This window comes from Lytechinus variegatus, chromosome 2 (genome assembly GCF_018143015.1).
Source record: "Lytechinus variegatus isolate NC3 chromosome 2, Lvar_3.0, whole genome shotgun sequence".
In the NCBI taxonomy this organism is placed as follows: domain Eukaryota; kingdom Metazoa; phylum Echinodermata; class Echinoidea; order Temnopleuroida; family Toxopneustidae; genus Lytechinus; species Lytechinus variegatus.
In genome coordinates, this window is record NC_054741.1 from 4070818 (window position 1) to 4214996 (window position 144179).

General features: G+C 35.9%; 6 protein-coding genes and 1 long non-coding RNA gene across 8 annotated transcripts; 2 read left to right on the plus strand and 5 right to left on the minus strand.

The window, feature by feature from the left end:
* Positions 1-8592: 8592 nt before the first annotated feature.
* LOC121407101 (cystine/glutamate transporter-like) lies at positions 8593-26699 on the minus strand. Of its 2 annotated transcripts, none has more exons than XM_041598032.1 (11): positions 26603-26699; positions 24193-24337; positions 21547-21907; positions 19929-20054; positions 19643-19742; positions 16657-16701; positions 16280-16403; positions 13111-13214; positions 11923-12166; positions 10425-10602; positions 8593-8946 (listed from the first exon to the last, which is right to left on the minus strand). In XM_041598032.1, the coding sequence occupies exons 1-11, from the start codon at positions 26641-26643 to the stop codon at positions 8882-8884; spliced, it is 1533 nt and encodes a 510-aa protein (XP_041453966.1). In that variant the 5' UTR covers positions 26644-26699; the 3' UTR covers positions 8593-8881. The 2 variants fall into 2 exon arrangements, with proteins under 2 accessions (XP_041453966.1, XP_041453965.1); XM_041598031.1 differs by having other exon boundaries at positions 24193-24355.
* A 19293-nt stretch (positions 26700-45992) lies between these two features.
* LOC121407104 (oxidative stress-induced growth inhibitor 1-like) lies at positions 45993-76800 on the plus strand. The gene is made up of 6 exons (XM_041598034.1): positions 45993-46100; positions 62732-63560; positions 67996-68129; positions 69078-69269; positions 72626-72714; positions 74354-76800. Exons 2-6 carry the CDS (start codon positions 63428-63430, stop codon positions 75360-75362), a joined length of 1557 nt encoding a protein of 518 aa, XP_041453968.1. The 5' UTR covers positions 45993-46100; positions 62732-63427; the 3' UTR covers positions 75363-76800.
* Positions 46362-49390, plus strand: LOC121407105. The gene is made up of 2 exons (XM_041598035.1): positions 46362-46823; positions 47109-49390. Exons 1-2 carry the CDS (start codon positions 46619-46621, stop codon positions 48446-48448), a joined length of 1545 nt encoding a protein of 514 aa, XP_041453969.1. The 5' UTR covers positions 46362-46618; the 3' UTR covers positions 48449-49390.
* On the minus strand, positions 49825-54031 carry LOC121407103. The gene is made up of 2 exons (XM_041598033.1): positions 53685-54031; positions 49825-51578 (listed from the first exon to the last, which is right to left on the minus strand). Exons 1-2 carry the CDS (start codon positions 53866-53868, stop codon positions 50008-50010), a joined length of 1755 nt encoding a protein of 584 aa, XP_041453967.1. The 5' UTR covers positions 53869-54031; the 3' UTR covers positions 49825-50007.
* LOC121407106 lies at positions 75725-81835 on the minus strand. The gene is made up of 2 exons (XR_005968869.1): positions 78038-81835; positions 75725-77270 (listed from the first exon to the last, which is right to left on the minus strand). It is a non-coding gene; the product is annotated as an uncharacterized LOC121407106 (long non-coding RNA).
* Positions 81836-87910: 6075 nt separating this feature from the next.
* On the minus strand, positions 87911-114257 carry LOC121407107 (nibrin-like). The gene is made up of 17 exons (XM_041598037.1): positions 114139-114257; positions 110847-110897; positions 109963-110045; positions 108999-109150; positions 108102-108261; positions 106400-106503; positions 105026-105143; positions 102951-103150; positions 101849-101940; positions 100971-101142; positions 100306-100439; positions 97622-98391; positions 96793-96906; positions 95948-96124; positions 94289-94402; positions 93657-93750; positions 87911-89013 (listed from the first exon to the last, which is right to left on the minus strand). The coding sequence occupies exons 1-16, from the start codon at positions 114164-114166 to the stop codon at positions 93658-93660; spliced, it is 2562 nt and encodes an 853-aa protein (XP_041453971.1). The 5' UTR covers positions 114167-114257; the 3' UTR covers positions 87911-89013; position 93657.
* Positions 114258-126694: 12437 nt separating this feature from the next.
* On the minus strand, positions 126695-141843 carry LOC121407108 (aqualysin-1-like). The gene is made up of 8 exons (XM_041598038.1): positions 141538-141843; positions 135899-136039; positions 135245-135374; positions 133205-133320; positions 131885-132026; positions 131337-131521; positions 129365-129536; positions 126695-128154 (listed from the first exon to the last, which is right to left on the minus strand). Exons 1-8 carry the CDS (start codon positions 141649-141651, stop codon positions 128015-128017), a joined length of 1140 nt encoding a protein of 379 aa, XP_041453972.1. The 5' UTR covers positions 141652-141843; the 3' UTR covers positions 126695-128014.
* Between the last annotated feature and the right edge of the window lie 2336 nt (positions 141844-144179).

The window sequence follows — 144179 nt, forward strand, 5'->3', positions numbered from 1 at the left end:
AAGCCCACCCCAGCAAAAAGTTGATTTGAATAATAAGAGAAAAATCCAACAAGCAAAACACCGAAAATTTCATCAAATCGGATGTAAAATAAGATAGTTATGACATTTTTAACTTTCGCTTAATTTCACAAAACAGTACTGTTATATGCACATCCTGGTCGGTATGCAAATGAGGTGACTGATGACATCACTCACTATTTCTTTTGTATTTTATTATATGAAATATGAATTATTCTCATTTTCTCCTCATAGTCCTGTGACAAAAAAAAAAATTAATTCCTCCGTGAACATGTGGAATTACCATTATTCTAACATCTTATGATTCAGTTAAGTTGGTCCTCCTTGTCAAATTTGTAAATAAGTGGTAACGTCTCTGGCAGTCTCGCCTGCATTACGCAATTCGATATAGCAGCAGTGCTGCGATTGAAAACAGGTGAAGAATAATTATTCACAGAAGAAAACACTAATATGATAATAAAGTATTATGTCCATTGACCTAAAATGACATTTGACCATGATCATGTGACCTAAGACACGTGAAAAACAATCATTTATACTTGATGACTCCTATGCCGATGTTTCATGAGCTAGATCAATAAACTTTTTAAGTTATGAGAATTCAACACATACTCCCAACACGGCCAGAGTTCATTGACCTTTAAATGATCTTTGATCTTGGCCATGTTCCTGAAATGCGCAGTTTATTCGGGGATACATTAAAGTTTTGATGACAATTCCACAAATATCCCCAACATTACCAAAGTTTGCTGACCCTAAATGACCTTTGACCTTGATCATGTGACCTGAAACCCGCACAGGATGTTCAAGGATACTTGATTGCTCTTATGTCCAAGTTTCATGAATTAGATCCATAATATGTAACAGTTATGACAATTCCTCAAATACCCCCAACATGGCCAAAGTTCGTTGACCCTAAGTGACATTTGACCTTAGTCATGTGACCTGACACTCAGGAAGGATCTTCAGTGATACACTATTACCCTGATGTCTAAGTTTTATGAACTAGGTCCATATACTTTCGAAGTTATGTCAGCATTTCAAAAAACTTAACCTTGGTTAAGATTTTAATGTTGACGACGCCGCCATCACCGCCGCCTTCGGATTAGCGGCGCCTATAGCCTCGCTCTGCTATGCAGGCGAGACAAAATGAAGTATTGTATGTCAATACATAGTGAAAGAGGGACATCATCGACTCTCTCATTTGCTTATCACTGAGTTGTGCATATAACTATTTTGTGAAAAATAAGCGAAACTTTAAAATGGTATAACTTTCTTATTTTACATCCGATTTTGATAAAAAATTTCAGCGTTAAGCTTGTTTGATTTTTCTTTATTTATCATAATCAATATTTCTCTGGGGTGGACTTGACCTTTAAAAACAAACAAACAAAAATAGGTTAATAGATACCTTGAAACAAGGCCAGCAGGAAGGTAACATGCATTATCACTCTCTAAACAGTTTTATTGAGTTTTACAAAGATTTATTACCTTTAAAACATCTGCAAGAGACAAGAACTACACAAAGTTGTTAAGATTTTGAATGAATGATTTAATTTCTATCAAATTGACAAATATGATAAATGTAGAATTACATTATTTCAGAATGGTTTAGTCTTTAGATATTCAATGTTTAAGGTTTAGCTATAGATGAGGACATAATAACGATATATCCACTTGAATTTTTGCACAGTGGCTATGAAGAGACCGCACATCATACAGTTGCCATGCTACCAACATTATGTCCTAAAATAATGCAAAAATGGTAGGTATATAGATCATACTATTGTTGTAAAGAGGCTGAATTAAATTCACGCATTTTCCTTGACCAAGGCTATAAATAAGCCCAATGAAACCTAAACAAACTGTAAGGGAGCATTTCTCCTAAACCTTGTATCGATAAAAATTGCACATTATTTTCATAATGGTATTCGAAGATGACTGGTCAAAAAAAAAAAATTAAGGTAACATTTGAATCCTAATAAGACACACTTTAAGAAGATTTTTATGTCACTGCTTTTATACATTTTTTCTCAGAAAAATACCTCTAAGTTGAGTTTCCTTTTTATCAAACACCCAGTATGGGAGATGAATGTAAGGCTTTGATAGAGCACCTTGGCAAAATATGACCTCAGCATATATTGACAATCAATTTCACGCATTTACTCAATTCACCTGGTGGGAGTTTCATAAAGCTGTTGGTAAGTTAAGAGCTACTTTAACCCTAAAAAGACTGGGGGGCTGATTCAGCCCCCCCCCCTCGACATTTTTTGGAAGAAGTCCGCCGCGCGAAATTTTTTGACCGCGTCGCTCGCTGACTTTTTACTTTCAAGTCTCGCGCAACTTTTGAGACCAAAATTGTGACCCCGGGTATGCGGTTCCGAAATTACGCAACATTTTGTAAGTGCATGCAGACCCAAAATTACTCCAAAACGTGAATTTGTGTACAAATCCAATGCAAACAGTGTTTTTAGCCAAAATTCATAAATGTATCATTATTTTTCCTTTTACTGCTTAAAATCAATTAATTTTATCTTTTTTATGGTCAAAATAAAGTCCCCAACAATTTCCATTGAAAAAACAATAAAAAAACAAAAAGTCAAAAAACAGAGAAATACATAAGAAATTTAGAAAACAATAGAATACATAAGAAAATAAATGTGATGTTGAATTTTTTGTTAATGAATTCGATCAGATGCCTATCTAGAGAATGTGAAACAAAAATTAGCATTTCAGTGGCATTATTTTATAAATTAGAGCAAACTATGATTTTACGCATAAATTAGCATAATTAATGAGACATGAGATTTTTTGCAGAATTTGATGTTACAGTATTGTAGATAATGCCATGGGTAACGCGTGTGCCAATTTTCGTTGCGATCACGCCATCGATGGCCGAGATCAGAAGGGGGGGGCTGAATCAGCCCCCCCGTCTTCTTAGGCATTGAAATAGCCCAGTCTATTTAGGGTTAAGAACGACTGGTGATCCTTTCTTGTGATAAGTGGTATGCACCAAAATGTTCATTGGCGATGGCCAGTCGTTCTTTAAGTCGCTTCTTACTAACAAAACATTATGAAACGGCCCCCTGGAATGAAAATAAAAATGCTGCTTTAATTCCGACCTGAAAGTTGTTAGAAAAAGGATATGTTCACATTTGCTGCTGCTCCTGAGATTATTGAATGGGAATAAAGCCATGTATGAATACAAAATTCGATGTGCTGTCCATGATGTGCATATATTCATATTACTATTACCTTAAAAATGGAATGCTTCATAAAAGCACAAATACATTCACAAATGGTTCATTACCACTTAATAACTTAATTAATAATTATAACTGTTTATAATAAAGCACTTCTTAAAGCCTCTGTATAGCTTTGGTAAAGGGTCAATGTGATTGATAATCGAATATCATCTAATATGACAGTCTTACTGAAGCGTAGAGACCGTTAGATATTTTTCCAACTGCACTTCTCTGAGAAAATTTCAAATATTCAAATCTTGGATATATAGCGCCCTCTCTCGGCGATGCTTGTTTTAAATTAAAAAAATTGGCATTCAAGCACTTATCTTATAAATTTAGTGATTAGATATCCAAAAGTTACAGACTAAGAACATATCTTGAAAGTTTCAGCCCATTCCATGATTTGGAATAGGATTTTATTGAAAGACAAAAACACACCGATATATTAATTTGATCGGGTGACCCGATCAAGTTAAATTTCCATGTAAAATCGCAAAATTTATCCTGTAAAACACATTTTCATTTCATATCCTCCACATCATAACTGTTATAGGGCATATCCATTCATATCAGCTAGCAATGAATTGGAATAGTGATAGGTGCATTTTGGTGGATTTACCAAAACTATACACAAGCTTTAACACTTAATTAAGTCTCTAGGCACTTTAGAGTATTACAGCATAGTCACCCTGACTTCATCAGGGCAGTTGTTATATGCACGCTGCATTTCAATGAATAAATTCTACCAGGTACCCATTCACCTCACCTGGGTTGAGTGCAGCACAATGTGGGTGAATTTCTTGCTAAAGGAAAACACACCATGTGTTAGTATTGAACCCATGCCCCTCACATTGAAAGACGAGAGTCATAATCACTAGACAACGCCCCACACAATGAATAATAAAATCCATAAGTCACAAATGTGTGTAACTATTTCAAAAATGATGATTTGTTTTTAAACTCTTTTTTTAATCAATATATAAGTCTAATATGACCTATTCACAATTTGGCATTCACCAAAATGATATTATTATCGCCTAAGAGTGACACACAAAATACACAATTTGACTGTCAAAATATTAAAAGAACATAATTTTGATAGTAGAAAAATAAACAATGCCAACATTTACAAAGCTATATTAATGATTATTATTTGGACTCTCTCATCCAGCCAGTCTTCAATATATATAATATTGCACAAAGAAATACACAAAGCAATCATTACATATAAATTCATAACTTTCACCTGAATAGATATTTCCAAATCTTTACTATTGAGGACTATAACAATTTTAAGTGAGTAGAAGTTTACCATCTCTAATAAGAATACAATCTATGGGGAATTTTTTTTAATGGGGGTAGAGTAAAATATACAATAATATTTTCTAATCTTTAATAAATGATACCACAGTACATAATTTATAATTACAAATTACATGCAAACATAATGAACAAACATATTGTAGCTGGACTCTTGAAACCTTGTAACTCAAATAACTCATAATCATGACAATGGTTGTGACCCTGTATTGTCTGAATGAAAGCAGATACTAATTTCATTAGAGAAATATTATAAGTTTAAGGGAGGTTGGCCTTCATGTTATAACTCTAAAATATAGCTTTATCTGAGCTCTCGTAAAAACAATTGTGATACAATATTTTAAGATTTTAACAAGCATCAGTGATATGATGAATTATAAGATTTACCTACAAGAATAGGATAACATACTTGACATTCATGACTTTGTTAGATTCTTACTTTGGGTGTAATATAAATAGTGTAGAGTGATGTGAAACATATATTATAATTCAATAAAACATAAATTTAAATAACCTAGTACATGTACTACACAAAATATCATAGAATAGATTACTTTGAAAGCATGTTACAAGAAGTGATTATATATAAAACATCACAATTGGCGGTGGTATCAGATCAAAGTTTTAATAGAACAAGGTAAAATCTTAACCCACACTAAAGCAAGACTTCACATGTAACTTATTCAGTAATCAGTATTCATAATATAAAGTACTCAAGAATTCATCCAAACTTTGCATCGTAAAACTAAAATCATCTGCAGTTTGTGTGCATCGTGCTGGAAAAGGGCATGCAATGTTATTGTAGCTCTTTTAATCCTTGGTTTAACCATGAAGGTCCAGGGATTTATTATTATTATTATTTGTTTGGCGTCACCTGTGCCTGGGAGGCGAAAAGCGAACTGAATCACTGTGACCCGCAGGTCTCTCCTCCCGATATAACTGATTGGGGGGAATGCAGGTGGACCACTACACCGGGGTTTCCCCCTACTCTTATACGAATAGTGCAATGGGTTCTTAACGTGCAAAGGTGGTGACTCTCCTCTACACGGGGCCTCCATTTTACGTCCTATCCGAGGGACGGAGTGTTTTCCATTGTAACATAGCCTGCATCTATGAAACATGGGAGAGACGTTTACACACAACGCACTGGCTTCAGTCATCCGCCTGGGGTGGACTCGAACCCACGATCTTTGGTTCGACGGGCAGACACGTTACCGACAGAGTCAACACAGCTCTCACTTAAGTGTCAGGATTGAGTTCGACTTTGTATCAATCGTTTCCTTTGGCTTGGATGAAGTGAAGCCAAGGCAACAGTGATGCCTTATTTTTTTTGTTGCTTCAATCGCAATTCGCGCAATGGCTGTGTGGCCGGAGAAGCATCACATAGGCAATAAAAGTAAAGCATTTAGTGGTAATCTAAGCACTTCAGTACTGAAATTTTCGATAGCTACCGTGCTTTCAATGCTAAAATGGTGTAAATCAATGAGATCACGCTACTTTCAATATATAAGTACTAGGATACAGAGGGAATAATATAAGTAAATTTCACAATGTCTCCTTTTAGACAAAGCGATTAAAGCACATGGGTCTCTGCCCTCTATATACAACAACAAGTTACTTTTGAAAGTCTTGTTAAACTTCAAATTTGACCTTATTCATATCCAATCAAAAGGTAGAAGTTTTCTTCTATTCAATAATAATACACTGAATTAAAACAAGATTACTTCATGAGGCCAATATTTAACGGGCCCAGAAAACAACTCAGAATACTAAATTTTGATAGTAGTTTTATAATATATTCCTATTAGATTTACAGTTTTCCATCACTCTTTAAAACACATGCAAGCTTATCAAAAAACATGTGACAATCAACCCGTATAGTTTAAGCAGAAATTATCTCACACTTTGTTCATTATAGCTCTCTTAATATCACTCATAATTGTTTGGATTTTCAAAAGTATGGCAAATAAAAAATATCTTCATATTGTGCAATTGACTGAAATAAGCAGCTTCAATTGATCAAAACAATGAAAAAATGAGTTTTTTGTCTATCAGTGTTTCAATGATCAAGCTACTAAATTCATAGGAAATGTAGCAAAATGAAGTGTTAAGATATGAGTGTAAGTAGTTAAGAAAGATGGGGAAGATCCCAATGAATACAACAATCATACTCATTTACATCACTGAATGTAGTTATAAATGTAGCAAATTGATATGTAAGATACCTTATGTCAAGTTGAAGGAAAAAAATGCAAATTTAAATTGAATTTCAATATGACACATGTCATAATGAATACTGTATGCAGACATCTCATATAGTGTTATAAAGCTAAGTCTTCTTTGATAGTGTTCGCACATATTGAGATAAACAGCATCACATATGCTTCTAAACACTTATATACAGATATACAGTTGTATTGATAATTCATGACATAATCGTTTCATAGTCATGTCATAACCATTTCATTATGACATAATGGCTCACATCGAATGCTATCATGAGTTTATCTATGCAACTCTAGGGCAAGTTTGTTGGCACTGAAATTTTGAAAGAAAGATGTTTTGGCAGAAAATTAATAATTTGGTCCGCTGTTTAATGGAGAGCTGCTGAGTCTCTTGGATTTAGCAGGAAACTCACAATAAATTCTTCTTTCTCCTGAGCTCCCTTCCCATAAAATCTCCCAGATCAACCACTTTAGATATTGAAGCATGGTTCATTGGCTGTCAACAACAAAGAAAATTGATCACAAGAGAACTCGGTGCCAAGAGGAAATACTATGTTTTGCCTGAAAAGGACGTGGGCATATCAGCAAATAGTGTTCTCAACTGTCTACCTCGAGCGTTGTCGCAGTCTGCAATCTCTGGCTCGACCTCACGTCCTCCTACTTAGTCAATACCCCTCCCTGATTCAAATAGAGGCATCATGGACTCGCAAAACATATCCCACTCTCGTCAACACTTGTAGCAGTACAGGACCAGGTGGGTGTTTCATAAAGCTGTTTGCAAGTTACGAGCAAATTTAAGAACGACTAGTGATCCTTTCTTGTAGTAAATGGTAAACGCCAAAATGTTCATGAGCGATGGTTTAGCGCGTGAGGATCACCAGTCATTCTTAAAGTCACTCTTAACTTACGAACAGCTTTATGAAACGGCACCCAGCACACAACAATGAAGACCGGAAATACATGATGAGTGCAGGGGTCGCCATGACTGAGGCAGATAACAGAACCAGTCACCATGTAGGGAGGCCTCAGCTTGTACAATGTCTTGTACAATACCTCGAAAGTTAGCGAAAATATGAACAATAATCAATCTTTTTCCTCTGTTCATCTAAGAAAATAAAGAGAATTTTTAGATCGAAAAGCAAAATCCCTCAAATGCGCATCTGCTCTGCAGCAACAATGCGCATATTGCCAGTAAGCCCTACGTGTATTGCAACTGCATTTACTAAGTACAATGCCCTCAGTCATGATTTTGACGTCATTTACCAAGTACACGAGCACATTTAATCTCAGAATTGATTTTAGACAGTGAATCTGTATAGCTCCTATGAACAATTGACTGCATTTACAAGTGCAGGGTTTATCACTTCATCTCTCACTCCCACTTCTTATAAAATCAAAATCAAACTTGGAATGTTATGTTCTTATTCAATCTTCTTCATATGACTATAAATTGAAATTTTCACGATCAGTCATCATGAGCTCTACCCAATGTGACTCATGATGCATAAATTAATATTCTCAGAGTTAATGCAACATCAATTCAAGGCACAATTACACAACCATGTGTCCATATCATTTTTCTACAATCGTCAATACTGGGCTGTACTGGAATGACCCCTATTCAAGTTTTTCCAGCTTTTTTTTTACCATATTTCTCTTATTAACTCAATTTCACATTCATCATAATACTCGTGTGTTCAGGCATTAGTTCAATTTGTCATTTTAATATATGAAAGTATCTATTTTGTGTTTTCATCAAGAGAACAAAATGATTGATCAATCAATCAATCAATGATTTGAATTGAAATGACATGAATAATGACAGATAAATTGAATAAATAAGTGGAAAAATATCAAATGTAATTTTGTACAGAAATATAGCTATACATATATTACAAAAAGAGAAAATTTAAATCCAATTCAATATTTGTGATAAATCTTATATGAAAATCTATAGTCAAACAGGTAGAAAATATTTCAGTGAAGAATTCAAACCTTTGAATATCAGATTGATGAAACTTTATTTTGGTCACGATATTGATGATTACTTAGAGCCGTTGCGAACCCATTGTCTTAGAATGTCTCCTTTTCTTGTCGAACACAAAAGAATACTCTTTGAAGGAACCTTGTGATCTTTCCTGCATTAAACGAGATAAAATAAAATGCAGAGCAAAATCACTCTGGAGTCATTCAGATTTCTACATACATATAATTATCACAATGCAAAGCAAAACACTGATATAAATCATTCATATTTTAACACTTATATATCATGTAGAGCTAAACACTCATAGGTCATTCAGATCGCTACAAATATATATCACAACATACATGTAGAGAAAAACACTTGTAAGTCATTCAGATTTCTAAACACATGTTTCAGAATACAGAGCAAAACACCTGTAAGTCATTCAGATTTCTAAACACATGTTTCAGAATACAGCGCAAAACACTCATAAGTCATTCAGATTCCTAAACATATATATATCACAATGAAGAGCAAAGCACTCTAAGTCATTCAGATTACTATACATTTATATTTTACATCTTCTTTCAATTAATTTACAGTGGATGATCTGGGCCTTTGGTGTAGTGTAGCTCCGTTTCTAAATCATTTCATTTCTTGCATCACATAATTTCTCAAAAGGTTTACAGTTAGTATTTTTGTCTTTGATTAAAACACAAAAAAAACTAGGCAGGGGTATTTTTGTGAGATCACATGGCCGGAGGAGGGGGAGGGGTTAAGAGATGCACTTTACCTCTCATTCCATCATACTCTCTTTGTTCTATATCTGCTCATCCTATGTCGTTCCAAAGTCCAGAAAACACATCGTCTTCAATTACTCTTTTTCAATTTAAAAAAAAAAATAGGCAGGGGTATTTTTGTGAGATCATTTGACCGGAGGGGGGTTAAGAGATGCCCTATACCTGTCATTCCATCATACGTACTGTCGTATTTTGATTGCAAAAGCGTACTGGTTGGCAGCTCTGCACAACATCTTCAATTACTTTTTTCTCAATAAAAAAAGAAAAGAAACTAGGCAGGGGTATTTTCTTGAGATCATGTGACCAGGGGGGGGGGGGGGGGGGGTTAAGAGATGCACTATACCTCTCATTCCATCGTACTCTCTTTGTTCTATATCTGCTCATCCCATGTCATTCCAAAGTCCAGAAAACACATCGTCTTCAATTACCCTTTTTTCAATCGCCTGGCCCAACGTCTTTGGAACAAGCTACAACTTTATGGAATATTAGCTCACTCGACCTTTTCAAAAACATCTGCAAACCCACCAGTACACATGGTATAATAAATCTCAACTTTATTCCTTCAACAATGATTTGCCATCATTATACTCATTATCAACATCATCATCACAATCATCACCACCACCACCACCATCATCACCATCATCATCATCATAATCATCACCACCACCACCTCCATCATCATCATCATCATCATCATAATCATCATCATATAATCAACATCATCATCATAATCATCATCATAATCAACATCATCATCATAATTATCATCATCATCATCATCATCATCATCATCATAATCATCATAATCATCATCAACATAATCATCATCATCATCATTATGGCTTACCTGATATTGCAGCAGTGCATTTTAGCTTGTACTTTGGATGAAGGAAAGCAAAGTATACCGGTAGACCTGTGAGTGCAAACCCTAAACCAATCAACTTCCCAACTGGATCAGAGTATAATGCAATTCCCAAGAGAAATAACACAGAGCTGATATAGATACCAACAACAAAGAGAGGGATCTACAAAGAAAATTTCAGAAAGAAAAGAAAATGTATACAAAAATGTTATTAATTCCATTTCTTGATATTAACCATTTAATTTATTCAATTTTCTGACCGGGACAGCATAACAACTATTTGTCATGCTTGTATTATAAGTATATTGGAGTATTGTTAATGTGAATTTCTACGGATTACCAGATTCTTAACACTAAATAGACTGGGCTATTTCGATGCCTAAGAAGACTGGGGGGGGGGCTGATTCAACCCCCCCTTATGATCTCGGCCGTCGATCGCGCGATCGCGACGAAAATTGGCACACGCGTTACCCATGGCATTATCTACAAAACTAAAACATCAAATTCTGCAAAAAATCTCATGTCTCATTAATTATGCCAATTTATGTGTAAAATCATAAGTTTGCTCTAATTAATAAAATAATGCCCCTGAAATGCTAATTTTTGTTTCACATACTCTAGATAGGCACCTGATCAAATTGATTTTTTAAAAATTTCAAAATCACATTTATTTTCTAATGTATTCTATTGTTTTCTAAATTTCTCATGTATAAAGATGTGCAAACTTTCCCCAGTCACCCAATTATTGAGAGAATTCAACTGGTTACTTGTTCGGAAAATGGAATCAGATTTAAGATCGTAAAGATTGCCTTTAAGCATCTTCATAACGGTCAGGTCTCAATTGATATCTCGCAACTCTTGAAATTAAAATCCCAATCTCATGATCTTCACATTTGTACCACACAAGACACATTCACACTGCAAGTACCCCCATAAAGAAGTAAGCAACACAAAGAGGTAATTCCTTAAAAACAGACCCAAAACTATGGAATGGAAAGGTTAACTCAATAACCATAGCCTGCAGGTCTTCCTCCCAAAGCCTCCAGGGCTCCGTAACACAAAGATTAGCAATCAATTGCTAAATGATCTGACCAATCAACATCAATGGTTGACGGACATTTGGTTTAAAATACTGACCAGGAACCAATCAGTGCGGTTCTTTCATATTTGCAATCCATCGCAAACCTTTGAGCCCAGGTCAGAATAAGAAAATTAAACTGAAGATATTAGAGTAAAAGTAATATTACAAAGCGATATAACAAAGGTCAAACATGTGAGGTCATTTCAATTAAACCCCACACTTCCTCTTCCAAAAATATATTCAAGTATCTACAAGCGACAAAATAAAAAATATTAAACAATCATAAACATTACAAACTACATACACTTATATATCATCTTTAATTGGATCAATCAAATAATACTGGCTGCAACCACATTTCATAAATCAACAGGACAAACCAAAGCATCTGATCTTCTTTACCTTGAATGGTCTATGGATGTCTGGGTACTTCCAGCGATAGTATGGCAAGATACAGCATGTAAGCAAGATGAACAGAAGATCAACAAACATTGTGTACTCGATGAGGACAATGACGTCGTCTTCGACTACGTACATCAGGGCGATGAGTAGGATGACGATGCTGGGTAGAGGGGTGCTGTGTTTCAAGCTTATCATGGACAGGATCTCAGGAAAGAGGCCCTCTCGTGCAGCTACAAATACAGTCCTAAAAGGATCAATACATGAAAGTAGCATTATTTCACTGAATAAATTCATTGTTGAATTCATACAGTTGGCATGGGCGTAAATCACAGGGGGGACGTGTCCCCCCTACCCAAAATAGTAGGGGGACATAATATCAAATGTTACCCCTATTTTGGTCTTTTACGACGGAAAAGAATAAATCATTCAAAATCAAACTAAAGCATGTATTTTGGACGAGATGACCTTACTTTTGGGTAATAACCCTTTTTTTGTTTTGTTTTTTGCTTGTCAAATTTCTTTTGGTCGAAATGACCCTACATTTGGGGCGATAACCTTTTTTTTTCTGTAAAATTTTCCAGCCCCTGGTCCCCCTTCCTTTGGGGAGAGATTTCCGCCCTTGACAGTAGGAAAGGGATAACTGAATTTCTTAAAAGTTAAAGCTTTAGAAAATCCATCATGGATCCAGTTGAAACAGAACCAATCATTTTCCTGCAGCGAAATCAAACATTTTTACTACCATATGATTGGTTTAATTTAATCGACATAGCAGCATTGATGTTCGAACTGTAAAAAAAAAAATCCTCAACTGCGAAACTATATATGAACACCTCTCATTAGTCAACAAAGATTGATAATTACACTGGCAAAATATGAATAACATGAGAGTCCCAACACACAAAGGTTTGTAATTCATTTCAAACTTGAAAGAATAATTCTGATCTTCACTGGCCAGAGCCATTTTAACTGTAGACTGTTGTTTTCATTGTAAAAATTGTGTTCTGGGGGCCTGAAGCAATTTTTTTTTTCATTGGTGGGGGCTGGTAAAGGGCTGAAAAATGAGAAAAATGATTTCCCTTAATGCTTTCTGCAGTGGGTTCTATATGAGCCATCATTTTCTTCTCAAATTCAATTCAGCAGGTAAACAGTAAAATATTAAAGGAAAACAGAATAAAAAAGACATCTTACCTTGATCTTGCAATGACACTTGCATTTGCACTACCAAGAGCAGACATTGCTACAAAGATCCAAATAAGCCAAGACCAGTTCCCCAAAGCTAGCACACTGTAGTCCTGTAAAGTCAAAAGCAAATTCTGCTTTATTCAGCCAACAATGAAAGGTAACTCGGTGGAGCTGGAGCATTCCAACGAGACAAAGGTCTGGAGAGTCGAACTATTGTTCATACATGTACACAATCAAGTTGTAAGAACTACATGTACTGTGTATCATTGGAACAGTTCTAACATGCCCAATACATAGCTGAGGATAATAGGACTGTTTCAATGGTTGCAAGTTTGGGTAAATTGTTCTAATTGTCAAGAAAAATGAATATATAGATAATTATTACATCCTTTTTATTTGATAAACCATTTTCATCCCAACACCAAGGCTGATTAATAGCACTAGTCATTAGTACCCGCCTTACAGTTCATATATTTAGAAACACAGTATTAAAGGTCAAGTTCACTTCAGAAAGATGTTGATTTAAAACAATAGAGAAAAATCAGACAAGCATAATGCTGAAAATTTCATCAAAATCAGATGTAAAATAAGAAAGTTATGACATTTCAAAGCTGTGCTTATTTTTCAAAAAATAGTATTTAGTCACATGCAAATCAGAGAATCGATGATGTCCTTCACTCACTATTTCTTTTGTTATTTATTGTTTGAAATATACAATATTCAATTTTTACAGATTTGACAATAAGGACCAATTTGACTGAACCATATAGTATTAAACAATGGTAAATTTGCACAATCAGGGCAAAATAAATCTTTGTTTTACAGAACAACGAGGAGAAAATTAGAATATTTCATATAATAAAATACAAAAGAAATAGTCAGTGAGTGATTTCATCAGTTCCCTCATTTGCATACTGACCAGGATGTGCATATAACTATTTTGTGAAATTAAGCAAAACTTTAAAATGTCATAACTTTCTTATTTTACATCCAATTTTGATGAAATTTTTCAGTGTTGTTCTTCTTGTACTTTTCTCTTCTTATTCAAATCATCTTTTTGTTGTGCTGGACTTGTCCAGTTTAATTATTATTTTTTTTTTCACAGGTTGTCCCTGCCATCTCATGCATCTGGTTGCAGGCAAAGCTGCGAAACTGCCAATTCAAGTGGATAATCTCCTCGTAGATAAAGTTCACTACCTGGAGAAAAGCAGTAAATAGAAACAGGAGTTGAAATCATTTCAGAGGAAGGCAGAAGTTCCTGAGCATAAGATGGTGAAACATGTTGCCATCCATTGGCTGTCCCTGAGCAATTGCATTGACAGACTGTTAGAACAAAGGGATGCACTGCTGGCATTCTTTGAGGAAGAAAACAAAAAGAACATGCCTTCATCTAGCCTGAAAAGAAGCAGATCAGACTGCATTGTCAATGCTCCTAGCAAGATACAGAATACAGAAGACAGCAGCTAAAGTTGCATCTTCACAGAGTGGTGGTCGACCAAGTTCTTTGCAAACTGTTCTACAGACAGCAGCTAAAGTTGCATCTTCACAGAGTGGTAGCATCCAAGAGCTACGAAGTCTGCTGTGCAGGTTACAGCTAAACAACCCTCCTCTTTACAGACTGGTGGCATTTCAAAGTCTACAAAATCTCTTGTGCCAGGCACTTTCAAACGACCGTCATCCTTAAAGCCTGCAACCCAGCAAAGTACTTCAAAGAATGTTCTACCAAAAAAAACAAAGTAGCACCATCAAAGATTGGTAGTCTACCTAGTTCTTCAGACTGTTCTACAGACAACAGAAAAAGGAGCATCTTCAACAACTGGTGGCTTTTCAAAGTCTACAAAGACTGTTGTGGCAGGCAAAACAGCTAAGAAATCATTGTCAGGGAAAGCTCAAGATGATGCAGTGAAATCAGGTAGTGCCAATCTTCCTAAGAGGACATCAGCTGGAAAGTTGCAACCATCAAATTATACATCTACAAAATCTCACAAAATCTACACCATGATGAAAGACCAAAATTACAAGCTGTACTGTCTATTTATTAAACATAACATTCTGTAAAATTCTAATCCTAGTGCAATGGCACAGCCATGTTGTTTCATTTTTAATAACTCTCAGATATTCCACCGCAGAATTGCTGTGGAGTAACAAAAAGTTGCAAACAGAACAAAATGGCTGCACCAACACACCAGCATTATATCGTTGAGAAGTCCTGCTCTGTACTATCATTTCCATAGCTCTGCTTGGTTGATGAAAGGTTTGAAATGTTGCTTCATGTGAAATTTTTAAATCTAGATAAGGAAATATGATCTAGGTCTTTAAAGGTTGATATTCTGGTAGTCTTTGGTGACACTGAATATCACATCTATTTCTTTATTTCAATGGAAAACCAGTCTGGAACAAATTGCACCTTTGACCAGCAGAATCGGTTGGTAAGTGGTGGACCGCTCACTTCCACTCGGGCCTATTGTAAATTATGAAGAAAGAGTAATGGGAGCACTTCTCTGTGTGTCTTCATGGGCATATTACACATTGTCTAATGGGGCTTTGTGAGAAACTTGCAATTGATTGCAAGTCAATTTCAGGCCAAAAAATCAAAATTCAAAAAAAAAAAAAAATAAAAAATTGAAAGGCATTAATTTCATTGCAAATTTGCAATTGATTGATGGTCTACTTCTTGCATCAACAAGTATGAATTGATTTACATTAGTTAAAAATTGATCTATCACTTGAAACACCCCCAAAATTGCTGATCCAACCCCAGTCTGATTAATTGCAGATTGACACATACATATAACTTCTGAAGGTTTCCATGGCGAAGAAGAATAGTGTAGTAGGTTTCACAGTACACCATGTATCTTTCTTGGGCAAATGTTGGTCCTGAAAAGGACCACCCAATCCCAATATATGACACATATATCATGTTCAAAGAGAAAAAAAATGTGATATTCAAAGGCAGTATGTATCAACAGAAAACTAGATCAAAATATGGATTCGAAGTGCAGCCCAACTACAAGGGAGGTGGTACCACTGGATTAAAATTAGTAGGCCTATAATGTGTATATTGGTATATAAGCATGACTTTTATTCAGACTTAGCCATTTGTGAAACATCCCCTTCCCCTTGGTTGCTGGATGGTAAAACCAGCATGTACAGGTAAATAATTAAATCAACTTACTGCCGCAACAGCCCCAGAGGCAAGCATCTGGGAAGGAGAGAGAAGAGTAAAGTATGCCACGTTGGCCATGAGGTAGACAGCAGTGATGGTTGCCATGGAGATGAATAGACTCAGAGGAATGTTTCTGGAGTAGTGAGGAAAAATGAGAAAATATTGCTTTATATTGCATCTAATGAGGACATACGATTCAAGTGCATGCTTATGAGTGTGAAAATTCAATACAAACTTTTTATATGTTTCTGTCATAAGAAAGAGGGACAATCAATAAATTATGTATATTAGACATCTACATTGAGCATTTATAAATAAGTTTTAAAATTGAATAGATATATCAAAGAAAAAGCAAAGATATGATGAAAATATAAGAAAGATCTTACCTCACTGGACGGTCAATTTCTTCAGTAATAGTTGTAATAATTTCCCTGCAAAAAAAAAAAAATTGTAAGAGAAAAACCAATAGCACAAATTTGATTAGATGACGTAATCAAAAACGTCATGCAACACAAGTCAGTGTGTGATTTATATAACCTATTCATATATAGGCTATAGAGCAATCTTCCTTTTGATTAAATCGTTCCTTTAATATTAATTTTTAACTTACATGTAAATGAACAACGACCTATTATAAAAAGGAGCATTAATAAAACAATGAGGGTATTTGCTAAGGCTTTGGACATTAAAGTCAGAGCTGATATATACACAACAAAAAAAGGAAGTCCCCCCTAAATCAAACTGCTTTAACTTTTGAACAGAATTATTTTGAGATATGATATTTCGCAGGTAGTTTTTTACACTCATTAAACAACTCCTGGAGAAAAATGAGATTACGTCATGCATGAATAATTAAAGATTGAATAAAAATGACAATTTTTGAAAGTCACAAGAGTCGTTTTTCAGATTGTGCAAATACAAAGTTGGGCATAAGATGTTTTTAGGTGAATTTTATGGTGTTAATGCTGTTTTACTATCCATCATTTAGCCACTCCACACACAATTTTGATATTGTATGTTCATGGTTGAGTGAGCACAATATTGCAGGGGCCGCAGAAGCGGTGTGGGGGTCGGGGGGGGGAGGGCTGGGGGCCCCCAGTTTTTTCCAAAAGCATGTACAAAAATATAAAATTGACCATACGATTGTGATTTTTTGCATGGTCAGCCCCAAACTTTTGACTCAGCCCCTCCCCCATACTTTGAAAACCGTTCCGCGGCCCCTGTATTGTGACATATCATCATAGGGGTTTTGGTAGTATCCTCTACAACTTGTTAGGTCTTATTAAAATTTGAAAATGTTGGTGTCTACCCCGATTATAGGCCCCTCCCCCATTTTTAAATTCTGGATCCACCCCTGATTTGTCCATAAATTAAACTGATCATGAGAAATTGTTAGGAAAATAATACATTTATGCAGTATAAAGAGTATTCATTCCTAAGTTTTCGAATGTGCTCGCTCAACCATGAAGATGTTAAAAGTTCGGAAAGTTGGGGTGATAGAAATGATGGATGATAAAAACAACAGCAATTAAAGTCACATTTGAAACCGAATTTGCCCCCAATATTCAACTTATTTCCCTTTAGAATGAGTCTGTGACATTTTCCCATTTCGATGCGTGCTCACTCATCCATGTATAAACAAATCGATTTCATTTTTGCACAGAATTCTGCCCATGGATTGATAAACATTACTGCCAAATGACATTGCTAAAGACAGCCTTGAGAAAAAGTTCCACCATATTTGATAAGGGGTAACTTATTCTTAAAAATATACACCCATAATGTACACAAGTCTATGAGAGAGGAAGTAAAAAATTTAACAAATATGAAATGAAGGGTTTGTTTCATGGACGGTTTTTGTTACTTCTGCCAACAGTTATTTCATGAAACTTCGCACATGGCTTCAGAGTAACACTATCCAAAAGGCGCGCACACCAAAATAACAATTCGATACGGCACACAGTGGGGCCAAGGCCTTGAACTTTCTTCCCATTTGCATAATTTTCTAATATTGTGTGCTCACTGATGCATTTAACATCGGGATTTTCATAAAAATCAAATCAAATGAACCATGCAAGGAGGTTTGTGACAGATATCCATAGTTACAAATTGCATGTTTTCCAATAACGTAAAAAAGAGCTAATCACATTTCACATGTTCATTCAAGCGTGAATGTTTAATTAAACGCCTTTGAATCCTTGAAGCATGTTAATTGCTCATGAACATAACGAAAAAATGATAAAAGATCAGTTTCAATTACCAAAATGACACAATACTTGCCTATGATATTTGAAAATCATATTTTTTGTTTTAAATAAATGTTCATCGAACCGTGAAACGATGAATATAGTTGTAGATACTCTTCCCAAAAACAATCGTCATCATGTTCGATCATTTTTATTGATAAAAATGTGGAAAAAATCCAATTATAGCAAATTTGGACTTGTGTTTATTCAACAGTGAAATTTAGCCAAAAAGTTGTATAGTCTTTTAGAAAGTACCTTTTACAAGCCTTCTGACTATTTTTCATGATGAAAATGAGGAATTTGTTCCTATGAAATGGAATCAAAGTCATGATATTTGGCTTGTGACTTTTGAAAAGTGACATTTTTGCCTTCCGATGGCGCTCACTGAAGCATGACATAAAATACGTCCATAACATTTACTCAGAGGGTAGCTTATAAAATTACCTACATGTAAAAATATATCAAAAACTCGCATTGGTTCGGAAATTATTGATGTTTGTTCAAGGGGGGACTTACTTTTTTTGTTGTGTATAGTTGACAGGTATAAATAATTAATCCAAGAGATAAAAAACGGTATCTACCTGTATATTAATAACTAAACAACATTTGTAATCTTTTTTTTTCATAATAAGAGTTTCAAAAGTGAGAGGTTACTCTTAAATGTTTTTTATTGTAATTCCTGTATTTGAATGGTACAAATCATAGGCATTGCAAATATTAAAGATCTTTATTGAACAATTAATGCTACAAAATACTTTGCCATAGCAGATAATTTGACTTTTAAGATTGACTTTCATCCGCAGAATTAACTCATTCCATTCTCAAAGGTCATTTCTGAGAATAACCATACCATTGTGCCACACCATAGAATGAAGTACTGAGACAAGCAATGAACCAAAAAAAGTGATCAATTGTCTGAAGAGTGTCCAACATAATATTCTGATAGTGTATAGAATCCCTACAAGAAAAAACAGGAAGGAATGAAATGAGATATAGTGTATTGTTGTCAAAGGAAAAGCCCTATCATGCTAATAATGTATTGAGTCCAGGGGAGAAATGCACACAAAGGAGTTAGAAATATACCAAACATGAAAATATCCTATTGTCTAAGGAGTGCCCTACATACCATCCTGATAGTGCATACAGTCCTGAGAAGAAACCCACAGGCAGGAGAGAAACATCAAGATGTCCAGAAGAGAAGGCACTTTCAAGATACTTTGTATGACCTAATAAACAATCGGAGAAAACATCTATTAAATCTACTGTATACGTACATGTAGTTCAGGATCGTCTTAAGTGTTGGTATGTGGCAAATGATTTTGAATCATGCATCATAAACATTCTCTTAATTCAAAATGCGATAATGATTCCCTGAGGGCGTTCTTATACCGACAAAACTAATTCAAACTTACCTTGTTGTAAGTTGTATATGCCAGACACGAATATTGCGATGAGACCAAACATCTTTGTAAAAGTGAGAAAACCAGTGAGTCGTGCAGAGAACTTGATGCTGACGCAGTTGACATAAACTATGAAAACTACATGGTGATAAAAACAATGGTAAAACAAAAACAGTTCGATAATGCTTAATTTTACGAAAATTGAGAGGATAAACTATTACTTCTGAGATGATCTGGATTATTTTTTTGTTGAAGAAAAAAATAACTGCAGCGATAGACGAAAAGAAGAGGAAGAAGCAGTAAAAAGTAGAGAAATGGGGTGAGCAGAGAGGGAGAGAGGGAATAGGAGGAAGAGTAAGAGAGATAATGGGGTTATCAGAAGGTAGAAAGAGAAGAACAAGTGGAATGCCTCTGGTGGTCTCACCTACATCACATGATTCAATATAGCAGCAGTGATGACTCTGATAACTACTATAAAATAATTATTCACAAAAAAACACCATTCACACAATGATACAATACTACGTTCATTGATATTTGACCTTGATCATATGACCTAAAACTTGTCAGTGACACTTGATTACCCCTATATCCACATACATTATACCTATAGACTGAAAATTATGACAGCAATCTAATAATTACATGTACCTCTAAAATGGCCAAAGTTCAATGACCTTAAATGACCTTTGACTTTCGTCATGTGACCTGAAACTCGCTTGAGATGTTCAGTCATACTTGATGACTACTATGTCCAAGATTTTTGAACTAGACCAATATACTTATAGAGTTATGATGGTAATTCAACAAATACCCTAACATGGCCAGTCCATTGACCTTTGACCTTTAATCATGTGACCTGAAACTTGCACAGGATATTCAGTGATACTTAATTACTCTTATGTCCAAGTTTCATGAATCAGATCCATAAACTTTTGAAGTTATGAATGATGGTAATTCAACAGATACCGACAATTTGGCCAAAGTTCATTGACCCTAAATGACCTTTGTCCTTGGTCATGTGACGTGAAACTCAAGCAGGATGTTCAGTAATTACTTGATTAACCTTATGTCCAAGTTTCATGAACTAGGTCCATATATTTTCTAAGTTATGACATTTCAAAAACTTAACCATAGGTTAAGATTTTGATGTTGATTCCCCCAACATGGTCTAAGTTCATTGACCCTAAATGACCTTTGACCTTGGTCATGTGACCTGAAACTAAGGCAGGATATTAAGAAATACTTGATTAACCTTATGGCCAAGTTTCATGAACTAGGTCCATATACTTTCTAAGTTATGCTGTCAGTTCAAAATGGTGTTGACGCCGCCGCCGTCGGAAAAGCGGCGCCTATAGTCTCACTCTGCTTCCCAGGTGAGACAAAAATGAAGTTAAAAAGAAAAAAAAAAAGGAAAATGAAAAAGAAAGCATAAAAAAGAAGAGAAAACAAAAGGAAGAAATAGATGGGAATCAAATGCTTTCATCAGCATTATGACAGGGTCTATCTTCTTGCATTTCATAAAACAAACAATACTTGCAGATCCCCTCCATATCTGTCACCACTCTCAATAACCAAAATCCCTTTACACAAATAGCAAACAGTAATCTTTCAGGGACTGACTACTTACGGATGCAGCAGATACTGATGAATCGAACGGCAAGAAGTGGCTCCTCCATACACTGGAAGAACGGCGTGAGAAGGTACTTTGCAATGACAAGTGCCTGGATTGCGATGGAGCAGGGATTGACAAGTGTGGTCACCCAGAGCCTGGAGAAGCTCACCATGGGTCCCCAAGCCTGCAGCAAGAAGGTGAAGTCCCCACCAGACTTGCGCATGATGAGGGACAGCTCTGCGTACACAAGAGCTCCACAAAACTGGATGATGGCACACAAGATCCATAGCAAGAGCGCCCATCCCACGGATCCACCAGTGCCTCGGAGAACACCAGATGGAGAGATGAAGATTCCAGTTCCTATGACTTGACCAATCTGAAGGAATACAGAAAAAATTGACATGCTGCCATTAAATGTACATGAAACATGCTCGATCGGTCGGTCTATTGGTTGATTGATTGATTGAGTTAGCATAAGAACTATGTAGAAACTAAAATCCTTCACAACTTGGAAACGGGTCAGAATGTTGCGAAGAAGATTTCAGATAAAATCATTTGGTCCCCAAAATCACATACAGGAAGCTCAAGTGTACAGATTCTACATGGACATCTAGACATTGACTGAAGGTTCATCATGGATCTCACTTGGGCATTCACACATGATGGGGCCACCATGTGAAAAGCAGAAATGGGAAAGTGTTATTGGCACGTCTTTTTACTCACTAAACTTTCCATCGGACCCTGTAGAAGTATATTGGGAAGGGGGGGTGGTTAAAGCCTGGGTTTTGCAGCATTTCAATCAGATATCTTAAAAACTCACTGATTTTCTTACAATACTGTGAAAGGTTAATCTGCTACCATCTGACAATAGGTAGGAAAATGGGTGATTTCAAGTTCCAATTTTTACGACGCCACATCTCTGAACATGAAATAAAGTCAGATATGGTGTTAAAGCTAAAGAAGACAACTTGAATTGTAATTCAAACCTCAACATCGGCACTAACACTTAACCTAATTCTCCCGGGGGGGGGGGGGCCATAATGGCCCCCCCTCAACAATTTTCGCGATATATCTGCTGCGCGAAATTTTTTCACCTCGCAGCTCACTGACTTTTTACATTCAAGTCTCGCGCAAATTTTGAGACCAAATTTGTGACGCCCGGGTACGCGGTTACGACATTACGCAACATTATGCAAGTGCATGTCAGACCCAAAATTGCTCATAAACGTGATTTCATGTACAAATCCAATGCAAATTGCGTATTTAGCGAAAATTCATAAATGTATCATGATTTCTACTTTTACTGATTAAACTTAATTAATTTTGCCTTGTTTATGATCAGAATTATGTCTGGAACAATTTCAATTGAAAAAACAATAAAAAACAAAAAGTAAAAAAACAAAGAAATACATAAGAAATTCATAAAACAATAAAATACATAAGAAATTTATTTCCAAACCAAAGTTTTTTTTGAATTATGATTGTTAAGAATGCTACAAAGAAAATTTTTACCAAAAATTAGCATTCTAGGAGCTTTATTTAGTGAATTAGAGCAAAAAGTATGATTTATGCATAAATTAGCATAATTAATTCATATAAAATAAAATCTCTTAATTTTGGAAAATTTTACCATACAGCCTTGTAGATTACATCGCACACTACCAGCGTGCAAATTTTTGCGTCGCTCGCGCGATCGGCGGCCGAGATCTTAAGGGGGGGGCCATAATGCCCCCCCCCCCGGGAATGACAAGAATCAAAATACCCCGGGCGATTTAGGGTTAACTCAGATGGTATTAGAGCTTACCTAGGGAAGAAAATCTGAATTGTGGTTTAAACATCAACACCAGCAATAACACCCAACTCAGGTATGGCGTTGGAGCTAGAGTGGACAATCTGAATTGTGATTCAAACATCAACACCAGCACTAACACCAAACTCAGATTTGGTGTTGGAGCTATAGTGGACAATCTGAATTGTGATTCAAACATCAACACCAGCACTAACACCAAACTCAGATTTGGTGTTGGAGCTATAGTGGACAATCTGAATTGTGATTCAAACATCCACACCAGCACTAACACCAAACTCAGATTTGGTGTTGGAGCTATAGTGGACAACCTGAATTGTGATTCAAACATCCACACCAGCACTAACACCAAACTCAGATTTGGTGTTGGAGCTATAGTGGACAATCTGAATTGTGATTCAAACATCCACACCAGCACTAACACCAAACTCAGATTTGGTGTTGGAGCTATAGTGGACAATCTGAATTGTGATTCAAACATCCACACCAGCACTAACACCAAACTCAGATTTGGTGTTGGAGCTATAGTGGACAATCTGAATTGTGATTCAAACATCCACACCAGCACTAACACCAAACTCAGATTTGGTGTTGGAGCTATAGTGGACAATCTGAATTGTGATTCAAACATCAACACTAGCACTAACACCAAATTCATATATGGTGTTGGAGCTATAGAAGAAAAATCTGAATTGTGATTCAAACAACATCAGCATTAACACCAAACACAGATATGGTGTTGGAGCTCAAAGAGATAATCTGAATCGGGTTTTCACACACCACCACCAAACTGACAAACACCAATTTTAGAGATAGGAAATAAAGTTGCTTTTAATATATACATGTATACTTACAATATACCAGATGCATCCTGCTAATCCCAAGTGTCTAGGAATTGCTACCTTTTCTCCTTTTTCATCATCTGATAATTCCTTGTATTGTGTCGTAGAATCTTTCACTTTTCTTATTGGTCGCTTGTATAATAGCATTTCATCACTACTACACACAGAAGAATCACTATAAGGTTATAATACAATACAAATAAGACTTTGAAATGATAAAAAAATATAGATTTGATGAAATTTTTTAACATCAAAGGTAATTCTTAATTCATATAAATGGTGGGGCCCATTGTGATTAGAACTCAGGTGGTGAGAAATTTACGGGTTAGTTTATATCACAAATTATATCTAAGGTAAAAATATTAATTAAATATCTGTGGCTGAGAAAAGTTCCATATATGCACCCCCACCCAAAATAACAAGATTGTTGAGACTTCCAATCCGTTAACTTCTGATTTCTCTTCCCGCTTCAACTGGTCTAGTGTGCATAATTAGCATCAAGGTGAGATTCATGATATTTATTGGCCGATGCAAGCATTTTTTTATCTAGCACTGCTCATGATGTTGTCGCCCTCTATATGCATCTTGTAGCAAGGCTAAAATAACAAAGACGGCAAGATGGAAAGAATAACTATGAGTGAACGCTCCTCTACTCTTAATAATTTCATTCATTCTATGTTTAATATTATTTTAAAATATGACTATTTTTGGCCAAAAGGGTTCAAATGATATTTGTAGCCCATTTACATAAGTTTGGGCTCAAAAACCTCAAGAAAATGTGTGATTTTTAGCAACTTTATTGGTGGCAAAAACGCAAAATACTCGGTACTTGTAGTGCAATGGCATCCCGCCCCTAGCTCTGGGGAGATGTTATCATTATAAAGCTCGTCAGTGGTATGATTTTAATCTCCAGGAGCCTCCTGGCTACAACCGAAAGTCTGAGACCAAGTGAATGCAACTGTTGATTCAAAACTTATTGTCTTACACCAATTTCAATAACTCCTTAATAACATTAATCTGCAAGTAGTACAATTACAATCATAGTACAATCTGTAATTGGCCAGGTACTATACTACAGTGCATATCAAAAAAGTTTACACTTTAAAAAAATCCTGTAATATACATTTGTAATATCCTGAAAATGTTTTCACATTTTAACATTGGTACTGATCCATTTAAGCAAATGACAATGTAACTGTCGAAAAATATTTCCGCTTGAGTGAGCACCACTTACTTTTAAAGTTAGTGAAAAATGATTTGTGCAGAACTTTGAAATAGTTATGCGAATAAAAGCAGACCTAAATCATGAACACATGGCTCTATTGAAATTGATTTCAAGATATCTTTTATACCTTTTTAACTTGTTTCCTTGCCCAAAACACTTTGAAGGGTGCATTGCGCCCAAACCCCACTCCCCACACACCGAGGCCATCGTGACGATATTGCTTTACACTGAGCTGTGATTTACATGAAATGGCTTAGGCTTGATTTTTCATTTTGCTAATCATTGTCAAGCTTGGGAAAAGTGTGGAGAAATAAGTATTAAATGAAAAATGACATGTAAACCCACTTTAAATGATAAAAACTTAGTGAAATAAGGCGGAAATGTCTGATATAAGCTTTTGTTCAGATTCAGTTATGTCCTCAGAATCAGATCCAGTTGGCACAAAAGGGGTAAAGGTTGTGCTTACTAAGTCTAAGTGTTGAAATTTCAATTTGGGTGGCAAAATTGTTACAAAATGCTTGAATGTATCCATTTTATTTCAAATGACCAAAAGTCCGAGGGAAATTTAGGAGGAATGTTTCGCAGGGTTTGATTTCACCGTTCGCCTTGTCCTTGACACAGTGTGAAAACGAGCATTTCGGCACGAACAGATTTCTTTATATTTCTTCATTATTTTCTTAATTAAAAATAGAGATCAAAAAATGAAAATTTTCTTGCCATATTATTTCCACCAATAGAGGGCGTACCCAAAAATATGCCCAAAATTCAAGTTTTTGAGCGCTCTGGTGAATACAAAAATTATTCCCAAGTTACTATTGAAAAATAGATTGCAACTGTACGGAAATTAGTAATTTTGGTCACAAAAGTGATATTTTAATGACTTTTTAAAGTGTGTGCTCTGGACAACATTGGCATACCATATGTCCATAGTCCTACCTGTAGATTCCCCAAAGGCAGGGTGGTAGCAGTGAACAAGTGGTGCACTGAGTGCTTGGGCCTGGGGCCCACCATCAAACGCTTTAGTAATACATTGTAGTAACACCAAAATGTACACATCGGGCTAATATTAGACTTAAAAAAGTTAAGGGACGGAAACCGGTACGACATTTTGTAAACAAGAGAAACAATAATTTCTTATTCATGAAAAATACATGTTTGAATGTATTAGGTGCTGCGAGCTGTCGCTGATATACTTACTCCTGGAGCAGAGGATAACTATCCATTTCGATTAAATCCATCCCTTTCGTTTTCTCAATTTATTCAGGATTCGAACGGTACGAGGCCATCGCTGCACTGGCGCCACGTATCTCGACGTTATTTGCAACTCGATACGGCTAGGCTATGCGCCAGGCCTTGCTGCTCATATCATCAGTGGCGCACGGCTGCCACCTGCGCATCAAGGGGGGAGGGGGGGGGGGGCCGGGTCAAGCTTCCCCTCTCCCGGCGGATTTCACCTACCGGGATGATTAAAAAACTGGAAAAGAAGGAACGAAAGTTGGAAGGAAGGAAGGAAGGAAGAAAGAAAGAAAGGAAGGAAGGAAGGAAGGAAGAAAGAAAGAAAGAAAGAAAGAAAGAAAGAAAGAAAGAAAGGAAAAAAAGAAAGAAAGAAAACTAGGAAAAAAAATTAAGAAGGGAAAACGGAAAGAAAACGGGAAAAGATCGAGAAGAACATGTTAGAATTCACCTCGATATGTATAGCATGATTATTAAAAAAGGGAAGAAATTTCAGATGGAAAACATAAGCGGGAAATGCGGGTAGAATGGAATAAGGCGCAAAAAGCTAGATTGGAAAATGGAGAAAAGGGACAAGATATAACACGACCGGGCTGCCGAGGATCGAAAATAATACACGTAAGAGAACGGAGAGAAAGACGGATGCCCGGGATGCATGGTATATAGCAAAATGTACACTGCAAAAACTCCAGTGTTTATTTAAAGTAGAAATATATTGAAATACACTGGCGTAAATCCCGGGGGGATGGGGGGATATATCCCCCCAGTTTTCGAGGAGGGGGGATGGCCTGTACAAACATCCCCCCCCCCACTTACGAAAGAAATGAAAAAAAAATCACAAGATAATTGTTTTATTGATGAAAATTCTTCCTAAAATCCCGCTTAACAAATAAAACAATATTATTGAATCATAAAATGCAAATAGAGAGCCAGTTCACCATTTCCAAACGAAATACTTATGTCCTTATTATAACATTGAAGAGAAACCCCCGTTTCTTCCAATTCATCAATGTTGGGGTCTTTGGGAAGGGATTAAGATGGAAGGTGAAACAATTTTTAATGTAATCTCTAATAAAACCATTTAACCATCATGGGGTAAAAAAGGTAATATATTGGAGGGGTATTTGCCATATGGACATACAGTGGGGTAACTACGGGGGGGCATGGGGGCACATGCCCCCCCCCCCCGAAACAAAAAACGGGTGAAAGGGGAAAAGGAGAAAAGAGTGAGAAAGGAAGAGAAACGTAGTGGGAAATAAGAAAATATTATTCATTATAATGTTATATTATATTTTTATTATGTTATGTTACATTACATAAGAAACATTTTTATCATAACTTTGCCCAGGGCCTACGTCTTCATTGTTCTGGTGCTCGCATTTTCTGTTTAAAGAGATATATAAACCTGTTGTACTAAAACATCCCGTTTTCAAGTCAATAGAAACCAAAAAAAATATTTCCTAGCACTTGAATTATCATTGTTTTATGTAGTGGCATATGCTTCTTTTACATGAATCAAAAAGTGATTACCCCATGTTAAGGTCTTCGTATGTATGAAACATTTCCTGTCCGTGATTACATTCGCATTAGTGGATTGGTGAGATATGTCTGCTCTTCATGAATTCCTAAAATCAGTCCTTATAATGTCCCTTCTGATCTGAATATAAAAAATTTTCAGCTCGCGCTTCGCGCTCGCATCATTTGGTTAATGAAATACGTATGGTCCCAGTTAATTCTTACCAAGAAACCTTTAATAGAATGCCCCACTTCAGGTCTGAATTATCTAAATTTTCAGCTCGCGGTTCGCGCTCGCAATATTTGATTAGTGAGATGCGTATGATAATCATGATTGCAATGACTACAAAAATGTTTCATGTGTTCAGATGTAATTCTAATAAAATCAGCAAGCGCTTGGAACTCGCATTAGATGCTTATGGTAAGAAATGCATACTCTTATGGATTCCTAAAATATATTCCTTAAAATCTCGCTGTTTGGGGTCAAAATATACAAAAATTTCAGCTCGCACTTCGCGCTCGCATTGTTTAGCGAGACAGGTACCCATCATGATTACACAAATTTGATTATAATGTCCCTTTTTAGTTGTGAATATAAAAAGATTTCAGCTCGCGCTTTGCGCTCGCATTATTTGATCAGTGAGATACATATCCGTTTAATGACATTGTCCTTAAAATGTCTCCATTAGGTCAGTATAACTGGCAACTGAGCGCGCGAACAGTGATTTAAAAAATTTTGCTGGTGCCCCCAATATGCCGTGATCGACCCACGGTCACGCCACTGTGGACATATCAATGACAATTCCTTGCATAACATGATTGCAAAAAAGCCAAAATATTTCAGTCACCCCCCCCCATCCATCAACACGGATTTGCGCCAGTGATTAATAAAAATGTCGAAATTTTTTTGCTCGCTCGCAACTTGTTATTAATTTTTACGCGATACGCCGTATTGAGCCCCCTCAAAATGTTTGGCTCATTACGCCACTGGGACAACACCCGTTCAAAGAAACAAACAAATCAACTTTGAGTGCCCGATCAGGAAAATATGGGTGAAAAAGTTCCCCCCCCCCAATTTGCGGGAGCTGGATCCGCCCCTTGGTATATGTTTAGGGGTTCATTTCAGGGAATATTTGCCAATTAAGAGTATATCGTTTTGTTTCCAATACTTGTTAAGGGTAGAGTTTTACACGCCAATACTTGTTAAAGGGTGCATTTTCAGTATATGGAAAATACGTGTTTAGGGTGCTTTTCGAGACCCCATGGTCGCGCAAGAATGGAAGTGCCCCCCCCCCCCGGGATTTATTGTCTGAACCGGGTCTGAACTAATTTTTCGGGAAAATAATCAGAGCCCACGAATCGCGAGAAACGTTGTTATCTCTGTTTCCCATGTGATCAATTTTACCTCAATCACGTGAAACAACAACAAAAGTCATTAAAATCGCTTGCATCTGATCTGATTGGTCGAAAGTTTGTCGATGCTGGACGTCCGGACGACCGTAAATGGAAATTGTGCAATCAGCTATCGAGGACGTTACGCAATCCAATGCAAACGCAAAACCGTGCTTTTTCCAACATGGCGTGTCGCATGTGTGTGAACGTCCCGTTAAAGACAGCACGTTAGCCATTCTCTGATTGGTCAATTAAGGAAGTCCGATAGTGTGTGCGTGTTACGTGCAGTCTATGTAGTGGGCTAGCTACGTAGCCGTAGCTGTTCTTCTTCTTCTTCCTCTATCGTTCGTTACGACTTATGAGTAATGTAGATTCTTGCGAATTAATTCCAGATAATTTATGGGTTAAAAAACATGTAGATCTATTTAATGTTCACGATATCGTGAACAACAGAGAATCTATGAACCCGAAACAGAATACAGAGCTTGCAATACTCGTTAGAGGTAAGATATGTGTGCGCGCGTACGAAGTTAGATGCGAGACCAGTCGTTTTTCGAAAATGGAAAAGTGCAATTACCACCATTAGAGTACCAAATTCAATCATAAATTCAAGGGAAGCGAGCGCGAGTTCTGCAGCCAGGGGCGGATCCAGCCTTCGCCAATAGGGGGGGGGGCCGGATTTTTTTTCCAGCCATATTTTTTTCCAGCCATATTTTTTTCCGATCGGCCGCTCGAAGATGATTTTAGGTTTCTTTGAATGGTATAGTCCTAATAGTCACTTCTATTCTTATGAATAAATGTAAATATATAATATCATAATCTGATAATCCTCATTTATATAATGCGAGCGCGAAGCGCATGCTAAATTATTTTGGAAATCTTATGTATTTTTTCCTAAAATTTTGAACATTCTGGGCAATGTTCAATATCCCGCAAAAAGATGTGTATGCAAATGAGTAATTACTACGAACGTGAAGCGCGATCAGAAATGAACTGATGGAAAAGGTACTGCTTGCAGTTAGCAAGGCATGAATACGTTACATATATTTGAAAAATCAAATAATGCGATTGCGAAGCGCGAGCTGAAATTTTTTGACATTTTTACCAAAGGAATGGAAATTCTCAGCACTTTTTAAACAGAATAGGTATATAACTAAACATTGATGCGAACGCAGCGCGAGCAGAAAATTTCGAGATTTAGACCTACTGAACGAGACACTTTATTCAAGTTGGTAAATCATATGAAAAGGATGAGTAAGTGGGGGTCTTCCTTACATTAATAATGCGAGCGCAGAGCGCGAGCAGAAAAGATACCTGTTAAGGACAGGGGCGTAGCTACGGGGGGGCTGGGGGGCTCGTGCCCCTCCCCCAGAAAAAAATTGGCAGAGCAAAAAAAAAAGAAAAGATAAAAGGGAGAAAGAAGAAAGAAAAAGGAAAAGAAGAAGAAAAAAGAAGAGGAGGAAGACGAGTGAATGAAATAATGTGAGGGGAAGACTTGCAATTAAAAAAAATATATTTTCATGTTACTATATAGAATTTTTGCTGGCGCTTCGCGCCGTAATTGCCTGTTCGATGGGATTCATATCTTGCTCAATAGGCTGGTGTGGAGCAAGTTTTGAAGTCAATATGCAAAACATATTTTAGCTCGGACATCGAGCTTTCATTTTTTTTTCATTTACAAATTTAAGTGCTCTGTAAAATGTCCGTTTTATGGTCTACATATCAGAATTTTAAGCTCACGCTGCGTGGTCACATTGTTTGATTTGCCAAGTTTATATTGTCTACGTGTATTCCATAATGTTCCATTAAACAAATGTATTCAGAATGCCCAGATTTTAGGTCTAAATATAAAACATGCGCGATAGCCTGCATGTTCTTTATATTATCCAGTTTTACATCAGAATATCAATAATTGTCTGCTCACGCTTCACGATCGCATTATTAATGATACCCAATTGACTATATCATATTTATGAATTAAAAAAATGAATAGAGTGTCCCGCTTTTAGGTCTAAAATATCAATTTTCTTCCTCTTGCGCTTCGCGCTCGCATCAATTGTTTAGTTACATACCTATCCCATTAATTAATACAAAAAGTGCTTAGAATGACCATTTTTTTATGTCGGAATGTCAAAAAATTTGCTCGCGCTTCGCGCTCGCATTATTGAAATATATACCGTCTTCGTGGGTAACTGTAAGCAGTCCTTATAACAGGTCCCTTTTCGATAATGCTAGAACAGTTGATAAAAATTTCTGTTCGCGCTTGGGGTACATACGAATCTTGTTCAGGATTACACATAACATTGCCCAGAAAAGTAAATTTTCAGGAAAAAATACATTAAAGTAAAAAAAAAATAGCCCGCGCTTCGCGCTCGCACTTTTTATAAGGCTTATGAGATTATTTTATGTTTATGTTGTTTTATAAGAATAAAACTAAGAAGTGACTGATATAGGTGAAGATAATTTCTGGCCCGGTCCCCTATTGGCGAAAGTCGGATCCGCCCTTGTGGACACATAGACACACACCGGAAAATGGCTGGTGCCCCCCCCCTGAAAAAACAAGGACCCCCCCCCCCCAGTGCCCCCCCGGAAAAAGTCCTAGCTACGCCACTGGTTAAGGACTGCTTGGACTTAGCCATGAAGACGTTACATATTTCAACAGTCAAATAATGCGAGGCGCGAGCTGAAAGATTTTGACATTTCTACATAAAAAATGTAAAAATTTAATCAATTTGTTTTAATCGTGAACAGGATAGGTATATAACGAAACAATTGATGCAAGTGCGAAGCGCTAGCGGGAAAATAATTTCACTCTATTCATGTTTTGTAAATCATGAATAAGTGAGTAATAGGGAATTTTCCTGCATTAACAATGCGAGCACAAAGCGCGAGCAGAAAATTTTTGATATTGTGTTCTGAAACTGGATAATGATTTTGTACAAGTTGAGTATCTGAATAAACATGCGCGTGCGTGTTTCATATTTAGACATAGATTCTAGGCATTTTTAATACACTCTTATCATGATATTCCGATCAGAAAAAAAGTCAATATCAGCTCTATATTTCAAGCACTTTGTAGGAAAAATTTGAGGTGGATATATGGATCGCACTTAATAAAGAACTGATATTTTTCATTATTATTATTTTGAATTTTAACATAGGACATGGACATCATTAGGACATGCATATGAAAATGACTATCTCCCTATTCCTCTTGCTAAGCGGGAGATGAAACAAAAGGGACAAATTAATTATCAAATTAATATCTTATTCATATAATCTGATGACATTGTGGCCTGAAAACTGGACATTCCAAGCACTTTTGTAATTATAAATAGGATGCATCAGTTAATATGTTTTAACCATTAGCGCGAGTGCAAATCGAAAGCCAAAATTTTTGGTAAAATGTCATGGAAACGGGATTTTAAGAGGTTTGTTGTATAATCAATATTAAGAGATACATAACTCGCCAATCAAAATGCGAGCGTGCAGCGCTAGCTACGTTTTGACAATCAGACATGAAAAGGGACATTTTGAAAACTTGATGGAATGCACGAAAATAATAGGTACTTGGTACTTGACAAATCAAATTTTGCGAGCGCGCAGCGCGAGCAGAAATTGTTTATATTCAGACCATATAATAGAAATTTTTAGAGAGCACTTTTTAAAAATCAATTTGTAAATCAAACAAAATAACGAAAGTTCGTTTTCCGAGCTGAAATATATTTGTATATTGAGTTCAAAATTTGATATTTTAAGCTCCATATTGAGCAAGATAATGTAAATCACCTAAAACGCAATGCGAGCGCGAAGCGCGAGCGAAAATTGTATTATAGGGAAACGAAACATTTTTATTTTCCAAGTCCCCCCCTCATCTTATTTCATTCAATTGCCTTCGTCCTCTTATGTTTCCCCTTATTTTTTCCTCTCTTTTCCGTTCTTTATCTCTTTTTTTTGCTCTCTTTCTCCTTTTTTTTCTTTTTTTTGCTCCGCCAATAGGGGGGGGGGGGGGCGGGCCCGTCTGGCCCCCCTGGATCCGCCTATATGCAGCATACCAGTGGAGTTGAAATTTGAAAAAAAAACTCGTAGATTATATTACCCCATTATAAAAGCATCTATTAGTCTAATTTAATATGATTTCATGAATTTACAATTTACAAAAAAAAATTACTTGGTGGAAGATTCAATACACTAAGAGTTAGAAAAACTAAATATTTTAATTTCAGGGTGCGGTAAATAGGACTATTCAATTTTTAAAATATATTTTCATCATGATAATTTTCAATATATGACGCAAAAATGTTATAGTAGGCCCTAAATATTGTAATAGAATTTCAAATACAAAAATAAAAATACATGTAATAATTTCATGAAGCCATTGCAAAACAAGATTTTCTTTTCAGTAAGCACATTTAGACATCTACAGAAGTTTGCATAACCTGTTAATTTATGTATATGTCACGAAAATGGCAACACGGCTGTCTCTAATTGTCATATGACTATGTCAAGAAAATGGCAACACGGCTGTCTCTAATTGTCATATAGACTATATGTCAAGAAAATGGCAACACGGCTGTCTCTAATTGTCATATAGACTATATGTCATGAAAATGGCAACACGGCTGTCTCTAATTGTCATATCGACTAGTATATGTCATGAAAATGGCAACACGGCTGTCTCTAATTGTTATATAGACTATATGTCAAGAAAATGGCAACACGGCTGTCTCTATTATTGTTATATACTATATTTCAAGAAAATGGCAACACGGCTGTCTCTAATTGTTATATAGACTATATGTCAAGAAAATGGCAACACGGCTGTCTCTAATTGTCATATAGACTATGTCATGAAAATGGCAACACGGCTGTCTCTAATTGTTATATACTATATGTCAAGAAAATGGCAACACGGCTGTCTCTAATTGTTATATAGACTATATGTCAAGAAAATGGCAACACGGCTGTCTCTAATTGTCATATAGACTATATGTCATGAAAATGGCAACACGGCTGTCTCTAAATGTCATATCGACTAGTATATGTCATGAAAATAGCAACACGGCTGTCTCTAATTGTCATATAGACTATAATATGTTAAGAAAATGGTAACACATCGTTTTGTCATTTTCATGACATATATGCACTTTTAGAGACAGCCGTGTTGCCCTTTTCTTGACATTTAGCGACAGCCGTTTTGTCATTTTCATGACATAGTCTATATGCACTTTTAGAAATAGCCGTGTTGCCAAGTTCATGACGAAATTATAGTAATTATAGTTATCGCTATTCAGGGACTATGATATCTTCGCTATTGTATTTCTGTATAGGAGGTACAGAGTGTCCAAGTCTGACAATTGACCTAGTGTTCCCGGATTACTCGCCTCACAATAGCCGCCGCCCTAATCACGCCCCCGCGGCTTTTAGTGTGCCGAAACCCCGCCCCCTCCTATTATACTGTGACGTAACTCTAAATGCACACCCTGACACACTTGATTAAGAGCTGTGTGAAGACATTCTATCAGTAGGCATCAACATCATCAAGGAAATTAAGTATGAGGAATATACACATAAATACTCTCTGAAATTAAAGTTGAAGTTTTTCTCCATCATGATGTCCGACGACGGGCCTCTATAACTTTATATTTCACGGCCTTCAAAAAAACATCAAAATTGGCTGTCAATTAACGCCGACCGCGGCTGCCTTACATGCAGACCTGTTGCCATTTTCATAGTGAGGAGTCATATATTATAATATAATCTTCAATTTATGCACTATATATTTACCTTATAAGTAGCATATTTAAGTCTATCAATATAAAACGGTCCATTTTTCCCATAGCACATAATGTTTTAATAACATTTCGAAAAGGTCTCATTTATGTATTCCAAGTAATGTTTTCTAATAACGTTTTTATAACATTGATAAAACAAAATCATACGATTAATATTTTAATAATGTTTTGACAAAAATGTTGTATGCTAAAAGAAAATAGTGTTTTTGAAACATCGTTATAACGTTTCCCAAAAAGCAAAAAAAAAAACACGTTTTTATAACATTTTAAAATGTTCTATTCTATTAGGAAATGATCAACCCCTACAAGTGGTTAAGTCTTACAAATATCTTGGCATCATTTTCATGACATATAGTCGATTTGACAATTAGAGACAGCCGTGTTGCCATTTTCATGACATATACTAGTCGATATGACAATTAGAGACAGCCGTGTTGCCATTTTCTTGACATATAGTCTATATGACAATTAGAGACAGCCGTGTTGCCATTTTCATGACATAGTCTATATGACAATTAGAGACAGCCGTGTTGCCATTTTCTTGACATATAGTCTATATAACAATTAGAGACAGCCGTGTTGCCATTTTCATGACATATACTAGTCGATATGACAATTAGAGACAGCCGTGTTGCCATTTTCATGACATATAGTCTATATGACAATTAGAGACAGCCGTGTTGCCATTTTCATGACATATAGTTTATATGACAATTAGAGACAGCCGTGTTGCCATTTTCTTGACATGACATTTAGAGACAGCCGTGTTGCCATTTTCTTGACATATAGTCTATAACAATTAGAGACAGCCGTGTTGCCATTTTCATGACATATACTAGTCGATATGACAATTAGAGACAGCCGTGTTGCCATTTTCATGACATATAGTCTATATGACAATTAGAGACAGCCGTGTTGCCATTTTCATGACATATAGTCTATATGACAATTAGAGACAGCCGTGTTGCCATTTTCATGACATAGTCTATATGACAATTAGAGACAGCCGTGTTGCCATTTTCATGACATATAGTCTATATGACAATTAGAGACAGCCGTGTTGCCATTTTCTTGACATATAGTCTATATGAATATCAGTGATAGATCGTTGTAGGGGGGGACCCCCACTAGGAACATGACATTTAAATCCCCCTCCTGTCTCTTAAGAATATCATATTTTAATGCCATGACTAGATACAAGGAAAAGCGTGTATTGCTCTCTCTGTCTTTCTTTAAAAAAATAATGATGATAAAAATAAAAAATCTTGTGCATAAACACCAATCTGTCTAAAACTTTTTATACTTCAATTACCTCTAGATTCTTGATAATTCAATCCCAACACTGAATGAAACTTAGGTATTCATGTGGTAATTACACCTTCATTGATCGCTTTCTCAACTATTTTAAACGATGTAAACCAATTTCTTTGACAAGCAATAGATAAAGGTTCATTATCTCTATTATTGGTCTTGATACCAGCTATGTTAAACGATTTGTAATTCAATTGTATAACAATCAATGAATTCTTGTGGTTTATTCCATTGTTCATGCATGGTATGTCATTAACACCAGTCGCGTGCTTGCATGCCTCATGTACGTACACTGTTTGATTATAGGGGGCGTGGCTATCCAATATTGAACAAGATGCACCCACCATGCCACGTGTGTCTCAGATTCGCATTAACACTGAAAACACGCATGCGACCTTGCTGGGAAGGGTGTGGCTATACATGCATGAACAAACGTCCATCTATTATGTTCGCTATTATATGCATGGGTTAATTTCAATCTACCCTACCAATAACATTGGCTTGTTAAATATGTTAATTTTAACTTGTGTGTCTCCCGACACCCTTGCCCATGCGTTCTTTGATCAGCGAAAGCGGGCTATTTTATGCATGATTAATGCACACCTATTTTTGCTCTCAAATCACTAAAACGCCCAACGAGTCAGGTTGATTGATGTGGGCGTTACACCCTGCTTTAATACATTCCATCACATGTTTTTTTTTTTTTTCCCAAATCAGCCCAACATTCATGTTGATCATTAACTCCCGCATGTTCAACCCCATGTGTGATCAGAGAAGGCGTGGAAACTCCGTCATGCATGGCTATCTTGCATATATACATGAAAATAATACTCACCTTAACAGGATTAAAGTGACTATTAAATAGGCCTACACTGCATGGGCATGAGTGTACTCTTTGAAACTGATTGATAAAATACGAAATATATTTATTCATTTTCTAGACTTGAACCTATATTTTGTATTTTATAAGCAAAACAAGAAAAAAAATCGATTCTTTTTTTCTTCTCTTTTTACCCCTGATATGTCAGGTTAAATATAACTTCGACTTCTAATCTTCAAAAAGCATTCAACACTATTTTTCTTAAGGAAAACACATATATATAATCCACATTTTTCAATGCTTAATGGTTTTTGCTGTGTGTATATACATTCAATGAAATCAAATTTGCTGCTTTTCTTTATCAAAGAAACCCATCAGGCATATTGTTTGGATTGTAAATTTTCATTTAATATTTACCAACAGAATGTTGACGTTTTATCAAATTGGTTATAGATCAGAGAAAAAAGGAGAAGGGAGGAGAGGGCACAAGGGGAGCATGGCATTTTGAATCCTCTTCATGTTTCTTAACAATATCATCATTTCAATGCCATGGCTAGATACAAAGAGAAGCGTGTAAAATCCATTGTTCTCTGTATCTTTTTCTAAAAAATTACCCGCTTAATGTAATCTCTGAATTGATAACCACTTTATTTAAAATTTTGTCATCTTTTTTAATAGTTCGATCGCCTATAGACTCTTCACAATCAAACCATAACACTGAACGAAGCTCAGATAAATTCATATGGTAATTGCACCTTCATTGATCACTTTCTCAACTATTTTAATCGATGTAATCCAATTTGTTTTGACTAAGCAATCGATGTAGGTGCTATCTCTATTATTGTTCATGATACCAACTGTATTAAACGATTTATAATCCAATTGAGTCACAATCAATGAATTCTTGTGGTTGATTATGTTGTTCATGCATCTCTCTTTCAACTCCATGCCCAACACCAGTCTCGTGCCTGCATGCCTTATCTACGTACACTGTTGATTTTGGGGCGTGACTATTCAATATTGAACAAGATGCACTTACCATGCCTACATGTGTCTCGGTTTCGTTTTATGATCGAAAAAACGCATGCGCCCTTGCTAGAAAGGGTGTGGCTACACATGCGTGAACAAACCTCCATCTATTCAACTAACGTGTTCAATACTACAGGCATGTGTTAATTTCCATATGCCTTACTGATAACATTCGTTTGTTGAATATGTTAATGATGTGTATCTCCAGATATCTTGCACATGCGTTGTCTAATCAGAGAAGGCGGGCTTTTTCATGCTTGATTAACACACACCTATTTTTGCTTTTAACTCACCCCAAAACGCCCAACGGATCAGGTATTTAAATACTGATCGATGTGGGCTTTATACTCAGCTTTAAGACATTTCTTTATTTCCAAATCAACACGATATCTACGTACGCTGTTGATTTTTGGGGCGTGGCTATCCAATATTGAACAAGATGGACTTACCATGCCTACATGTGTCTCAGATTCGTTTTATGATCGAAAAAACGCATGCGCCCTTGCTAGAAAGGGTGTGGCTACACATGCGTGAACAAACCTCCATCTATTCAACTAACGTGTTCAATACTACAGGCATGTGTTGATTTCCATATGCCTTACTGATAACATTGGTTTGTTAAATATGTTAATGTTGTGTATCTCCAGATATCTTGCACATGCGTTGTCTGATCAGAGAAGGCGGGCTTTTGCATGCTTGATTAACGCACACCTATTTTTGCTTTTAACTCACCCCAAAACGCCCAACGGATCAGGTGTTTAAATACTGATCGATGTGGGCTTTATACTCTGCTTTAATACATCTCATTATTTCCAAATCAACACGATATTCATGTGTATTAACTCCACATGTTCAGCCCCGTATCTGGTCAGAGAAGGTGTGACAACTCAGACATGCATGGATGTATGAATTGCATCTTCATTGATCACCTTCTCAACTATTTTTAATCGATGTAATCCAATTTCTTTGACAAGCAATAAATGAAGGTGTTTATTATCTTTATTATTGATCTTGATACCAGCTATGTTAAACAATTTGTATGAGAATCAACGCATATTATGTAGTTAATTTCGTTGTTCATCCATGGTATTTCATTGATCACCTCAACTATTTTAAACGATGTAATCCAATTTCTTTGACAAGCAATAGATAAAGGTTCATTATCTCTGTTATTGGTGTTGATACCAGCTATGTTAAACGATCTGTAATTCAATATTGTATAACGATCAATGAATTCTTGTGGTTTATTCCATTGTTCATGCATGGTAAGACATTAACACCAGTCGCGTGCTTGCATGCCTCATGTACGTACACTGTTTGATTATTGGGGGCGTGGCTATCCAATATTGAACATGAAGATACACCTACCATGCCTACGTGTGTCTCAGATTCGCTTTATGATTAAAAACACGCATGCGACCTTGCCAGAGAAGGTGTGGCTATACATGCATGAACAAACGTCCATCTATTATGTTCGCTATTATATGCATGGGTTAATTTCAATCTACCCTACCAATAACATTGACTTGTTAAATATGTTAATTTTAACTTGTGTGTCTCCCGACACCCTCGCACATGCGTTGTTTGATCAGAGAAAGCGGGCTATTTTATGCATGATCAATGCACACATATTTTTGCTTTTAAATCACTAAAACACCCAACGGGTCAGGTATTTAAATACTGATTGATGTAGGCATTACACCCGGCTTTAATACATTTCATCACATGTTTTTTTTTCCAAAACAGCCCGACATTTATGTTGATTATTAACTCGCGCATGTTCACCCCTGCCCGTGTCTGATCAGAGAAGGCGTGGCAACTCCGTCATGCATGCATGGCTATCAAAATACTCACCAGAACAGGAATAAAGTGACTGTTTAATCGGCCTGCACTGCAAGGGCATCAATCTGCTACTTAAAATTGATTGATACAATCTCCTTTTTTTTTAATCGTTCGCTAGACTTGTACCTAACTTTTATTTCTGGGTATACTCTTAATTCATTTTCAACTGACCGTTTATTTATTTTTTTTTAAAGTGTAATGATTTCAAATCTTATATGTACTTGGGTGGTTGAGCTCTGCTCTAATGCTTCCAATGATATGTTCTTGCTGACCAAGATGGGTCTTGTTCTTTTTGTACATGTAATTTATATTGATATTGACTGCACATTTGCACCACAGACATACATGAACACTCGTTCAATCACTAGCAAGCGCACCTACACCACAAGCACCCTTGCAGTTGACCCCTTTCTTAGTTTATGGTACTTTACATTTTATCAATTTTGATGGAGTCCCTCTCTTTTATTCTTGATAATTACATAGACAATTCACATGACAGCAAATACTATACACCTCAAGAATTTAATAATATGTTTGATAGTAATTCCGATTATATTTCCCTTTTACATGCAAATTTAAGAAGTCTCAATAGAAACTTCGAATATTTTGAAAATCTCTTACACACATTGAATAATTTCAAATTTTCTGTTATAGGTATTAGCGAGACATGGTTGCATGATAATTCCCCAAATTTGTTTAATTTACCAAATTATAAGTTGATAAGGGCAGACCGCAAAGGAAAAAGAGGCGGAGGCGTGGCCTTCTATATTATTGATAAACTAAAATTTAAGATCCGTTCCGATGTAAAACTCTTGCATGCAGAGTCTTTGTTCATTGAAATTGAAAACACAGGATTTAAAAATATCATCATAGGTTTGATTTATAGACCACCAGGCTCTAATCTTGATTTGTTCTGTGAAGAGCTAGAGCAATATTTATATGCAATAGGTAATGAAAATAAACATGCTTTTATTTTTGGTGATTTTAATATCAATTTCCTACCCTCGGTCGACAGTAATCATTCAATCAATTTTATGAAACTAATGTACTCATTCGGCTTCCATTCATTCATCAATAAATCCACTAGAATCAACCCAAATTCATCTACTCAAATTGACAATATTTTTTCCAACGTACATAGCAACATGAATAATAAAATGATAGGAGGAATTCTATGCTCTGAAGTTTCAGACCACCTACCAATATTTTTAACTTGTGAAATGAAATTACCGTGCCCCAAATCAATTAACCAACACTCATATCGAAAAGAATCTAAACGTAATATTGAATTAATGAAGCAAGACTTATTACTTGAGGGGTGGGAGGATGTCTATAATGAAACTGACGCAAACACATCGTATAATCTCTTAAATAATAAATTACAACATTATTATGAAAAGAATATTCCCATAGGAAAAGTAAAAAATAATCGAAAAACACCCAAACAACCATGGATAACAAAAGGTTTATTAAAATCAATACAGACACGTAATTGCCTTTACAAGTCACATTTACGCAATCCTACTGAAGCCAATTTAAAAAAATACAAAGTATATCGCAACAAGTTAACAAAATTAATTCGTTTATCACGTAAAATGTATTATACTAATAGAATAAAAGATGCCAGTTCAAACACTTATACTACCTGGAAAATCATCAAAGAACTAATGGGAACAAGTGCAGATCCCCCACCTACTGATGACATGACTTTAAATGGTTCCAAAGTTGACTCTTCCCTTCATGCAAACTCATTCAATTCATTTTTCACAAATATCGGACCCGAACTTGCAAGCAAGATCAATAGCCAAAATGCGCATTTCACAGATTACCTCCCCGAACCTAATCCACATTCATTTTTCCTGAACCCTACGAACCCCACAGAAATTCTCAACATTACACGGTCTCTTAATAGCTCCAAATCTCATGGGCATGATAAAATTAGTATGTCTCTTTTAAAAGAAATAATTCATCCGCTTGCAAACCCTCTTAGTCATGTTTTTAATAAATCTCTATCACAAGGTATATTTCCTGACTTATTCAAAATCGCCAAAGTCAATCCAATTTTCAAAAAAGACAATCCTCATGAAATAAGCAATTATCGTCCTATATCTCTTCTCCCTAGTATATCCAAAATCCTCGAGAAAATAGTTTATAATAGACTTTATGAATTTATCAACAAACACAATTTATTAATTTCTAATCAATATGGCTTTAGAAAAAATTATTCCACAAACTTGGCTTTAATTCAAATTTACGATAAAATAACAAACGCCATAGCCAACAAAGAGCATGTCATTGGTATATTTTGTGACCTCAGTAAGGCGTTCGATACACTGAATCATAATATTTTACTTTCAAAACTTAATTATTATGGTATTCGCGGTCAATCACTCCTTTGGTTTAAAAATTATTTAATAAACCGAAAACAATATGTCACTTTTAATGGCAACGATTCTAGTTTACTTCCAGTTCAATGTGGTGTCCCTCAAGGTTCCATTCTAGGCCCCCTTTTATTTTTATTATATGTCAATGATATTATTAATACATCTTCCATTTTATCATTTGTATTATTTGCTGACGACACAAATATATTTTTTTCTCATAAAAATATAACTTCCTTAAATAACATCTTAAATATTGAATTAATTAAAGTCTCACAGTGGTTTAAAGCTAATGAACTATCCTTGAACTCGAAAAAGACCCACTTCATCCATTTTAAACATTCTCATATTACAGATTCTCCAATTCACTTACAGATTGACGGCACACCATTAGAGCGGAAGACTCAATCTAGATTCTTAGGCGTCATCATAGATCAAGCTTTGTCTTGGAATGAACATCTGCACCATATCATTATATGTATCTCGAGAAATATTGGAATAATTTCCAAGTTGAAATTTATTTTACCACACAAAACTTTATTTCTATTGTATAATTCGTTAATACTCCCGTATATAACATATTGTAACGTTGTTTGGGCTAATTGTGGTTCCACAAAACTTACTTCTATTTCTAAATTACAAAAAAGAGCAATTCGCATTTGTACAGGATCACATTATTTGGCTCACACCGATCCTTTATTTTTTAAACTGAAAACATTAAAAATTGCCGACTTATATACTATTCAAATAACTATAATTATGTTTAAATATATTAACAAACTGCTCCCTTCGTCCTTTGATAACATGTTCAAATTTAATAGTACTGTCCATACTTACCCAACGCGCATATCCGGAAACTTTCACCTCTCTAACCCCAGACTGGTAATTGCCTCTAAATCAATACGACACCATGGTCCTGACATTTGGAATGGTCTTCCAAACAATATTAAAACGTGTTCAACCATATACTCATTAAAAGCCACTCTAAAGAAAACTATCATTCAATCTTATCAACCCCACCCTCCAAATTAAAACATTCACTCAAATATTCACATTCGCTATTTAATATTCTGATTTTGCTCAACTGCTATACACAGCACCAGCACCTGCACTTGCAATGCACCCACTTGGTCAGTAAATATCAATCTTAGTCACGAATCTTTTATGAGGCCGCCATCAATTCAAGCCTAACCGCTCACGATGGTGGTCTCCTGCGTTCATTTTTTACATTATATGTATATGTTTACATTTATAAAATATTAATTTATACTCACATCCTTATTTGTATTTATTATGTAATATGACCACATTGTTTATATTATGAATTATTTTTGTATTTTGTAATTATAAATAATTTTGTATTGTGTTTTTGAACGCAGAAATAAATGCAAACAAACAAAACAAACAAATATGACAATTGGAGACAGCCGTGTTGCCATTTTCATGACATATACTAGTCGATATAACAATTAGAGACAGCCGTGTTGCCATTTTCTTGACATATACTAGTCGATATGACAATTAGAGACAGCCGTGTTGCCATTTTCATGACATAGTCTATATGACAATTAGAGACAACCGTGTTGCCATTTTCATGACATAGTCTATATGACAATTAGAGACAGCCGTGTTGCTATTTTCATGACATATAGTTTATATGACAATTAGAGACAGCCGTGTTGCCATTTTCTTGACATGACATTTAGAGACAGCTGTGTTGCCATTTTCTTGACATGACATTTAGAGACAACCGTGTTGCCATTTTCATGACATAGTCTATATGACAATTAGAGACAGCCGTGTTGCCATTTTCATGACATATAGTCTATATGACAATTAGAGACAGCCGTGTTGCCATTTTCTTGACATATAGTCTATAACAATTAGAGACAGCCGTGTTGCCATTTTCATGACATATACTAGTCGATATGACAATTAGAGACAGCCGTGTTGCCATTTTCATGACATATAGTCTATATGACAATTAGAGACAGCCGTGTTGCCATTTTCTTGACATAGTCTATATGACAATTAGAGACAGCCGTGTTGCCATTTTCATGACATATAGTCTATATGACAATTAGAGACAGCCGTGTTGCCATTTTCTTGACATATAGTTCATATAACAATTAAAGACAGCCGTGTTGCCATTTTCTTGACATATAGTCTATATGACAATTAGAGACAGTCGTGTTGCCATTTTCTTGACATAGTCTATATGACAATTAGAGACAGCCGTGTTGCCATTTTCATGACATATAGTCTATATGACAATTAGAGACAGCCGTGTTGCCATTTTCATGACATATAGTTTATATGACAATTAGAGACAGCCGTGTTGCCATTTTCTTGACATATAGTCTGACATTTAGAGACAGCCGTGTTGCCATTTTCTTGACATATAGTCTATATGACATTTAGAGACAGCCGTGTTGCCATTTTCGTGACATATACATAAATTAACAGGTTATGCAAACTTCTGTAGATGTCTAAATGTCCTTACTGAAAAGAAAATCTTGTTTTGCTTGCAATGGCTTCATGAAATTATTACAAGTATTTTTATTTTTGTATTTGAAATTCTATTACAAAATTTAGGGCCTGCTATAACATTTTTGCCTTGTATATTGAAAATGATCATGATGAAAATATATTTTCAAAATTAAATGGTCCTATCTACGAATCTACCTTACCCTAAAATTATTTTTTTTTCTAACTCTTAGTGCATTGAATCTTCCGCCAAATAATTTGTTGTTGTTGTAAATTCATGAAAACATATTAAATTAGACTAATATATGCTTTTATAGTGGGGCAATATAATCTACGAGTTGATGTTTTCAAATTTCAACTCCACTGGTATGCTGCATAACTTGCGCTCGCTTCCCTTGAATTTATGATTGAATTTGGTACTCTAATGGTGGTAATTGCACTGTTCCATTTTCGAAAAACGACTGGTCTCGCATCTAACTTCGTACGCGCGCACACATACGGTACCTTAGCTCTAACGAGTATTGCTAGCTCTATTTTGTTTCGGGTTCATAGATTCTCTGTTGTTCACGATATCGTGAACATTAAATAGATCGACATGTGTTTTAACCCATAAATCATCTGAAATCAATTTGCACGAATCTACATTACTCATAAGTCGTAACGAACGATATAGGAAGAAGCTAGCCCACCACATAGACTGCACGTAACACGCACACACTATCGGATTTCCTTAATTGACCAATCAGAAAATGGCTAACAGGCTGTCTTTAACGGGACGTATGTGGGACTCCGTGTAAATTGTTCCCTGTTGAGAGTTGAGACTGGAATGCGTGTGTGTTCATTCATTAGTTATTCAGCTATTGTATCCTATTTCATTACCGAAGCCTGAGGTGAGTATTGAATACTTTTAAAACTTGGACCATTACCGACCTTTCTTTAAAAGGCATATCGGGCCAGGCTCAGACTTCACCGGGACACTGACGTCTGACGAATTCGATATGACGGCTCAGCCTCAGACGAATCAATTCCCGACGCGTGCGATTCCATTTTCACGCATGTCGCGTTGACTATATCACGTTTCCGTGAATTGTGATACTGTGTATGTGGTATTTGAATTGCACATCGCTTGATCGCTGGTTAGCTATCTAATAGTGGGACGCAACTTTCCGGTACATCCGGGTACTTTCGTGACCTCGGGTCACAGCGAGGTGAAAACAAAGCAGCCCCTTGGAATGGGAGCCTCACCTCGATACGCATTGTGCGCGAAATAAAGGCTATTGTACGGGGACGCTCGGGCATGGCAGCCGGCAGCGCTAGCGCTGTATGTAGTACTTCTCACGCTATCACTCTGACAGATATCGTCGCCTCTGCATTGCTCCCGAGTTTGAGTTCTTCAAATTAACTGATCATGCCTAAAAGCTGTGAAGCTGTATATTGCACAAATCACAACTTCAAAAGGGGAGAAAAATTGTCATTCTACAAGTTTCCTTCTCGAAAGAAGTCTCCAGAAAGACGTGATAAATGGTTAAATGCTGTGCAGAAACTGACCAAAACGGGTGGTCGTTGGAGCCCTGGCAAACATGCTGTACTGTGCAGCAAACACTTTGTAACTGGTAAGAAAGCTGAAAATTGTTTTCTAATAGCGTTTTTATTTGCAGGCTTAAAAAGTTCCTCATGTGGATTTTTTTTTATATACAAATATTGATATTTCTGCTAGGTTTAGCAGAAATAATGTTAAAAGAAAAGCCTAACATGCCTAAGACTAAGTTAATGATTCATTGATGATTTTGTTTGAATGTCAGTTACCTCTTCTAGTTCTTAGTTAACTTAATGTTGTTATCAGTATGAAGTGTTAGCTAATCTGTGTTCCCCTCTCCCTCTCTTCTTTTTGTGCTCAGGTGCCCCAGTTTTGCAGCAGAATCATCCCGACTACATCCCCTCCATCTTCCCACACAAACCAAATAGCACAACAAAGGGACTAAAAAACTTGAAGCGCTTTCAACGGAAAGAGAAACTCAGCAAGCGTCTGCCATTCTCGCATCCTCAAGATGTTGACGAAGTACCAGATCCAGCGCCACTTGAAGATGAAGTCATGCAACCTCCCGAAGCCGAACAGACAGACGGGGCATGTCAACAAAACAGCATGTCTACAGAAGAATCTTACAAGCTTAAAATCCAAAAACTTGAGGAAGAGTTGCTAGCTGTCAAGCAGGAACGAAACAAATGTCGCGAGGAATGCAGTAAACTACAGGAAGATTGTCAAAAATATCAAGAAGAATCAGATAACCTGAAAGAGCAGCTTGAGGGACATTGTTTGTCGTCCAAGATAGTTCAGGGGGATGATAAGAAGTGCCGTTTCTTCACTGGCCTGCCGCTGTCTGTCTACGTAAAGACATTTGAACACTTAAAAAAGTTTGTTCCCCATGCTACAACCAAAGATTCACTGTCATATGAAGACCAGTTCTTTTTCACCCTAGTCCGCCTGCGACTAGACTTGTCTTTTGAATTCCTCGCTTACCAGACCGGAGTGGCAGAGTCAACAATCAGGGGGTACTTCTGGCTTTGGATTGACATGATCTTCTACAAGCTGGACTTCATGCTAAGGTGGCCTTCACGTGAATCAGTAGTAGCTACTCTCCCATCAGCTTTCAAGGTGAAGTTTCCCCGTCTCACCTGTATCGTTGACTGCTTTGAGATTTTCATGGAACAACCAAAAAACCTTCATGCTAGAGCTCAAGTGTACTCCAATTACAAGAAACATACAACTGTGAAGGTATTCATTGCATGCACTCCTCTTGGAGCTGTTTGTTACCTTTCTCCAGCATGGGGCGGGCGTGTATCAGATGTAGAACTCGTGAGACGGAGTGGATTCATTGACCCTCATCTCCATGAACCTGGTGATCAAATCCTAGCCGATCGAGGATTCCTTCTTCATGATGACTTTGCTACGGTTTGCTCAGCAGAGCTTATTACTCCAGCATTTACCAGGGGAAAGAGTCAATTGTCAGCATGGGATGTGGAGAAGTCGCGAGGAATGTCATCGATTCGAATTCATGTCGAGCGTGTCATCGGACTTATCAAGAATCGCTACACAATTCTTCAGAACACTCTTCCAGTTTCCATGGTGAAGTCACGGAAAGGTGAGGCAGATGACGACGACTTATCCAGCATAGATAGACTGCTCCAGGTGTGCGGCATTTTGGTCAATCTCGGTGGGAGCATTGTGATCAAGGATTGAGTTACTGTTTTGGTGAACACTGCTGGAAGCTGGAAGCATGAAGAGACTATTGTACAATGTGCATATATATCTGAATAATTGATTGCATAATATAGTTGAAATAGATGGAAAATTTATGGATCATACTGTAGTATGGTGGCAACCCCATGATGTCATATGCTTAAGAAAACTAAATGCATGGGACATCTTGGTGATGCTGTATTGCATTTGATTTGATGAATGATTTTGAATCAGTTCTGAACATCTGTTTAAATATGTGTAATTAAATTTAGGTACACATAGTTCTATTTTGTGTATTGTTTTTTTTTTCTATTTTGTGATGTGATTGTGTGGGAAAGAATGCAAAGTAAAAGTGGCGAGAAAGGTTTTTTAGAGAGTTGAATAACGTTGCACTTGAGGGTTGGATATGAAGAAGCAAATGCAACATTAAATTTGAAATAATCTTGAAAGAGAGAAAGGAAGCAAGAGAGAATTTTTGGAAGGAAAATTTTCTGAAAAAAATATGAAGCTAGAAACAAACATTTTTTTTTTGCTTGATAGTTGAATAAGGGAGAGAATAGGGATGAAGAATAAGAGAAGATAAGAATCTAGTTGGTTATGAAGAAGTGAAGAACAAGTGAGTGGGTGATTAGGAATTTACAAATGAGGATAAGGAAGAAACCTTTGAGGTGGTATCACACTGAGCGGTGAACGTAGCAAATATTTGGTTTTGTAAAAAAAAAAAAAAAAAAATCTTAACATGAGGAAACATTTGTCTCTTAACTTATTTTTCTGCAAAGGCAATTTGAACATATTCACTGATTCTGCATTCACCTCTTAGTATGATACTCCCTTAAGAAAAGAATGCAAGATAAAGGGATGGGAATTGTAAAGGGAAAAAAAAATTTACTTGGGGCACCTGCCATCATCTCCCCCCCCCCCCACCAATGTCACAATCTCATGCGTCCATTATGGTTCTTATCCATTTTTTTACTCGGTATTTCATAACCTATCAATCAATGCTCTTGTCCTTTTCTCAATTCACAATATAGATTGGAGAAAATAAGGAAAAGAATAAGTGACAGGAGATTCAAGAATTTTTTAAAAGATAGAAAAAGAAGTGGTGGAAAGGAAAAAGAAAGGAAAATCTAATCTCTATTTTTATCAATCTCTCATTACCTCCTCTGCCTACTCACAATTACCTATTCTTAATCCTTTCAATCACCTCTCCTATCAACACTCACACATGGAATTAACTTTAATACTTCCACCTTCTCACTCACTTCAAATAATTCTTCTGGGACACTTCTTTCACATCTTCTCATCTCATTCTCTTTCCTTCTCACAAAACCACCCTTTGATGTAAATTAAAAACATCAAATACAGTACAGTTTCCATGTCTCTCCAGTATCTTTTATTATTATACCATGTACACGTGTTAGTACATGCTCCAACATATTCAAATAAAGTGTTCAAATATCATTCTTGAAAAGAGAAGAACATTTTGCAAATTTTTTTTTATAGAAAATTGGAAAGCAATTCAGTACGCATGCCACAAAATGAGAACATCAGGGAAACTTCTAAGTGTTCTTACAGTCCTTACAGTACCATTTCCCTTTGGGTACTGTCTTTCGTTTCGGCACAATACATCGTAGATGAATCCACTCATACTTGCACTTTGCTCCATCACAGCCAACCATTACATTGTCAGGACTATCATCATTTTGATCATACGGCTCCTGGCAGTAGCAGAACAGTGATTCTCCATCGATCTTCTTTGCGTCCTCCTCGCTCTTTCTTAGCTCAATTTTCCGCGTTACAAGCTCAGGCACAACATTCGTTCTCCAAAACTTCTCGAGCTTTGAGACAGCAGCATGTAGATATGAATCATCCCGTTGTACATGGTCGACTATGAGTTTGTTCCCTGCTTTGACAATGAATGTGCAGTACTGGACATTATAAACATGCATCTGGGTCTGAACTTGGTCATAGTAACAATGGCCATACTTCAGGTGTGAGTTTTCATCCAAGCAGCAGTACTTGCTCTTGAGGTATTCATCCGTTGACATGTTTCTTGCGGAGTACGGGCATTTGATCTCTATGACACCTTTCCCATGGCAGCTGCACTCTACAAGGCCATCAGCGCTTGCCCCTAGCCAGTGACGCTCAGCATCCAGGCGAAGCCCGCTGTGTGCGATTTTCAAGTCATCATGCCTAGATGTCCGTGCGTACTCCTCCAGAACCTTAGATTCATTCTCTCTGCCATACTTGAGAGAAGCTGTCTTGATGGGTGTCATGTTGGGGTTGGTTATGTTGAGGAGGACTGACTTCGCTGGCTTTTCCTGATTAGTGTGGAGAACATCATACACTCGCGATGCAGTTATTCGACCAGCTCTCTGGTCATGCCAGACCACACTGTCCGCTTGTTCTTCAGTTGCTTTCTCGACCTTATCTATCTCCTCCTTCGTTACAGTCATCTCTTTAAGGTCTGCAGATTTCTGTGTCTGGAGTTCTGTGCTTTCTGTGAAGTAGGAGCGGAGTGGAGCTGGGAGTGGAGTTTGTAGTGCGCGGTGCGGTGTCGTGGCTGGTTTCCTTTGGAATAGGCGACAAGGAGGTCCCTCAAACAAACTAAGTCCCACTGGTTTGTTGTCAGTTTCCATGAGGGAAGAAATGAAAGCATCTTCCTCATCCTTGCTGCAGTGAGACCACTTCCTTTTCTTTCCACTGTTCTTTTTGATGCTGTCCTTTGCCTCCTCCTTGTAAAACTTAATGTCCCTAATCTGCGCTGGCTCCACATTTGAGACAAATCTATTGTTCCACTGGCAAGCAACATCAGTACAGGCTTGTGTCGTATATCCCAGACGTACTGCTGCCTCAACTTTGAAGAGTACTGCGGCAACATGACTACATGACTCCCCTAGTCCCGCCATACATGTACAGTGAGCTGCCACAACTCGTCCAGCGTCATCAGTTGCCACCCAGGGACTATGAGCAGCGTCGTTCAAGCGCTGAGATGGTTTGACAGCTGCGCTGAAGATGAAAAATCCCTTGGATGTGACCTGATGATAAACAGTCTGCACCCAGCCTGATCGAAATTGTTGGTGCGCCTCCAAGCTGCGGTAGTTTTTCATCGTGGCATGCGAGAATGGCCCTGCAGAAGAGAGAAAAAATACAAAAAGAGAAGTAAGCATACTGCATATGAGGGCTTGTAAAATAAAGTCAAATTTAGTAGCATGTGCAAGCTTGGCAACAAAATTATACCAGAATGAGTTTGTGTAAAAATGATTTTACTTAAATATTTTTCTAGAACATAGAACTTAATAGTTAACTTAAATTAGAAGACTGTCACTAGGCAAATAAGCTACATGTAGGCATGGCAGCTGCCAGACATTGATTAGTGCATACTGTAAAAGCTGTTATTTTCGCGTACAGAATTTTTCGCGAATCGCGGGGGTCCCGACATTTTCGCGGGTTGTTAAATTCGCGATCGGAAGATGTACGATACATTTCCACAGCATTTCAAAGAAGCAAAACTAGTGCAGTTCATGTTCCAATCCATGATATGTGTTTTGTACATAAATATGTCCCTGTAAAAACAGTTACAAATTGTGGAAAAAGTGGCTTAAATTTCACTTTTTTAACCTTTAGATCTAAAAATTCATCATGCCACAGGATCTATAGGGTTAAGCAATCTTTGGAATTTGTGTTTGGTTCGATTCATTTTTCAAAAAGTTGGTAAAAAGTGCAAAATTGTGGAATTTTGTGAACAGAATGTTCACCTTCAAAATTCTGGTCACGTGACTTATAAATATTAATGAGTATGCAAATAGCTACCAATACGTGTGTATAGAGTCAATCAGATGACAGTAAAATCAAATTGTTTCATGGAAAATACATTTTAATATTACATTGAGTGTATAAATATTGATAAAATAATGTTAGAAAATAGTTTAGGCCCTGATTTTGTTTGAGAAATTTAAAAAAGTGAAATTCTAGCTAACTTTTTGAATCACTAACTGTACTTTCTAAGCCTATTTTTTGTACATATAGAGGTGCATATCTCAATTTTTCAATATGCAGGATGTTTTCAATAGCAAAGCTTTGCTGTTGGGGGCATTGGCACTGTCTAAGAAATGTGTCAATATTTTCGCGTGTTGTTAAATTCGCGGCCGATCGGCAATTCGCGGAATCCGCGAAAATATAACCCCCGCGAAAATAACAGCTCCTACAGTACTACATGCAGACATGATGTCGGTGAGTATTTTTCTTGATTTAAATCATGGATTTAGTGGTTTGAGATTATTTGCATTATTAAATCCATTCAATACGTTTACTGTGTTAGCGGCACAGCTTTGCAAGACGGCCGGTGGCCGCCCACCGTCTTGCGCTGCCCACGTACAAAAAAAAGACGGGAGTCAAAGAATGACAAGTTCGATGAAGTTAAGTTGTGTATCAGGTTTTATTCTAAATCAAAGTCAAATTACATGCTGGATAATAATAAATGTCGCATCTCTGGGCTGGACGACCGACGACAGACAAAAATTAAACCGACATGGCCTACGGCGGCAAAACAAATCGGGAACGAAAAACTGCCCCTTGGCAACTAATCACTCCCTTTTTATCCCCTTTTTGGTCAAACACCGCGTGGCGAAAAAAGCCTTTCCAAGTCGACCCTATCACCTTTGGTGTAATGTGCGAAATTAATCGATCCGCCTATAATGTAAGTCTATAAAACGGAACTTAATTATCGTGTACTCCGATTCCAAATTCAAGTTCTTCGGCTTTCCATGGCATTATTCTTCCAACTTACGTAACTCTCTTGACCACTCCCCCAACTGCTCTCTCAGTCAATTAATCCTCTTTTGCGACTCTTCTCACTTCAGCCACTCCCACTCACAGCTCACTTCCACCAAGGAATTACCAGCACTCCTTGCTTCCACACCTGTTCACATTCTCTCTCTCTCTCTAATCACTGAAGAATGCAAGCGAGCCGAAGGACATGAATAAGAAGCAAAGTAGTAAATAACTGAAGTGAAGTTCCAATGGACTTCTATTAGTCCTGAACGCCTAGCAACCCAGTCAGTTTGCCCTCTTTCACTTCCACATTCCAATCGCTAGCCTGGCCCAGAAAAACTAGCAAACGAAATCAACACCTTTAAGGAATGTAAACAATGGAAGAAGGCGAACGAACTTCTTTACCCAAACAAACAAATCTCTATTTTCCATCCCGCTATAACAATATGCAACTTGAACTTACCGTGGCTTTCAACTAAGTAACAGTAGACATCGGCATATTCAATGCGTGGCCAAGCCTTTGGATCGTCTGTCCAAAAATCAGCTGGATGCTTATAAGGGCACTTTTCCAGCCCAACAGAGTCTAATTTCACTTTATAACGATGCATTGCATCGTTACACAGCTTTTCCATGTAGTCAAATGACATTTTAGGCTACAAAAACTCAGCAAAACTGACGAGATAATAGTAGTAGTATAAAAGCGATTCTCAACGTGTGTCTGTATTCTACGGCGTTCACCTAGCGAATGTTTTCACCGCGCTAAAATGGCTGCGACCGTGGGAAACCGGAAGTGACGAAAAGTTGCGTCCCCCTATGTTATTAATACAGAATGCATTGCCATCTAGAACTAACTTTTTAATAGTTATGCAAGCCTGGTTGCAACTAGACCAAAAGCTAGGTACCGGTATGTGACAAAAAAGGAAATCATCAAATATGAATAAATTTGGTATCACTTGAATGAAATAAAGCCAAGGCTTAAAGCTCTAAATTTTAATAAAAAGACCTTTCAAATGATACCAAGTCCAAGAACTTTAATTTTCATCAAGAAATTATAAGGTTATTCCAGTTTAAGTCGCGCATATTCATCCAAATTTGTGGTCTTTGTCTTAATGTAAAGTCAATGGAGTACAGAACCAATTTTTGTGACCATTTTGAAGCCAACAAGTCTTCAACAGGCTCTAACTTCTTTGTTTTTGAGCCCTATGAAGTAATTTAGGTATCAATGGAAAGGTGAGAGAAGGTTCAATTGATGTGTATCAATTCATCTTGTAATTTTTCTTATTATGTGTAAAATAATTTCTTCTAATAATTTTAATTATGCAAATAACACAAAATCACAATTACTCGCCTCTTTTTTGCCAAATGAGGGTGCTCATGATAGATAATTTATATTTTAGTTGGCATCAAAACAGCATCATGTAGATAATTTCCTAAATGAACTTTTCTAAAGTATTGTTTTTGTAATTTCTTATGTATTTCTTTGTTTTTCTGATATAAATTACGAGCTCTTTTTCAATTTAGTATTGTAATTTTGTATGCGTGTATGTACGGGGGTACTTTTTGACGTATTAAAAAATTTCTTTTGTACTTTGTCTGACCAAATAAACATATGTGTGCTTTTTTCTGATGTATTTGATTGTTTCACCAATTCCTTATGTGTTCTATTGTTTTAACAATTTGTTATACATGTATAATATGTAGCTTTTGATTTTAGAGACAATGGACATGTGATTACATTTTTTAGGAGGAATGAGTAGCTGAGTGTAAAATATGTATGTAGAATTGTATGCAATTTATTTCAAGTATCAAGAAGGATAGAAATTAAGTTTTAACATATTCTATCAGTTCTCAATGTATTTCTTAGATTTGTATACATACATTGTATTACAAAGGCCCTGTTTGAGCTCTCTTTTTATAAAAAAAAATCAAATTATTAGTTGAAGCCAAAAAAAAAGGAAAAGAGTGGTCTATTTTTTTTTCAAAACGAAACAAAAAACAACCAGGAAAAAAATATAACAAAGCTCTAAACAACAACAACACAGACATCAAAGCTCCAAACAAACTCTAAAAACAATAAACAAAAGTGACACAAAACTTGTACCAGTCCCATCCCCATTTTCCAATTCAAAACACAACCCCCCAAGTGCACCCCTAATGAAAAAAAAAGGAAAGTAAATAAAAAAAATAAATAGTAAAATTAATGATAAAAAACAAATACAGGAATTAGACCCATCTGGAAATGAAATATTATTTCCTCTGAGTTTTCATGTATTTTCTTACAAGAGTGAAAAAAGTACAAAAAACAACATATAGTTTGTGCATTTTAATAGAAAAATCAACATTTAAGATATTCTCCTTTCAAAAGCAAATCCAGTCTCCAAATAATGAAACATGAAAAAAATGAAAAAAATAAACAATACAAAACTTAAAAAAACTAAAAAATATATATATATAAAGAAAGAAACTAAAAAAAAATATTAAAAAAACCCATAATTTTTGCATTATAATGAGAAAGTCAACATTTATGATATTCCCCTTTCAAAAGAAAATCCAGTCTTAAAATAATGAAACACGATTAAAAAGTTTCAAAATATTTTTTTTTCTACAAAATAAAAAAAAGAAACACTATAGATTTTGCATTTTAATTTAATTAGTCAACATTAATATTCCACTTCCAAAAAAATCCAGTTTCCAATTGATGAAACATGATTGAACAATCAAACATCTCAACTCTTTAACCTTGGGAGGAAAGAATGTTTTTGTGACAAATATGTAAATCAATATCAGCATAATAATCTGTGGTATGGCACATTATTATCAAATAAAAACAATACAGATCCAGTTCAATCCGGCATGAACGACTCACTAACGACCGCTCCTCTCACCAAGCCCTCTGCATCGGGTACCGGTAGCTTGACTGCCGAAAGACCGACGGGAGCCCACCGCATCAGGCAGCTCGACTGCCGAGAGACTGGCTGTGACAAGGGTAGCTGGCTCATCTTATATCTGGACTGCTCCTTGATAAAATGTTATATTTTTACATTTTTTGGCAATATAAATATATTCTAAAACAATTCATATACATAATTGGAACTTACTTCTACTTACCATAAAAAATTTTCGATCATTTATGCATCCAAAAAATTTGATGAACTTTTAAGCTCCGATATCCACACTTTACAGGCGAGTATCCACATTGAAACTTACATGTATATGTACAGAAAGAGCACATCTTCAGCTGTCTGTAAAAAGGCACAAGATTGCATCAACTATGTGCGCATGCGCATTAAACCCCATCTTTGATGAGCCGCCCAGACAGAGGCAATGCCACTTGCAGCAAAACCCGCGCGAAAACTGTGCAACCAAAACCAGCGCTCGCGATGCCCCGTATTCATGCATACCTACAAAAGCTTGGGTCTCTTGTCAAGACAGCACGCAAATCATGCGGTTTGCGTGCTGTCGCCAAGCGGAAGACAAAGAAATCAAGATGGCGACGTAAACACGGCCGTAAGCTCTTCCTATCTTTTCATAACATTTTTTTTGTTTTTTTAATGAATTCTTCTTAAAAAATGAAAACAGGACAGTATCGCACAAAAGTTGGAAATGAAGTTTAAACCCATCCCATGTACATGTTTTAGGTCTAGATCTTTAGAGGGAAAGTAGAAATCTTGGGGGCGAAAGTTTCAGGTTTTGTACCCATACATGGGTGAATATAGCTTGGGATCCCAGGCGTCAGTGGGGAGTAAGCCTATGTAGAGTAGATGACTTTTACTCCCCAGACGTCTCCACTCCAGGCAAAGACAGAGACCGTAACTAGTTCTAACTTGATCTGTACACATGGTACAGGGACTCAATGGTCATATGTTTAAGTTTGGATAAACCAAGGAAGGGAAGTTGCATGACAGCCGAAGTAAATCAATGTGTTTGTCCTTATAAGTTTACTTTTTCCTGTTTGGTGCATTTCAGGCCAGGCCAAAACAGAATAGTAATCTTTATTTTGGTCCATTTCTTTTTATGTATTTTTATGAAATAAAGACAAAAACTGATGAGCCCCGTCGGGGATTTTTCATTGTTAATTGGACCCCCTAATGGTGGCTACACAATCACGAGCCTTCTGTGTACGAGGAGAAACAAACAATAATTAAAAATGTTTAAAAAGTCCTCGAAACAGACGGCTGCCAGCCGTCTAGGCTGCAACTAGACTCTGGCCTTCAGCAATATGCTACGCCGCTGGGACTTCATCTGGCTCCGGCTCCGCGCTATCCCCTCCGTCAATTAAGTTAGACAAATGAAGGCCATTGTGGGCTTGAGTCGTGGTGGAGCTCCACTGATGCCTTTACAGCGTTTATGGAGAAAAGGGTGGGAAAAACTTCCTTATGTCCCCTCGTAATGTGAACTAATTAAAAAAAATACTTGGTCTATCTCCAAAACCTGTACCTTATTCTGTACTCTTTTTCTTCTTCCGGTTGGAATTTGGATTTTGCGAAAATTTTTACTGCTAGTATGTATGTATACTGTGTTCGCACATCTAGACCTTGCACAATCGTCAAGTGCTGCAGGTGATGGAGAATAATGGAGAAAAAAAATGAGTAGCAATGACCTCTTTATTTTTTGCTTACTCAATGCGATCTATGACCTTGAAGTATGGGATGAAAAGATGATCAGCGAAACAAAAAATTTTCATCACTGGGAGTGATGATTGATGGGGAAACTACACATACATGTACCTGGTAGGTGTTTCATAAAGCTGTTCGTTAAGAGCTACTGCAAGAATGACTGGTGATCATTTCTACTGGTAAATGGTATTCACCATTAAATGTTCATTGGTGATTATTTAGCGCGTAAGAAATGATCACCAGTCATTCTTAAAGTCACTCTTAACTTCATACGAACAGCTTTATGAAACGGCCCCCAGCATGTACCCTTTATCATGTGATTGACATCTGACCAATCCTATAGCAAGATTCTTAGAATAAAGCATGCATAACATTCAATTTTAATGAAGATTTCATCAAATTCCGATGTAAAATAAAACAGTTGTGGATTTTTTTAAAGTTCAACTCATTTTCACCAAGCAGGCAATTAAATGAGGAACTGATGACATCATCCACTCACTTGCCATTTGTACAATGTGAAATGAGGTTTGATTTATCCATGAAATTGTGGAATTATAAAGGTATTCTTCAATTTCATTGAAATCTCTTGTGATATTCTTGACGAATAAAATCAATCAATCAATCGTGTTGTTCATTGAAGACGTTTATTAATGTCAGATCTGCGAAATTGGAAACACATGTTAATAATAAACATGAATTATAATCATTTGCATATATTACACAGAGCAAGTTTTACTTTTCCTTTCCTTTTGTTTTCATAATTATTTCTTACTCCGAAGTACATTAGGTATTAAGCATGTAATATTTGCCTGGATACATGTACCATGTAAAGGCATTTAGAAGGGAAATGATACTAGAGCGAATAAGTTGGCCAAAGAAGCTCTTACTATGAATGTAACACTAACAGGAGTAAAGGTTTCCTTGTACAGTACTACAGTAGCCTATGTACCTTGCAGTATCTAAAGGCCTGGTCACACCGCCCGAGCGTTGTTGGAGCAGTGGTGGAGCGGTAGGGAGAGAGGGTCGAATTTCGCTCACAAAATTGGGGAAAAATTGGAAACAAAACAAAAAACAATCGAAATCGTAAATGGTGAACGGTAGCGAGCGGTGATGATTTTTTTCTCTCCTCTCCACGAGACCACGACCGCTTCAACAACGCTCGGGCGGTGTGACCAGGCCTTAAAGCAAATACTAGTAGTCTCATGTAGGCCCTGTCACATGGTACAGTGCAAGCCTTGCGCATGACTTGCGGACAACTATAATTGCTACCTGCTGGTTGCCGTCATTGACAATATCTTGCGCGCATCTCACATGCAATTGCCCGCAGAAGTGCACGCAAGTCTGAATTGCATGCAGAAAAGTTTTGAAAATGCTCAAAACTTTAATGCGGGTGAGTTGCAACTCACTCGCAAGGCTTGCACGGAACGATGTAACAGGGCCGTTAAGACTTATCTTGGCAATAAATGGCCGGCCCCACTACAGGATCAATTTAATCCTAATGATTATAAACTACATGTAAACATGAACCATTCATTGAATCATACTATTCCATTAGCTACAGTATTAGAGCATCAGCATGATTTTCAATTGTCACTTGACAGATACATGTTTATTTTGCAGCAGACGATTCACCTCGCTGCGTAGCATGTGACTTTATTAAACCCGTAATGCTTACAGTCAAACAGTACTTCTCATATTTTTTCACAGTGCTATGAATTTTTATGATGTTTGTGATCTCAAGACTTTGTTTCAAGATGTTTCTTGATTGAGTATGTACATGTAGATATCGTATTTTGGTCTGTTCATTAGATTTCATTAGGAAACTGTATTAAATTAGGTAATGAATCCCACTATACCCCAAGTCAAGGTAATATTTCAGAGACTTATTTGTACCACAAAACATTTAGTTTGGATTTAACTTAGTCTATATTCAAATTGATTATCTTTAAAGATCAACTTTTTATGTACATACACTTTATTTGAAAATATCAAACTGTTCTTTGATGAAGGGTTGTGACTTTTGCTCAAGTATCGCCTAATATTCTAGTCTTGAAACCTTGTAAAATGTAGTAGTTGTTTGACCTTCTTCCAACCACTGATTCTCTGTGAAAATATGAATATTCAACTCAAATATATCTAGTGCCCTCTCTTGGTGATATTTTTACATGAAAAGAGCTCTAAGAACATATTCTTACAATATCTTACAGGGATTGGATGTCAAGAAGCTTCAGACAAAGATTTTACAGAGCTCTACATGTATATCCTGAAAAGCACAGTTCATGATTATTTTTATATCAAATAAAATTGCATATACCACATAGATATTTTATTTTGATTTGACATCCAATCATTTATTTTCATGTAAAATCACAAAAATTATCCTGTGAAACATTTTCATTTCATTATCCTCCACATCATACTGTTAAGGGGCAAACACATTCATGAATTGGAATATATATCCAGCCACATTTCGGGGGAATACCTTATACCTATAATATTACCAAATAATGTATCATATCTATGTCTGATGATGATGGCTAGCGAAGACGACCACAACTTCAAAAACTCCTTGGGTTCGAAGATGCCCAAATACCAATCTTTGCTTGAAAAAGTATGTTGCAGTGTGGGCAAGCAAAAGGCGGCAGTGGGGCAGGCACAGCAATGGTGCTTGCTCTGTCTTTTCAACACTGTATGCATGTGACCATCATTTTCCTTTACCTACCCCCATTCATCCATGTTTGTCTAATCATGCTTGAATTGTAATGGTTTACTAAATTTCCCTACCAATGGAGAAACTGAAACTCATCAAATTCCTTCTTTCAACACTCTTCTTGGACCCAACTATGACCTTTATTTAGTACATGTACATGTTTACCTTTGGACATCCCTTCATTTGAGGAATATATATTTTCCTGCAATATTCACAGTTGTGCCAAATATGAAAATCTTTCCAAAGATCAAAATTATACATTGATCATCCACTTAAAAATAAGTTTGTACATTGGTGGTTTATTCAGGCCTGGTTTATTTGAAAGAAGTCATCTAAAAATAATTTTTGAACTACTGAAAGTTCTGACCCCTATGCATCGTGTAAGTGGCTCTAATTGACATGTTTTTCCTGTCCCTAAAAATTTGTATTAAACTGAAGTCTTACAATTATTTAAATGATAATTGATATACAACATATTTTTTATTTACATACTGTTGGCCACTAGGCCTACATGTACAAACACTTTGGTGGTAATTTTATTGGATTCTGTCCGAACCCATTTTGAAATCGTTACCACAACTGGTTTTTATCTTTAAAGGTCAAGTCCACCCCAGAAAAAATGTTGATATTAATAAATAGATAAAAATCAAGCAAGCATAACGCTGAAAATTTCAACGAAATTGGATGTAAAATAAGAAAGTTATAACATTTTGAAGTTCCGCTTATTTTCACAAAACAGTTAAATGTATGAATATTATGTACAACTCAGTGACATGCAAACAAGAGAAGAGAGTCAATGATGTCACTCACTCACTATTTCTTTTGTTTTTTATTGTATGAATTACACAATACATGTATTTTTTTTTTACCAATTTGACAATATAGACCAACTTGACTGAATCATGAAAAATTGAAAATTGAAACTTTTTTTATGTGACAATGAGGAGAAAATATTTCATGTAATAAAATACAATGTACAAAAGAAAGAGTGAGTGGGTGACATCATCACTTCCCTCATTTGCATCCATGTACAGACCAGGATGTGCATGTAACTGTTTTGTTAAATCAAGCAAAATTTTAAAATGTCATAACTTTCTTTTCTTACACACGATTTTGAATTTTTTTTATGTCTTCATGAAAGAAAAAATGAAGTTTTGAAGTAAAACTTTTGAAGAAGAAAACATTTACCCATTTTTCATATCATCAGCAATGCAGCCATTTGGAAGTGTCCATGGGTGTAGTGACTACCAATTTTCACAAGTTTTGAAAATTCATAACTTTTGTAATGTTTGTCTGATAATAGTCAACATTTAATCTTTTTACTTGTCTGATTTTTCCTTGTCTGATTTTTTCTTTACCTATATTAAACTAAATAAGACAACTACATGTACAGTGTATTTCCATTTTAGTTGTATTCCCCCTCAATATGTATTGAGGCTTACAAGTACATTGCATAATTCTAGAATAGAAGCAAATGCCCCTCAAGTTCAACACACTGAAAAGATGTAATTTACATGTACATGTACCCCAAAATTTGATGGAATTTATATCTACATGTACATTTGCCTAATGTACTGCATGTAGGTTTGAGTGTGTATTATGGGGGGGGGGAGGGTGGGATAAATATTATTTAAGTAGTAAACATTGATCGTGAGTCAGCACTTATAATTCATAAATAATTCATGGCTACATGTGAGCTATTGCATGATTCAAGCATTGATTGGTTGATTGGTTCAGGTGAGAGACACCCACTTCATGAATAAACATGATGTAATCAATGCTCTTTCCGCTCTGTGTACTCATTCTTGCACGGAGAGAGCACGTGTATTTTTGCCTAGTCTTTGATTCTAGACCCTTACAGCATAAAAGCTTCAACTGCACAGGCATATTTTCAATTTATTCTATTTTGTTGTTGTTAATCTTTTGTTTGAGTGGTTGGTTTACCTTAACTTTGTATTTTAAGGTATTACTGTACAGTTTAGCAAATGTACATCTGTGGCTCTGATATATGTGCATTCATATTCTGCAATCATGTGCACTTGGATCACCATGAGCGTATAGTTGACAAGACTAAAAACAAATTTATCTTGCAAGTTCTGAAATGCTCACTCATTCTTTCTGATTTCAAAGGAGAAATTCCTTGATGCTAACCCCACCCCCTCTTTCCTTCTCTTGTGTTTGCAGACACCATGATCTCCAGGGTCCATGGTGCACCATGAAGGTCGTTCATGTATGTGATTGCAAAGAAGATCATTTGAGTTCAGTCTGCTGTTTCACTCTGCTGCAGCTGTCTCATCCATCCAAAGTGAGAATCCTGCATCTGGTGGTAGACGAAATCTTGCCATTGATGATCAGATGACACAGATGTGTCCTGGAGAGGATAGACAACCAGGCATCCCATCATTAATACTTCCCCTAGTCCAACCAACCTATTAGTTCATCTATCATTTGTATTTGACAGATATACATGTACAAGTATATTTGCATTCGTTATTTTTGGATATGAACGGACTTTGTCGAGGAAACAAAGTAAATAAAGATTGACATATCTATAGCTCCGAGATTGACAGTCCTCTTGTAGCCACTATCAGGAAAGGAGATTGTGAATAACGCTGTGTGGACGGGAAATAGCTCCTCAGATCATGATAGTCGGTCATCAGTGGTGATAACCGCGAGCACACTCGAGCTGCTTCCTGAGAGAGACTATGTAGTTCCACATGAGGATTTGAGTATCTGGATGTAGGTGACATTCAGGTACTTAATCGGAAGAGACCTTCACTGCGAGGATTTAATCAACTTGTATCAGTTTGAAACAGTTGCCGGTCTCTTGGGTTTGTGAAACCGGGCATTGGGAGTGTACCTTTCTTGTGGATGTATTAAATGGCTTCAGAAGACTACTGCCCCTGTAACAGTGAATGTAACGCTTCATCAAGGTACAGCAGCAGCCCAGATCAGAGGACAAGTGCTGATAATCATGCACTCAAAGAACACTACACCCCTGTGCTAGTCATAGGTAAATATCATGTTTCATTCTTTTTATAAAGTGAAATTATTATTATTTATTCAGTAAAAAATAATAAACAAAAAGTTTGAAATTAGTGCATATTAGAAAATTCGTAAATTCATAAAAATGTACTTTTAGTTAATTATTTATTTTTCATATGTATAGGCCTTCATGTACAGTGTATTTGTAGTAGATTTATAGGCCTATAAACTTTATAGGAAAGAAAAGAAACAAATGTGGTCCACCTCAGAAAAATGTTGATTTGAATCAACAGAGAAAAATCAAATAAGCATAATGCTTAGAATTTCATCAAACTTGGATGTAAAATAAGAAAGTTATGACATTTTAAACTTTTGCTTATTTTTCACAAAATAGTTGTATTCACAATTAAAAGTCACATGCAAATGACAGAATCGATGGTGTCCCACAGTCACTATTTCTTTTGTTTTTTATTGTTTGAATTATACAATATTTCATTTTTTACAAATTTGACAATAAGGACAAACTTGACTGAACCACATGATATTTAACAATGGTAATTCCAAATGTTCAGGGATAAATAAACTATTTCACAGGACAATGAGGAGTAAATAAGAATACAAAAGAAAAAGTGAGTGGGTGATGTCATCAGTTCCCTCATTTTGCATACCGACCAGGATTTGCATTTAAACTATTACATGTACTTCATGTGAAATTAAGTGAAACATGAAAATGTCATAACTATCTCATTTTATATCCGATTTCGATGAGATTTGCAGTGTTATTATGCTCGTTTTTTCCATTTTATTCAAATCAACTTTTTGTTCAGGTCTTGTCCTTTAAAGGGATACTCCGGGCTGAATATCAAAATGAATGGAGTAAAAATCACTGATCATGCTCTGTCATTTACTTGTTATTCCTTGTCCGATTTGAATGAAGTTTTCATTGGTCTGTTAATCTGATTTTTTATCCTCTGTTAAAAACATGCATGTCACTATTCTATTTCTTTACTAGATTATATGTTCCAAAATGGTTTTGCTGTGAAGGATAACACTCTATTAGTCTGTATTATTGGACAAATTTCCAGATTTTCTCTCGGATTTTAATTCGATCGGATGCCCGATCAGAATTGCATATTTTTTCTTGTTTTCATAAAACCACCTTTTCAAGCATGGAATGGGCTGAAAGTGTCTGGATAAAGTCTATATCTTCATAACATCCATTTAATAAATATGTAAAAGTAGTTGGTGTTTTACCACTACTTCTGATACTCTGAATCTCCGATACTGTCAAATGAAAGGGGGCCTATTAAAAAAAAAGAACAATTGGAAACTGCAAACAATCAAAACATACTGCAGGAAACCAAAGAAAATCTAGGAAAATCAAGAAAGCCCTGGCCAATGAAATAAAATTCATGAATTGCAACATTTTCCAGACCCCGAAGCTGTGCTATGGTTTTTTTTGTCCCTGGATTTGGAAAAAAAGCAGGTTATGATAACAATGAGAGCAACATTCCCGAGTTTAATGTTGCATGCAATCAAAAAGTAAAGTAAACATTAAATGATTTATTTTGCTGTATGAATCACTTGCATGACATTCACATTTTCAATTAATTTTGAATTTATAAAAATAAATTGACAAGTAGTACAGTTCAGGTTGTTTGGATACAATAAAGTGCATATAACAGAATTTCAAGGTTTAAAAAAGTCAAGGTATTATTGTCTGCCCTCGTACAATGTACAATGTATGTATTACTTTGTATGATTGATGCAGACTTGCAGAGGGGATGGGCCATGGTCTGTAATCAACAAACTCTGACACATATTATTAAAGGGGTACCTACATGAGTACTGTACAGTGTACATGTATGTACTCATGGCTGAAAATAGTATGATTTGAGCTGATAAAGAAAATTCAGTTTAAAAAATGCTTGAAATTTCATCAAAATCAAGGACAAGGAATATCAAAGAACTATTCAGTTCTACAGTGCGTACAGTGTATAAAAAAACGGGACAGATTTGAAATGTCTATAAAATTTTTGTTTCAAATTATGATCTCTATATTTTGGTGTCAATACGTGCTCTGGAGTCTTATCCTTCAAATGCCATTAAAATAATTTAGTTTCGTTCATGCTTGAGCGAACATGGAATGTTTTTGTCTGGGGTAAAAAAGGAGGCTTGCGCCCAAATGGCATAAAATGATCAATACATGTATGACGGTCGGACTTCTTGCTAATCAGCAGACTTCCTCTTAACCTTTTCATTATCTTTGCCATAATTTTTGAATTATACGGTCAAAATTCATTTCCAAATCCACTTATTTGCTTGAATAGTTCTGTTGTTGTTCCTTTTTAGTATGTGCTCTTTTAGCTTTGAATATTTCTTCTTTAGGCCAGAACGTTACTTTTTTCAAACCAAAGTATGGGAGATCAAGCGTTTTTTTCTTCAAATCCTTTCATTGTGTGCTACAATGGTTATGGTGCCTTTGAACAGTGGCATACTGAGGGGTGGGGGCCTGGGGTGCTCCCCCCCCCCCAATAAAAAAAATCATGACCAAATAAAAAAGTGGAAAGGAAAATAACAGAAAACATAGAAAGTGAAATATGATCATTTTCTGAATATTATGTCAAAATAAAAAAATTTGATATTTTAATAAAAAAGTGGAAATGTTTGCTTCCTCGCTTCACAACTTATTAATACATTTTATTCGATCTGCCATATCTAGCTCACAAAGTTGACTCAATACACCATTGGCATTGAAAGACATGAATCCTTTCCTGTTTGTCCTGTCAAGCACATAATTAAACGTGGTGAAGGATTCAATAACCCCTATGAAAATAGGATTCCTGCCTTTTATACGTACCATAACATAATTTGTTTCACATAATAATTATTAAAGGTAAAATAACATAATTTTTTCACATTTATAATAAAAGGATTTGAATAATTACAAATTCTCCCAATGAATAATGCAAATCTTCTTACTTGGGTTGACAAAAGTCTCTTCTTTTCTTAATTATGAAGGAAAATTCAAAAGGAAAAAGATGTTTAAATGAAAAACCATATAATTCAGGAAAATAAATAAATTTGTAAATGAAATTTGACAGCATAATTTGAAAACTACTGTATGGCATAGATAATCAAATTTCCCATTTCTGCCATTTTGGCGCAAGCCTCTTTTTGTACAAAAACGTCCTGTGTTTGCTTAAGCATGAACAAAATTTATTTTTTTTGAATGGCATTTCAAAGATAAGATCTTAGAGCATCTATATTTGAAACAAATTTTTTATAGACTTTTCAAAACTGTCCCGTTTTTTTTAAACGCACTGTATACATTCTCTTTATATGAAATGATTATTAAAAGCTAATCTGGGGCCCGTTGCATAAAACTTTTTACCTGGGAAAACTCAGGTTGTTTTTACCGGAGTTTTTGCCCTGTGTTAAAGTAAATGGCAGAAATCAGACTAACCTTAGTTTTCAGTTTTTACCAGAGTTTTCTCAGGTAAAAAGTTTTATGCAACAGGCCCCAGATTTTCTCTGTTTTTAATATTGAAGTGCAATTAAACTGTCCATGTGTAGGGATGTATACGCCCCGGGGCTGCCGTCAAGGCGTCAACATTTAAATCTTACAGGGTTAAGTTTTTGATATATGTCATCATAACCTAGAAAGTATATGGACCTAGTTTGTAAAATTTGGACATACATGTACAATGTACATGTAAGGGTAATCAAGTATTACTGTACATCCTGCCAGAGTTTCAGGTCACATGACTATTAAGGTCACAGGTCATTTACATGTACATGTAGGGCAATGAACTTAGACCATGTTGGGGGAAATCAATATCGAAATCCTAACCAAGGTTAAAGGTTAAGTCCACCCCAGGAAAATGCTGATTTGAATAAATAGAGAAAAATCAAACTAGCATACTGCTGAAAATTTTTAAGGTCAGTGTTGGGGTATTTGTTTTATTGGCATCATAACTAATAGAAAGTTTATGGGTCTAGTTAATGAAATGTAAAAATAAGGTTTTTAAGTCCGAATGGTTGTTTTGCACGTGTACATTATGTACATGTATATGTAGGTGACATGACCATGGTCAAATGCCGTTATGGATCAATGGTCATAGTATTTTATTATTATAATAAATACAAATTTTCTTTTTTTGGAGCTGTTTTCAAAGTCAGCAATGCTGCTGTATCGAATCGCGTAGTGCAGACGAGACTGCCAGTGGCATTCCTCTTGTTTTGATTATAAAGATGTACGTGCACAGCCCTGTTTGCTCTTTGGCCCTACATGTACATGTATTTTGGTGAAAGGAAATTGGTGCATTTTCCCAATTTGGTTTTTAAAAGAGTGACCTTTCCATGAATGATTTGTAATATTCATAAAATTGTATGAAAACCACAATTTTGATGAGCTTTGCCCTGCCTCATGGTAATGGAATGTTTAAATGATTTTTTTTCAGGTAATGGCCCATCTGGGATCTGTCTGTCATATATTTTGTCTGGTAACTGGCCATACTTCACGGGCGAGCCACATCCAAACCCTATATTGCAACTCAAACTTGAAGGGAATGAACACCAGTCTATTTTAGAATGTGTAAGTATGACATTGGATTCATTTCAAGGCAAATAATAATAATATTGAACTTCATCAAGTCATCAATACTTATCTTTTCTCTTTTATTGGCAGCATTCTCTGATGCCCATCTACAGTTGAAATTGAATATCCATCTTTGAATGAATTTAATCTTTTTCATATGGCAACTAGATAAGTTTGGTGTTTCATAAAGCTGTTTGTAAAGTTACGCACAACTTTACGAATGACTGGAACATGTTCATATACGTAAGTCAGCTACATAGGGATATATCATAGCACAAGAAAACTGGCCCAAGATGTTATTTATCTGTTGATGTATTACATGTATGTACCAAAAGCTTGCCCAACATAGCATGAGGTGATGTGTAGAACCAGACTGGATGTTGTGTTTTGTCTGTTCATTGATGATACTTGTAGACTTGTGGAATACCACAGCAATTGGTGAAGTACAGTACTATCATAGGACAATGTAGCCAAGTTGTGATGATAAACACAAAACAATACATGTACTTCTTACAGTATGTTATTCTATTATGCAGAATGGATACCCTTTTTATGCACTTTTAAAACACTTTTGAACAGTTTAAAAGAATAAAAACCTTATAAATGCAGGCTTACATGTACATCAATTATTCTTTGCACTTGAATAATGACTTTTAACAAAACTTCTACATTCAGATGTAAATCGCGAGATGTTACTTTACTTTGTATTGATTTTTCTATAATTAATAGAAATGTTAATGCTTTTGCATGCCCTACTTTGTGGAATAGCCTTCCTGAAGACATAAAAATATGTACCTCTGTCGAAACTTTCAAAAATCTTCTAAAAACTTTGCTATTTAACTCTTAGCTCTTTATGAGCCTTGAGCACTCTACAGAGTGGATTTGGCGCTTTACAAGTCTCATTATTATTATTATTAATATCCATTTCATTTTTATGGTATGCAGGAATTGGATAACCTAAGCGAAGGCCTTGAGGGACGCTCCCACAACCCTGTGGCCCTTCTGTTTGACACCCTGTCCCGCCCTGGGGCTGACCTGGGAGAGGATGAGAAATCTCGTTTGGAATGGCGCCACCAACAGACCAATGCTGTGGATCATATCGTACTTGGGACGGGAAAGCCAGGTGGATCGTGGTGGGTAAGTAATCAGCTGGGGTCGGCTCATGTCTGCTCACAGAGAGCAAGAAAATTATCTCCAATTGTGACTTGCCATACCAATGCCAACAATAAGGCCCCCTGAATGAATAGTTGGGTTTTGATCGAGCATGAAACAGCACATCCTGAAGCTTGATTTGTCATATTGATAAAAAAATAAGCCACACAATTACATGTACTTGAATGAATGCAGAAGATATTATGGGAGAGCTTCAGAAAGAAGGCAGAAACAAGGTTTGAAGTTCAGGTTTCACTCAAGCTTGAGATGTGCATACCGTGCAGTCTCAATGATACTTCCAAGCAGTCCACAAAAAAGGTGTTGAATCTATTGTAAATGTACCCTGTCTTTTATTCAACTTTACAACTCATTCAGATAAGCTAGCTTTCTGATTCATACATTTTGGCTAATATTAACAGAGAACCTTTCCTGGTGATTTATTTGTTGGTTTTGGGGTGGCTGGTCACAATTGTATTTCAACATTTGATATTTGTTGCATGCAACTTTGCATACATGTATATTTTCGGGGATGAAAATTAGGGATAGACTCTAGTTATTTTGGCTCATTTTGAGTGATGGAATTAGGAGATAAAGTATGAATAAACTCATATTTTTGTTTCATCTTTCCACTCCTGAACTGATAAATTTTAGCATTCTTTTGTATTCTTGACACAAATTACTTCTTTAAAATATGTCCCTTTGTAGTGCAAACAGGTTTCCCAAATTATTTTGATTTAACATAAAAGTCAAATTAATTGGACACTGACTTCAGAAAACGGCAACTTCTATGCGATGTATACATGTGCGTAGTATATACCAGTAATTTGTAAAACAAATGTCATTATGTCAGTTGTATTTTTTACCATCTGGATCACACTCACTGTTGTAATGTTCAAGTGCACAAATTGATATCATATTCTTTGAATTATGCAGGTACTACTCTACTAGACACCATCTATAGTTTTGTTACAGTACATGCTTCATTAGATCTATTTGATTCTTCACATGCTATCATCAATGTCAATGTTCCAATAACTGTTAGGCTGCTTAGGCCATTGCTGCTTTAGAAAACCTCTATATGTCGACAAGAACTCCTCAATATGCTAATTATTAAAGTCACAAAGTATTCACAGTGTAGGACATATCATATATATGTGCATAAGAATTTTGCTTTCATTGATTTGAGAAATATATTTTCCCAATGTATACACAACTCACGAATATTAAGACTCAACAGGTGGTTTCAGACCGCCTCGAAGTTCGTCAATTCCAGGTATTTTCTGATCGGGAAAATTACCCCGATCAGAAAATACCAGGTAATATTGGCAATGTGAAAGCAAATTATGTGTAATATCCCTGAAAGAAAATACCCACTAAATAGTAGGTACTTATCAAAATTACATGAACTTTCACAGGGATTTTTCCAAGGTCGCAGGTATTTTGGCAATGTGAAAGCAATTTACGGGAACTTTTAGCCTAGTGTGTAGTTGGGCTCGTGCGCCTTGGGTGGCTGCTGAGCTAGTTATTATGAATCTCGCGCCTCGCTTATCAGACCATACTGCACATGCTCGTAACTTCAGGAACTTATCCCTAAGGGTATGTTTTAGGGAGGTGTGAATGCAGGAATAATTAACACTAATTACAGTGATTTTTTTAATCTAAAAAAGTTCTTGTAATTTAACGGGGATTCTTGTGATCGAGGCGGTTTGAAACCACATAACAAGTCCATTAACAGCAGGTCTATTATTTACAGTCCATTGCATGAACCTGTTTAAGGTTTTTGACTACAGTAGTATAGTGATCCAAGGACTTGGAGTACATATAAAAAAATGGTGCCAAGGTCTGCACCTTTATCACGTTTCAGACTTCAGAGTGAGATGACCTAATTCCTTTTCTTCTTTTTTTGCGGGTCAGTTAGTCTTTTACATGCATGTGATTGTGTACTTTTTTTTTTTGTCTGAATTTTCAGTAGAGTGACAGAATACAGACCCCAAATGTATTTTATAGTCAATACAATTACAGAATGCATTATTGTAATCACTTGATTTTTTTTCCTTTACACTTTTATTTCATAATTGTATGGATGGGAAATGAGCCACATGTACTAGATGAAATTGATATTTGAATGATAAAAGGCTGTATGTACATACTAATTTTTATGAAAAATAACATTGAGATTGTACCTTTCAACTTGTTCATACATTCATTTTGCCACATTTTCTAATACTTTTCTACTAGATTCTTTTATGGTCTCATAAACAAATGAGAATTTAGGAGAAACTAAATATTATTGGCACTCCTTCAATAAGAAACAAACCTTTGAACCCAAATCTATGAGTTTGTTCTTAATACAAACAGTGGTAGATTGTAGATGCCATTAAATCTGCATTCAAAATATTGATATTTCCTCACAATATGTAGAGACAGCTGTCACTTAAAATAGACTGTACACACTTGAAGATAGTACTTCTATCTAGATATAGGTGTCACGTAAAAGAGGAAAATATTGAACCATTTTACAAACAAATATGGATATTTGTATTCCCAAAGAATTGTATTAAGAATGATGCAAATGTGCCATTGTCAAGCAAGTGTATGTATAAAAATTTCATTGTATAAGCCCACATGTACATGTACATGTAGTTACAAAAAAAAAGAAGAAAGCCTTTTAATTTATAGCTTTTGATAGGGGATTATGCTTCCAGGATTAATCACGCCATTTGTAATATCCATATTTTATCCTAGGATTTTAATAGGATTATCTGAAATTCTGAATATTTGTAATATTTGCTGACCATATTTTTCATGGATGCCTTGCAAATACTGGCATTGGTTAAAAAACAATATTGGAAAACAAAATGCCATTTCAATCAATATTTCCATGCATCCCAGTCAAAATCTTCAAATATTTTTACTTTTTAGGAAAGGAGACAGATAAAACTGGAGTGTGAGAGAGAAATACTTTGCTTTATTATTGATGTTAGGTAATACCATGTATGTACATTACAACATGTACATTCACAATATGTTATTGATACCACCTATGATCTACAATGTACATATGTATATCTGTTTGCTAGATACCATGTTTTATTCTAATATATAGAAGTAGGTCTATTTTTCCATTATTTTGTCTTTGATTATATGTTAAGACATTATTATACATGTAGTTTTGATAGGGACTGAATAGTATTTTGTGTCATTTAAGCACAGATCTGCTTGCCAATCAAAATATAATTGCAATGTTCTTACCACTGTTGTCATTATACCTTTGGTGTCGTTGAGGACAAAACAAAACTGTTCTCTAACTACATTAATTTTTTTATCTTGTTTCTGATTAGGAAATGGATGACTCTGTATTGACCCTTAGTCTTGGAGCATGGATGGAGATGCCTGACATGAGCTTTGATGAATGGGCAGCTGAGTACAGGTACACAAATAACGTGCAGTTTCCTTTCATTGATTATCCTTGTTGATTTCGAAAGACAGATAAAACGTTTGCCCGAGAAATAAGTTTTCCAGGCATTTTGATGTAGGCCTAACTCATTTTATCTTGTCAATCTCATGACTCACAATATGTAACTGAAAATGAACGTCATAGGAGTACATGTATTTGAATGCCTACCATTTCATGATGCTTCTCACAGTCTCATCTTTGCTTGTCAAATAATATTTTCGTACCTTTCCAGAGCTTGAATATTGTTAGGTTTTTTTTGCCCGATGAATTTATCAATTACTCAATAGAATAACTAAGACAGACCAAATTTTCTTGTGATTTTGATTTTTTATTACAAAGAATTCAATCATCAGTCATGCTCATTATTTATACCACTACATGAGGTTTGTATGCCTAAAGCTTGAACACTTATGTGGACCTCCATACTCACAAAAAAATGAGTGAAGCCAAAACTATTCTTGATCTTAAAAGTATTACAGGGATTTCTTACATGCAGGAAATGGCCTGAACTATTATCCCAAGCATAGGGGTATCAAGATAATTGATTTTTCCGAGAATCAAGGTCCTTCTCCCAAGATTTACCTATATTTTGATCTATAAATCTGATTTACCCTGGTCTGGTTACTTTGGACTATTGAATGAATCAAGAGGTCTTCTTTGGTCAATATATGGATGGGTGCTCTTTTATTTGCTTCTGCTCACGGAACCTTTGATTTGGGATTAGGTTATTGATATCAGTGGTGATTACCATAAGATTACTGTTAAGAAAATTTGACAAATTAGAGCTTGGTATCTGTATTTTGGTGGGAGCTACTTGTGCATGTACATGTTCATGGGGGTATACAGCATGTCGAATACAAAGAATTTTATCTGTGGTTTTAAGGTTCTTACAGACAGCTCACATGTGAAATGGTTTCTGATTAAATAAGACCTTTCATCTGTGATCACATGCCTTATAAAAAAAATCACTTATCTTACATGTATATCTCCCAAAAGTTGTTTTTGCTAGTCTTGTCACAATTCTTATTATACTCTGTATTGATGTGCTAATTCAGTCATTAGATTCACTATTAATATTGCAATTGACAGATGAAAGGACATGGTGAACCAATAGAAGTACACATATTTCCTATGCATCTGGATTATAGTTGGTCTCTTGTGTTTAACCTTTGGGATTAAGAGAATTTCCAGGGTAGCATTTAATCAGAAAGGATTTTTAATAAGTCAATCAAGCGACATGTTCTAAACAATAAACAAAGATACTTAGCTCAGATTTTTCAGTCTTTGCATGCCTACATGTAAAAGTTTCTGATTGAGACTGCATGTCTCATTGTATAGGAATGAGAGCCTGCTGATCATGTACAGTAAAAGTGTGTCAGTTCTTTATCTTTGGAAATTGTTATGATGGAGGAACAAAAACTGCCTTGCCAAGGAAAAGGATAAAGAAGTACCGTGATCAACCTAAGTGGTTTGTGACTTGTGATTATTGATAGTAATGATGATATTGGATATTTACACATTCACCAAATTTATTGTAGAGTATCATTCTTTTTCTGATTACGAGATGAAGATTGACCATGTACTCTGTGCTTTAACTTACTTTTCTTAACAGGGAAATACACAAGGACACCATGGTGGTGAACAACCAACAAAGAGCGACATTGTCTGAGGTGGCACACTACTATCAAGATTACGTCAAGACCAAGAAGCTGGATGACAACTTTGTGCCTTACACCAAGGTTCTTTCTATCCGTCGTCTCAAGGGCCGACGTGTCATCAATGATGAAAGTGGAGAGCCGGAGATCCGATGTCAGCGATGCTGTAAGCTGGAGGGAGAGAATCTCTTTGAGGTCAAAGGTGAGCACATCGACCCCCATTGTGGTTGCCGGCAACAGTTCACTGTGCTGTCTCCCAACGTTGTTCTTGCAACAGGGATGATGGGGAAACCGAATCGGCTGAACGTTCCGGGAGACGAATTCCGGTATGTGAGGTACGACCTGAAGTACCTTGAGTCTGCCATTCAGGAAGGGGAACTTAGTTGTCAGTCCTATCCTGTTCTGGTGATAGGGTCGGGACTCTCTGCTGCCGATGCCATTTTGATGGCTCGGAATGCAGGAGTGCCAGTTGTCCATGTCTTCCGGAGATCACCATGGGATTCTGCAATTTCCCTCAGCAAACTGCCCAAGGTTGTGTACCCAGAGTACTATCGAGTCCTGCAGATGATGCGAGGGGAGCTCAAGGAGGAGGGGTACACGCCATTTCCAAAGCACCAGGTGCTAGATTTCAGCAGGGACTTCTTGGTTACCATATCAGGTAGCGATGTAACACAGCATGTGGCTGTCTCAATGGTCACCGTCTTGATAGGAGCCAAGCCGGACCTGTCTTTCTTACCTGGTGGAGGGGTTAGCCTGGGTGAAGAAAGCAGCGACATCAACTGCAAGAATAATCCTGTAAGTGTTGATCCCATAACCATGGAGACAGAGGCGGAGCCTGGGCTGTATGCCATGGGTCCTTTGGTTGGCGACACATTTGTTCGATTTGCCTCTGGAGGAGCCCTGGCGATTGCCAGTCACCTCGTAAAGAAGAAGTGTTGTCAGAATTCATGCTGTATGAGCTCCTAACACAAATATGGAGATTGTCAAAAAATGTTGATATTTATCAGTGTTTGATTTGCTGACTATTAAACAGAGTCATTTTATGGAAAATAGTATTTTTGATATGTAGTTTAATATCTTAAGAAACATTAACATCAATTTATCTAAATTCACATGTTTTATTTGATACAAATTCCCAGTGAGCACTTGTTTTCCGTTATCCATGCAAAATTTTGAGGGAAAAGTGTTTTATATTATGCTGCTGTTACAGTACTTTTCAGACGGTGGTATTTTGTCTGAAAAATCTTTATACCACTTTACCAGACATATTTTGTTGGTATGATCAATGCCAACTTTTCTCTTGTTTATATTATGTTTTTCTCCTTGAATTTGAATTCAATTTTCATTCATCGACATACACATACATGTAACATGCAGACTTTTTTAAAAAGTCACATTGTTCTCTATGTCTCTAAACTGTCTAAATTTCACTTTTCTTTAATGCTTTTTGTTATTTGTTTTATATGGAACTGAATGTTACTTCCTTTTATATGATTTCGTTTTTTATTCAGTAAGGGGGAGATGTAAGTGCCTTTAATTAGCTTACTATTTGTAGAAAATGCAGAAATTTTTGTGGTTTCATGAGACCATTTTGACCCTTATCTAACTTTGCCAATGTAGTTAAATATTTCAAAGGCATGTATACTGAGCATCCAGCCTATAATTCTGGATGCAAAGGGATTTTGGGGGGTAAATTTACAATATGATTCTATCATGCATCCATGGATTAAAATTCCAAAAATATTTCTCTTATCTTGACTAAGACAAAGGCTGTTTTGGTTAGAGGAAGCCCAGTCGAATGAAAGGTGAGAGTAGTGCTGGACTCCAACTTTCCTCCAACCAAGATACTCCTACTGGTTTCGAGGAGTATCTTCGTTGGAGGAAGATCAGATTAACTCTGTCCAGACTGGCACTACTCCAAACTTTTCTCCGACTGTGCTTTCTCGGACGCTTCAGGCGACCAAAACGGCCTTTGTCTTGGTCATGATAATCTTTGGAAATTTAATTCATGCATATACGCCAACTAGGAACCCACATCTGATCAAAGCTTATGATAGACATGTGAAGAATAACAAAAATAGATTAGCAATAGTTATTTTTATTTTATTATTGGACATATGACAAACAGTACAATAATCACACCAAAAATGACTAAGAATGGTATTTCTATAGAATTTATATTAAGCAAGACCCATTTTGCCTGTCAAACAGTAAACCATTAAGTTTTTATATTATTCTTTACAAATGTTGAATGTGATGAGCTAATTAAAGTAAAATTTGTTTTTGAAATCAGTTTGGAAGGAGAAGTGATGTAGCTGTAATATGTACATGTACATGCATAACAGTAGGGATGATCTGACTTTCAATATTTTTAATTGTACAATAAATGGGAATACTGTATGTATATAATTGAACTTATTGAAGTTTATTTATATGGTTCTTTTGTAACTTAGGTATCGAATTGTTTTCTAATTTAAGTTTATGTAGTGAAATTATCCAGGAATTTTTTTTTTCTACATTTATGAAAAATTGTGTTTTTGCAACTGTCCAATTTAAGAAATAGAGAGAGAGACAGGGGAGGGGGGGGGGGGGGGGTCATTCTTGTATGTATAATTGTGCCTCTGTTGTCTTCTTTTATAGAGTCTTATTTTATAATTTGGGGGATTTTGATAGATTTTGCAGTACTTAAACAGCTTTTTACTTTTTAGGTTGGATTTGGGAAATGAAATAACCATTTACTATTGAGTAATTTCATGTACAAGTTATTCAAGGCTAGTATTGTGTCCGCTTGCATAGCAGTTTACTATTTAGTTTACAACTGTGAATAGGCTTATTGATTTCCTAACTTTACCCCTCATATACTATTCTAGTCACCTGGTCTTTAACTTCCAGGCCTTCTAAAGGTATTCTGAACATTGTCTTTTCTCCATATTTTATCTTATCTCAGAGATATGACAAAATCGGTATTCTGGTGGATGTCATAACTTTTGTCACAAAAATTGTCATAAATTTTGTCTCTTCTCTTTAGCGCGCAGCAAAAATACGCGGCTTTAAATGCGCGTAATCCTTTTATACAAGCAAAAGTTATGACAGGGGGTAGCAGTCATAAATTTTGTCATATCTTTTAGTACCAAATATCCCGATACCCTGCCGACTGAATGTCAAGCAAATAATTATATTATTTAGATTAGATTGTGGTATTAGTTTCACTCATCTTCCATGACAATTTTCAAAATTATTTTTTCATGCTACAATTAGTTAGGCCCTACATATGTATTCCTCCTTTTTTTCTCTGTTTTCCTTACTTTTCTACTTCTCCTTTAAAATTCTTCACAGCTCCCTGTCTCTCTTTGTAATTAAGCGCATCAATATACGCGTAGTTGCGCGATGCCAGCAACTGTTTTGGGGATACGCCCTACTTGACACGGGGCTTTCCTATTGGCTAGAAGGGCTCCAACTGGGAACTAACGATGATTTTGATTGGTTTGCTTCCGAAAAGATGGGTGGGAACTTTGAGAGATATGACAGGGAAAAGACAATGTTCAGAATACAGATTTGTGACAATCATAGCGGTGTCACATCTCGGAGAGAAATGACAAAATTTATGACAAAAGTTATGACAGAGTTACAGAATACCACACCTGGTCTTTATGTATACAAAATGCCTTTCTTTCTTAGAATTTGAATAATTTGCCGGGAAAGCTTACACATCATCCTCATTTAAAAATGTTAGTGCTCATCCTAATGAAAAGTCGCAAAGGTCATTGAGAATCAATAGTAGATCATGAGCCAATCGTGAACTGGCTTATTATTGGCTTTTCGGCTTAAGATTTTATATTTGGAGTCTGGAATTGATTTTCTGTATACTGTAGGGAAACATCTCCTAGATTAAGTCAATAAATTGCAGAGATATTCATGTAGACTTTATGAAAAATGATGGTTCAGGACAAGGTTTTTTCTCACTTTTTTTGCACAGTACTTAAGATTATCATTTTGTATTCTTTGGTTTCTTTATAATTTTATAATTTTGATTTTGATAATCTTTTTTGATACCTCAATTCAGTTTCCTTCCCTATGTGTTTATTCTTATTCGAGAGGACTTTAATTGTATTCATTTGATTATTATTTTTGTATTTCTTCCTTAAAGTTTTCTCTTCAGCCCACTTTATTCATTAATTTTGTTAGGAATGGGAATAGGTACAATATCAAGTATTTGTTATTAAAGGTTAACAAATTGTGCTGAATGAAAATTTGTGATTTTGTTTTTCATCTCTAAGCTACAGGACCTACATGTCCATGTACATGTTTCCATTTTGTTAAATTCTTTCAATCATAAATTGTTGAAAAGTAATTCAAAAAATGTTTTTTCAGTAAATTATCACACGACTGTCTCATTTTAGTGGCTAGAATTCTTCACAGTAAAATAGAGTCAGGAAATCATTTAGGTGTGACAAGTAGAAGGGAAAAAGGAAACCCAAGGAAAGAATCAATTTCATAGGACGGAGTAAAATGAGAGGAGCAATTTAAAACAATTTTCATATAAATCAGTTGTAAAATATGAAGAGAGTTTAATATAGAAGTTTGAAGTCTTTTTGAAGTTTGAAAACACTTTCTTTCTGTAGGGATCCTCAAATTGGTGCACATGCTTCAAAATGGCTGATATTGTGGACAGCCATCTCTCCATTTGTTTTAAAACTATATACAAATTTTTCAAATTTTGCATTTGATTTTCCATATTTCGGATTACCTCCTCCTCATGCCTAACATTTGTTGTGTTCTGAAGGTGGAAAGATGCCTTTTGGAAGACAACATTTGGTGAATATTTGGAAATACGTGCACTAAACAGAAGGGGAGTTGTCTACAAAAATCAGCAATTTTGAATCATGTTTGTCAATTTGAGGATCCCTGAAGAAAAATTGCAACAAGTCTTATCAAGCTTTGATAAACTCTCTTTTAATTTTAATACCTATTTTGACAAAACAACTTATTGTCTCATCTTACTCTTTCTCCTCAGATTGATTATCTCCTTGGGTTTGGGTCTTTACTTTGAAAAACCTTTGTGATTCTGAGTAAAGTGCATTGTATTTTTCCACCAAGCAAATCTCGGTTAAGATGTGGTCAAGTACAGTGTATTATAGAGTACCGAGAGTGAAGACGTCAAAAATAACTTTTTATTTTGTATTTCCTTGTTTTTGATACCATATTTTGGTAGAGCATGATGAAAAAAACCCACAACCCAAAATTGGTGGGAATAGGTCTATGGGGCTCCAAGATACATGTATGACCTTATGAATACATATTAGTCCCGTTAAAGTCAATGTATTATATGTGCCTGGTTCAAGAACTAGCCCAATAATACATTGACTTCAATGGGGCTAATTACTTATTCATGATCATATCTTGGAACCCTATGGACCGATTACCACCTAATTTGGGTTGTGGATTTTTCATCATGCTCAATCAAAAAACGATGACATGCAAAAATGGAAAATTGATGATGTCCTTCAGTACTCATTTTGCTTTATAAGCAATAGAAATTTGAAATGTAGGCGTTATCGTTCTCAGAATCTCTCATGTGTCGAGTGTCATCTTTATTAGATATGGCAAAACTACAAATATTATTACCTGTACATGTATAATGTGCATAATTCTTACTGATTATTTTGGTACCAAAGTCTCAAAATGGCCAAAAAAGTGAGTTACATCCTTCTATTAGTCAACTCCTATTGCTCTTACATAATTTTATATGACAAGCTGCCAGTTTGAGTACTATGTACATGAATATAGATTAGGGAAAGTTCATCTGTAGAATGATGATGATGATTATAGTCCTGTATTTACAAATAACAAGGTTGAAGTCTAAAGGTGGCAGGATTTGACTAAAGACCCTGTGCAATTTGAAAATGGAAGAGATGAAATACAACATGAAATTAGTAACACTAATTTATTGTTAATATAGTGTTTTACAGTGGGGTAAATTGTATGACCCTTTTGAATATGTTATGTAGCCTGTACAAGTTTTACAAGTTCGAAATTGTTTATTTGTTGACCTTAAAATTTGCTGCATTCATAAAATACTATGTGCCATGTTTGACAAAATGTGCCATTAGCAAATTGAAAGCTAGTTATCAGTAACTTAAATCTTGCATTTTGATTGACCAAGAGCAAAATCATCATGAACTTTTAGAAATGTATATTTTAATTTGTAACACAGCTAATGAAGCAATTTCTGTTCTGTGGTTGTGGAAAAGGAGTCTTTGATTTGCTTTTGTGCAATATTGAAATGAGAGATAGTTGATGTTTTCCTTATTTGTATTCTTTAATCTTTATTCATTTAATATCTTTTTGATGTCTACAGGTAAGAAAGATCACGGGGATAGGGTTGGTTATTGTCATATATGACATTCCTTTTTATGCTATACATATATGTTTTCTTAAGCACTCACTCATGATATTGGTAATGACATGTGGGTTTATGAATTGAAAGTTTCTACTAAAATATGTTTTATAGATTACAGATTTACATAGTGCACGTGTAACATACTATACACTCTGGTTAACTTACATAAACAGCTACAGGGTAGTTCTTATTAATGCATCTCAATATCAAATTTATTTGATAACTAACTAAAGGTCCTTATATTCTCATATTATTGTTTGTAATATGTTTATCTTTCGACAAGGTAATGTATGTACTATCCTCTATTATTATTTGAATGAAATTAATTCAGTTTGATAGTACTAAAATAAACAACAAAAAATGAAAGGCAAAATATTATTTCATTGCTGCAAGTTACTGTAGGTTGTTGTGTACACCACAGTGGTCAGAATAATGTATAAAAATCATTTAAACTGCCATCACTGCTCATAAATCGCACAAACACATTTATCTACTGGTTGTAATTCAGGCGAATGCCAGAACTTGGATATTTCTGTATATATCTTTATATTTATTGTAAGTTTTCATGGAAAAAAATTTAAATGGTGAACTATGATCAAATTTAAAATTTGTCTACATTATGTATGATTATGTGTGGGGTTGAGTGTTTTCAGACCTGGTGCCTGTTTCATAAAACTTGTTACAATAGCAAATGTGTAATAATGGTTCATACATTAGCTACTGAAATCATTCATTTTGATGTACTGATACTGAATTTGTTTATAGAAACTGATTTTGTTATTTATATAACAAGTATTTATGGAAACAGGACCGTGGAGCCTCTGCGTGTATTTGGAAATGTGAGTGGGGGGGACATAGATGTCAGATAGCTGTCTGGGAATGTGGCTGTTCTCCTGAAGTACAAAGTAAGAAGAGGAAAAACAATCTTTTTTTAGATCAAACCTGCTTGGTTAATGAGAACGGCTGTGTTCTCTTTCGATCGGGCCTTTTCCTATGCTCATCAGGAATTGTTTTTCCAGGAGTTGAATGACTCTCAATTGTGTGGGGTTGGGTGAGGGCATGTCCTAAAATATTCCAAGACATGATTTCCATACATTTTCTCCTTGTTAAAATATGCACATCAAGCCAGACATGAAATGTAAAAGCCACCTTTAAAGCCAATCATCATCTCAATTCTTTATCATCATGGTACTCTGATCCCAAAACCATGTCACAACCTGAACCCTTAACCTGTGTCTTCAGAGGAATTAAGGGTGGAGCAAATGTTGCATGGGCAATAAGTCATGTCACCCTTCAAAACCCTCAGTTTTCCATGAGAGTATAGACATGGCAGGTTTGTGAGTGATGTTAACTCTATTACCATCGCAAAGTAGTCACCTCTATTAAAGGAGAATGAAATGATTAAAACCCTCAATATCAGTTTAATTCATTTAAAAGATGAAAATCAAAGAAACAGATAAAAAAAGTTGATTGAATGCATATGAAAAATCCTATGAACATTTGAATATTGATGATCATGTAGATCCTTTAATTTGCATGCAACCAAGATCTGTGATGTCATACATGTACAATGTACATTGCTTCCCTGTACTTGTTATGTGCAAATAATCGTAAGATCATGCATTCTTCCTTTGTAAGTACATATTTGGGTGTATATTTTGAGGCCCATATTCTGAAGTCAGGTTTAACATAAACTCAGGTTTAAAGTTGTGGTTTAATTATGGCCAGCCAATTGTTACAGAAATTATTAATGGTAGAGATATCATATTTCAGCTCATTTGGCTCTCAAATCATCCATAATTTTCTAGGAAGTATTAATAGATGATTGTCTTCACCATCGATGAATCAGGAAAAGGCACGGTAAATATAAGAAACATACAACTAAAAATTTTGATACTTTTTTCTTCCCATACTTAAACCACAACTTTAAACCTGAGTTTAAGTTAAACCCGACTTCAGAATACGGGCCTCAGTGTCCAAACGGGAGAGTTGTGCATCTGTGACGTCACAGATCTTGTGCGTATTGCCAATGGGAGGATCTCCATGGCATTAGTGTTCTCGACATGCAAGTGCTCAAGTTTCGTTATGTTTGTCCAATTTTACTAAAACTTTCATTAATCTTGTTATGCTAACTTGTTCCACGGTGTCATTCACAAGTCACAGGGTGACAGTACCGTCAGCAGCTTCTTATCAAGTGATGACACAGCTAGTTCATCTTTGCAGTTGACAACATTGCCATACTCATTTACCATTATAGCAATCTCACTGTGATTGCCAAATATAGGTAACGGGTTTATATAAACGTATATGGTTATAATACAATCTATACAGTAATACACAACATTCTAGTGGTACTGACATGTTTTGTATTCTCAAGTTGTATTGGTTTTTGTTTTTTAGTCACAAATCATGAAGATGTATATTTTGCCTATTGCATAATGTGGAGACAATTTTGTTTTCAATGGTTATGAACCATTTAAATATTGACATGTGAATTGAACTGTTTTACACGTATATCAGATGTATATCAATTTATATTAATGGTTGGCAAGCAGAAGGCATTTACCAAAAATACAATGATTTTGGTAAAAGTGATGTTTGATGGTTTTTCTACCAAGCAACTCTATTCATTGCTCAAACATGAATAGTTCATTAAGCTGCATGTATGCATTTGATAATTTATGAAAGCAAATTTGATATTGTTTGTTAGGAAATTACTACAATTGATAACTTTTCTCAAAATCATTGTTTTGTAGTTAAGAACTTGTGTTTGTCAAGCCTTAATTATCTCTGATCATCTTAAGATGTCAACGCAGAAAATCAATGTCACCAAGTCTTCTGATTGTATGTACCTCATGATTAAATCAAATTGTAATAAAAATCACCATCTAATCTGTATGAATTGTTTAATTGACTGGTTCTCTTGAAGCTGTTGATTGTGACTGTGATAGAATGCAATGGGAGTTCTCCATGATGAGGTTTGCTAGTGATTTTAACCAACAACTGTAAAAAGCTACTGAAATCTCTGCATCTCATTGGTACTTAACTCTTTTGAACTGGAAATCTCTAACAAGAAGCTTCATGAAACCAGGGGGAAACATCCCAAGATGGAAATATCAATGAATATACATGTACATTTGATTATGCCCCCTCCTCCCCCCCCCAAAAAAAAATAAATGAATAATAAGTGAATAAAGGAAAGAAAAGACACTCTAGACCTGTTCTGGAGGAGGAAAAGGAAGAAGAAACAATGTTCAGGCAATGAGAGATTTTGGTCGATACTGGTTACATTTTGTAAACAAAGGACTAATGGTTTAACATTCTCTCTGAAGGACCTGGTAATTTTGATTAACATGTACATGTAATACCAAACGAATAACACAATCTGACCATTTTAGCCTGAAGCTACAAGTCTGGCTGACTAATAATAGCATGTATATTTCTACAATGATGTGATCATTGCAGGTCACTCAGATTTGATATCCATCTTAAATTGAAGCAAATAAAATTCAGGTGTTATTCAATATTCTTGGCTATCTACCCAAGATTCTACCAACACTGTTGGCAACACATTCAATGATAAAATCACATTAATGATACTTTTCATGCTTTATGCCTTGATATAATCATAACGGTATGTATAATAGACAAACCAGTCAGCTGTAACAACCAGTAGGAGAACATGACAATGCAGTTCAAGTTTAGACTTCAGCAACAGTTTTATGGGCGAATAAATCATCGGCTTATTTCCTCTTCCGCTTTAGGGAGCACCAGCTAGATCCAGGGTTCAATTTCTGGTTGGGGCAGTGTCTTGTTCATCTAATCTGAAATAAGTGATAACATTCTATTGTTTATCAGAAGAAAGAGATACTAGAAAACAATAGGTGAAGAGTATTGCTTTGTCATTGTATAATCGTAACAAACAATTGAATTGAATTGAAATGTGGAGCATTGTGGCCCAGTGGAGAAGTCTTCTGACTTTGAAACAGAGGGTCGTGGGTTCGAATCCCAGCCATGGCGTAATTTCCTTCAGCAAGAAATTTATCCACACTGTGCTTCACTCGACCCAGGTGAGATGAATGGGTACCCGGCAGGATTAATTCCTTAAATGCATGAGCGCTGAGAGGCAGCTCGAGCTAAAGCCGGGGTAATAATAATAATAAAAATGCGCCTCGGAATAGAATACTTCTAGATAGATGGCGCTATATAAATGCCTATTATTAAGTTTTATTAAGAAAACTTCATCACAGCCGAAGGCTGAATTGCAAAATTCTGTAGAAGATAAAATACAAAATATATACAATAAAACTTGCTGTATCAAAATGACATGTAAAAGTAATAAAAAAAATGATCTATGTTGAAATTTACAAAAGGAGAAGAGTACAATAATTTTATACATGGGATAACAGTAATCTTGGACAGTTGTAACCACAGTAGATTCTGTGGGGATAAAGTCAGTAATTCATAAGGTTGCATGAATAAAATAAGAAACAGAAATTATAAACAAATGGTATTTTTTTAAAGAATTGAAGATGAAATATAACTGTGCCGGAATAAAGGGGAAAATGACAAAGCTGACGATAAGGTTGGTAAAACTGCTTAAAGGGATTCTGTCAATGAGATAAGTGTATTTCACCTGGCTTACACGGAAATAAGAGATACCATAAATCTAATGATTGATTAAATAATTTCTGGTTGTACACATGGAATTAGCACATTAAACAATTATACCGACTGTTGGAATTCTCAATCCTTCAAGTTTCTCAGTTTCATCTCATCAACTTGATATGATAAACTTCACCTTGATAGGTAAAATAGAGGAAATTGGAATTGTGATGGCTTGTTCATTCCTAGAAGCCTTTTTCAGAGGGGTGTAAGATAAGGTGTAAATCTCTGAAAATATTTTTTAAAAATTTTGAATGAGAAAATGAAGGTAGAGGAACATGGGGCACAGGAATTATTTGTAAGTAGAAACTAGCGGAAATTATGTTGGAAGAAAAACTAAAATAAAGTGTTGAAATGTCTTTTTATTCGTCCCTGTCCTTTCCTCTTCTTCCCTTTCTATTTCTCTTCTCTCACTCAAATAATGATTTCTGAAGTTTGTTGTCATAACAGCACAATCTTTCTGCAGCAAATACAAGAATTGAAGAAAAGTTCACCCTAGCAAGAAGTATATTGTAAAAATACAAGAAATAAAAATATCAGTGAAGTTTTAAGGAAAATCCATCAAAGATTAAAAAGTTTTCAGATTTTTTTGTGACATCATATGCGAGCAGCGTCCCATGTATCGTGAATTTAAAAAAAAAACATGTCATCTAAAAAATTGAAAATTTTACCTGTATCTTCATTATTATATCAATAGACAAATTATTTCACACCTGATCCCGAAAGAAGGAAATTTTTAGTCATCATGAACCATTAAAATAATTAAATTTATGCATTTTATATTATATGGCAGTTGCTCTTATATAAAAAACTAAAATTTCAAATAACTTTTTTATTCTTGAATGGATTTCCTCAAACTTTCACCAATATTTTGTATTTTTTCCTGGTATTTCTAAGACAAGTTCTCCAGGGTGAACTTCCCTATAATGGCTCTAATATAACCAGACACTCACACTCACAACAAGAAATTGATGTTACCATGGACCAAGTCAGAGTAGTAGGTCCATGATGTTACTTTGCTCAACCTGTCAGCTGCATTTACTGTCCCAACTGAGATTAGCTAAGCCCACTTGCAAACAATACACTGGCCCACCTCTTTTGTATGGTTTCTTATAGGGTAGAGGTTGACATCTTTGAGGTTTTGTTTTTATTCAAACAGACAACTTATACAACATATCAAATAACAGGGATTTATTCTATTTGTTGTCTCTCGTCCTCTCTCTCTATTTTTAAAGCGAAGAGCTTTTCATAGGAACTCTTTTTCCACCAAAGTATGAAAAAGCACCAGAGCCAAATTGCAAATTCCTGATATATTACACAGCTCTGCTTTAATTACTGGGACAATCTCCTTCCCAACATGAAATTTGCAATTCTCATAACTTTAGTGATCATTTATTTTTCAAACACCCATATATTTTTATTCCCAATTCATATTACATCTCAAATTAACAAAAAAAAATCAATACTGTATAATATGTTTGCCAAAATATTTTACAACAAAGGCATTTGGAAACCTGAAATAATGTTCAATGGTACATTTAAGTATCAGAGCTTAGTATATTGCACCCCAAACAAACAAAGTTAAAAGGGAAAAAAATCATGAAAATACTGTTGCCAAAGAGATTTCTAGGCATTTTATTTTATAAAGCAATTGTCAATGGTACATTTCAAGCATGGGTGATCACTATCTAATAACATGTTTTTGCAAAATAAGGTCTCTCAAACAACAGCCCCTAGCAAAAAAAAAAACCCCAGACTATTCTCGCCCTAATGAATGCATGCAAACGCAAATTAATCAATAAAATCAACACATTCACAGAATACTGCCAGATGAAAAGCTAGACAAAATTCTGTTCCAGATTTCATTATTTCTTTTATTCACCATATTAATGCAGGTGTCAACAGTATTTCACACTTTTGTAGTCTATTCAGCTGCATTTACATTTATACAGTACATATGACAGAGTATTCACATTTTTTTTGGTAGCATCATCTCAAAGCACAGTGGGCAATGAAAATCTTATCTAGTTTTTAAACTTCAACTATTTTCAGACTTTCAAGAAAAGGGTACATGATATCAATAAACAATGTTACATATTTTAATATCAAAGTAATTCTTATTTTCATCCTCGTACCACAAGTATTTCTTTAGTCACTCACAAACATGGAAGACATTTTATATGACACATTGTCTATATCTACAACACAACTAGGAAGATAAATGAGAAACTATAGCAAAACGTACAAAGGGAAATGTAATGGAAATAGACGGAGGAAAGGTGGGGGCAGAGATGTTAGGGGAGGGAGGCAAATTGAACAAGACAGCGGGACACTAAATCAGCTAAAGCAACACAGAGGCAAATAACTAACTTCAGTTCTTTTATTTTTGCTTGATTATTGCTGATCACAATACGATTCACCATCACTTGACTATAAAGAGTAAATTTCCACAAAATCTCATGTACACTGAGCCATTTCTTTCCATATTCACCCTAATGAAATATTCCCAAATTCACAATGGAGAAAACCATGAAAAATTGCCTTTGCTAACATAATGTTTGAGAACTCAGAGGATGCATGAATATATATACCATTGCCCCCCCCCAAAAAAAAAAAAATAGTGAATACTGCTTCAACAGTGATGGTTTGTGATAATTCAAGTTTTACAATGTTACTTCATTCAGGGCATTCTGGCAAGATTTCATTTTGTTCAGTAGCATTTCAATCATATTTAAACCGCAAACAAAATATAGTTCTTTTACATGAACATAAGCAAAGCAAAGCATAAACAATTGATACTAAAGTCATAGCCACAAAAAGTTGTGGTATGATTATTTTGTTTCATGATAAGAAACATATTAAATATAATGTATCATAAGATTATGGGTCACTAAAAGAAAACTTTAATTCTACAGTTTTTTTAAGCCGGGGTAATAATAATGGCAGGGCCCGCTGGGAGAACAGTTCTCGTAACTAAAGTGGCTACCCTGGGTAAATATGCCATTATTATTATCATTATTATAGATACAGTTGTTTGCAAAAGCACATATAATGACCAATGTAATCGATCTTAAAACCAATGCTAAGATCAGTCACTAAGTTTTGTATCATGGGGCCTAGCAATATACTCATCTCATTGAATTTACAAGTCATCAGTGACTAAAATGGGCATAAATGGCTCTGTCATTATTTAATTAACCTTGCCTTTTCAGTATCTATGCATTTGAATAAGACTCAATTCATATCACCCTAAACAGGGAAGATACAACCACTATACTAGAAATATTTACTTGATGACACGCTTCAGCTAACTTGAAAGCAATTACGGTATCAACATACATGGCATTATGAAAGCATGTGACTTTGCAAAAATCCATATTACATAAACAAGGCCAACGTAAACAAATCGTGCAGAACCAAGTGGAGTCTGTGTGCATTGCAAGGTATGGGTGTTTGATCTGTTGCACCTCAAATATTCTGCATGTTTGCATAAGGTTGTCTTCAGCATCACAACAAAAGAGACGGCCATTGATGCGATGGTCTTCCAGGTTTCTGAACAAATAGAGAAGACATAAGAGCACGTGAAGGTATTGTGAATGACTTTTTCTCAAGCAAACAATTGGATATTGTCAATATAGGGTCAGAGAGATGTGGTTTATTAACCCTGGTGTTTTCATTCTTTATTAAAATCATGATTCAAATTATTCCACAACCTGGAATTTTAACCCCTAATTAACAGTGTTTTAAGTACAAATCCAGCAATATACTTGTACCCCTAATTGGCACAAAAACAGTACAAAATTGTTCCAAGTATAAGTTCCAAAGAGAAGAGGAAAGGAGAAAGGATTGGAGAGAGAGAGAGGGGGGGGGGTAAAGGGTATGAGCTAGGGGAGGAAGAGGGGCAGGGGAGGGGGCAGAGAAGGGGAATAAGAGAGAAAGAATGAAAGAGAAAAGAAACGGGGGAAAACTAGCATATAGAGAATTACATGTAACCAAGAAAGAGAGAGGAAGAATGAATAAAGTGATAGTGAGAAAAGAAGAGACATAAGATTTTCCCAATATTTGTTTCACTTGCAGGACCATTTCATAAGTTAAATACAAAATCACACTTAGACTGGTCAAGAATCAACCAGGCATCATCACTTGGACCCCATTATACAAGGCCTAGCAATTGATCACATGATTAAGTTTTAATGTTGGATAGAATTGATCACTTGATGCAATCAATCATTAAAATCAATCAAATGAGTGATCAATGTAAGCTTTGTATTATAGTGCTAAACTGAACTACATGTGCTTATATCATAAGTCAGGATACTGCCAATACAGGGACTCTTATTTCCCTCTCTTTGTTCAATACCAATTAGACTGTAGTAACTAAAAAAAATAAATGAGAGTTCTTTTGCAATGTAGAAAGGTAACATATCTGCTAATACTTGTTACTATGACTACTTTGTGGACATTTTGATTTCATGGCTGCTGAGCCCTATTTCCAATACAATAATGGCAAAGATTACCATAATTGAAAGTCTTCTGAAACTGGTCATTCATGCTAAAAAAAATAAATTCATATTCATCTTCAGTTACTGTGCATGTAGGTTAAAGAGATCACAGCCATAGGACCTTTGAATTTCAGATACACTATTTATTTAGCCTTTCATTCCATGTTGGAATACACTTAGAATTCAACAGATATGAATATCAGATATTTGATATTGTACTAAGGCAGAGATAAACAGACCTAAAAAAAAAAAATCCTTGCAACACATCAACAATATACATTTCTATCAAATAGGGCATATTAAGACCGACTCAATGTTAGAAAATACCAGGTATTCACTGATCAGGAATTCAATCTGGTTTATCTTTGATCAGAAAGATATTTCTGTCAATGTGAATGCAAAATACTTGTAATATTCCCAAAAGAAAATATCTGCTGAATTGTAGGTACTTGTCAAACTTAAAGGTATTGTTTAACTTTGTGAGCAGCTGATTAAAAAAAATCTCAAACCAAGATGAACAATGTGTACAAGTGCATGCATTAGAACTAATAAACCCTGAAAACAACCATTATTGAGAATGAAAAGCTAAAACTACAATGCAAACACCGATTTTGTAAATAGGCGTCTTATAGACGCCTAAATAGTACACATAAGTGTATGGGGTGAAATTAAAGTGGTGTTTCCGGTCACTTTATATTTCAATTTTTGAAGCACTAAATAATTATTGTCGAACGCAATTTTTTCTGGGCTTCATTTTTGTAACATAACACAGACACAGGTGACAAGTGTGACCTTCTAGCTCAGATTTTTAAAAAGTCAAACCAATGTTAACCAGTCACTTTAAGAGAACAATTTTCAAAGGCTGCACAAATTCTCGCAGTGTGGAAAAAAATAAAAAAACTTTCTCAACCCAAGCGAGTAGTCAGTCCACTGGTGGCTACTAAGCTTGTGATTCAAATTGTGCACCTCACCTGCTAATAAGATCATATTGCTCCGGTCTTTATTTCATATATAACGAAGGGTTACGGTAAGGGTAGCACTAGGAATTGGTTTAGGGTAGGGTAGTCTTAAATTCAGGGTTGAAGTTGATCATGCGACTGGTGTGTCACGATAGCTAGCATTTTCAACTTCTTGTAAAGTTATGGGTATTCTTGTGATTGAGTCGGTCTGAATATGCCTGCAGGCAATGACCGTCTAGTCAAGCCAAATATAAGCACTTCTGATGATGGCTCTTAATCAGTAAGACTACTCTGATAAAAGCCAACTAATCCTTGCTCTTTGATATTTGCTCCGGGAAAATATCAAGAGACCATGATTATGATCAATGATAACGAGAGGAGCATGTGATCTGGATTTTTGCCTTGTCATCGATTCCGATTAGGAAAATGATAAACCCACTTCATATTTATATATATCAATATAAACAATCATAATCATTTCAAGCATACAGTTACAGCCTTTCTCAAACCTTTGTGTTTTGGGCTTGCGTTTAGCTGTGGATTGCCTGGAGACAATGGCAGCCGATAACAACACAATGCAAGGAAACAAGCTAATACCAAGTCAATATGCAGACATACGCAGAGGCCTTACATTCTAGCTCAGTAATATGAAATTCATCAAACATCTTCAACTGATCGCAACCAAAATCCATACAAGCAGAGGCGATTTGTGATGCACAAATTAATGTTAGACAGCAACAATAAACTTACGCATTCACTCTAGAAGCGTTAGTGCTCAATTGACCTTGCTTTAGCTTGCATTTATAGCTTGCATTACTGTTGTAAAGTTTGAAGTTCTTTCACAAAAGTGTGAATGCTACTATTTTGTTGCATAGTATGCTGTGAATAGTCAAATTTCGGCAACAATATACAGCTTCAAACACAAGGTATGAGCCAGGCTTTCCGTTTTGGTAAAGGTGAAGGCAAAACGTATCACTCTGCAAAGCTACCAACCTGAAAAAGAATATTTCAGTATTTTTAAAGCTGAAAATCAGTATTTTGGTGACGAAAAATCAGTATTTACAAAGAAATACCATAGGACAACTTATAAAGCTGAAACTTTAGACGTCAGTATTTTGCATGAAAACCATCAGTATTCTCATTTTTCTGTACGTAATACGGAAAATACGTACTACTTGGCAGCTCTGATTTTGAGGCAATTTAGGTGTAGCTATCTTGGCAAAGCAAAGCTGAGGAAAGATGGCAATGATGATCATATCAAGAAGAAAGTGACTGTTTCCCTCACCCACTGCAACCAAAAGTGATTGTTTTATATTTCCGTCAGAAACAATCTTATCATATAGAGAATAGGCGCATATTTCTCTCACAGGTCAAATCTTCCTGTAATAATAATAATAATTTAGGTATACATGTATTTACCCAGGGAAGCCACTTCAGTTCTGAAAACTGTTCTACCAGCGGGCCTTGCTATTATCATATAGCACACAATACTACACAATGCAGGACACTTTTATAAAAGGTAATACACAGTGCAATAAACTTTCATTTTGCGATATAGTCTAAGAAATGACATCATTCAATATAAAGATCAAGGAATTTAACCTCAGAAAATGAAAACCAGAAACACCTGTTTGAAGGGCATTTTTATGATTTACTCACATGGCTTCAATACACCAAATGCACAATAACTTTCTAGGAAATATTGATTTGTGAATACTCCAAAGTCTCGGATGAAAAAAAAAGAACTTATACCAAGAGTAATTGAAAATGACACTCAGTAGTGACATTATGTATAATCTAAGTTTGATTTTATACTCCATAGGCATGGCCCAACTTGGAAAAAATAGCATATCAAGAGAGAACCAAGAAGAAGAAATCCTAGTCCTCTCCAGGACGTAACACATGGGCCCTGTTGTTACCATTATGGCAACTTTGCCATCAAACGGTAACTACAATGGAATCCTTGATTTTGATTACCGTTGTCATTGGATGGCAAAGTTACCATAATAACTTTATTGCAACAGGGATATGGTGCACCACTTCTGTGATTGTTTATACACCATGCAAACCATAAAACATCATCAAGAGCTCCCAATCCTAATAGCTAAAAATCTTATTCTTCATTTCTTTTCTTTTAAATTTCTTCGTTTAAAAAATTCTATTTCTATTGGAAAAATCCTATTTAGTGCCACTTTTCCCTTGTAAATCCTAATAGCAGCTCTGTTCATCTGAAGAAGAATATTATTTAGATGAGTACACATATTTTCTTAGCATTAAAATAGTAAAGAAGGCAAGGTACAGAATAGGTAAGATAAGCTTGAATCAGCAAGAAGTGAAATTTCTTTGAATAAGACACTATGCATGAATGACAGCTATATTTAAGGTGAACCATAGACCTCTGCAATTCACCATTCATGCAATTCTTCAAAATGCATCTTTCTTGAAAAGGGACTTGAAAAATTAGTGATGCTGAACTAAATTCACTCTCAAGTTATCAAACTACATATTTTCAAAGACTTGTTAGAGTGCTTGTATCAGAAGGTTTCATGGCATCGCTACGCTCTGAATTCCACACACTAATTAATTGGCAAACTTTAACCCTGGGTTTAACACTATACCATATATGCTAAGCCTATGAATAGATTTCTAATCAGTTTCTTTGATGTTTGGATTCACTTCATGATTTGCAGGCAAACTGCCTTGATCTATTCATTGATTCAAACCAATAACAAACCTCATCTCCTCCGCTTTGAGCCTCCAGCTTTCCTTGGCTCAAAAGCGAACAGTTTGTCAGCCATCTCTTCCTGCTTATCCTTCTTCTTCTCCGCCTGGTAATAGTATGAATAACAAGAGAGATTTACACAGCATTGAATATGATTCTTCACTGATGAGGTATTATGCATGGAATAGAACACTATTTATGAAGTAAAGTGACTATATCTCAAAGAATTCGGGAGTGCATTCTTTAGGAATTAATCGACAATTACCATGCCTGGTGACAAAAATCTTGATGGTAGTGTACAGTGGTAACCTATTGTGAAATCAGATATAATTTTGATCTAATATTTGACCGATTTGATTATAAAAAGCTGGCCATCCTGTCAGACCCGAATGATTGAATTAGCAACTTAATATCTGGACTATGAATCCTTGACAAAAACTACCTTTATATAATGCAAGGAAGACTACATTTGATTATGAGGAGTATACTGCATTTTGTCATTTACCTTAATAGAGAATGTGGCAATTACAATCAATTGCAAATCAGTTCATTATTAAGGGTATTACTAAGAGAAAGTGCCAAGAAGCATTTCAAATGAATGATATTGATAGAAAGGTAAGATAAAGAGGGAAAGGAAAACTTACCCGAACTTCTTCATTAAACATGTCTTCAATATCTTTACTTGGATTGTTATAATGAGTAAAGAGATCGTTGCCTCCAATGATGCGAGGGATGACAGATTGACCAGCATATCCAGCCTGAGGAATAGAAACAGTAATAAACCAATATCAAGCTATGGTAACAGTGGCATCCAGGTCTAGTGGTTATGACGCTGGCCTCCCAATCTGAGGGACTCTGGTTCAATTTCCAGCTTCCTTCAGCAAGAAATTTATCCATATTGTGCTGCACGCGACCCAGGTGAGGTGAATGGGTAACTGGTAGGAAGAAATTCCGCGAGTGCTTGAACGCGTTTATGGGCAGCAGGGTAATAATAGCAGCGCTTTGTATCCTCAGGGAAAAGGCGCTTAATAAATCCAGCTATCATTATTATAAAAGTGAATTACTGTACCGGTATACTTGAGTGCATATTTTAATATTTCAATCTCATAGAAGTGTACTGACTGATGAATCTGTTTTTCAGCAATGGAATCTGTGAAAATTGAATTTGGATTGGTTGATGTCCAGCACCCTCTCCCTGTTCTGCCTTTACTTTTCTCCAATAAGGAAGGACTGATTGAAATATTATCTTTCAAAATTTAGTGGTTGGATATTTAAAGGTCAAGTCCACCACAGAAAAATGTTGATTTGAATAAACAGAGAAAAATCAAACTAGCATAATGTTGAAAATTTCAACAAAATCGGATGTAAAATAAGAAAGTTGTGACATTTTAAAGTTTTGCTTATTTTGCACAAAACGGTCATGTGCACAACACAGTGACATGTAAATGGGACAGTTGATGATGTCTATCACTCACTATTTTTGTTCTTGTTATTGTTTGAATTAAATATTTCACTTTTTACAGATTTGAAAATAAGGACCAACTTGACTGAACCATATAGTATTAAATGATGCTAATTCCACATGTTTGGGCAGGAATTAATCATTGTTTAATGACAATGAGAAAATTAGAATATTTCATATTGCAGATAATAAAATACAAAAAAAAACGGTGAGTAGATGACGTCATCATTCTCCTCATTTGCATACCGACCAGGATGTGCATATAACTGTTTTGTGAAATTAAGCGATAATTCAATATGTCATAACTTTCTTATTTTACAGCCAATTTTGATGAAATATTTAGTGTGATGCTTAGTGTATTTTTCTCTTCTTATTCAAATCAACTCTTTGTTGGGGTGGACTTGTCCTTTAAAAAAATCCATAAAAAGAACATATCCTGAAAATTTCAACCCATTCTGCCGCTGAGGGTTTTTTTTTTTTTTTTTTACAAAAGACCAATTATTTTGAAAGGGCACCCAATTAAAATAAATATTTTTGTAATATTGTAAGTCCACTAAAGGCATGTTCTTATCATCCAAAAAGTACTTAGTGTATCTTTTTTTTTTTCAACTTATCAACTTCAATTTCTGACAGTATGAAGAAAAATAACTCTTTCAGTTAATTTTCTCATGTTTGCTTTTTGAAGACCAACTTTTGGCTATAAACAGAGAACCTTCCAAATTGACTTATTGGGTGTCTTGGGATGGCTGATCACATGTATTAAGATAAATATTTTCATAGCTTGTCAAGCATTACGAACAAAAGAGGGTTTTGGGCATGTGATTTACAGGAGACTATTTACCTTCCTGAACTTCTTGAAATTCTTCACCTGCCTTCCACTGCCAGACTCCTTAACTGTCCTGCGTGACGTATTTCTCTCCTTGCGGATAATGAGGGCAGCATTCATCACTTTAATCAGCTTGCTAGGTAGACCCTCTTCCTTCATGTATTCCTGTTCGATTTTCACATTCACCTGGTCCTGTTGTTTAATAATGTTATAATTCAATAAACATCTTTGGTGCAGTAATACTAATGAACAAGCCTGATCAAACTTTCTAGATGCAAACTTTCCGATCTTATCCACAACATAAATTTTTTAAAAGCCAAACCTGTCCTTCTACTGCAAGCTACAAAATGGTTTATATGTTGATAAAAAGTTATGCTATGATTGAATAATGCTTGTAATATGCGAGTGATGCATGTACAACTAGACTGTGGTATGGACAAATGTAACCAGAGCAGGGAAATGAAAGAGTATCTCATTCATCATTCATAATGCTGATTAAACTTATACTTCTTCTAGGCTTTTTACACCAAAGTTTAAATCAGGGGTTGGGATCTTGACCATGAAAGGTCTGATCGATGTAAAATCTTCTGCAAGGTTTAAGACATGTGAGAAGCATTGCTATGTAGAATTATGTATTCTATTATTTTGTATTTAATTACAATGTATATTAAACCATGCAAATGAATGCAAGAACTCTATTTCCTCAAATTAGGTACAGTATATTGATATCAGCTCTCTTACCTCTCTAAGAAATATAGAGTACATGAAATCTCCTAGCTTTATTACCTCTCTTTGATACAGAGTAGATAAAATCTGTCTCTTTTATCTCTCTCAGAATAAGAATGGAGAGGCTAGCTTACCTCTATTGGAATACGAGCCGAGATGAACCCTCTTGGTAAGTTCAAGGCATCCTCTGAGAATCCTGTCCCTGCATCCTGCATGTCTACTTGAGACTTAGATTCTGCTTCTTCCTCCTAGAATTGAAAAATATATCCCGGAGCCGGTTTCATAAAGCTGTTTGTAAGTTACGAATGACTTTACACACGACTGGTGACCCTTTCTCGAACGATATGATATATCCCTATGTAGCTGGGTTTTGTATAAGAACATGTTCCAGTCGCTCATAAAGTTGTGCATAACTTACGAACAGCTTTATGAAACACCACCCAGGACTTAGAAATTTATCGTTGGGTAAGGCCATTTCATCAGGCACATTTTCATATTACAGCACATACGGGGAAAAATTATAAAGGGGCATAAAAAACATTGAAGGTCAATGAGAGAGGCATTTAGTCATATCACAAGGCATCCAGTCCTTTGATTATTTTAAGCTATGAATGCAAATGGAACAAACCTGTGAAAATAGAGGAATCGCTAGAGAACTACAGCATTGGTCAATTGCGGAAAGACTTGCATTACAATGCAACTCAAGGTATCAAATTATGTTTCGGATTGGTTGAAATTCATGTTGCGTATTATTTATGGAGTTTTATTTGGTTGCAACTATTTCTACAATGTGACCCCAGAGCTCGTACACTGTGAGTCACTAAAAGAATGCTATCTTACATGGAGAACATCCGAAGGATACAAGATATGCCTGTTTAACAATTTGCATCAAATTTGAAATACAGAGAAAGGCAAGGGAAGGGGTGGATCAGGAAAGAAACAAATTTAAAGAAAGATACGAACCTGAGAGAAAACATCAATCCTGGCTTTCTTCTTCCACATACCGCCTCCTCCATCATTTTCTCTGCTTGTCTGGACTTCGTTGCTCTGTTCATCATTCTCAACGCTCCAATTAGCCCTTCTCTTACTGCTCCTTTTCCCTTCAAGCTTAACCTCAACATTCGACACTGGCTCCGGATCAGTCCTCCCAGTTTCAGGTTTCTTCTTTGGTTTCTTTCTTTCATAGTGAAACGGGTCATCTTCTACCACATCATCATCTTCCTCGTCATCGTCCTGCCCGAGGACGTGCTCCACTTCTGTCTCACCTTGGTCCATAGGTTCTTCTTTCAATGGTTCTGTCCGTCCATCTACTTCCTCCACTCCTGCCTCTTCCTTTGCTTTCCTTTCCGGCTTTCTGCTCAATTCTGGTGGTTTTCTGAATATGTCCTGCATGCTTTGCCTCTGCATGTCCTTTTGACTGGAATCTTTACTGATTGTGGCTTCAGATCTTGAGGGCTGTTCAGTTTTGATCTCCAGGCTTTCTGGGACTCCTACTGATGATGCTGCCTTGGTGTTCTTTCCACCACTCCCTCTTTCACCTGCATCTCCTCTTCCATTAGGCTGACTGAAAACCTCCTCTTTGACCTTGACTGTCTTTCTCTCTTCTTTCCTCTCCTCCTTTCTTTCCATGCCTTCATCATGTCTTTCATCCTTTGTCTTAGCCTCTGTTCTTGGGATAGTATCTCTCTGGTCATCCCTGACATCACATCTTGTCTTTTCCATCTTGATTGGAGCTAATGATCAGACATGACAAAAAGCAAAATTGTTGAAATTATTAAAATGTTTATAATTAAAGGGGAGCCCATGTCATTTCCATTAAACTTTCCATAACTGGGTAATTCCATAAGTATGTTTGTTGGATTCTCTATACATGGAACTTTCATGAAGTGATTCGTCTTTCTTTTCATTAATTGAATTAAGAATTTGAAAAGAATGAGGATATGATATTAAAACATGGTTATTATTTCATGGCATTGCCCCATTGTTCTTTTGTCATTTTGAAGAGAAAATGAGCAAAAAATATAATATAGATTTTTGTGTTTTATTTCATTTCCATGGTAATTTGCAGATGATCATGGTTGGAGGACCAGTAAACTGACATAAGATTAAAGCCCCTTTTGGTTCTAAATGTTTCACAATGCTGACTATAACTCCATGTTACTCCTCTAATTCCAATGTAAATTACATTAAAACTAGCACATCAATGATGTGGAGCTCATTCGGCATCTCACAACGAAATTTAACACAATTTTAATTTCAGCCCAGTTGACACTGTAGTGAATCATATTATTGACATAAATTGAGGTTATAGAATTGAAATTGGTGAAATGACACAGAAGCATTTTTTGTGATCTATGAATAAATTTCATAAAAATTAAGCATAAACAAAATTTCTAAACTGTAGAACAAATAAATAAGTAATTTTTGTGAGTTTTGAAAATATATGAATAAATTAGCACATTTAATGGATTTCAAAATTCTGAGTTGAAATTTTGTATCACCACCTCGAACTATCATATAAAGCAAAAAAAATTGAAATTGATCAACAAATGAAGAAAAAACATTTTTTTGTGATTTATGAATAAATTTTGCATAAATTAGCATAAATAATTTTCCAGACAAAAATTTCAAAATTTTGTGTACAAGTTTGATGAATCTCATGCAGCTCTACCAGATGGAAAAAAAATAAAAATCTGTCAACAAATAAAGAAGAGGCATTTTCTGTGATTTATTAATAAATTTTGTATAAATAAGCATAAATAATTTTCTACAGAAAATTTCAAAATTCTGTGCAGAAAATTGGTGAACCTCATGAAGTTCTACCAGATGGAAGAAAAAAAATCAAAATCGGTCAACAAATAAAGAAGAAGAAGAATTTTATGTGAATTTTTTAAAATATGCATAAATCAATTTTGCATAAATTAGCATAAAAATTTTTCTCGTCGAAATTCTGTGTAGAATTTTGGTGAACCTCATGAAGCTCTACCAGATGGAAGCAAAAAATTCAAAATCGGTCAACAAATAGAGAAGCATTTTTTGTGAATTTTGAAAAATGCGTATAAATGAGCAAATTTAATGAATTTCAAAATTCTGTGTAGAAGTTTTAAATACCCCACCTAGTGCTATCATATAAAGCAAACAGAATTGAAATCGGACTTGAAATGGCGAAGAAGTAGCATTTTGAAATTCGGACGACAGACGCAACGCCACGGCATAAGCTCATCTTGCCCTTTGGGGCGGATGAGCTAAAAAAGTATGATGAAGGTGAACAGTGTTTCCATTGAGGGTTATGATCTGAATTTGGAGAAAGCACCAACCTCATTTGGGGCAAAGGCCAAAAATTCACCTCACATTGTAAGCAAGAGCAGCTCGAATATGCATAACTGACAGATGTATTTAAGCACCTCTATCCCTCATCAAGTTATTCCTGAATAGTAGTGCCATGTGGTACCTATGGTAGCACTGAAGACACAAATTCTGAAAAAAATTGGAATTTTAAAATTTCAATTTTTGCTCTCATGACTGATTTTAAATGCCACTGTGTTCAATACAAAACGCTTAAAGAGAAAAAGAAAAGAGAATAGCCCCCCATGGAAAAAATACTACAAAAACATTATTCTTAGTACTCCATAAGCTTGGGGCTTTACCTTTCTCTTGAAATGAGAACTCTGGGGATCCGTCAAAGGGCCTAGATGATGAAGCCTGATTGGCTGTTCCTGTGGGCGTGGCAACTATTGTCTCTGAGATCTTGGAAATTTTGGGAGTTGATGTGAGATTTCGTCTAAAGGGAGACAGAGGTTTGATATCAGAACTTGAAAATGACAAGGAAATCAAGAGTGCAACCTATTTCTACATTTTAAGTCATAATTATTAAATTCAAACGGCTAGAAATAGCCTAAAATCGACTGATATATGGCGCAAATATTCACTACTGAATTATATGCGTCGTCTAAGCTAAAACAACAAGAACAACATATGTTAAAGAAATATAAAGAGCATTTTTGCACAATGTATTACATCAAATGAGTTAGCTCTATACCATTAAAAAAGTGGCAAGCAAAATATAAATTCAACACATTACTAGGCACTGCAATAATGAAGGTGAGAGACATGCAGAATTAATATTCAAGATGAGACGGATAAAGCATTACTAATTCTTTAAAACTAGTATTCTTGTTTAAAGTCTTGTGAGACAAATAGCAACTTAAATTGCCTTCCTGGTAAAATTTTCCTGATATGAAATACTCTACCATACTTGAAGTCATCTTTGTTAAGTTTGATAATTATTAGAGATATCACCTGATTATCTTACTTTGGAAGATTAGATGTGGATCCAGTCTCTTTCTTCATTGTAGTTGTGGCCTTCCTATCCACCTTCTCACTTCCACCATGTATTCTTTGTGAAATAGACTGGGTTTCTGAGACTAGAACATTCTGAGTTGGTAAGGACTGTGAAGGGACTGCACTGATAAGGTCCAGACCAGCTTTGAAGAAAATTTTTAAAAAATGTAGATAACATGATATGAAAATAACCTCCCACAAAGAATGCTGACATAACTCTCTGATCAGCTTTCCATATCTGCCAAACACTTGTGAAACATCATAGGCAACCTTGATTTCTTACTCTGCCCTGTCCATGTTTTTCTATCAGTATACATCTCTGGCAAATAAGCAAGACACAAGAATAAAATTCCCCACAAACTGAAATGACATTACCTTTTATTTACCCAGGTGTGGGTAGGCAAAATGTCTTGATCAGCTTTTCTCTATTTATAGACTTAATATCTTTGTAAAAATGATTTAATCTGTCAAGTCATACATGAATGAACACACATAAAAGAGACCCTATCATGTTCAGATGATCCAATGATAACCTGTCACTTTTCAGAAGGTCCCAGGAGACATTCTGTATTATGTAAACTTCAGACTTTCTGCCATCGTGATAATGTGACCTATCATTTGCATCATTTATTTTGTATACTAAAAAAAAACAAATTTGAACTTTGCATGTTTTGATAATTCAATGAATAAATCCCATTATATATTTATATTGATGTATGCTACAGAAACTATTTTTCCCAGCAATTCATATGACAAAACACTTTGGTCCGATATCTGATATTTGTTTCAGTATTGAATTCAAATGAATTTTGCAATTTCAAACATAAATTTCAGATCAAATTGTGTTACCTTGTGCAACTTTTGGATTGCAATGCAGGGCTGTGGAGACATAGATAACAGCCAGTCCAAGTTCAGACTCTGGGATAGGACGTAAACCATGCCTGTCAAGAATAAGCAAGATACATCACATTGCCATCATGGGATGGGAACTGATGTTGAAGAGTAATTGTTATGCAAAACAATTGTAACCAGGAGATTGGATGACTATTCTTCTGACTTTGATATCAAATGCCATTTTTCATTTGTTAAAATATTGCTCTAACAATTTGTTTTTATTTATTCATTATTATCATTATGTTTGGGGGTAAGGGGAGGGGGTGCAAAAACACAACATGTTAATCCCTGCATTGTACACTGTAACAGGTAAACTTCTAATACCTTAATATCTGAAAAGGGTTTATCAAATTAACTTTCTATCATATTTCACAAGGAAATTCCTCATCCTATTACTAAACTGACAAGACCAGTTTATGTTAAAAAAACAAATGATAAACAAAAAATGTTGATATGTTGAAGAAAAGAGCACATAAAAATTATCTTTAAAATTCACATCATGCCTAGCACAACACAACAACCAATGGATCAAGTCATTAAAGTGTGGTGATGTCAAGTAGCCCCAATAACCTCCAATATTTGTAGAATAAGATATTGACTGACTAATAGCCCTTCTTGTTCCATGCTGTGCAAACCAACTCCTCCAGTCATCAAGATTTGCAACACATTTCATTGACTGTCAAGCATTTGACTTCTCCATTTTTTTTCTCTCTTCCAGACAATGAGCATGACACGTCGCTACCCAAGCCAATTTCTCATTAATATACTAAATATGTTACTAAGGTATGTTGCTGTATACCAGAATAACTCTTTTTCGGACCTCCAAACTTTTTCGATGTAAAAATATAGGAATGATTTCACTCAATAACAGGAGAGAAACATTTCCAAGACAAGTATGTTGGAATATTATCAAGAACTGCAGAGAAAATCATATATGAGAAGTTTTGATAGCTGGAACGCAAAAGAAATTTGGGCTTATTTATTTCTCCCTCCAAATTCAGAATTTAATGAGTAGGTCTGCTTAATGACCATGCAGAGAAATTTATGCAATACTCACTTCTTTAGGAGCTTGAGAACCTGTGAAGTGACCTTTTGTCCAGACTGGCTCATCTGCTGTAGATTGTCTTGATGTTCAGTGTAAAGCACACAGGATGTACTAGAGGTCAAACGACTAGATATGGAGTGGACATCACTATCCTCTTCCAGGAGCTCTGACTGGCCTCCAGCCAAGCTTATTGGTATGTGAAGACGCTTGTACTGAACAAAAGATTATTTTGGAGAGTAATGGGGGAAATATTTAAGACTGCTAGCTTTTAAAATGTTCTATGGAATAAATAATGTTCAGACAGTCAGAAGTCCAAAGGTTAAAATCTGATTTTGTCTCAGTTGAATTAGAGTGGTCGGATTCACATGTACCACACACTGGCAGCACCGCCCCTATCCTTTCTCTCCACTTTGCAAAGTTCAGCGCATCCCCCATTTTCTTGCTACTCTTGCTTCTCCCACGTCTTCTTTGGCCATCCCCTCCAACCCAAACTGCCCCCTTGTACTCAAAAGCCCTACTGAAAACACACCCATACTACATGTTTCCTGTTTAACTTCACCAACCGATCCACCACATTTCCAGGTGGGTGTTTCATAAAGGTGTTCATAAGTTAAGAGCGACTTTAATGGAGCGTTGTGGCCCAGTGGATTAGTCTCCGGACTTTGAAACAGAGGGTCGTGGGTTCGAATCCCAACCATGGCGTAATTTCCTTCAGCAAGAAATTTATCCACAATGTGCTGCGCTCAACCCAGGTGAGGTAAATGGGTACCTGGCAGGAATTTATTCCTTGAAACGCAGCGCGCATAACAGCTGCACTGCTAAAGCCAGGGTAATTATGCTGCATATACTGTAGAGTGCTTAGAGACTTCTGACAAAGTAAGTATTAAGCGCTATATAAGCAAGTATAATTATTTAAGAACAACTGGTGATCCTTGTTTGTGGTACATGATGTATTCAATGGCGATGGTTTAGCATGTAAGAAAGGTTTACCAGTCCTTCTTAAAGTCTCTCTTGATTTACGAACAGCTTTATGAAACGCCCCCCTGGACCCCCCAGTCTTCTTCCTATCTATCAATTTCACACCACACATTGCTCTTTCTCTCTCTCTGTCTTCCTCAAAATCTCCATCTCATTTTCACTCATACAAAAGGCATCCTATCCTGGTGCTGAGTGAGTAGGATGTTGAAAGTCAATGTAGACTGCCCAGTAATATTACTGGTCAAACTACTCCTATGAAGTAAGGAATGTACATATTGTCTGCATGCATGACTTAGGGTGTGTTATGCTTTTCCTACAAGAGTTACTTCAATACAAAGTGGTTGTGTCCTTTCTCATTTTCATCAAAGTGCTGATTATAAATGCAAACTAAGATACATTTTGGTTCTGCATTTCTCTGTAAAGTTGGTTTCTGGAAAAGCATAAACATAACATCAATTCTGAACATGTTTAAATGACATCATTATACGTGTGTTTTCGGTTTGATCAAGATCAAAGATAACAATACAATACTACTTGAGAACAAGCATGACGCCAAAGATGACCTCTCTTCCAAGGTTAAAGTAGCATGTGCAGCTAGCCTGATTTTGCCCCAAATGATAGTTGAATTAGAAAGTGTACAGCGTAAACACACAACATTTATCAATATTTATCATCACTATTATCAAGTTTGTTAAATCACGCACTTATTGCACTGTCTCTGACATAGTATGATGTAGTGTGCACTATAAAGAAGTGTACTGACATTTACAAGCATAAATAGTAGCACATCAAGCTTTCCCTTAAAAAAACATTCACACAAAGGTAAATTTGAACTTACGAATACCAATGAATATTACTTTGTTGAAGCTCATACCTTAAATAACAAATAAGCAAATAATCACCTTTTGGTTCCAGGCAATGACAGGTACAATTTACTTACTCTATAATATTAAAGTATATGCTAAATTGAAAATGATTAGACATGATAGTTTGTAACTTATAATCAACGGCACTGAATTTTATGCTAACAACTTACAAAATCAATTATCAAGTTAGTTCCTGTAGACTTGAAGGGGAAAAAAAATCATACAATATGGGAGAATACCAACCTGTTTCTCAGTAAGAAAAAAGAAAGTCCTGTCCTTAAAAATCTCTTTCCTCCTTTCATCTGGGCTGAAGGAGACCTCATCCTTATTGATAGCTGCCTCAGCCACAGAAGGAAGATAACTTAAGAAAGAAAACCAAACAAAATGTTTTATCCTGTTTCAAAGAAATTCCAACTACAATGGCCATATTCTAAGATCAATATTCACAGAAAATCAAGTATAATACTGTAGTTTAACCTAGTGTCACAGATCTCAAACGAAAGATGTCCATAATATTAGCATATTTGACACTCAAATTATCAAACTTTAATCATTAAAATTGATATCACTGCGTTGTAGATGACAAATTCTACATGGGCAGCTTTACTTGCTTTTTAATAATATAGGATATTTATATTGCGCACATTTCCACCTTGTTAGGTGCTCAAGGCGCTCCTATATTACCCGGCTAAGCTAGGCGTTCATAGCGCACACAGCTTCTTAAGGAATTACTTCCTACCGGTACCCATTTACCTCACCTGGGTCGAGTCCAGCACATCATGGATCAGTTTCTTGCTGAAGGAAATTACGCCATGGCTGGGATTCGAACCCACGACCCTCTGTTTCAAAGTCCGAAGACTAATCCACTGGGCCACAACGCTCCACATTTAAGCATGTATCAAGGTAAGGGGTAAATTTGACTTATCCCAACTTGTACAAAATTTGTGATTGTCATGCAACCACCTTTTGTTGTCACACTCTTAAGAAGAGTATTAACTTTCAAATCTCAGAGGTCTTGAGGGAAACAATAAGTTACAAAATCACATGTTCGCTAAAACCCTTATAGGTTTTAAGAAATTTGTGGGTACAAACGAATGGAAAACACTAGATTTTCATACATTTCTAACGAAAACACTGCTCATTTCTTATTATCAGCCATTTGAATCATATTTTCTGACTTAAGATCAACCAAAATGAATTCAGAAACAAATTCAGTCAATAATTAAAAATAAATAAGAAATGCACATAACAATCCATCCCAAATGAATGAAGTCATGTTTAACAAATTTTTTCCTACACTATAATACCTGAAGAGTGTTTAACAAATTCTTAAAAGATTTGGTAGTAAAACACCAAATATGAATTAAATGATAATGATAATAAATAAGAACTGTATGCATCTAATTTGCATAATTAAACAATTTGTTGATGAAAATACATATTGTTTCTTTAATATTTTGGGTTAATCAGGCCTATTGCAGCCAAGATTTGAAGCAAAACTGACCAGACCCATCCCCAAGTGGAAACTTGGTCTGATTTTTTTTTTTTTAGTCGAGCAGATTTTTTTAAAACATGTGTTCAGGTGTTTATGTGAAAATGGGGTGAAGGTTAACTTACGTTCCTGGAGTAGGCAGGGAAGATTTTTCGATGACAGATTCCAAAGTATGCTTGAAGAAGTCTGGAGTAACGATAGGTCGGCATGCCACAAGAGCACTTATTACCTGCAAGGATAAGGTACTAGTATTAGATGGGACGAAGTAGAAAGAGTAAGACATTGAACATAAAGAAAAAGACAATGGTGGAGAAAAAATTAAAATACATAGACATTGACTGGCCCTGAAAAGCACGGGAATCTGCCTGCTATGGTAACGTACAGAGAATGAAAACTTTCCAGTGCTGACAGCTTTCATGAAAAATCTCCAGGGCACCATATCATGAAACTTGTTGGAATGGATTCTCTGCAAGTTACCATAGTAACTGTCATAAGACTAGTGATTTTCTGTCAGTCATAATTAAAGGGGCGTTACAGTGGCAAATCAAGGAGAAATGGAGTCTTAGAGAATAATACTTATTGACTTGTTCATCGTAATCTGTCATTGATGCGTGATAAAAATTCCCGACAATACGGATTCAACATCACTCAGGATTGTCAAAAGACTCAAGGTTTTCATGAGTTTAACACCTTGGTTTTATGTTTTGAGTAAATTCTGGTTCCTCCATCAGTACCAATTTTCCTCAATTTCTTCTCCCAGACATACAGCAGACATACTGGCTCTAATGACATTACACGCTTCAGGCCTCGGCTACATTGCTAGTTTTTTTTCCATATGATATTAAAGCTGCTTGATTGATTTTTCATTAAAAAAAATTGAAAGATTGGGCAATAAATAATTGTACTTATCATAGATGGAACCTTAGTCAGCGTGACACAAAATATGCCTACCCCCCAATCAAATTGTCACATATCTGCCACTTTAAAGACTTCAGTGAATCCCCCCTCCCATTTACTTGTCACTTAAATAATGGCCACTTTACAGAATTCAATGACATTGTCAGAACTGACAATTTAGAGCCAAGTGAACCTTCTCATTTTTTGGCCGAATATAACATCAAACGAAGAACTGTATGATAGATGCCAATTGGGATGCATGAAAGGCATTATACAAAGAAGACGCTGGAGCTGGATTGGCCATGTGCTAAGAAAAGAGGATGATAGCATTACCAAAACGGCACTCCATTGGACTCCAGAAGGGAAGGGGAAGAAGGGGAGAACCAAGAACACCTGGAGAAGGACCGTAGAGAGAGAAATGATGGACCTGACCTGCACCTGGGGGACACTACGGCGCCTGGCTTCGGACAGAGTGGAGTGGAGGACTTTTGTTGCTGCCCTATGTGCCCACCCGGTATAATGGGCAGTAAGTAAGAACCTTCTCAAGAAATTGTGCTCCTGTCACATCTCTCGCCTGCTAGTGAGCTGTACGGTATTCAGATGCAACATTGGAAGGGGGATCACAAGGGTTTGACACACCACAAAATCCTTGTTGAATGAATTGAAAGGGAAGGGCAGGCAAATCCACCATTCAGCCAATCAGAGAGCAGCGTTGATATGTCCTACCTGCGCCAATTCGAAGACGGACTTCTTGATTGCTTATGATCATAGATCAGACCTCTCAGATAGTATATGGTGTGATATTTACTCCGGTGACAATTCATAATGCTAAACCAAATATAAAACCCTATTGCATACCTAACCGTATCTTACATGAAATAAGGCACAGAGAAATTGTTCCCAGAGCAAACAATTTCACTGTCTACTTACCTTGATAGTAACATTCAGCTCTGACATGACTAGATGGGTACATTGTGGACACCATTCAGAAACCACATGACCACCAATCCTATGAACAATCTGCTTCAGGGTTCGCTTCTCGTTTCCTGGCAGGGCAGAGGCGGCTACCACAACAGGGTTAAAACAAACCCTAGACATACAAGAAGGGAAAAAATATATGTTAACATTTCCCTCAGTCATGCATTATTTTGAACATTATAAACATGAATAGAACAAAATTGTTTGTTGACAGGGCTCACACGGATGTTAACAGTGAAGTTGCGCATCCTGATTGGCATGTTTTATGCATTGCAGCAGATCTGCTACAATGAAGGTTCATTAAATGACCAGTGCATTGCTCCACATTTGTAAGGCTTCTATCACTTTGATGTACCTTCCTCCAGCCCTACAAATGTTGATGATAGTAACATGGATATTAAATAAAGTGAAACATACAGGATTTTTTTTTTTTTTGGGGGGGGTGGGTGGCACTATTTGTTTTATGAGGGCAGTACTTTCTTAAAACAATTGGAGTGCCTCTGGCAGTCTCGCCTGCATTACGTAATTCAGTAAAGCAGCAGTGATGACTTTGATAAACAACTACTGAATAGTTTATTTAAAAAAAACACAATTCATGAAAATGAAATACTTCATTTATTGACCCTAAATAACCTTTGACCTTTGTCATGTGACATGAAACTTGCACAGGATGTTTGGTGAAACTTGATTGCTCTTATATCCAAGTTTCATTTACTACATGTAAACCCATAAACTTTCAAAGACATAATGGCAATTCAACAAAGTCCCCCAACATGGGCAAAGTTCATTGACCTTAACTGACCTTTGACATTCATTTCATTTAAGGACCATAGTTCTCCTATATCATACCTCCATTTATTTGAATTCAATGACCCAAATGAAATGACATCTCCATTGTTAAGGCTTTTATCACTTCCCGATTCCAGTTTGACTCCATTGCAGGTTGTGCCAAACTTTGAAGTCTCTTTCAAAATCAGGGTCGAGGGAGAATTCGGCCGATTCTGAAAATGGAAGGAATAACATACAAAAAAAGTAAAAACATCTTGTATAAAAAGTTGTCTGATTGGTTTAGTTTACATAATATGCATGCAATGAAACATCAAATAATATGAAAAGATATCAATTATGACAAAAATGATTTTAAGTACCTGCAGTTAGGGTTGGACTCGACTACTTTCTTCAATCACAATTATGATTGATATATGTAATACATCATTATCGTTGCTAGAAGTTTTATCCATTTAGTATTCCATATAACTGTATATTATGTATTCTATCATTTACTGAGTCATATATTTTCTGGGTGACCCAACCTTACAAGCATACTGCTTCCATGGGCATCCAATTTTCCTAATATATATATAAAATGAAGTATTTTGCATTTATTTTAAAGTACGATACGTCATTTGTGTAATGTCTCATTTCTATACTTTGTAATGTTTGTATATTCTTGATTTTCCATGTTTTTAATGGAAAATAAATGAATTCAATTCAATCACATTGATCATTGAGGAAATGTTCAATTACAATAGCTTTCAATTACATTTTTGAATCATAATTACAAATAACTTTTGTCAATTACAATATCAATTTCAATAACTTTATAAAAATGTCATAAATGAAATCAATTTGTATTTTGCATGTCCATGTGCACGATTTGCAATCTCAATGAAAGCTAATTTCATATTCTTTTTTTTCCTCTTTAAGATGAAATCATTGCTTTGGCTGTTTACACAGAAATTGGTTTTGGGAAGGCTGGTCACAAATGTTATAAATCAGAAGACCAACCTTACCCCATGTATGTAATACTTACAAGATTACTCTCGGGATGTTTGACTCTGAAAGACGCATGCTTACGACTGATGGACTGGTCACCCGCTATCAAAATGGGACAATCTGCATGGCACAGAGAAAAACAAAAGAAACAAAACAATGAGTGGAAAAGGAGTGCAATTCCAAAGTTCATTGATTCTTTACATCGAAGAATTCAATTAAAACAGAAGAGCAGCTGACATGTTATCGTAGACGATTTCATTTAATTTATTTATATCAGAGCTGCAACCCTAACAAGAACATTTCAGTATTTTTAAAGCTGAAAATCAGTATTTTGGCGAGGAAATCAGTATTTTTAAAGAAATACCGTAGGAAAACACATAAAGTCTGATAATTTAGTAGAGGAATCATTGGCATGTCTAGTGTGGTGTGGATTGGTCATCATTTGTTATTTTTATGTCATCATTAAGAATGAGGGGTGACAAGTTTTTATTATATATAAATGATGCAACTCGCAATTCGTGTATTTGAAATATATTAAGTACATTCAATCAAAGTCACAAATAAAGTACAGTAAAATAAAATAGCATGTGAAGTCAAGATGAAACAATTCATTATCAATAACTGATTCTGTTTATCACCAGGAGTTGGACATAGAGGAACAGAAGATCCTGCGTCCAGAACTGAACCTTATGTAACCTTATATATGCATAACCATAGTTTTAGGTTTTACTTCCCCCATTTCAAATGAAAATAGATGAGACTACATCATTTTGGGTAATGCCATCAGAAAAGGCAAGATTTCATATGCATTAGGGTGACAATCAATTAAAATTTGACTACTAGAATATAGTAGAATTGAATAGCATTGAGTAGAGCATAGTAGAGAATATTTCCATCTGTCCATACAATGAATCTTCCTACCTTTACGGCCAACCATGTAGTCCTCTCCAACTATAAAGTTGTAACTGCACTCTGAAAAAATAAAAGATTACTTTAAGTAACATTTTAAGGTTTCCATGCCCATGCCATGGTGAAGAACAATCAATGTATTGTTTTATTGGTCCCGTGTAGCCAGGAGGCTCCTAGAGAGTGAAAATCAGGAATCGTGCCCCATTCATGTGCGTATACCGTGATCAACGTTGCAATTTCCGCCCCCGAGATTTCTAATTTCTCTGTAAAAGATCTAGAGGTCTAGCGCTAAATCATGTAAATGGGCTCCAACTTCATCTCCGTCATTTATAGAATATGGATTTCATTTTGACGGGGAAAAAACTTGCCGATGTTCAAGTAGCCGTCTTGCTTTCTTTGTTAGTAGCTAAGCTACGAGACACAAAGAAAGCAAGATGGCTACGCAAACATCGGCAAGTTTTCTCCCATCTTCTCAAAATATATTTGTTCTTTTTAATGAATATTTGCTTAAAAATGAAATCAATATCCTGTTAGAAATAAAGTTCTAGCCCATTTAGACTCTACATGATTTGCCAGGCTAGAAATCTTTTACAGGGAAACAGAAAACTTGGGGGCAAAAATTGCAACGTTAACCGCATTTTAATACACACATGAATGGGGCACAATCCCTTGCTCCATTGAGAGTAAGCACACGCTAGTGAATGATTTCTAGGAGCCTCCTGGCTAGTCCCGTGTCAGCGAGTCCTGCATTACATTACAACGCCACTCGTGCTCACCAGCTCAGGCATAATTGCCTGAGTTGGTGAGCACGAGTATAATTACCTTCTCTCATCCCTCTAAATTTATAACTCAGGCCTCTCAAATGTGAAATGTCATTCAAATGACAGTTGGTGATAATAAACAAATATTTTATTAAAAGACCATTTGAACACTTTGATGGTATGGAGAGAAAAAAAAAAACCTTTCCAAAATGTGTTGCTGAATGAAAAAGACTGAACCTGAAGAATGAACCCAAAGCTGAAGGCTGAACTTGTCTTGAAAACTTGAATTTAAATTAAAGTTGAAGTGAAATTTCACATTTCGCATCATTTCAAGAAATTGCCATCTAATATCTGATTATCTTTATTTCCCTAAAGTTATCTTAGTTATAAACTATAAGAACAAGAAGGTGAGAGTTCCATATGCACCCCCCACTAAAATTGAAATAAAAATATGGATAAGGTTCAGAATAATACATCTAGACCTAATATAGAACATATATGATGGGGGAATGGAAATACATTAAATACCAAAATATGGCTTTATTTCGTCAAATTTCGAGCAGGATCTAGTGCGTGTAATTGTCCATAACAGTTAGACATCAGTTTATTTAGTCAGTAAAGGGTCTGTGAGTCTAGGCTAGTCAAACTATCGGCTAATAATCGTTAAAATACCCCTTCCGGTATCAGTGCTTCTTGCTAGCATAGCGGGAAGAGGTCTTGACTGCACATAAACGAGGAGAGTTCGAGTCCCAACTAAGCCTAAGCCAAGGCACCCATGGTTTCAAATCATCTCGCGTGCGAAAGATTCATATGCACCTGGTGCACGCAAATCTTTCACACCCTTTTTACTAAAATAACTATGACATTACATTTTAGCTAAGATTTCTAATTGTGCTATGACACTTACCGAACCATATGGATCGTTTGTTGACTTCTCTTTGCTGTTTTTTGTAATAAAATAACACTCATTCAATGAACAAGGTTATAATATAACCTTGTTCTCAGTTATATCTCCATGTGTGGCAAAATAAGGGTGGCAATGTTTGGCTTATTTTCTCTTTTTCTTGGGGCAAATGCTTATTTTTTTACACTGACAGTTTTCATTACACCTATTATTCATACAACTTGGCTCTTATTTAAATTTGATTCTTGAAATCATTTTTTTCTTAATGAAAAATAGAGATCAAAAAATGAAAATTTTCATGCCATATTACTTTCCACCAATAGAGGGCGTACACAAAAATATGCCCCAAATTCAAGTTTTTGAGCGCTCTGGTGAATACAAAAATTATTCCCAAGTTACTAATGAAAAATAAATTACAACTGTATGAAAATTAGTAATTTTGGTCACAAAAGTGATATTTTAATGATTTTTTAAAGTGTGTCCTCTGTACAACATTGGCATACCATAGTCCTACCTGTAGATTCCCCACAGGCAGGGTGGTAGCAGTGAACAAGTGTAAAATAAAAGCATTTTTTCGTGATCTTCACGTAGATGCCTCTTGATCAGCGCGGATATCAATTTTTGCCTAAATAGGGTGCGCGATATTATTCGTAAGCTGGTTTGTACCGTTTGTTAACAGTTCTCGTTCTGCAGCTTGTATTGCTAGAGCTCTGCATTCTAGGCACTCAGCATTATTTTCTTGCTTGTTCAATCCACTTTCATCATCATCTGTCAAAAGATGGCGTACTTTACCTATAAGTACCGTATATACCTGAAATGCAACCTGTTGATTTTTTTGGTACAATTTCTTATATTATGCGCCGACGACTTAAATCGAGACTGTTCGATAGGAAATTCGCGTTTCAATTATTTGCGTGATTTCCTCCGCAGTACCTTGGAAGGACAGAGTGATCTTGGCCGAAATTTTGAGGTAGGTATTAAACAATAATTTTGACAAATAAATTTATGAAATTAAGCAAGTTGTTGATGTAATTTACGTAGATCTATATCAGTATATGATATGTTGAAATTTTTGGCGTTTCATTCCCTCACATTCGTGTGATGAATGAAAACGTCAAAATCCACTGTGAAATCACATGCGTTGTGTGAGGTTAGTATACTAACCTCGCATGTTGTGTGAGTGAGGTAAGGTAAGCAGACAGTAAAAAAATGATAGAAAAATCTGTGAAGACGTGAATGAACCGGAACTTGTAGTTATAACAGCATGACCATGATGATGATGACCAGTACTTCAGTAACACTTCAGTCTTCGGAAGTATCAGCAATATTTTGTTATTTTTGGTGGGGGTGGAACTCTTTTCAAAAAGAAAAATATTTCCTTCTCTCTTAATTGGAAGTTGATTTACGATCTACTAAATTAAACTAGGCCCTAGTCTATTTGATCTAGAACTAGGCAAAATCTACTCATGAAAGTCTACACGTGGGACCGTAAGCGCCATCATACACAATCGAATGACATCCAAGATTCCCCAGCCCAGGCAAGTTCGCAGTCAGATTAATCAAAGTCAGCCTTTCCAATTCACCATCGAAAATCAAGAAAAATATACAACCTCAAAGAATAAAATCAATCTTAATGTACCTTTTCCAACGCTTTCAACTGACCACATTGCAACCGGTGATTTGCTTCTTTCTTCTCAAACAAATACAAAATTCCCGGTCCATATGCATGCATGCATATCGCATTGCGCTGCGATAGGGGAATTCCCGTCGACTGGCTAGGTTCGCGAAATCGTGTGTAATCAAAGATAACGAAATATCTTCCCTATTTGAATTTAATATTGGAGTTAGACAAGGAGAAAACCTATCACCTATGCTCTTTGCTCTCTTTCTGAATGACTTTAGTGGTTTTCTCCAGGATAAATATCAAGGCTTGAATGTTTTACCAATAAAAATTAATACACATGCTCGACATAATGAGATACAAGTGTACATTAAGTTGTTCACATTGCTTTTGCCGATGATACTTTGATTTTAGCTGATCTCCTGATGATTTACAAACTGCCTTAAATGCGTTATATGAATATTGTAATATTTGGTCTTCACATGTCAATTCAGATAAGACAAAGGTTGTTGTTTTCTCTAGGGGTAAAGTGCGGAAATTACCATCATTTCATTTCAACAACCATGAACTATCAGTTGATGAGTATGTATATTTAGGAATAACCTTCAATTATAATAACAGATTTAAAAAAGCACAGACGAAACAATTATTGAACCAAGCCAGAAGAGCTATGTATAGTTTGTTAACAAAGTCATATTCATTTGACTTGCCTATTGATATAATGTTAGAATTATTTGACCAACTTGTTATTCCAGTTCTTCTGTATGGCAGTGAAATCTGGGGATTTGAAGTTATATGAGAATATTCCACATGAAGTTTTGTAAGCAAATTATAAAGTTGAAAAAATCAACAGCTAATTGTATGGTGTTAGGCGAACTATTGGTAGATATGGTCTCGAAAAATATATCGCTAATAGAATGATTAATTTCTGGTGTAATTTAGAACATGCTGGGAAAACAAATTATCGGGAATGATATATAGAATTTTGAAGGTTTTGTATAATGAGAACGTATATAAATCTTCATGGCTTAAAAAAATTAAAACTACTATCGATATGCTAGGAATGTCTGATTTATGGTATACATGTGAAATCACAAACAGTACTTGGATCAAACGTACAATTGATCAACGTTTAAAAGATTGTCTCTTTCAAAATTGGTACTCGGAAATGTATGATAATTCTCAATGTATTAATTATCGGATCTATAAAAAGTCTCTTGAATTAGAAAAATACATGATTGTTTTTCCTAAAAAATATCGTATATGCTTTTCAAAATTTCGCTGTGAAAACCATCGTCTACCAATAGTTACAGGGAGATATGAAAACGTTGAAAGAAATAATAGAATTTGCAATCTGTGTCAATCACAACTTATAGGCGATGGATACCATTATTTGTTTATTTGTCCGGCTTTTTCAGCAGAGAGAAAATTATATTTAGACAATTACATCACAAAGAAGCCTAACACTTACAAAATGGAAAAATTATTCAACACAGCTAAATTAAACACACTTCTAAATCTGGCTAAATTTTGTAAAATAATTATGCTTCGCTTCTGAAACTGTAATCAAAGAATAGAAGTATTTATTTATTTCGTTTTATTTATCTTTTAATATTTTTTTATTATAATAGATATCACATATTATGTATTATTTGATAAACTGTTTAATTTTTGCATTCAGTTTGCTGCTGGTGCATTTGTACGCATCATGTTTTACTTTTTTCTGTTTATTCAAAAATTTAGTAATTCAAGAAATACTGTATTTATATCTTATAATATGTTTTAATATTTTAGAAAAATATGTGGATTTCTTGTTTGTATTTTTTGTTCATATATATATATATACAGTGCATATAAAAAAAAAGTTTACACATAGAAAAAATCCTGTAAAATTATATATTTGTAATATTCTGAAGATTTTTCCACATTTTAACATTGGTACAGATCCATTTAAGCAAATAACGATATAACTGTCGAAAAATATTTCCGCTTGAGTGAGCACCAGTCACTTTTGAAAAGTTAGTGAAAAATGATTTGCGCAGAACTTTGAAATGAGTTATACGAATAAAGGTAGACCTTAATCATTAAGAAAAAGTTGGATTTAGCTCGTAACATTGACTTGAAGATATATTTTACCTTTTTTTAACTTGTTTCCTTACCCGAAACACTTTGAAGAGTGGATTTCGCCCCACCCCACTTCCCCCGACACAACGAGGCAATCGTGATGATATTTGTTTAACACTGAGCTGTGATTGGCTCGATTTCCATTTTCTTAATCATTGCCAAGCCTCGGAAAAGTGTGGAGATACAACTATCAAATGAAAAATGAAATGTAAACCGACTTTAAATGACAAAACTTTAGTGAAAAATGCTGGAGATGTCTGAAATAAACTTTTATTCAGATTCGGTTATGTCCTCAGATCCAGCTGGGACAAAAAGGGTAAAGTTTGTGCTTACTAAGTGTTGAAATTTCAATTTGGGTGGCAAAATTATTACTAAATGCTTGAATGTATCCGTTTTATTTCAATTGACTAAAAGACCAAAGAAATAGTATGAGAAATGTTGTGCAGGATAAGTTTGATTTCGCCCTTTCCCCTTGACACAGCCTGAAAACAAGCATTTCTGCGCAAACAGATTTCTGCGAGCTTTACAAAAATGGACAGTGCTCACTCAAGTGTAACATTCTGTCAAAACTTTTAATTTCATTGGATAGATGAGACCCAAACCCAAGATCATATGTGAAAAAATTACCCAAATGCTGTATATTTTTTAATTCCCAGGGCTTTTTCAAAGTGTAAACTTTTTTTGATACGCACTGTATACATATATATATATATATATATATATATATATATATATATATATATATATATATATATATATATTGTAAATATGTTTAAAATTCAAATGTAAATATGATTCAAATGTTGTGTTCTCCAATACCCGTTGGGGTGATTTGAGAATAAATATTACTGTCACAATTATACTGTCATTACTGCGCCGCGCTATATAGCGCTCGGCGGCCTGGCCGAGTGCTATACGCTTTTTCCAACTTTATGGGCCCTGCCCAGTCCCATTTCTCCCCCCCCCCCTCCCCCGTCGATCTACAAAAAGCACGGGGTTGTCGTATGTATGTTGGATAGTTTCCACCTTTTTTCGGGGGGGGGGGGGTCTTCCATTTAAAAAATCCTTAATTATCTGTTAGATCATATAGTGTTCAAAAGTCATAGCCCTAGAAATGTAATAATTTCACCCCAAAAATGTGATAGTGTTGTCTCGACCCAAAACTGTAATAAATTTGATGGGACTTTTGACGAATCTGTTCCAGACTAAGACATGCACATTGGTGCGGATCCAGGATTTCGCAGGGAGGGGGGCACAAATTTGACCCGCATTGCGTCGCCCCTGTACTTTTCGAAACGATCGGCGCCCTTCCTCTATGCCATGCAAACATAACGTGCATTCAATTGCATGTTCGATCTCATGAAAGAAAGCAACTGAAGCCTATATACAAAAATCCATGAATATAATGTCATATCACTTCTTTAAAAAGAATAAACGCGAGCGCAAAGCGCGAGCGATTTTCTGTTTTAAGCCTTTGGGGGTTTCAATTTCGTTTAGGGATGGATGGTCCAGGCTGGAGATAGTTGTATCTCAATAAATAGAGTAAAATTCACAAAGCAAAATGCTGCAAATTTGATCAAAATTGGACAACAAATAACGATTAAGTTATTGAATTTTAAAGATCTGCATTAGGCCTATTCCGGTGAAACAATGGCAATTAGGTGGGCTGATGATGTCATATCCCCATTTGTTCTTTTGTATCTTATGAAATTAGGTTTATTCAAAGTTTTTCTACCAAGAACTAAAACAATTGGATTAACAACTCATTAGGTGCATTATTTATTTATTGCCGCAACTTATTTCATAATTGAGACACATCATTTACACATATAAAATGTTTATGATTTCATGTAATAAAATAAGAAAAGGCAAAGTGGGGACATGACTAATCAGCACACCTAATGAGTGAATATTCATGACGATGTGCATATAACTGTTTTCACAAAATATTGCTAAACTTTAAAATTCAATAACTTTATTTGTTATCCGATTTTGATGAAATTTTCAGCGTTTCGCTTTTCGAATTTTACTCTATTTGTTTAGATATAAATATTTACAACCTCAAGGGCGGATCCAGCTTTTTATAAAGGGGGGGGGGTTGGGGTGGTATGCGAGGGAGCGTAGCGACCTAGTCCAAGCGAGAGAGGGGGAGGGTGTGGGAGGGGGGTGTCCCCCCTCCAACAGTAGGGAACATTTTTGAAAATCTGTGTGTGAAAATGGCGTTTTCTTGCATCTAAAACACCACTATTTTTGGTATAGAGGTCGTTGCCAAATTAACCCCCATGAAAATTTGTAAAATTAAGTTGCATTTTCCTGCAATGTAAGGCCAGTTAACAACACAGATACAAAGAATTGGGGACCTTGGAATAAGCACTGTTAGCCTGAAAAGAAATAATAATAACAAATGAAATAAATACATAGAAATAGAATAAAATAAAATGACAAGTTAAAAAAAAAGATAAGATTAAAAAAAATGGTCCCCGGTTTTTTTTTTTTGGGGGGGGGTTGCAACCCCCCCCCTCTAGATCCGCTTCTGAACCTGGACCACTTTAACCTCTTACCCGGCCTCTTACCAGAGTAGGCCCTATATTATTGTGTGACGGAGCTGTATCTTAACTAGACCAAAAGCATGAAAAGCTTCGGTCTCTCTTATTATTGGATGGTCCGCTCCACTCACCAATTCCTAACTCAATGGCCATTATGTTTATAAACTCCTCAAAAAAAGTTTGGAAATCTGACTTTGATCGATAATCCCTCTCCGGTTTTAATAAATATCAATGTGTAATTAATATCAATAATTTAAGATTATACCCTACATGATATGGTTCACATGGAGGTGCAGTGCCTTGAAATGTGGGGCAAGGTCAAAATTCAAAAGCTGCAAAATGGCACAATATTGTTCTTTTTTCCGTGATGAGTGAGTTTCTCAGCGGTTTTGTTCTTACTTTGACCGATAATTCCTCAACGGTTTTAGTAAATATCAATGTATAATTAATATCATTGAATAGATCATTTAATTTTCTTTAAAATGATAGCCTATATGATATGATTATCATTCACATGGAGGTGCAGTGCCTTGAAATGTGGGGCAAGGTCAAAATTCCAAAGTTGCAAAATGACGCAATATTGACAGTCACTGTTCTTTTTACCCGTGGCGATGAGTGAGTTTTTCAGTAATTTCTTTTGTTTTCATGCACCTCAACATCAACATTAACATGGAATCAAACACACCTCTGCACAAGCAAAAACATAACAAACATGCATGTGGGCGATTCCACACTAGAACTTCAAAAATATCATAAATTTCAACATGCTTTCAATAAATCATAAGTAGTGTAATATTTTACTATGATACCTAAATTTTATGAAAATTATGAGTTTTAACCAAAAGTGAAGACAGATATAGTTTTAATTGGGGGAACAATGGAAATTTAAATTTTCAATAATTTTGCTCATTGAATAGTCAAGTACAAACACCGCCTGAAACAACTATTTGCAAAGCAAGAGAAGATTTAAAATATTGCAGGTCAATAGAATAATACATCATTGATGGTTCCAAATAATATCTACAACATTTTCATGATCCATAATAGGGGCAGCCCTGATTTTTCCGAACCTATTTTTGGCAACGTCCCGTACGACACATGACAATGGAAAAGTTTTTCCTACAATTTTATTTTTGATGATGCAATTTCATAAAATCAGTTTCTATTTGTTTGACCCATGGGTGATCGATTTATCCCATAAGGATCTAATTACTGCCCTTCATTTTTCAATTATTGTCCTATTAAAAGTTGTCCCGTACGACACACAATATAATAATGCATTTAATTGCAGGATTTGGATTCAGAAACCATAAATAGTAGGCATATTTAAATTCATTTAATTGATTTAACATAAAGTGAACTGAAAAAGTACTTTGTTTATCTCCATAGAACATGAAATGGGTGATTCTAAACATTTTAATTGATTTCATGTAGGCTTATTCTTTTGTGAATCCCTTCAGCTAAACTGGTGATTTTCACTGATCAGAGCAGGTTAATTTCTTTTCATTGAGCATGAAAAGAAACTTTTATAATTATTTCAACCTAGCCTGGAAGATGACTTCCTCTTGCATGCTAATGTGGAATTATTATAAGATATAAAAAAATACATATCAATCATCATGATCATCTATTTGGACTTCCCTTGATGATCACTATTTTTTTATGTACAGTATTGAAACTCCTTACTTTTTTCAAGTTGTAAAAAAAATCTGGAAAATAAGACAAACCATGATGAAATGCGGATGGGTTTGAAAAAGTAGAACCACATTTCTTTAGAAAAAGAATTGTGACAAGAAAAAAAAACAAAAAAAGTGACAGTTGTGACATAATTATGTCATGTACATTTTATATAAAAAATCATAACATTTTAGCCCCATTATTTACAAAAAGTTTCATTAATTCATTGTTTGAATAGTGTTTGGAAATCATAAATTAATTCCCTAAAATATAACTTCACACAAAACCTCAAGTTTTTCAGCTCGTAAAAATGCTGTGAAAACACTTGTACATTTCCCATCATGAAAAAAATTATAACATATTGCTCCCAATTCTATATATTTGGGTTACTTAATTATATTGTCCTGAATGACTACTTATTAAAAGATTTTTCATAAAAAAGGAAGAATTTAGGGGCAATGCTCCTTCTGATTGATAAAAAGTTATCTTTTTTATTCAGGCTGCCCTGTACAACACACAAGTGTCCCGTACGACACACAATTGTCCCGTACGACACACAAGTGTCCCGTACGACACACAATTGTCCCGTACGACACATTATTTTGTTTATGATATGTTGACAGAAATATTCAGCTTATAGCGGTGTCTAACCTAATGAATGTCTTAGTTTGATAGGATTATCATTATCATCAGCCAAATAATGTGATTGAAGAAGTCAAAGTGACATAAAGTAAGAAAGTTTGGTTTCAATTTAGAGATGTCCCGCGTACGACACATCTGAATGTCCCGTACGCCACAATGTTCTCGAAAATTATAATTTGCTTTATTTATTCATGAATGTTTATTTTGCTTTCTTTTATAAATTTGTTTGATCTTTGGTAATTGAGTGTCAATTTGAGTTCAGTTTTCATGAAATTTATCTGCCCAACTCACAGACTTTTGAGTACAAACTTGAGGTTTCTAAAAAAAAACACCTTTTCTGCGTCCGTACGACACATTACTATTTTAAATCTGTATTATACAGGATGTGAATTCAAGTCATGTTAAGTCTTGGTTTTTCTTACACTCTGGTAGTACTTGATGATCACCTATAGTTACTGGAATATGTTTTGTTTTTTCTTGTCAAAAACTGTCAAATAGTCTCTAAATGTCCCGTACGACACGTATGGAATCACCCAAATTGGGTATTTCAAACAACGACACAAACCATGCGTCTCACAGTACCGTGACTATACAGAAGCAGGGACTTGGTTTGAATGGATTTTCATCTCTACTGACGCAGACAAAAGAACCATGTTCTGTCTTGTCCCTTCACGACTATTTCTGCTCGTTTTGCAGCTTGTCAATTCAGACCTCATCCAACAGTTTTGAATCCTGCTCTTTTCGTGATGGCATGATCATAAGCATTGTATCTTCTTAAAGAAAATTAAATGACCTTTTGAATGATATCAAATATGCATTGTTTAAAATTGGGAGTAGGAAGAAAATAATGGCCAAACACAGATTTCCAAACTTTTTTTGAGAGGTTTATATTAAGTTAATTCGGATCAACCAGGGAAGTGGGAGTTGCGTGACAGCCGAAGTAAGTAGATTATTTATTCTTGGTGTGGGGGTACAGATTAAAGTTAAAGAAAATCTGAGATTTATTTTCAAAATTACAGTGAGGTATCTCATTTTCCCCCTTTTCCCCTCTCTTTTTTTTCTCTTCTTTCCCCCTATATTCCTTTGTTTTTTTACCTTTATATCTTCCCCTTTCTATTCTTTTTCTCCCCTTCCTTTCTTTTTTCTTCTTATCCTTTCCCCTTCCTCTTTTATTTCTTCTCTTCGTTTCCCCTCTTCCTCTCTCTTTTTCTCTTTTTCCCCCTTTCCCCATACTTTTTCCATCTCTTCCTTCCCCCCTCTCTTGTATTTTTTTTTCTTTCCACTCTTCTTCTCCTTTTCTCTTTTCCCCTCTTCTCTCTTTTCCTTCTCTTTCTCTCTTTTTCCTTCTCTTCCTTTCCCCCTCTTGTATCCTTTTTTCTTTCCCCTCTTCTTCCCCCTCTTCTCTCTTTTTCCTTCTCTTCCCCTCTTTTTCTTCTCTTCGTTTCCCCTCTTCCTCTCTTTTTCTCTTTTTTCCCCCTTTCCCCATACTTTTTCCATCTCTTCCTTCCCCCCTCTCTTGTATTTTTTTTTCTTTCCACTCTTCTTCTCCTTTTCTCTTTTCCCCTCTTCTCTCTCTTTTTCCTTCTCTTCCTTTCCCCCTCTTGTATCCTTTTTTCTTTCCCCTCTTCTTCCCCCTCTTCTCTCTTTTTCCTTCTCTTCCTCTCTTTTTCTTCTCTTCCTCTTTTTTCTTCTTTCTTTCCCCTCTTCCTCCCTCTTTTTTTTAGCGGCGGAAGGGGGGGGGAGTGCGAGGGGGCATGGATCCGCGCCTGCATAATTTATGTGTAGGTGTATTTGAGTTTTGTCAGACGTGTATCAATCATATATGGTTACTGTATTTAAGTCTGGGACCGACCCTTAACGTCACCATCCGAAAGACGTGACCGGGGCTCGAACCTCATAAATTTGCAATTTCCCCACATAGCTTGATTACAGGCGCACGCAACAACGCCCATAATGTTGTTATTTTGGGCTTTGAATTTGGAAAAAATGAACATAATAGTACATCACAAAGTTTGTTCAGTGTGATCATTTAGGCGTGTCTGCACACAGCAAAAACTGTGGTGTTAACCGGTGTACATAGAGGACCACACCAGTTATTTTACACCGGTGTTAAATTGGTGGTGTTAGGACAACACCTATGGTTGTTACATTTACACTCTTTGGTGTTATGTTCAATCTCTAGGATGTTATTTTAACACCTCAGGGTGTGGTACTCTATTAACACCAATTGGTGTCAGTTTTAACACCACAGTTTTTACAGTGCAGGGATCGTAGTATAAAGACGTGGTTACTATTTAAAGGCTTGAATTTAAAGGTCAAGTCCACCCCGGAAAATAATTGTTGATTTTAATAGAGAAAAATCAAACTAGCATAACGCTAAAGATTTCATCAAAATCGGATGTAAAACAAGAAAGTTATGACATTTAAGAGTTTTGCTTAATTTCACAATGTTCATTGTTATGCTAGTTGGATTTTTCTCTTTTTATTCAAATCAAACTTTCTGTTGGGATGGACTTGTCCTCTAATGACCGGAGAAACCCAGTGTGTTCACATACAGTAGTAGACTCAAGGATGTTTTGAAGGTGGGGGGGGGGGGGATTTGGACAAATTTAACCCCTGATATGGTATAATAGACTTACCGAGTAGGCCTATTGGGGTCGGGTCGGCCGTTAAGAAGTAGTAAATTCCCGGCGTAAATCAAATATGGGCATACCTCTTTGCTTTTCTATTTTGAAGGTTTCTCTCAAGTTAAAAAGGACACGTCTTTTTCCTACATGCAGGCTGCCCCAAAATAAGGTGGCGAGGCCGGTTCGGGCCCCCTTGGATCCGCCCCTGGACTTTCTGAATATGACATTCGAAGGATTAAACTTGAGCATGTTAATGTTAAAGGGGAAGTTTACTCTGAAGAAAAGTTTGTGAATATACCGGGGAAAAAATTAGTTAAGGTTTGGAAAAATTCTTTAAAGATTAAGTAATTACAATCTATTTTTTGTATTTGTGACGTCATAAACAAGCAGCTGCCCGCTATATTATGTAATATAAAGTGCATCAATTTCAATCCTTTAAGTGGTTTATGACGACTTTTTTCAGGAGCGGATGTGGAAATAATTTTTGTTGCGATATTGAGGTAGAATAAAAACTATTTTCATTCCTTTCTTAAATTACGCTTCATTGATTCATTTTTTACTATATGAGGGCGCGGCTGCTGGAATATGACGTCACAAATAAAAAAAAATATGAGTCTTTTTTTAAATCCTTGGTTATTCATCAAAACCTCACCAGTACTTTTCATGATAATTTCTGCTATACAATAAACTTTTTGCCAAGGTGAACTTTCCCTTTAGGGGGTTTCATGATGTGTTGCACTCTGCATAGTCATGATGCATAGCGAGTTTTTCTCAACGCGACGCATTCTAGAACACAGATGTATTAAAAATGCCCGTCAAATGACAATGAACAGCTGGAAGGTCTTTTGTCGATTATTGGGAAACTGAAATAGCAATTTCGGCTTGAGTTCTGGAGCTGATGTAGATTTACAAATACAAGGTTTGACCAGAGCTCTTTACTGTGTTGTTTTATTCACCAATATTTCCGACAGTCTTCTTGGTCGCTCTTTGCCACTCTTTGCCATGAAGGACATTTAACAATTTATTTTCCCGAATATATCGATTTTTTTTCATCGATAGTCAGCATGGTTACTGGATTCCATATATCGTTTAAAACTTAAGTTTTTTATACTCCAAACCTCTTATTCCGTCAAGAGAAAAACTTTTACTTTAATTTGTCAGCGTAGTGAGAGAATTTTCTTACGTGCCAGAAATAAGGTTTCCCTAATTGATATTCATTATGGCCCAGGGTTAATGTTAAATCATACATTTTATATATTTTATATATAATATGTATGATTTAGAATCACCTGCTTCTCAATTTTGCTGTAACTCCAAATATGAATCATGTTCCTATACAGGGCATCAACCCCCCCAAAAAAAAGCTGTCCCTGGAATGGTCAGAAACGCCTAGCAGTCGCTTTTGTCAAAACATCCCTGGGGGGGGGGCACTTCCATTCACGAGTGGATACCATGCGCGACCATAGGGTCTCGAAAAGCACCCTAAACACGTAATTTCCATATTCTGAAAATGCACCCCTTAACAAGTATGTCGGCTTTACCATATTTGGTTTAGTACGACCCCAGCTTCTACACCTCGCGCAAATCGGACTCTAAACACGAAGTGTTGGGGCAAAAAAGACATCCTTAATAAAATATTTTAATTTTGTTTTATCATCCCCGCAAATTCGACCCTAAACACGCAATTTTCCTAGCGAAATAGATACCCTTTTTTCATTATTTTTGTGTTTTTGACACCCTTATCACGTTACGTACGTAACGTGCCCTATCGTGAAAAAGACATCCTTTTTACGTGTTTTTTTGGTCGCGCATATGGTATCCACTCGTCATATATATAATCGGCGGCGGATCTTTTACCACCTAAGGAAGAATCGCGTTCAATGTCCATCCATAATAGATCCATTCCATTACCAATAGTTGAGCAGAAATCGACACACGCACACACCACACCCACCCTCCCCCTCACACACCATATTGATAGGCAATTTTGTTGTTTCAATACAGGAGGCATTGCTTTGTTCAGAAACATTGACCGAGATGAGAAAAAATTATCTCATTCTTAATTCTCATTGGCAAAATTTAACCCTAACTTCGGTGGGATGGAGGTCTAAAAGAAGAGGAAAGAAGGCCCCAAAAAGCATGTTTTCCCCTGTTGGTGGTCTTTCTTCCCAATGCTCCTTTGGACAGATTTTATACTTTTCCTTTTAAATGTTCCTTTATCATGTTTATCAACAACGTTTAGATAGTTATATTCAATAAAAAAATCTTCATAATATCCTTGGTGTCAATAAATATTTGAAACTGTTATATTACAATCTGATTTGTTTTCATATTGTTCAAAAGACACTGATTGCCCATTCAATTTAAGAATGCCCTTTCACTCGTCGGTTTTTAGTTGATTTTGAAATATGCTCTTTAAAAAGTGCAATTAAGTTATCTTTTAATGATTTTGTATTTGGCATACCAGGCGGAAATTATTCTTTTAATTTTGGTATTTTATATGCTAAATATTATATACCGTCTCCTCGATGTTTAAAAGGATTTTAATCGTCTCCATTTAAAAAGATATTAAGATATTAACATGAGTTAGAAAGCATTATGAATGTTTTAACTAAATAAGTATATTGTATGTATTGACGGATCCAGGCATATCGAACTTACTTAGTTCGTCTGATTTGTTCAATACCTATACATTATTTGTTATGTATTGTACATGCATTTTGCATTTGATTATAAAATATGATTTGCTGAAAAATAATAGTCTTTCTTTGAATTTCTTTTCTTCTTTCTTCTGTTCCATTTCCTTCAATTTTTTTGTGTTTTGCTGACGATATTCGCGAATTTGCCGTCAGGCTATTATTAAGCATGATATGGAGCTGAGGGCACCCACACGCAACACATTCCCTTTGGCATGTATTGCACATGTTACATTTTCAAAGAATAAATGTACACAGTCAGTTGGATACTATAAGGAATTTATTAACTTTTTTGTTAAAAAAAATGATCGGTTAAAATATGAAAGTAAACTAAATTTAATTATGAACATGAACAGGGCCATTTTATCTAATGACTCATGATTTCTTACTTGCGTTTAAATCAACTCAAGAACACAATCACATTTAAAACCCGATTAGTATATAAAAATCTCACAATACAATGTATCAAAAGTAAATTTTTAGAAATTTTTACCAAAATAATTTCCTCATCTAGAGGAAAAGACTACGCGATAATGGAAACACAATTGTGTAATTTAGACGGATCGTAGCGACCGGGGTATAAATGTATAAATCAAGCGCCAAAATCACGACTACATACGATCATGAAAACATCTATCTATAATTTTCTGAAGAAAAAAATCTTGAAGTTTGATTATTCATCATTTTTCTATATCACATTCTATTATCAAATTGCCATTAATATGAACATAATAATAAACAATTCTAGGAAGCAGAAGATATACATCGCTAGGAAATTGTAACAATGAACAAAATAATTGTAAAAACAGATAAAATGATTAAAAAGCGAAGACATCATTTACCAGTTAAAAAAAAAGACTATGAAATGCCCAACATTTCTTTTTTTAGCATCATGTCAACTTGTTTAATATTGTGATTCGTGATGAATTACAATAAAACCCTAAAAATATAGATATAAAAAAATACCATCAATAAGTATTCTGAAAGGTATCCCCATATATACATGTTAGTAACAGTAAAAAAAAATCAAAAGACAAATGATTATTTTGGAAGCCTAGTTTTGATGGGGTTATACGCGCAAGTAAACAAAATTACCTCGTTGCCTTTCTGTCATCTGATCATATCAAGAATTGTAGTGAGTGTATATTTCTATCCAACTGGCTAAAATTTTGTTTCATATAGTACACTTGTAGCCCAGAGAGGGGGGGGGGGTCAATCTTAAAACAGACTGCTAAGCACCGCGTCCAAATATATGCCTCGATATAAAGGGTGTTAAAAGTGGTTGCTTTTTCAGCAAATTCGCCGAGGCTGAATATAAGATGATTTGAAATGAATTGGAAAAAAAACATCCAAACAAAACACTGGAAATTTGATCAAAATCGGATGAGGAATAACAAAGAGTTATGGCATTTTAAAGATTTGTAAGATCGTAAGTGGTGTATGCATTACTCGTGGTGTATCATCATTGGATTACATCATTCGTATGGTGTTTGGCTCGTCTGGTGTTTCTTTTATGGGCTGTATGGGTTGGTCCTTTAAAAGTATATAAGGGTCGCCAGTTGGAGACATCTATAGTCCACATCTAGGGAGCATAAAGGAGACGATTCGGAGAGCCAGGTCCGATATTCGTGATGACATTCTTTGTCGATTTGTTAATTACCCTCTTTTTTATTCTAGCGGGTGTTAGATTTGGCCTCTTGGCTAGACGTAGTGCTATAGCGCCTACAAGACAGTGATTAAAGGAGAAAGATAAAAATGATTACAATATAGGCCTATACAATTATGTACGGCCGTTAGAGTGGGCGGTTGAAACTAGTATGGTTCCCAGAGTGACGCCGGAATGCGACTGCTATAAGTATATAATTATCCCCGAAAGAATAGTTTCACGCCCAACTATCGAAAGCCGTTTATAATATGCTTCACATCCGTCATCGGTATTATTAAATACAACAGATGAGAAAGTGTTTTTGATTACATAACTATGAGAAATCCCAGTCTTCGAGTAAGAAATTTAATAAAATGTGATAAAGGTGAACTGCGTGTATACATGCGCACTGTATCTCCTTATAAGCCCCAACCGTCAAGCCGTAAATAGTTTCTGGGCCCCGTCTTACAAAGAGTAACGATTGATCCGATCAATCTCAAGTATATGGAAATATCATAATTCTTCCTTAGGAAATTTGCTCAATGTCCAATGAAAATAAAGAGAAACATACTGAATTTTTAAGAAAATAGTGAATGTATTAATATACATCTTTTGAAGAAAATATTTTGAAAAACTTGTAATTTTAGATGTTGATGTTGTTGGCTTTCCATAGTTGCGACCACTGGCGGCGGAAGCCAGAAAATTTAGGGGGTGTCCACCAGAAATTTTGGGATGGACACTGGTAAAAAATTTGAAAAGCGCCCCCCAAAAAGGTTTTGAACCTAAATTTTATGAGTTGTTAACCAAAATTTTTTTAACAAGCAAAAAAAAAAAAAGGTCATCAACCTAAATTTTAGGGGGGGACAACACACGTTCCAGGGGGGTCCACGTGAATTTAGGGAGGACGCAGGAAAAAAGTTGATAAGCAAAAAAAAATAAATAAATAAAAAAAAATTAAAAAAAAAGGTTATCAAAACAAAATTTAGGGGGGGACCGTCCCCCCAAGTAAAATTTAGGGGGGACACGTCCCCCCGCTTCCGCCGCCTATGGTTGCGACTAATCGGATCAATCACAAATCTTATGTCAGAAGGCAGGTCTCCGTCTTACAAAGAGTTGTGATGAGTATATGATACATTATTTTGAAAACATATCGGGCAAAGTTTAACATGCAGTTTAGACGTTGGTGGTGCTGCTGACTTTCCATATACATGTAGTTGTGGGTGATTTTTTTTTTTGTTATCAATCGAAACCTTCGTTGTGAGGCGGTGCGGACCCATAAGAACTCACCTGTAACATGAGGGGTAGCCATGGATGTACCGCTGATCGTTCTGGTTTCCTCTGTTCCTCCTATCCAGGTGCTTGGTATATCAACACCAGGGGCATACACATCCACACACGTACCATAGTTGGAGAAAGAAGCCTCACTGTCGTTTATGTCTGTTGCACCAACCGTTATAGCCTTCATACAAAAACATCCCACCAAAACGTATAAAGAAATACACATAGGCCTATTTGTGAACATGAGCGTCGCTCCAAACTTCAGCTTTTTTTTTGGGGGGGGGGGAGGGGGACAACTCGTCGGCTTTCCAGCTACTCACATACTTTACCCTTTTTTGTTACAACAGGGGTGGATGCAGTTTTCGCAAATAAATTAAGTATGTTTTAGGCAATTTTTACCCGTTCTGCTGCTAACCGTTGCTTTGTGCGAGTTGAAGGGGTTATTCTCACAAAGGACTAACTCTCTTAGTTATTTTCTTACAAGCAAAATAAGGAATGGAATAATGCGAACGGAAAACCCGAGCTCAATTTTTTTTTTATATTTCATACATTTTGACCTGAAAATCGAACATTATTTTACAGTTTTTGTCATCATAAACAAGATGCGTACCTAACTAAATAATAATTGCGAGCGCGAGCTGTACTTTTCAATTTACTGACATGTAAAGGCACCTGTTAATAAATGTTTGCCCTTTCTTTTTGAGAGAATACACATTTCACAAATTAAATAACGCGAACGCAAAGCGTGAGCTGAAAATTTGCGATATTCCGACCTGACAACTTTGAAATGAACAGGATAGGTATTTAACTAAAGTCATGTAATTTTTCTATGCAAGATTTGAATTAAAGTCGTGCGATGATTTTGATACAAAATAAATATTGCCAATGAACAGATTATCATTTTTGAGACAAACACAGACCAAAAGTTTATTGAAAGACTTGATTAAACAATCATTAATCAATACTACCGGACTGAAAAGTAACAAAATATAGGTCCTGGTTTTTAGTTATAGCAGTGCATATTTTAACCGGTCTAACGTTTATAAGATTTCCACGATTTTGTCCATTGCACGCGCGCACCACTGCATGCACTTAAGTCTTTGAGCAAGGAACGTAAACGGCAGCAACACTTAGCAATTAAGTTGAGCATAGCCTTTTTAAAGTGTTTTTCGATTGACAACATTGGCCTATATATTCCGGTTTATGTGATAGAGCGTAGCGAGTGAGCGGTTTGGGAAAAAATTCAAATCCGAAGTTGTTAAAACTCGTTTTGGATCAATAATCATGATAATGGTGCTGCTATAATTACTGTAAAAAAAACCCAGCATCCTTGTGAGATGTTGTGAGCTCGAATCGCGAGCTCAATCTTTTGGACATTTCATGTAATAAAACAAGAAAATTAAACGTTCCTAGCAGTTTGTCCCAGTTTGTGTAATCATGAAATAGATGTGTGTATAGCCAAGGATTTAATGCGAGCGAAAGCTGAAATTTTCTACATACCGACCAGAAAAGGAACTTTTTTAGGGATTGCATTTATAGTGACTCATGAGTAGATTATCTCACCAATCGAATAATGCGAGCGCGAAGCACGAGCCGAAAATTTGTGATATTCCATCTTTAAAACTGAACATTCTAAGCAGTTTTTTTTACCAGGAACAAAATTAAGTACCTTGATGAACAAAAATTGATGCAATTGAAGAGCGAGCCAAAATGTTTGCGATTTTCTAACCGAAAAATATATTTTTCCTTTTGAAAAAAAAATGCATTTTTCCTTTGAGGAATTATTTGTGGGCGAGTGCCTCGTTGCCCATCCCCCCCCGTTCCGCCGCGCATGTTGGAAGTCATACCACTATGTCCTAATGCTTTGCTATTAAAAAGACAATAACCCGATCAACCCTTTTTAGCGCGGGCTATTTGCCCCCCCCCCCCTCTTGTAGAATTCGGTTGCTAAATGCATGGGACCTATACTTATAGAACTCACCTCACTAACTCGAGCAGGTGAATAACCGCATGCATTGTCCGCGGAATTTCCGGCGGCTACCACGGCGGTGACGCCAGACGCGATCATTCCTCTCACTGCATCATCCACTGCAGTACTAGCTCCACCTCCAAGGGACATTGATGCCAGTGCTGGTCTGTTTCCATTTTGTGCTACATAATCACATGCTGAAAAATATGAAACATAAAAACAGAGTCCGAGCACAGTCCTACCATATCGTTACGTTATAATGAAAACATACACGGCCGCGGAAGGGTTTTTGAAAGTGTGAGGCTGACCCCCGGCTGACCATAAATTATGGAAAATTACAATCAGACAATCAGATAGTAATTTTAACGGGGTTTTTTTTGGAAACGTTTATTGCCGGTGCCGGTTCCATGGTCCTGACATAGGCCTACTCTAACTACAAAACTTGTGGAAAAGACTATAGCTGTATCACTGACACGAGTTAAAAAATATTTTTGACAAACGTATACACATTTCATCATTTTTGCTCTTTATTAATCAGTTGGATATTGCGTACAAATTACCTGATATGATCCCACTCCATGACCCGGAACCAGCACAGTTAAGCACTCTCAACCCAAACAGTTGAACATTTGCTGCTACTCCGTACATACTAGCTCCTACTGTTCCCGCACAGTGGGTTCCATGGCCATTACAGTCTACTCCCTATAGAAAAGCAACAGTAAAACATGGTTAATTGCCATCATGTTCTGTGAAAAGCCATTCGATTATAAAAATATTCATGAATATCTAACTAGATGCAATCGTTCATCCCGTTACTGTCTATATCCGATCCGCGATCACGGGGGGGGGGGGATGATAACAAGGAGCTGAAAATTCTCTTTTTTTAGGAGGGGCATCCCAACATCAAAGGGATACTGTATTTATACGCTGGATACATAAAATGTATACATAATATACTATCACATGTGGTGATGACAGCTTATCACGATCTTTTTTTCGATGGCTATTGTAATAGTTTTGTTGTGATAATACGACTATTGAATTACAGTTGGATCGACAATCTATATCAATATGCGAGCGAGCAAAGGAAGAAAGCAAATTTCCAGTGGTTGAAAGACTGAATGGCGTGCAAGGCAAGAGACGTGTTATTATGGGAGATAAAACCTTGTATTTTTTAATGCAAAATTGGGCAAACTCAATGCCACCCATAGTAGTATCAATCATTTTGTTTCTAGAATAGGTTCAGCCATCATAACGCCTATTCTGGCATTCCAGGTACGCTCTCCACTACCCCCCCCCCCTTAATTTAAAGTACTGTTAAACGTAGAGTAAGCCTACGCTATAATGCTGTGCCCCTTCGCTGTAGCTTTGAAACGGCGCCAGGCCCGCCGTTCTGGCATCTGACGCAAGGGGTGGCGTAATTCGCTTGGGGTAGCAGTTAAGATAATTATCTCCCCATCGAGCAGCTAACGCTGAAAGTTGCGTTGTAATGGCGCCCCTCCCAACACCTGGTGCTCGGGGTAGCGTTTACTATCTCATCCCTTCACTTCCAACGTCCGATCCCAGTATCTTCCTTGGCTATTCATTCTATACATCTACCAACGGCTTTTGCTTTTCCCTTTCCTCGCTGTTCCCCTATTCCCCCTCATTTTGTTTCAATATCGAGTTGGTCTGCAATTTACATCGCAAACCTATGAAAAAAAAAACACTTTTAAGCGAATTTTGGACTGATCATATCTTAAGAACTCTGAAAAAGGCTGACAATTCCGGCATCTCGCGCAATATAGGTTTGGTAATCAGAGATGATATTTTTTTTAAATGAGAATTTATGTTTAATGTATATTTTGATAAAACTATATTTTAAATGCGTGCACACTTACAAAAGGCCTGCCGTCTCCGATGGAATCAAAGACAGGGGTTGCTCGACCTCCAAAGTACAAACTTTCTGGATAGATTCCTGTATCGATGACATACACGTTCACACCTGACCCATCACCTGTATAGAAAATCAAAACATGACAGATGGAGTGGCGGATCTAGCTCTTTTTCCGAGGAGGGGATTTGACCAAGGAATTTGACAAATTAAAAAAAGGTTCACTATAAAATGAAGGAAATTTGCCAAGTAATTTGGGGTTGGCTCCGAAATGGGGGTCATTACTTGGCAGTCCAAGGGGGGTAGACCCCCTACCCCCGCCCCCCGTAGATCTGCCAGAATTATACTAATATCCAAATATTGGTATTGGCTATGCGGTTTATACCATTACTTGTCAGTATCATCCTCACAATGAAGGAAACTCCACCCTACATCACGTACATTAAAAATGTAAATGAAAGACACCTTCATGTGGTTCTTTTTAAATATAAATTCTTTCAAAGTGAAATTCCGCTTGAAGAATGACATAAAGGCCTGGTCACACCGCCCGAGCGTTGTTGGAGCGGTCGTAGAGCGGAGAGAAAAACCACCGCTCGTTACCGTTCACCATTTTTTATTTCGATTATCATTTTTTTCTCGATATTTTCCCCAATTTTGTGAGCGAAATTCGACCCTCTCTCCCTACCGCTCCACGACCGCTCCAACAACGCTCGGGTGGTGTGACCGGCCTTAACCGTAGCAAGATCATAGGCGGAGTTCCTATACTGGCAACCAAAACGAAATTCGTACCCCTCACTTCTTCTGCTTTCAACAGCTGATTTTCCAAACTTAAGTTCCACCTCTCAAAGATGCGAACCCCAAAACCATTTAAATTCTATCTGTCCAGGATGTGCACCTCCCAATGCTCAAACCAGCTTGCACCCTTGCGTAGCAATGGAAATTTGAGAAAAGTGATCAGTTACGATTTGGGGACAAGAGCGACCGTCCCCTACGAAATTTCAAATCGTGAAAAAAGGGAAACGAGGAGGGAAATAAGAGGCGAAGAGGAAAAACAAAGAAAAGGGATATTTTGGGGGTAATTTAATTGTAAGCACCCATATCTCATTCAACTGTGATAAACGGTCGTCACCTTCAGCATGTAGAACTCGCCCTCCCCCCCCCCCCCTCGATAATAGCGAGTATTCACAACACTACTCAGACACTTTGTGAAACGTTGAGCGATATATTGAAAACGCTTATCAAATTAAAATGAACGACTCAGAGGTCACTTTCGAATAAGCCAGTTCGCATATAGTTCCACTCTGCGTATGATCAGAGGAAGGTCATTTGTACTAAAGTGGCATGGTGGTTTAAGATATAACGAGATAAGCACTAATTTTGATGCTTTGATTATTCATGTTCTTTTGAATTGTGTTTTTCACTTACATCAACAAAACACAAAATGCGTCCACGAACGACTGGTATTTCAGTTTGCCAAGTAAATTGTGCAACATGATACAGTATGCATTCAAAGTATAGAAATGCAACAAATGCCTTCATAGAGTGTTCATTTGTGCGTTATTCTATAGTCACCTGGCCTATTCAATTTCTTAATCATCCTGCTATGTAAGGCATGCTTACGTAATATCTTGCTTTGAAATCTGCCTATCATAATGCAAGGAATGAAAGGTCATTTGACCAAAATTGTCCATTAAATAACTACGAACTGGTCTATTGGAGGACCGGGACAGCAAATCGTCCTTAGATTCGGAGCTGACGCAAATATGTCGTTTGTCCAGGGTTAAAAAAAAGATTTTCGACAAAGGCTGCTTTGTTACGAAGAGCTTTTGACAAAAGATTCTCTCGACGTTCCAGAAAGCGTCTTTGTCGTAGTTGCGAAAATTCCCTATTATTATGACATTGCTCGTGTATGAGGTTGTTTCCATGCATGCTGTTCGAAGCACTGTATTGATACAACTATTAAATCCCCATTCCATTCTTGTTTTGGACATCTATAAATTCATTTGAATCCAAATAATAATCAGGTTATTTTTTTTGTAACAATTACCTCTAACGTCATAATCTCCCAACAATGGTAATTCCCTTTGGTCGATACGATCAAGCCCCCAGGATGCAACAGCCGTAGCATGGGCCATACCATCTTGAGATATATATTTTATCTCTTCTCGGGCCAGCAGCTGAAAACAAAATAAAGGATATTCTGTCAGTGAGAAATAGATGCCTCATCTGTCATGTTCAATTAAATTTAAAAAAAAGAAAGAGTATCTGTCATGCTTATTCATTCAATGATATTCTTCAGCTTTTGTTGGGATCTGAATTAATATTAAATCATGGTTACTTAATATTAGTTTGCTACCAATCCAGGATGGAAAATCCAATTGCACTCTCCATTCCATCCTGAGAAGAGACTAGGGGCAGATAATACTTGTAGGCTTATAGTCTGCTAATTGCAGAGATATTTAGTTTGGGAGAGGATCCAGATTTTCCAAGGGGGGCACGGCATTTTTCTGATAAATATTTGACTAGCAAAAAAAAAAAGCTTCCATCTAAAACTGAAATCATTTGGTCAGCGAAAAATTTGACCAAAAAAAGCCCTCGCTCTCACTTTCAAGGGGGGGGGGCACATTTGGGTAAAAGGGCATAATTAAATTGCAAATTTGGGGTATGGCTGTGGTTTAGTTTATCCTTTTCCACTATTTACCTTCTGAAGAGCTTTATCGGTGAGTTTGGCTGAAAAGCCTTTGATGGCTGTCTTGTAGGTGTGTTTGATAGACACATTGCTGAAAGTCCCGGTATTGTCTTCCATCAGAAGCTTCGTGATCACTTCTGCCTCATATCCGGGCTGAAAAGATGGAAGAATCATATTGATGTGCATTTTGAGATCAACGAAACAATATTACTGATTACTGGAAAATAAGTGATATCATAATTTTTTTAGTAAATCTTCCACACAATGCATTGTTATGTATAAATGTATTCATGGTAACGCCCTGTTAGACTATGCATGGACATAAATTATTAGAGATGGACATTCAACGCTATAATTTCTTTGATAGAACGAGATCGGTCGTCAAGTTATTATGTACATCTTAATGAGAACATACCTGTACTGACCGCACACAAATGTTGTTAGCGCTAACAGTGCACTAACAGAGGCCATGTTGCAACCAGCAATGATGCCTAATGTTACAACAATGCTTTGCTTAAAGGGCAAGTCCACCCCAACAAAAAGTTGATTCACATCCTGGTCGGCATGCAAATGAGGAGACTGATGATGTCATCCACTCACTATTTCTTTTCTATTTTATTATATGAAATATTCTCATTTCCTCCTCATTGTCAAGTGAAATAATGATTAATTCCTCCCTCATAGATAGCATTGTTTAATACTATATGATTCAATCAAGTTGTTCCTTATTGTCAAATCTGTAGAAAATTAAAGAAATGTATAATTCAAACGATAAAAAACAAAAGAAATAGTGAGTGATGGACATCATCGTTTGACACATCCAATTGTGCATATCACAGTTTTGTGAAAAATAAGCAAAACTTTAAAATGCCATAATTTTCTTATTTTACATTCGATTTTGATGAAATTCTCAGTGTTAAACTTGTTTGATTTTTCTCTATTTATTCAAATCAACATTTTTCTGGGGTGGAATTGACCTTTAACATTGAAATGAATGTTTTGACTTAACAATCCGAAATATGTGACTGCGCTTACTGCTAGCGCTCTGTTAGGCTAACAACGTTTCTGTGCGGTCGGCACTGGTGTTCGGCGACTACCAAGGCGTATCTGATCATTAACAAATGTACAGCTCTCCTGGTTTTGATTTTGTTGGCTGATGCCCTGTGTTAGAATATGGTTTTTAATTAACATACTTTAGATTTGAAGCAACAAAATTAAACAATCGATTTTGTGACATAAAGGAGGGGGGAGGTTGTGTTTTAACGTTGCGTGACGGTGTGTGGTTGAGTGCGTGCTTATTGTTCTTTGTGTGCAGCTGTCTTATTCGTTTTAATCCTATACTGGTCTGACAATCATTTTTTAATCTACTTTAGCTTTTTTAACAGGACATCGATTAAAAACAGCCTTTTGAATTGAATAATTCGATTTTCCTTTGAATGTATTTTGTGAACAAAATGAATATAGGGTCCTGTTTACTAAAATTAAGACCTTCAGCACACGCTCAGACTCAGAAGGGGGAAAAAGGTTATTTGAATCTACCAATGATAGGTTATAAGAATTGCATGTAAAACTCGAAGATTTTTTAAACAAAAGTAGTACCAACTTATACTGACCGCACAGAAATATTTAATGTTAGCGCTAACAGAGGCCTGTTACAACAGGTAATGCCGCGATGCCTAACGTTGCAACAATGAAAAATAAGCAAAACTTTAAAATTCCATAATTTTCTTATTTTACATTCGATTTTGATGAAATTCTCAGTGTTATACTCGTTTGATTTTTCTCAATTTATTCAAATCAACATTTTTCTGGGGTGGACTTGACCTTTAACATTGAAATAAATGTTTTTCCTTCACAATCAGAAAGATGTGACTGAACTTACTGTTGGCGCTCTGATAGGCTAACGACATGTCTGTGCGGTCGACACTGAAATCCTGCCGAACATAACGAAATTGATTTTGAATGAAGAAATTGCATGATACAGCGCTTTAATATTACATTCTGTCTCTCGGTGCTTAACATTGCAATTACGCCAGACATCGCATCCTTGCAAGCCCGAACACAAGTGTTTGCACTTTCTCCACTCCCTGGTGAGCATTCCAACAAGAGTTCTAAGACTCAATATAGCTCGACATACCACATAAGCTTTCGCAACCTACCGGATACCTGGGTTGAGAGCGGCAAAGTGTGGATATACGCCGTTGCCAAAGGACGCTAGGCCGCGGTGGGATTCGACACACGACCCTCTAATCGCAAAGCGAGAGTATAATTACGAACCGCTACACCGCGACGCTCCCGCAAGTATTTAAGTATAGGCTACTTAAGTATTGGCCTACTGACTACTTATTTCAAGCGAATTGAATACATCCTAATTTTCCCAGGAAGGCCAAACAATTGATTTTTTTGGGTAATAAAAACTACTGAATACAAAATAAGAATGCGCACACTGCTGCAGGTTCGTTATTGATTATGGTTACTTTTATCTCATTCATTCTGAATGTTTGTCGCCAAAGATACTTTCAGCTAAATACTTGCGGTATATTATTTTATTCGAAGACTGCCGATATATTTTTTATTTTAAAAAGAGTCCCTTTATACCATATTTACTTTGTTTGAATACTTTCAAGACATGGCTTTATCCAGTTTGGTATCATTTACCGTCAAAGTAAAAATTCATTAAATTCTTGGCAACTTGCTGCGCGACTTTCCACTGTAAATGTTGCGGTCTTATACATTCAACAGGAGGCCATAAAAGTTTAGGGCATTTAAAGGATTTTCGTAAATTTCTACGCTACGAACACAAAGAAATTTAACCCCAAAATTACGATTTCCCGGTGGGAAAACTATATATTTATTAAATATGCATTTAAGAGCATAATCTTGCACTCGTAAATAATCTTCATTCTGAACCACCAGTCACTTGACAGGTCCAGAAAAAACAGCTTCTTTTATCCAAGCGATAGTCGAACTAGAGGTGGGGGAGGGAGTATAGGTAAAACCTTTGATCTAAAACATGATACAAACTTAATAATTATTTTCATGCAACAAAAGGTGTTGTTTTGCACTTAAGTCCAAATGTTTTTTTAATTATGACAAAGCTAAAAATCTAAGCTTTCATATGATATAGGTTTTATAAGAAGAGGTATTTTAGATGGGTCAGCAGCCTGATTTTTACAGGCCAAGTACATTTAGCAGAAGAATACTACACTCTAATTGGTCATTGAGACCACACACCCACTCAGATCCAACGTTCCATTGATGTGGCCTGTCCAAGGTAGCCTTTTGACAAGGCCTTGTGACTTTCCTCGTCAAACAGTGGCTGAGACGAGACTAGCGGCAGCTGTTGTTCTGAAACTATCCAGCCAATCAGAACTCTGGATTTGTTGCTACTCAGAATTTTCAAAAATCTGTCTTGCATTTTGATGAGAAAAGCTGGCCGCTGACCCATAATTAAAGGTGCCACATATCAAGAGTGACGTAAGAAAGTAGAGTTTGAGCTTTCTGATGATGTAAATAGTATTTATGCCTGAATCAGAGTTTTGTACATTCTTCAATATAAAACAGAAGAAAAATCCGTTTGAGGCATCTTTTCAGGCCTAAAATGAACTTATCACTATTTTATTCAAAAGTAGTGACCAATATATTGAAGAGTAACATTTACTATTTCCTGTGTTACAAATATGATAAAGTTTACTGGGGGGTGGTTAAATTCTTTAAGTCTCACTATTCACAACATTTTACAGGGATATTCAGCCACGAAATGACTTGGATAAATCTTGCTGTTTGCTCATTAGCATATACCTGCAGACTGACTGCCACTGAATGAGAAATTCCAGTTCAGTGCTCTGAACGCCTATTGACAAGAAAAACATGCCTATTAACAAGAAAAACATACTTCGATCGTCGAAAGCTATTCAACCATCATGTCTCTGTCCAGATCGCTTATTTAGGTAACTACAAAAATTATTCTTCCAGCCTTTCATCTCCAGCAGACCGATCACTCCCCACGTCATACCTCCTTTTCATTGCGGGGGGATCTGGAACTCTTCCTGTAAATCCTATTTGTATATCCTGTAATTTCTAGATCAAGACTAGTGTTTTCTTTTTGTTACCCTTATGAAAGCTACCGTTTCATTATTTTAATTGTGGATTATCACCAGGAGACACTTGTACAACTGGGGAGGGGTGTTTTAGAATTGAAGTGTAAATTCAAATTTTATTATTAATTGTGATTTTATGATTGTCATAAAAGTCCTCGATCTTTGCAGAGGGCTTACCGGGGAAAGTAGATCACTGTCTTATAAGTCAAGATAGACTTGTGATGGTATAGAGAAACGGGGCCCCAGACCTATCTCCCAACATTATTTTATCCTCTCTCATTTCTTTAAAACCTTGCACACCCCAGAACAAAACACATTACTCTACAACTTACACTGTAAAAGCCGTGGTGTTAAAACTGACACCAGTTGGTGTTAATAGAGGACCACACCCTGAAGTGTTAAAATTATTCCCTAGAGATTGAATCTAACACCAAAGAGTGTAAATATAACAACCAAAGGTGTTGTAATTACACCTATAGGTGTAAAACTAACACCACCAATTTAACACCGGTGTAAAACGACTGGTGTGGTCCTCTATGTACACCGGTTAGCACCACAGTTTTTGCTGTGTATAATGTCATAATATTAAGACAAATTTTACCCAGTTCTCAAATTTCGAGACACTTACTATGAGACGCTTATGAACTTCAAATGTAAAATACTTCAGTCACTTTCTTAACACTAATCAAAATTTGATATTTTTTTAACAGACGTTTTCTGAAGAACTGCGTCGATATTATTGCGTCTCCCAAGCAGCTTGTTCAGTCACTTAATTGGTTTTAAGACTTGAAACCACAATGAAGCACACAAAATCCCCTTCATCATCGAATAATATTTTATATATATATATTATTTATTTGTATATAAGTAGCACATTCTCTTAAATACTTATACACTGATTTGATTTAAAAAAAACAATTGCGTCTTCAACATGTTCAAACATTATAGAACGTTTGGTGCCTGAAGAAGAGTAAAAGGGATGGTCCGGGCTGAAATTAGTTATACCTTAATACATAGAGTAGGATTCACTTAGCAAACTGCCGAAAATTTCATCAATATTTAGCAATATTTTGTGAAAACAGTCGTCATGAATATTCTTTAGATGGGCTGATGTCACATCTCCACTTTCCGTTTTTTTTAAATGTTGTTACATTTTTTCACTATTTCGTGTGAATAATATGTCTCCCTTATAATGAAATAAGTTGCAGCAATAAATATCTAATGCACTAAATTAGTTGTCAATCAATTATTTCTAGTTCTTGGAGGAAAAGATTTGAATACACCTAATTTCATAAAATAATATACAAAAGAACAAGTGGAGATGTGACAACATCAGCCCACCTAATGAATATTCATGACGACTGTTTTCATAAAATATTGCCAAACTTTAAAATTCAATAACTTTGTCATTTGTTATCCGATTTAGATGAAATTTTCGGCATTTTGCTCAGTGAATTCTACTCTATTTATTAAACTGTAAATACTTTCAGCCCGGATCACCCCTTTAAGTTTAAGACAGGAACGGTTATGGCAGAAATTAGTCTAACTCACCTCCATCACAACTATGTAGTGATCTTTAATCGCATCTTCCACCTTATAGAATGTGGCATTTTTAGCCGTTGTTGCAACCACCAAAGCTGATAAAACCGTGAAAATCAACTGCATCGTGCTTCCCCACCGTTCCGACTGATTCAGACCAGAAACGATACCAACCAAACCTTTCTACTGGAGAGTTCTGCAAGCGTGGGGTGTTCAGCTCGATAAATGGCGCCACCCTTTCAAGTAAGTTTATTATAATGTCCCCCAAGACTTCGGAAAGAAAGACGTCTGTGCATTGGAGCCCAGTAGGCTCAAAGAATTTTTTTATGTATTGATTACAACAATCGATAACCCGATAGTTATATAACGTCAGGATTCGTTATGGATGAGAGGATCTGTGAATAATATGTTTATCTACATGATATTACAATAGTCTGATCCCCTAACTCCAGATTTACGTGATTAAGATGCCAATAGGATCACTGGGCCGATTAAAAGATAAAGTTGTAACGTATTCGTCAGAGCAATCTCTAAACAGTCTAATTCCTTAAAAAAATGCAAGTCATATCACAATGGAGAGCTGAGAGACTTTTGTCAAAAGTTGATGGAATCTCTTGACTCTGGGCAACAACATATTTGCAATTGTTCGTCCGATGGAAATATTCGGATCATCTGCTGTCCCACTCCCAGTCTTTCGACAAAGGCCTCTCAGCTCTCCATTGTGATTTCTATTTGCTTAGTAATAGCGAAGTTATTCAAAAATACATCGATTTTCTAAACTGGTAACATGCACTCGCGTCCTTTGGCAAGGCGTTTATGTACATTTGCCGCTCTCCACTCATGTGTAGTAAATGGGTACCAGGTATGAATGAATAGGCCAGTTCGTAGTTACTTATGGACAATTTTGGTCAAATGACCTTTCATTTCTTTCATTATGATAGGCAGATTTCAAAGCAAGTAGCAAGTTATTACGTAAGCTTGCCTTACATAGCAGGATGAAGAAATTGAATAGAGCAGGCGACTAGAATAGCACAGCAATGAACAATATATGAAGGTATTTGTTGCATTCCTATATACTTTGAATGCATATCATAGCATGGGATAGCATGTTGCACAATGTACTTGACAAACTGTGAAATACCAGTCGTTCATGGACGCATTGTTGTTTTTGTGGATGTACATGAAAACCACAATTCAAAAGAAAATATGAATAATCAAGACATCACAGTTGGTGCTTAGATTTTAAACCACCATGTCACTTTAGTACAAATGACCTTCCTCTCTCAGGCTGATCATGCGTATAATCTTTTGATCATCATGATCATGCGCAAAAAGGAACTACGAACTGGCTTATTCCTTGAATGCTCGAGCGTCCGATCAGGAAAGCCGTGCTAAAGCCGTAGCCGGTGTAGTATGCAGCGCTTAAAACATTTTGTATTTAGCGCGATATAAATGTAACTATGTTATTATTCTAATCATTATTATCATTATTACTATAACAAAACTTGGAGTCCAGTTTGCACAAAATGAATTACTATGTAGTCTGAGGCGGACCTCTGGTAAACTTTACGTTTGTCAAGGGCGGAAATCTCTCCCCAAAGGTAGGGGGAACAGGGGCTGGAAAATTTGACAAATTAAAAAAGGAAAAAAGAGGTTGTCACCCCAAATGTAAGGTCGTTTCGACCAAAAAAGAAATGTGACAAGCAAATCCCCCTTGGATTTCCGCCCATGACGTTTGTCAATAAATGAATAACCTTTGTTTGAAAAAGGTATTTGCGTACTTTGCGCTCGAATTATTTGTCTCTATCTTCTTTGCAAAAATAAGACGTGCTTAAAACTTAAATCTTTACCCTTCATGAACCAAGAAAAATCAGCTTGAAGTTGATCAGTAAAAATGTTGGTGATTTTTTTACTGCCCCCTCCCCCTCCATTGACAAAAGCTGGATCTTCCCCTGTCTTTGGTCCAGACCCCGAAAATGTAGGTTACGCATATTTACCCAGTAATTTAAAGGGCAAGTTCGCCCTGAAAAAAAAGTTTATTTTAAAAATAGAAAAAAAAGTATTGCCGAAGGTTTGAGAAAATCCATCAAAGAATGAAAAAAAAGTCAGAATTTTGATTATTTTATTTGTTACGCTATATGCGTGCAGCTTTCCTCCATATGGTATGGTAAAAAAGAAATCGACGAAATGTAATTTTCTCAGAAAATTGAGAACGGTTTTTAATAGCTCTATGGTTTTTACTGTACCTTTAGAATGTTAATAGAAAAATCTTTTCACACTCGTTCCTAAAAAGAAAACAAAAATAAATCATTACGAATCATTAAACAAATTGAAATAATATGCATTTTATATTACATATGGGACAGCTCCTCGTTTATCACGTCACAAATCCGAAACTGAAAATTCTAATAACTTTCTTAATCTTTAAAGAAATTATCCTAAAACCTCGTTCTTCTCCAATATTTTAAATTATTTTTTTTCTGCTAATTTTACAACGAACTGTTCTTCAGGGTGAAATTCCCCTCTACGAATCAGTCCGAGCCAGCTATTTAATCTTTCGACACACTTTTTCATAGAAAGCTCACAAATTCCAGGTTCAAAGTTGTCCTGATTTATTTTAGATCAATAGACGAATTCGTAGTTCGATCGTTCAC

What these genes read in the sequence shown, in the direction of transcription:
- LOC121407104 (XM_041598034.1), top strand. Translation starts at nt 63,428, where the DNA reads ATGGCTTCAGAAGACTACTGCCCCTGTAACAGTGAATGTAACGCTTCA. An exon ending in CACCCCTGTGCTAGTCATAG is followed by an intron (nt 63,561 to 67,995) that starts GTAAATATCATG and finishes ATTTTTTTTCAG; the next exon opens with GTAATGGCCCATCTGGGATC. An exon ending in ACCAGTCTATTTTAGAATGT is followed by an intron (nt 68,130 to 69,077) that starts GTAAGTATGACA and finishes TATGGTATGCAG; the next exon opens with GAATTGGATAACCTAAGCGA.
- LOC121407108 (XM_041598038.1), bottom strand. Translation starts at nt 141,651, where the DNA reads ATGCAGTTGATTTTCACGGTTTTATCAGCTTTGGTGGTTGCAACAACG. An exon ending in ACTACATAGTTGTGATGGAG is followed by an intron (nt 136,040 to 141,537) that starts GTGAGTTAGACT and finishes CCATCTTTTCAG; the next exon opens with CCCGGATATGAGGCAGAAGT. An exon ending in CACCTGCTCGAGTTAGTGAG is followed by an intron (nt 129,537 to 131,336) that starts GTGAGTTCTATA and finishes TTTTGTATGAAG; the next exon opens with GCTATAACGGTTGGTGCAAC.
- LOC121407101 (XM_041598031.1), bottom strand. Translation starts at nt 26,643, where the DNA reads ATGGATTTAATCGAAATGGATAGTTATCCTCTGCTCCAGGA. An exon ending in AGTTATCCTCTGCTCCAGGA is followed by an intron (nt 24,356 to 26,602) that starts GTAAGTATATCA and finishes ATAACCTTATAG; the next exon opens with TGATTCTTCTGTGTGTAGTA. An exon ending in CATCAGTATCTGCTGCATCC is followed by an intron (nt 20,055 to 21,546) that starts GTAAGTAGTCAG and finishes ATCACCATGTAG; the next exon opens with TTTTCATAGTTTATGTCAAC.
- LOC121407103 (XM_041598033.1), bottom strand. Translation starts at nt 53,868, where the DNA reads ATGTCATTTGACTACATGGAAAAGCTGTGTAACGATGCAATGCATCGT. An exon ending in TTACTTAGTTGAAAGCCACG is followed by an intron (nt 51,579 to 53,684) that starts GTAAGTTCAAGT and finishes TCTCTTCTGCAG; the next exon opens with GGCCATTCTCGCATGCCACG.
- LOC121407107 (XM_041598037.1), bottom strand. Translation starts at nt 114,166, where the DNA reads ATGTGGTCAGTTGAAAGCGTTGGAAAAG. An exon ending in AGTTGAAAGCGTTGGAAAAG is followed by an intron (nt 110,898 to 114,138) that starts GTACATTAAGAT and finishes TTATTTTTTCAG; the next exon opens with AGTGCAGTTACAACTTTATA. An exon ending in CAATCCAAAAGTTGCACAAG is followed by an intron (nt 101,143 to 101,848) that starts GTAACACAATTT and finishes TTTTCTTCAAAG; the next exon opens with CTGGTCTGGACCTTATCAGT.
- LOC121407105 (XM_041598035.1), top strand. Translation starts at nt 46,619, where the DNA reads ATGCCTAAAAGCTGTGAAGCTGTATATTGCACAAATCACAACTTCAAA. An exon ending in CAGCAAACACTTTGTAACTG is followed by an intron (nt 46,824 to 47,108) that starts GTAAGAAAGCTG and finishes TTTTGTGCTCAG; the next exon opens with GTGCCCCAGTTTTGCAGCAG.